General features: G+C 43.6%; 1 protein-coding gene across 4 annotated transcripts; it reads left to right on the plus strand.

Moving 5' to 3' along the window:
• Positions 1-572: 572 nt before the first annotated feature.
• Positions 573-102761, plus strand: emc2 (ER membrane protein complex subunit 2). Of its 4 annotated transcripts, XM_041190469.1 has the most exons (12): positions 604-665; positions 4927-5128; positions 11972-12085; positions 33571-33635; positions 40079-40164; positions 40499-40556; positions 56781-56866; positions 57014-57073; positions 62850-62931; positions 64499-64609; positions 65421-65525; positions 100884-102761. In XM_041190469.1, exons 2-12 carry the CDS (start codon positions 5059-5061, stop codon positions 100968-100970), a joined length of 924 nt encoding a protein of 307 aa, XP_041046403.1. In that variant the 5' UTR covers positions 604-665; positions 4927-5058; the 3' UTR covers positions 100971-102761. The 4 variants fall into 4 exon arrangements, with proteins under 4 accessions (XP_041046405.1, XP_041046406.1, XP_041046403.1 ...); XM_041190471.1 differs by lacking the exon at positions 4927-5128 and having other exon boundaries at positions 573-665; XM_041190472.1 differs by lacking the exon at positions 4927-5128 and having other exon boundaries at positions 574-652.
• Positions 102762-144179: the final 41418 nt, after the last annotated feature.

The raw sequence follows: 144179 nt of genomic DNA on the forward strand, positions 1-144179 counted from the left end.
CAGGAGAGTTGGGCCCTCCTAGTGAGCTGGGTCCTCCAGGTGAGTTGGGCTCTCCAGCTGAGTTGCGTCCTCCAGGTGAGTTGGGTCCAGATGAGTTGGGCCCACCAGATGAGTTGGGCCCACCAGGTGAGTTGGGCCCACCAGGTGAGTTGGGTCCTCCAGGTGAGTTAGTTCCAGGTGAGTTGGGTCCAGGTGAGTTGGGCCCTCCAGGTGAGTTGGGTCCAGATGAGTTGGGCCCACCAGGTGAGTTGGGCCCTCCAGGTGAGTTGGGCCCTCCAGGTGAGTTGGGTCCAGGTGAGTTGGGCCCTCCAGATGAGTTAGTTCCAGGTGAGTTGGGTCCAGGTGAGTTGGGCCCTCCAGGTGAGTTGGGTCCAGGTGAGTTGGACCCAGGTGAGTTAGGTTGACGGTTACGGATGGAATGACACGGAGCGCAGGTGGTTACATCACAATGGGCTAAATCCACCAATCGGCTGCGGGCATTCCGCTGGGCCTCCTGTCATTCAAATCGGGAGACCCGCCTACCGCTGGGACGCATGTGCGGCCCCGCCTGTCTCTGATTGGTTGGGAGCAGAATGAGGCGTGGCCAATTACGTCGACGGCCGGGTCAGGTGACCGTGAAGGCAAGATGGCGTCAGTGGCCGAAATGTTCGATGTGAGCTGGGAGGGTGAGTGAGAGAGCGGCAATCCCACAGCCAGGCCTGGGCCTGAGAGCCCCTCATACCCCGGGACAGGGAGGAGAGAGCCCACCGGGCAAGGGGAGACTGATTTATGAGGGGAGAGCAGCAGGAGAGGTGGTGACAGGAGGAGAGGGAAGACAGGAAACGGGGGAGAAGGGACGGGGGGGCGGGGCGGGGGGGGGGGAGAAGGGACAGGGGGGGCGGGGCGGGGGGGGGGGAGAAGGGACAGGGGGGGCGGGGCGGAGAAGGGCCGGGTGGCGGGGGGGGAGGTGAGAAGGGACAGGGGGGACGGGGACGGGGGGGCGGGGGGGGGTGGAGGAGAAGGGACGGGGGGGGGCGGGGGGGGGAGGAGAAGGGACGGGGGGGGCGGGGGGGGAGGAGAAGGGACGGGGGGGCGGGGGGGGGGGTGGAGGAGAAGGGACGGGGGGGCGGGGGGGGGGGTGGAGGAGAAGGGACGGGGGGGCGGGGGGGGGGTGGAGGAGAAGGGACGGGGGGGGGCGGGGGGGAGGAGAAGGGACGGGGGGGGCGGGGGGGGGTGGAGGAGAAGGGACGGGGGGGCGGGGGGGGAGGAGAAGGGACGGGGGGGCGGGGGGGGGGGGGAGGAGAAGGGACGGGGGGGGCGGGGGGGGGGAGGAGAAGGGACGGGGGGGCGGGGGGGGGTGGAGGAGAAGGGACGGGGGGGCGGGGGGGAGGAGAAGGGACGGGGGGGCGGGGGGGGGTGGAGGAGAAGGGACGGGGGGGCGGGGGGGGGTGGAGGAGAAGGGACGGGGGGGGCGGGGGGGGAGGAGAAGGGACGGGGGGGGGGGGGGGTGGAGGAGAAGGGAGGGGGGGCGGGGGGGGAGGAGAAGGGACGGGGGGGCGGGGGGGGAGGAGAAGGGACGGGGGGGCGGGGGGGAGGAGAAGGGACAGGGGGGGCGGGGGCGGGGGGGGAGGAGAAGGGACGGAGGGGCGGGGGGGAGGAGAAGGGACGGGGGGGGGGGCGGGGGACGGGGGGAGGAGAAGGGACGGGGGGGGGAGGAGAAGGGACGGGGGGGGGGGAGGAGAAGGGACGGGGGGGCCGGGGGGGAGAAGGGACGGGGGGGGGCGGGGGCGGGAGAAGGGGCGGGGGCGGGGGGGGAGAAGGGACAAGGTGAGGGAGCAGAGGGAACAAGAGGAGAGGGAAGCGAAGGGGGGCTACAGAAAGGGGGAGAGGGGGGGATGGGAAGGTGGGTGGGGAGGGACAGGAGAGAGGGAGTGGATCCTGGTTGGATATGGGGACGGGGTTGGACAAGGGGGAGTTGCTGATGGCGGAGGGGGGGAGGGATGGGTGAGGGTGTTGACAGGGAGGGACGGTGTGGCTGACGGCGAGTGAGGAAGGGGGTTTTGTCGATTGGGGGGGGTGGGAGGGTGCTGTTGGGGAGGAGGTGTTGACAGGGTAATCGGGGGAGGGGGACAGACGGAGAGGGAGAGGAGGGAAACATGAGACAGGAGGGCGGGGGTGTGACAGGAAGGAGGGAGCCGAGATGGGGGGGTGTCAGTAGATGACGAGGGGGACCAGAGACAGGGTAGAAGAAGGGTGGGAGGGGCAAGACAGAGGGGGATGGAGGCGTGATCTGGTTGATGGGGGTGATGGGGAGGGGTTGATGATGAGGGGGCAAACTGGAGGGTGATGGGGGGGGTGAATGGAAACTGGGCGGTGGGGAGTGGGGGGTGAACAGGAGGGAGGGGGCGAACAGGAGAGGGAGGGAAGGAGAGAGAGATTGAGGTCGAATGGGAGAGGGAGGGCAGGAGAAAGTGGGAGGGAGAGAGAGAGTGAAAGCGAAAGGGGGAGGGAGAGAGAGTGAGGGTGAAAGGGAGAGGGAGGGAGAGAGAGTGAGGGTGAACGGGGGAGGGAGGGAGAGTGAGGGCGAACGGGGGAGGGAGGGAGAGTGAGGGCGAACGGGGGAGGGAGGGAGAGTGAGGGCGAACGGGGGAGGGAGGGAGAGTGAGGGCGAACGGGGGAGGGGGGGAGAGTGAGGGCGAACGGGGGAGGGAGGGAGAGTGAGGGCGAACGGGGGAGGGAGGGAGAGTGAGGGCGAACGGGGGAGGGAGGGAGAGTGAGGGCGAACGGGGGAGGGAGGGAGAGAGTGAGGGCGAACGGGGGAGGGAGGGAGAGTGAGGGCGAACGGGGGAGGGAGGGAGAGTGAGGGCGAACGGGGGAGGGAGGGAGAGTGAGGGCGAACGGGGGAGGGAGGGAGAGTGAGGGCGAACGGGGGAGGGAGGGAGAGTGAGGGCGAACGGGGGAGGGAGGGAGAGTGAGGGCAAACGGGGGAGGGAGGGAGAGTGAGGGCAAACAGGAGAGGGAGGGAGAGAGAGAGTGAGGGCAAACGGGAGAGGGAGGGAGAGAGAGAGTGGGGGCGAACGGGGGAGGGAGGGAGAGAGAGAGTGGGGACGAACGGGAGAGGGAGGGAGAGAGAGAGTGGGGACGAACGGGAGAGGGAGGGAGAGAGAGTGGGGGCAAACGGGAGAGTGAGGGAAGGAGAGAGTGGGGACGGACGGGAGAGGGAGGGAGAGAGAGAGTGGGGACGGACGGGAGAGGGAGGGAAAGAGAGAGTGGGGACGGACGGGAGAGGGAGGGAGAGAGAGAGTGGGGACGGACGGGAGAGGGAGGGAGAGAGAGAGTGGGGACGGACGGGAGAGGGAGGGAGAGAGAGAGTGGGGACGGACGGGAGAGGGAGGGAGAGAGAGAGTGGGGACGGACGGGAGAGGGAGGGAGAGAGAGAGTGGGGACGGACGGGAGAGGGAGGGAGAGAGAGAGTGGGGACGGACGGGGGAGAGAGAGAGTGGGGGCGAATGGGAGAGGGAGGGAGGGAGAGAGAGAGAGTGGGGACGAACAGGAGAGGGAGGGAGAGAGAAAGTGGGGACGAACGGGGGAGAGAGAGTGGGGGCGAACGGAAGAGGGAGGGAGGGAGAAAGTGGGGACGAACGGGGGAGAGAGAGAGTGGGGGCGAACGGGAGAGGGAGGGAGAGAGAGAGTGGGGAATAACGGGGAGGGAGAGAGTGGGGGCGAACGGGAGAGGGAGAGAGTGGGGGCGAACGGGAGAGGGAGGGAGAGAGAGAGTGGGGACGAACGGCGAGAGAGAGAGTGGGGGCGAACGGGAGAGGGAGAGAGAGTGGGTGCGAACGGGGGAGGGAGGGAGAGAGAGAGAGTGGGGACGAACGGGGGAGAGAAAGAGTGGGTGCGAACGGGAGAGGGAGGGAGAGAGAGAGAGAGAGTGGGGACGAACGGGGAGAGAGAGAGTGGGGGCGAACGGGAGAGGGAGAGAGAGTGGGGGCGAACGGGAGAGGTGGGGGACGGGGGTGTGGGAGTGGGGATGGGGGTGGATGGAACAGGGGAGGGGGGACGTGGGAGGGAGAGGAGGGGAGGCGGGAGGGCGATGGAGACAGGAATGAGGGAGTCCAAGGGTGACAGGAATGTGGGAGATGAGAGGGGGACGGGGGGGATGCAGACATGGGAGCGGGGCAGGAGAAGTGGGAGGGGTGACAGGAGAGGGGTTTGGACAAGGAGACGAGGGGGAGGTTGCTGATAGTGGGGATGATGTTGCTGACAGATGGGGCAAGGTGCTGACGGGGGTGAGGTGCAGGGATGCGGGGGGGTGACAGGGAGGGACGGAGTGGCTGACGGGGAGGGGGAAAAGGGGCAGTCATGTAAAGGGGGGGTTGATTGGAGGCGGGTGGAGATGAGAGGGGTCTGTAGGGGTGAAGAGGTGTTGATGGGGTAATTGGAGGAGGGGGGCAAAGAGGGAGAAGGGAGACGCCAGACGGGAGGGCGGGGATGTGATGGGAATGAGGGAGCCGAGATGGGGGTGTCAGTAGATGAGGGGCAACAGGAGACGGGAGGGGGAACAAGAGTGGGAGGGGTGGTGGCGTGAGCTAGGGAAGAGGGCTGATGGAGGTGATGAGGAGGGGGGCAAACGGGAGGGGAGTGATGGGGAGGGCAGGCAAAGGGGAGGGAGGGGGGCGACGGGGTGGGTGGGTGATGGGGAGAGGGGGGTGCAAACGGGAAGGGGATGAGGGGGAGGAAGAGTAATGCTGGTGGGAAACAGGCCCACAGCTCAGCTGTCAAGAGGCACAGCAGAACAAAGTATGGCACATGCTGGAAACCTGGAACTAAAGCAGAAAATGCTGCAAATACTCAGCATGTCAAGTCGCATCTGTAGAGAGCGAAAGTTAACATTTCAGGTCGAAACTTTCCATCTGAACAGAATGTTGCTCTCTTTCTTTCTCCAAGGCTGCTGCTCCAAGGACTCTCAGGAGGTTGGGTAGGGGAGAGTGGAATGCATGGTTCAAAGGTGTGCGGCAGTGACAAGTGGGAAGTGGGCAAGGGCTGCAGTAGCTGAAGGATGGCCTTCTGTTGGGATGGATGATGAGGTTCTCTGATTGGAGGAGCAGAGGTTACAGGCCTGCTCATACAGTGGGACCTGTGCACCCAGGTATGAGATGCTATTGAAATTAGGGTGAGGGGTTTGGGTGGGTTGGGAGGAGGGGTTAACAAACAAGGATGGCTTGTAAAGGAACACCACAATGCAGAATTCCGGTTTAATATGTTTATTTTAGAACAGGGAAGGTTTCAGCTCTTGAGGTGTACATAACATAAATAGGAACAGGAGTGGACCTTTTGGCCCCTCGTGCTGCTCTGCCATTCCATTTGATCTTAGTTGATCACCTGCCTCAACTTTGCTTTCCCACTGCTCCTCATATCCCTTTGATTTCCTGAGAGACCAGAAATCTGGCTATCTCAACTTTAAATATATTCAATGATGCAGCATCCACAACCCTTTGGGGTCAAGCATTCCAAAGATTCACAACCCTTCTGAATGAAGAATCTTTTCTTGTCTTGGCCCTAAATGGCTGACCCTTTATCCTGATACTGCCCTCTGCTTCCTCTGCCTGGGGTGGTTCACAAAAAAATGTCTCTGTGTCTACTTTGTGAAGCCCCCTCACAATCTTGTGTGCAAAGTAAGGTTTTAGTAGTGGGTGGGTGGGTGGGTGGTTGTGTGTGTGTGTGTGTGTGTGTGTGTGTGTGTGTGTGTGTGTGTGTGTGTGTGTGTGTGTGTGTGTGTGTGTGTGTGTGTGTGTGTGTGTGTGTGTGTGTGTGTGTGTGTGTGTGTGTGGGGGGGGGGGGGGGGGGGGGGGGCAAAAGAGAGAGAGAGTTAGCAAAGTGGGCAATTTTCTTGGAGGACAAAACAACAGCCATGTTGCTGACAAGTGAGCTTCTGTCCTTGGGGCAAAATGTTGAACTCAGTTGAGTAGATCAGCAAGCTTGTGCACTGCCTGGACCAGCAAGTGTTGGGGGTTGTGCACAGATGGCAAGGGCAGACATTTAATGAATCAGATAGTCCAACAACTTCATGCCCTGAAATCAGGTGGATGTAGTAGATCCCATGACTACCTGAGAGAAGAGCAGGGGTCACCTGGTCACCTGCCCAATAGTTATTCCTCAGCAAGTATCAAGTTATCTGCTCATTGATTTAGCTGCTGTTTGTTGGGATCTTGCTACGTACCAATTGGCTGATGCATTTCTTACATTGAAGAATTACATTGATATGGCGAAAGTGCTTTGGCTGCAAAGTGCTCCTGAGATTGTGAAAGTTGCTATATGGATGCAAGATTTTTCTTGAAAACATGAAAGACAGATTTGCATTTCTGTAGTGCCTTTCACAGTCACAGGACAGCACTTTACAGTCAATGAAGTACTTTTTAAAGTTCAGTCACTTTTGTAATGTAGGTAACGTGGCAGACAGTTAGTGCACAGCAGGATCATGGAAACAGCAATGTGATAATGACCCAGGTAATCTGTTTCTGTGATGTTGATTGAGGGTAAATATTGACGAGGACACCACTGTTCTAGAGATAAGTGCCGTAGGATCTTTCCACCTGAGCAGGCAGATGGGGCCTTGGTTTACCATCTCATGCAAAAGATGACTCCTCTGACAATGCAGCACCTCCTCGCCGCTGCATTGGGGCATCAGCCCTGATGTGTGCTCAAGTGACTTGAGTAGGACACCGATCATAATAAAAAATGAAGTATCAAAACCATTTGCTGTTTGCTTATTGGGAAGTTGCTGCTGCTTAATGTCCTCTAATGAAGTGTTTTTACTGTGAATGATACACAAGGCACATTAGAACTGTAGATGCTCACATTTGTGATGCCCATTGCATGGAGTGAGCTGACACTGGGAACTTCTACAGACTCATCAGTGTGGGTTCAAGATACATCTGCCTGGCCCTCATTCCTGCAGATTGAATGTGTCAGTCCACTGTACTGTATAAATAATCCCAGGACAATATTGGGGTTGGTGTGAAATTTCCTTACTTTCTCCACTTGAGCTAAAAGATAAGCAGTAGTTTTTTTTTAGCTATTGAGTCACATGCTATATATTGGTGGTTACACCTGCTCCTGGTGCAATGGGAGTAATGAATGAAAGAGCATCACATTTTTGTGTTGGTTTAAAGGTGACTTAGTTCTGTGTTTGCCTTGGTACGGATGCATTTACAACTGGCAAGTCACCTGATAGCTACTGACTGTTGGTTAAGTAACACAGAGTGCTTACTGATATTTGTACCATAGATAGGACATCATCTTCCCAATGGAAGCATATTCAACCTATAGAAACAAATACATTGCTGTACAATATGATAAAAACAAAAAACTGTGGATGCTGGAAATCCAAAACAAAAACAGAATTACCTGGAAAAACTCAGCAGGTCTGGCAACATCGGCGGAGAAGAGAAGAATTGACGTTTCGAGTCCTCATGACCCTTCGACAGAACTGGTTGAATCCAAGGAAAGGGGTGAAATATAAGCTGGTTAAGGTGGGGGGTGAGAGAGAGAGAGAAATGGAGGGGGGTGGTGTGGTTGTAGGGACAAGCAAGCAGTGACAGGAGCAGATAATCAAAAGATGTCACAGACATCTTTTGTCTGTGACATCTTTTGATTATCTGCTCCTATCACTGCTTGCTTGTCCCTACAACCACATACCCCCCTCCACTTCTCTTTCCCCCTGCCCCCACATTAAACCAGCTTATATTTCACCCCTCTCCTTGGATTCAACCAGTTCTGCTGAAGGGTCATGAGGACTCGAAACGTCAACTCTTTTCTTCTCCGCCGATACTGCCAGACCTGCTGAGTTTCTCCAGGCAATTCTGACATTGCTGTACAACCTCAATATGCATGTTGAGTTCAATCCACCCTCCACAAATTTCATAGACAGCTGTGTTTCACTATCCCAACAGTGGGATGAATAATTAGAGTTGATTTTCTGGAATGCAGGGCCGAGTCATGGAATGGGAATGGGCTCCAGTAATTCAGCTTGATGCGCCACCATTTTACTGAGCGGTGCTATGCCGGACAGCTGTCACTCCCGCTGAGGGAGATGAGCTTGGAGTGAGTCCGTGTGCAAGGTGGAGGATGGGGTGGTTGTCAGAGCTGAGGTTGACTGGCTTGCAATCATGAGCGGCAAGCCCCTCTCTACCACCATATACCCAATGCAGAGATACCGGGGGTGACTGTCGAGTCCTGGTTATTGCATGCATTGAAACGAGATAACTCAAAAGTTGCTTAGTGATGCCCTGGAATGCCAATCTGTAAACAATGAGGAAACCTGCAAAAAAAAATCTTTATTTTCTCGTTCTTTTTAATGTTGACTTTATTTCTCATAATGAGTGTCACTTTTTTAAAAAATATTTGCTCGTGGGCGCCACTGGCTAGCATTTATTGCCCATCCCTAATTGCCCTTGTTCAGGGGGCATTTTTAAGAAGCAACCATATTGTTGTGGGTCTGGAGTCACATGTAGGCCAGACCAGGTAAGGACGATAGATTTCCTTCCCTAAAGGGGCATTAGTGAACCAGATGGGTTTTTATAACAATGGTCATCATTTGACTTTTAATTCCAGATATTTATTGACTTCACATTCCACCGTCTGCTGTGGTGGGATTTGAACCCGGTCCTCCAGAGCATTATCGTGGGTCTCTAGATTACCAGTCCAGTGGCAATACCATTACACCACTGCCTCCCCTATTTAAAGTCAACCACGTTGGTGTGGGATTGATGTCACATGTAGGACAGACTGGATAAGGGTGACAGGCTTCCTTTCCTAAAGGGTGTTAGTGAATGCAAACTGGGCAAACCTTTAAGACACACACAGCCTCTGAGGGACATGAGAGATGGTGGGGTGGGGGGGCTCTGACCACCACTCTCGCCCTTCAGTTAGTGATTGATGGACGGTTAAAGGTGAAATGAATGACAGTGGGGGGGAAGGCTTGGGATTTGAGCAGGTGATTTGAAGGGGTGTAGGGTGGTAGGAAGAGTTGTTTGAAAGGTGAGGGATGTGACGGGATTTGGTGGCTTTGCAGAGGAAGCAGGTGTGATTGAGAGGGAGGATATGAAGGCTACATTATCCCTGCATCGCCACCCAACAGGCAGCCTGTGACAGTGCCTGGCTCCTCTCGACTACACATTGCTACCTTCAAAATGTGCAGGAAGGACAGAGAGAGAAGCAGAAAGGGTTGGAGAACTAGAAGCAACAATACAGTAATGTGCATATATATATATAAATATATATATATATATATCACCATTAAAACACCACAGGAGCGATGTGTTGAGAGGTCTACCAGTATATTCTCTTAAAAATATATATATTTACAAATAGAACCATATGAAAAATCCAATTTTGGGTGAGAAGTCACAAAATTTACCTATCCCAGTTTTTGGTAAATGCAGCAGATTTCCACTGACATAAACTCGCCGCTCTCAGGACTGTTGTTTGCCTCTGCTTTGTTACCAGAGGCTTTATCCTTCTTTAAGGTCTTAGATGGAAGGAGGCCATTTCGCTCATCATGTTTGTGCTAGCTCCACCTCACCCCCCCCCCTCAAGTATTTGTCCAATCCCTCCTTGAAAGTTACTATTGAATCTGCTTCCACTGCCCTTTCCGACAGTGCATTCTCAGATCACAACATCTTGCTGCAATGACTTTGTGTGGCCCATGAGCTCAGTTGCCCCTCATTGCTGTTACTTTTTCTGCCCTTTAGTGACGCACATCTCTGATCGCAGCCTGTCCACGCACATTTGATCTCTGGTGGAGGAAGATTCACAACCTGTGTAGGGCCCCAGGCAGGACTGAGAAGACTGAAAATTCAGTGGGCAGGCAGTGTGAAACTGGCAGATCAGTGTCAGCGAGCTGGAGCCTTGACACTGGGGAAGTAAATAAACCAAAGAGCACCAGGGTGCAAGAAGGAGACGAAGACTTACGGAAATTAGAGACATAAGACAAAGTGAGGACGACCAGTTGGGTGTGGCTGGAGCATGGAGGGTAGAAGAATCTTGAGTAAAAATAAACGTTTTTAAGCAAAACGGCATGGGTTGGTCCTGTAATTATTTTTTTAAAGACTCATCTGTAAGTTACTGCAAATGCTCTTGTAGAGAACATATATGGAATATACAGCACAGGAAACAGGCCATTTGGCCCAACCAGCCCATGCTGGATTTTAGGCTCCATTCAAGCCTATCAAGATTTCTAGTCCGTGGATATTCACCACAGGTATTGGAAGCTGAATGAGGTATCCTTTTATTATTGCCAGGCTTGGGAGTGACTGGAGGACATGGAGGCCTTAAAACAGGATCAGTAAGCAGGTGAGAAAGGGTTTATGGTTTGGGACTTGCAAGGTTGGCTGAAATAAAACAACACATTGCATTTAATTATATAGCACCTTAAGCATTATGAAATGTCCCACGGTGTTTCACAGAAATTTGGCACCAAGCCACATTAGGAAGTATTAGAATTGTGACCAAAAGTTTAATTGTATTAAAGGAGGAAGGGTGGAGATGCAGAAAGGTTTAGGGAGGGAATTCTAGAGCTTAAGGCCTAGGCAACTGAAGGCACAGCTGCCAGTGATGGAGTGAAGAAACCTGAGGGTGCTCAAGAGGCCAGGATTGAAGGGATGAATTCTGGAAGGGAGGTTTGGGAAGCACAGGAGGGACAGTCAATGTTCAAATGAAACCTGGAACACTCAGAACATTCTACTCTAATTGGGGGGAAAAAATCATTCTGCTTAACCTGTTGCCCCTTTGATTCTAGTTTTATAACTAATCTCTCCCTTCTGTGCTTTCTTTGGAAAGTAACTTTAAAACCCATTACCTGCTTTCTTTGTCCTTTCTTGTGGTGCTGTCCTCCATTTTGGAAGTAAGAGCGAGAAGGGCTGAAGCAAGCCTTGCAGGCCAGATTTTGAAAGCCTAATATAAAGATCAATCACAGATAAGACTAGGCCTGCCTTGACCATTTTCGTGTGAAGCAAGGTGAATTCCTGGTGGACTCAGCTACCCATTGGCAGTGTCCAGATCAGCTTGTGCTGGAAGCTGTAATTGTTTCTGCAATCTTCTCATCAATACCCCGAGTTGTAGCTCAATACTCACTCCAACAATTTCTGTCTGAAGATCTACCGTGATTCCATTACTCGTAATTTTTTATATTATTGCAAAGCACATTATTATAAGCTATTCTTTTTTATGAGTTTGAACATTCTGTAAAAGCTAAAAATTATTTATTAGGATGCCTATGGATTCTGCTAGAATATGACCTTGATGGAATGTTGTACCTGTTTGCACCAAGCCAAACACTTGTTGGATTGAAGTTTAGACAATGGATGCCAGGCAAAAGGTTTCTTATAGATCTGGCACAAATGAAGCTATTAATCTCTTACTCTCGTGTAAGATACAATGCATTAAAAGAAAGAATTACATTTCTATAGTTCTTCTCATGACACTAAAGTGCATTACAGCCAATGAAGTATTTTTGAATTTTAGTTCCTGCTGTACTATAGGAAGCATAGCAGCCAAATGTTTTACAGCAGACCCCCACAAACAACAATGAGATAATCAACAATCTGTTTTAGTGATGTTGATTAGGAGATAAATATTGGCCATGACACAAGGGAGAATTCCTCTGCTCCTCTAAACAGTGCCACGGAATGTTTAGCATCCACCTGAGGGAACAGACTGAACCTTGGCATAAAGTCTCATTTGTTCTCAACCTGTGAAATGTGGCAGCATCATCTTTTAGAGGAACTTATTCAAGTCAAATTTGCAACTTGACATTCCTTGTGTCGTATGTGCATGAATTATTATTTTTATGAAAAACTACAGCATGAAGAAAATCGTCATCCTCATATTTCACACATTTTCAGATCCCCAAACATCCTGGTTATAATAGTTTTATGCATGAAATAAATTTCTTCCTTTGCTATTTAACTCAAAAGTCTTTATGATTTTTCAGACATGCGCGACAAGCTGAGGAAATGGCGAGATGAAAACTACCGTAACAGTGAGCAGATAGTGGAAGTTGGAGAAGAGCTAATAAATGACTATGCATCAAAACTTGGAGATGACAGTGAGTATGGAATTACAGAATGGAGGATAGGAATCATGCTTCCCTGATTTCAATGGTGGCACTCATTCTGAACTTAACGAGTAAATTACATTGGTACTAAAAAGACTGATTCTTCTCTAGCTTGACGGTATGCTTGCTGTACGTCTGCTTCGTGACCAGTATTTCATACCACATAAAGTGGCTGTACTTGAAACTGCTGAACTCTGGTTGCAGATCTGTACTGAAAAATCAACTTTTAAAAAGGTTAAATTTCTGTATTTATTGACTGACCATTTTCATGACATAACTTCAATCGTGTGTTCATAACTATGAATGGTATTGATGGAGGTTTCCAGTGGTAGGAGGCTTGATAACTCAGGACTACCAATTTAAGGTCAGTGGCAAAAGGACCAGAGGGGAGATGTGAGTTGTGATTGGGCTGACAAATCTCTGGGTCCGGATGGACTTCACCCTCAGGTCTTGAAAGAAGTGGCTAGTGAGTTAGTTGATGCACTGGTTTTAATTTTCCAAAATTCCCTAGATTCAAAGAAGGTTCCATTAGATTGGAAAATAGTAAATATAACTCCTTTATCAAAAAGGGAGGGAGACAGAAAGGAAACTATAGGCCAGTTAGCCTAACATCTGTCATGGGGAAAATGTTAGAAGCTATTATTAAATATGTTATAGCAGGGCATTTAGAAAAATTCAAGGCAATCGGGCAGAGTCAACATGGTTTTTTTAAAAGGGTAAACATGTTTAACCTCTTTATTGGAGTTCTTTAAAGGAGCCACATGCTGTGGAACCGGTGGATGTATTGTACTTAGATTTCCAGAAGTCATTTGATTAAGTGCCACATCAAAATTATTGCAGAAAATAAAAGCTCATGATGTGGGGGTAACATATTGACATGGATAGAAGATTGGCTAGCTAACAGGAACCAGAGAGTTGGCATAAATTGATCTTTTTCCTGGTTGACACAATGTGGTGAATAATGTGCCACAGGGATCAGTGCTGGGGCTTCAACCTTTTACAATTTATATAAATGACTTGTATGAAGGGACCAAAGGAATGGTTGTTAAATTTGCTGACAACATAGAGATAGGTAGGAAAGTAAATCGTGAAGAGGACATAAGGAGGCTACAAAGTGACTTAGATACGTTAAGTGAGTGGGCAAAGATCTGGCAAATGGAGTATAATGTGTGCAATTGTGAAATCATTCATTTTCAGGAAGAATAAAAAAGAAGCTTATTATCTAAATGGTGAAAGATCGCAGAGCGCTGAGATTCAGAGGGATCTGGGTGTCCTAGTGCATGTATCACAAAAGGTTAGTATGCAGGCACAGCAGGTAAATAGGAAAGCTAATAGAAAGTTATCATTTATAGAGGGGAATTGATTACAAAAGTAGGGAGGTTATGCTTCAGTTGTACAGGGCATTGGTGAGACCACATCTGGAGTATTGTGTACAGTACTGGTCTCCTTATTTAAAGAAAGATGTAAATGCATTAGAAGCAGTTCAGAGAAGGTTTACTAGACTAATACCAGGAGTGGGTGGGTTGTCTTATGATTAAAGCCTGGACAGGTTAGGCTTGTGTCCACTGAAATTTAGAAGAGTAAGAGGCTACTTAATTGAAACATATAAGATCCTGAAGGGTTTTGACAGGATGGATGTGGAGAGGATGTTTCCTCTTGTAGGAGAATCTAGAATTAGGGATCAATGTTTAAAAATAAGGGGTCGCTCATTCAAGACAGAGATGAGGAGAAATATTTTCTCTGAGGGTTATGAGCCTTTGGAACTCATCCTCAAAAAGCAGTCTTTGAATATTTTTAAGGCAGAGCTAGATAGATTATTGACAAACAAGGGGGTGAAAGGTTATCGGGTAGGCAGGAATGAGGGGTTCAGGTTACATTCAGATCAGCCATCATCTTATTGAATGGTGGAGCAGGCTCGAGGGGCCAAGTGGCCTTCTCCTGCTCCTAATTCTTATGTTCATATGGAATGTGCTGCCTGAATCTCAGTGCTCCGCGATCTCTCACCATTTAGATAAAAGCTTCTTTTTTATTCTTCCTGAAAAATGAATGATTTCACATTTGCCCACATTATACTCCATTTGCCAGATCTGCGGTGGAAGCAGATTTAGAATAACTTTCTGCCTCAACTACTCCATGCGGAAGCAAGCTCCATTCTCATCACCCTCTGCATAAATAAGTTTTTCCTGAAACTATTGTTGGATTTATTATTGACTATCTTATATTGCTAGCCCCTACTTATGGACTCTCCCATTAGTGGAAATGACTTCTCTGCATCTTCCTCAGGTGAAGTCTTCAGTTAGATTCACTGTTTTGTCAAAATTGAACATTTCGTTTTTAGCATAACTCTCATGCCATCAACATTCCTGTTCCTGTCTTGGTCTCTGGGGTTTGAGGGTGCTTTAATCTACTTGACTGTGATTTCACACACTCTAAGTTTCACTCATGTTGATCATGAATTTTAAAAAAACATTTGGGCAGAAACCAGAGTTAGTCACAAAGTAAATAAAGAACTCAGGAAGATTATATTGTTGAGATGTACTTAGCACTCCGGATACTTTGACTTGTGCCAAGGTGGTAGTGGTCCCATTGAGCAGTGATGCACCGGGTCCATCTTTGCCATTGTCAGATTCTCTTTCTGGATCATTAATGTGTTTCTTAAAAGTATATATATTTTTTTTACCCCTGTGGTTCTGTTTCATCCCAGAATGTGTTACTTACCTAAAATACAAGCAAAATACTGCAGATGCTGGAAATCTGAAAGCAAAACAGAAAATGCTAGAAAAACTCAGGTCTGGCAGCATCTATGGAGAGAGAACATTTTGAGTCCAATATGACTGAAGAAGAGTCACATTGGACTCAGAACATTAACTTTTGTTACTCTCTCCACAGTGCTGCCAGATCTGCTGAGTTTTTCCAGCATTTTCTGTGTTACTAACCTTCCCTCAATGACAACTTGCAATCACAAAGCACCCTTAACATGGTAAAGTGTCCTAAGGTGCTTTACAGGAGAATTATTAAACAAAATTTAACACTGAGCCACATACGGAGATGGTAGGACAAATTACCAAAAGTTTAGTCAGAGGTAGTTTTAAAGGATTGTCTTCAAGGAGCAGAGAGGGAGGCAGATAGGTTGAGGGAATTCCAGAGCTAAGAGCCCTGGCAGCCGAAGGCTATGCCGATGATGGTGGAATGATTAAAATTGGGTGTGCAGGAATTAGAAGAGTGCAAAAACTTGGTGGATTGTGCAGCTGGAGATGGTTGCAGAGATAAGGATGGACTTTCTGTCTGCAAAGAACAGGGCCCTGTGTATTAATATATGTAACTTCCAGTATACGCAAATGCTCTTTGCAGACAGAAAGAACATGTACACACATTGCTCCTGTTTCAGCTAAACAAATTAAGTGACAGCCATTTGCTGACTCACTCCTCAGGGCAATGCCTTGACCAATCAGGGTCAAGCTGCCTTGTTTAAATTTCAGTCGATGCTTGGCAGTTAACTGTCAGTCACCATCAGTAGTGCATTCTCCATAGCAATGCCACTTGCCAACCAAACAGCACTCTCTTCACATACAGTATAAATAATTGTTTTCCCCCTTATATTGGTATTCTTGCAAGTGTCCTGATGAGTGCAAGACGATGAAAAAGCTTAGACATGCCTCTTTTTTTTCAGCAATATTAAAGCTCTGTACTACCAAACTACTAAATTCCCTAAATTGACCTCTGGGGTGGGAGAAGCTGATGGTTTTGGGTGCCCCAGGAGACTGTGTGTCTGTTGAGGGCATGCTCGGTTCTGCTGGCAATGTACTTTGCAATGGGACTTGTCAGCAGGACTGGCTGACCATCATCCTCTGGCATTTTAAAAATGTTTGAAAAGGAAAATTAAAGAAAGACTTGCATTTCTACGGAGTCTTTCAAGACTCCAGGTTGTCCCAAAACACTTTACAATCAACAAGGTACTTTAGAAATGTAGTCACTGTTGTAGGAAACACAGTAACCAATTTGCACGTAGCAAGCTGCCACCAACAGCAGTGTGATAAAGGCAAGATCATGTGTTTTGTTTTAGTGTTGTTGGTTGAGGGATAAATATCGGTCCAGACATTGAGGGAAAGTACCCTGCTCTTAAAATATTTGCCATTAAATCCTTTCATGAGAGAGCAGACAGGCCTCTGTTTAACACCTTCTCCGAAAAATGGCTAGAAATGCAGTAATTGAGGGCATACAATGTGATGGTGAACATTAACCAACAATTAATGACCAGTTGTGTAGGAGAATGTTCTTATTGGCTATAGTTTTTCCTTTCTTATTTGATGTGGATAAAATGCAGGAAATTAAAAAATGTGCATTAGCTGAAGTCTGAACTGTGAACTTCCACATTTTTAAAAAAGTTTTCAGCTACGACCCACAGGAAATCCCTGGAAGAGGAAATTCCTTTGCATAATTACATTACCTCATCATCTGGAGCTTAATTTCAGGCTTATAGTCCTTTATAGATGAAATAATTGTTTTCTAATGATTTTCATGTCTACATGAGCAGGCTAAACATCTGGAAGCCAATTTTCTTTTTGGATCTACGGGATGACAATACTTTATAGCACCACAATTAAATTAAACGAGGCTGTTGTACTCTCCCAAGGATCATGGCATAATTTTTGGCACTGTATTATATTAGAAAGCAGGAGTTTGTTAGCCTGCAGGAGGGTAATGAATCTTTGAAAGGACAGATGCTCTCATTTGCAGGAAATAATATTATGTTTTACAGGCCTGTACTTTGCAAGGAATTGCAGCTGCGCCCAACTTATAACAGTAGTTCCAAATTTATAAAGCTTCTAAGATTATGTTTGTGTGGTTGCTACTAGATGAACTTTACCAATCCCAGCCAGGAAACGATTACACAAAAATAACACGTGTTGACAAGAGCCCTTTTTCCTATTTCATGAACGAATTGACAAGTTGGATGGCTGAGTTTATTTCTTTTTCTTGAAGAATCTAATTGGATGGCCTATTCCTGCCAATATATGCCTCATGTCAGATAACATTGTTGTTCATTGTTCTTCTTGTTTGTCCTTTGAGGTGAAGGTTCATCACCTAGGGTAAAAGCAGAAAATGCTGGAAACACGCAGCAGGTTATGGCAGTGTTGGTGGAGAGAAACAGAGTTAACGTTTCAGGCCTGGGACCTTTTGTCGGAACTGGGCAATGTTAGAGATGCAAGATGGAGGAAGGGGTGGGACAAGAGGTGTTTGGTAGATTCCGTTGGGTATTTAGGTGACTGCGAAGCTGTTCTGGCCCAGAAGGATCTGCTGCAATTAGGACAGGATGATTGAGTTTTGGACGGGTTGCTGGCTCAGGATTTCCCCTCTCAGCGTTTTTCCTCTACTTCTGATACGCGCTTGCTTTCGAAGGAGGCTACACAGTTTTTTACTTGCCTGTGTCGGGTGCAGTGATCCTGGGCAAGCTTCTGCCAGGACTCACAGTGGATATCAAAACTTCTAAGTGATGCCTTCAGAGTGTCTACAATGCTTCCTTTGACCACCATGAGATTGCACTGTAGATACAAGCTCTCCATAGAAGATTCACTTTGGTAAATGAATGTCAGGCATTCTGGCCAAATGTCCACCCAACTCAGTTGTGACTGTCTCAATATGGTATGCCCTGTCATCTGATCTTAGTACCTTTACAAATCATCTGTTGCGAAAGAAGGAGGCACAGCACACTGTTGCCCTAACCAATTCCTGCAGTTAACCAACAAACTATATTGCACACAACTGCAGCAAAATTACACCATGGAAACCGGTCACTCTGCCCAGCCATCCTGCGCTGGCGTTTACCCTCTGCACATGCAGCATTCTAATCCAATTACCCATCCTGTTCTCATACTGTTTATCCCCCTTTCCTTCAGCCAACTATCAAACCTATTCTTTAATGATGGCAATGGTTCTTGTTTCAAGCACTTTAACTCTTTAGTGCAATCCTCAGACTCACAACTGTCTTCATCCTCTATGCTGGCCCTGTGTTTCTGTCCTTCACAAATTTTCCTAATTTATTCTTGAGCATAGGTCCACCTTGTTTTTCCCCACTTTTCTAAAAAAAAAACAATTATAACTATGTATCAATAATTATAGGCAAACCCCTGCTCCTTGCATATATAAATTTCACTTGTCAGAATTGTTTTATTATCTTGTTGGTATTCTTCCGTAAGGTGATGAACACAAAAAATCCATTGGGATAATTTCAAGTGATGCACTTTTGCCATTGGCTGAAGAGACCAATCCCTGAAAGGCAGGTTCTGCCACAAATGCCACATATGAGGTCGTTATCAGGTGGCTTTGTGGGTTATTGTTTTTGGTGTTGGTGTCTGTTGCCAAGCTGCTGGTTGTCATGGTGGCACACAAGTGATGTCATCATTTCCTTCTGTCATTGGCTAGCGTCTCCCAACTAAGAAAATCATGTCACGCTTTCAAGTATCCTTGAAGCGGAATTTTGGCTGACCTACTAGACCTCTGGCTCCAGCTACCTCGCCATACAGAAAATCCTTGGGAATGCGTCCATCTTCCATCCTGTGGACCTGTCTGAGCTTGATGAATGCCAACATACTTGGGAACTTTGCCTTTGGGGACTATTGCATTTGTGATTTTGTCCCTCCATGAGATGCTGAGAAGGTGTTGCTAACAACAAAGATGAAAATTGTTGAGCTACTTTAACAGGTGTAAGTTGTCCATGATTTGCATCCATACAGCAAGATGTTGAGAACGCATACCTCAGAAACCAGCATCTTGAGACATCCTGATGTTGTTCCATGCATGTTTCATGAATCAGCTCTAAGGTGGTAGCTACTTTCCCTATGTGTGTATTGAGTTCTGCGTCAAGAGCCAGATTGTCTGTTACCATGGACCCGAGGTATCTGAAGTTGCTAACCATTTCCAACGGGATGTTATTTATTGTGATCAGGGGTAGAGATGTGACAACCTGTCTCATAACCATAGTTTTCTGGATACTTACAGTCAGGGAGAGCAAGTTATGGGTATGAGAGTCAGTCCATGAGTCCTTGTAACTGAGTTGCTATGTGACTGACTAGCCTGGCACCACCATCTCTGATCGAGATGTGTTGCACTTATATAAGACTTTCAGAAATCAGTTTTGATTCATGTTTATCATGTTGACTCCTTTGTGCAGTCTGAGCTTAAGACTGTCTGCACTGTGACCTGCTCTCCAGCTTGTGCATGTATTGCTTTTTTCAGTTGGCAGGTGCCATACCTCTAGCAAGGGAAGATGGCTTGTATCAGTTTAACCAGCAAAATTGGAATAACTGGAGATTGGCTGGAAATTGCTAGCATTTTCTCAGTGATGAGCAGTCATTTCCAATATTGAATTAGATCTCTGCAGAAATATGAAAGCCATACTGAAATTCTGGAGCCCTGGAACTACTAATCTCATTTGCTGCTGTCTTTCTACATTCTTGATGACAGTATGAGGCAGAGGGGCTGGGAATGGAGTCTGTTATTTAGGTATAGCATTGTGGCTGAAATACATTTCCGACGGTCACATTTGCTGCATCATACTTTGACATCAGTTATTTAACTTGCACAGATTTCTATGTCGCAGCTGAGCGTGAATGGCTAACACTGTATTAATTAGTCGATCTGCTCTAACATTGCACATGGGAGATCACGACCACACACAGTCTTAAGATGAAGCAGGGTTAGAGAGCTGAGGGTGTAGCAGCTGGAGAAGCAGACATGATTTTGCTGTCACTTTCAAGTCATACGTTCTGTCCTTGTTTTTGTACAATACTTTGAATGTAATGCTATTCATTTTTAAATAGCAAAATTCCAAAAGCGGTGTTCTGTGGAACATTGACTTGCTCTGTAATTTAGGGTGAGTGCCTAGGTACAGAACTGAGGCACAGCAACACCACCGCTGGCAAGAGAGTGCCATTACCGTGTGGCCAATTTTATTGAGGCAATTTATGAATGTTTATATAGGAATTAATACAATCCCTGCCATTTATAGTAGGAGCATCAGTGCGAAAGGGCAGTGCTTTGACAGCACTCTACTAGTATATATACCTATGAATCACACTTTGCTGTACAGCATTTACAACAATTACACATTTATATAGCACCTTTAATGCAGTAAAACATCCCAAGGCATTTCACAGGGGCATTAATCAAACAAAGTTTGACAAAGAGCCACATAAGGAAATATTTGGACAGATGACCAAAAGCTTGGTCAAAGAGGTAGATTTAAAGGAGTGACTTTAAGGAGAAGAGAGAGCTGGAGAGGTTTAAGGAGGGAATTCAGGAACTTAGGGCCCAGGCAGCTGAAGGCATGGTCAGCTGTGGTGCCAAGGTTAAAATCTGGGATGTGCAAGAGACCTGCATTGGGCAGGTTATAGGGCTGGAAGAGGTTACAGAGATAAGAAGGGGAGAGGCCGTTGAGGGATTTGAAAACATGGATGAGAGTTTAATATGTGCATATGATTATTGAAAAATTAGTTCTATGACACCGAAAGTTACCAGAGTTTACATTTAAGAATATAAAACAGAAACAATATGTGGTGTAAATGCCTCAATTATTTTTCAGGCAATTTCTCAAAACTCTGATGTAACTGGCAATATTTAAGGAATAGTTCACAGCATTGTAAAAAGTAAAACAAAGTTTTCAACATTTCCAAATTTCAAAGCATAACCTTTGTTTTAAAGTGAATTTTAAATTCTTCCAACATTTCTCTTTAAACTCTGCTAAAGATCAGTCGGTGATAGGAACAGTTCAGTTCTGAATGTACTATATTGTTGTTCAAGCTGGGGAAGATTAAATTATGCAGTTGGGAAAGACATTTTTTAAAGAAGGAATGACACAATTAAGGAAAAATAAAACTGAAGTTTTATTCATTTCTTGCACTTTGCTGTAAAATGTCATAGCCTGGACAGTAAATAACTGCCCCCCTCTTCTATGCAAAAGTTTGTTTGCTTGTTATGTAAGTCTAGTACGAAAGGGAACAAATCTGTTTATCTGCAGGGATATTATTTTCCATGCACCACTTACTTCACTATCTCTGGGGAGATTGCATGCAAATTTATTCACAAGCTCTTTCAGTAGAGATATGTTACTCCCCCAATTGCTTAACTTAGCACCTCAGCAATAATTTCTTTCTTACCGTGGATACTGTCAAGACAGATGTGCTGGAATAGTGCATATTGGTCAAAAGGTGAATATTAGCGTAATTCATGCTTTTTTTAAGGAAAGGAAGAACTTGGATTTATGTGCACAATCTCAGAACATCCAGAACCTGCTTAACCAATTAAATACTTTTGAAGTGCACTTACTGCTGTAATGTAGGAAAAGTGGCAGCCAGTTTAGCACAGCTAGCACCCACAGACAGGAATGCTTTAGTGATTTTGGTTGAGGGATAAATATTGGCCAAAACACCAGGAAAAACTCACCTGATGTTCTGCAGGTAGTGTCATGGGATCTGTTACATCCACCTGGGAGGGTTTTAATGTCTCATCCAGAAAACTGCACTCTGACAGTGCAGCACTCCTTCAGTACTGCCCACGAGTCACAGCTTAGATTATGTGCTCAAGTTTCTGGAGTAGGATTTGAATGCATGGCATTCCAACTCAATGGTGAGAATATCACCCACTGAGCCAAGGCTGACTGCTCAATGTGGATTTGAGGCCTGAAAGAACCTCAAATCTGTTGTTTGATTAGCAGACAGGAACCTTAAGACCAGGGTTGATTTTTTAATTGGTGTGAGATGGGTTGGTAGGTTTTGAAAACTGCATACTGTGTGGATATTGTTTATATGATCGAAACATGTGGTCATATATATGTAATAACGTGTTGATAAGTTACACATGTTCACTAGTTAATCAGTATTATAAATAACTTGTCATGCACAAATTTATAGTGTGCAGGAAATACTTAAATATTGTGTATGTGACCTCAGTTTAAATTAAATTATGTTAATAGTTACTGTAACTAATAACGGTTCTGGTAAAATGATTTTGAGTTTTTTTTGGCGAAGCTGAGAGGTTCTTTCCTATGGTTTTATTGTGTTTCCTGATGGCACTTTCACTGATGTGAAATCCCACAAGATGGTTAAATATAATGAGTTACATCACATTCACTTGCAAAATTATGATGGGTATTTTCTTTCTTGAAATGCTTCATCATCGTATAGAGAAATGTCATGCAAGTTAATCCAATGATAGAGAGAGGTGTTAGGTAGCCATGTCCTACAATCAGGAAATGTGTGCAAATATACTGAACGTTCATGCCAATTTTTTCCATTGGCATTGTACAGCAGCTCTGCAGGGATTATTAACAATTTATAAAGTCTTTTTGGCCTAAGACTAAAGCAGTTGCCCCTGAAACAAACACTCAACATTAGTAAAAGTAAAGCACTGAAGATGCTGGAAATGTGAAATAAAAGCAGAAGGTGTTGGAAGTGCTCAGCATGCCTGGCAGCATCTGTGGAGAGAGAAACAGAGTTAACGTTTTGAGTCGAATATTACTCTTCTGAAGAAGTCATGTTCAAATCAAAACGTTAACTCTGTTTCTCTCTCCATAGATGCTGCCAGACCTGCTGAGCACTTCCAACACTTTGTGTTTTTATTTGCTCAGCTTTACTGTCCCAAGATTAAATCGAATTGCTAACATAAGTGTCTGTTGCCAGCACTGTATCAGCCAACGAGTTGCCCTTTGTTAGCTGATGAGTTGGAGGAGGGGCCAGGTCTAATGACAGGACTTTCAGTAAACTGTCTGTATTACTGCAAAATCTATTTTCTCAACAAATGGAATGTGTAAAAATATGTGCAAGTGACAGCAAACAGAGCTTGTGACCTAAACTACGGTAATGTCTCCTGATAAAAGCAGTGTGAGTGTCCAGCAAAATGCAGTGAGTGAAGGATAGTTGTGCAATGGTTTATACTAACGTGCATAAAATAATCCCAGTTATTTACAGTGATGCGGTCTGTAGGCATGATTGACTGGGAATTGACCCAATGATCTCCATTCTGACCTGGAATCATTGTTTCCGTCTCTTTATGCAGCAGTAACTTTTTCAGAAACCTAACTCTGTGACTTCCCAGAGTTTGCAGTGTGCAACGTTCACATGGGAATCGTTAAATGTGTCTGCTTCCCAACCCTATCTCTCACCTGTGTTCACTTACCTGTATTGGCTTCCGGTCCAGCAACGTCTCAATTTTAAAATTCCCATCCTTGTGTTTGAATCCATCCATGGTCTTACCATTTTGTATCCCTGTAACATCGTCCAGCCCTACCACCCTCAAAGCTCTCTGCACTCCTTCAATTCTGACCTCTTGTACATTGTCCACCATCGGTCACCTTGGAGAGAGCAGGAGCACAACGTACTAATATTTTAACGTCATTTTTGCAGTCGGCTCCCAAAGCCAATTTTAATTGTTAAATGCCAGCCAGATTATTTAGCTTGGTTCTGTTCTTTGAAAAAAAATTCCAGGGCGCAGACCCACTATCCGTGGTTAACTAAAAAAAGTTAAAGATAGCATCAAACATAAAGAAAAAGCATATAATTACGCAAAGATGGGTGGCAGGTCAGAAGATTGGACAGAATATAAAAAAAAGCAGAGTGACTAAAAAAAATAAGGAGGGAAAAAATTAGAGTACAAGAGAAAGTTAGCTAGAAATATAAAGGTAGATAGAGTTTGTATAGATAGTTAAAAAAGAAAAACGTTAACAAAGTGAATGTTGACCCTATAGAACGTGAACCTGGGGAGTTAATAATGGCAAATAAGGAATTAACAAATGACTTGAACAGGTATTTTGCATCAGTCTTCACTATAGAGGATACAACTAACATCCCTGAAATGGATGTAAATCAGGAACTGGAAGGGAGGGAGGAACCCAAGAAAATTACAGTCACCAGGGAGGTGCTGCTTATTAGCAAATTGTTGGAACTGTGAGTTGACAAGTCCCTGGGTCCTGATGGATTTCATCCTAGGGTCTTAAAAGAGGTGGTAGTGAGATAGTTGGTGTGTTGGTTTTAATTTCCCAAAATTCACTAGATTTGGGGAAAGTTCCATTTGATTGGAAAATAGTGAATGTAGCTCCTTTATTCAAAAAGGGAGGGAGGCAGAAAGTGGGAAACTAGGCCAGTTATCTTAACATCTGTCATAGGGAAAACGTTAGAAGCTATTATTAAAGAATGTTACAACAGGGCACTTAGATAAATTCAAGGTAATCAGGCAGAGTCAACATCACTTAGTGAAAGGGAAATCATGTTTAACCAATTTATTGGAGTTCTTTGAAGAAGTAAAGGTGCTGTGGATACAGGAGAACCGGTGGATGTACTGTACTTAGATTTTCAGAAGGCATTTGATAAGGTGCCTCATCAAAAGTTATTGTGGAAAATAAAAGCTCATGGTGTGGTGGGTAACATATTGGCATGAATAGAGGATTGGCTAGCTAACAGAAACAGAATGTGGCATAAATAGGTCATTTTCTGATTGGCAGGATGTGACGAATGGAGTGCTGGGGCCTCAACTGCTTACAATTTATATGAATGATTTGGATGAAGGGAATGAAGATATGGTTGCTAAATTTGCTGATGGCACAAAGATAGGTAGGAAAGTAAGTTGTGAAGAGGGCATGAGGTGGCTACAAAAGGATATAGGTAGGTTAGGTGAATGGGCAGAAATCTGGCAAATAAAGTATAGTGTGGGAAATTGAGATTGTCCATTTGGCAAGATGAATTAAAAAAGCATATTATCTCAATGATGAGAGATTGCAGAGCTCTGAGATGCAGAGGGATCTGGGTGTCCAAGTGCATGAATTGCAAAGGGTCAGTATGCAGGTGCAGCAAGTAGTTAAGAAAGCTAATAGAATGTTATCATTTATTGCGAGGGGAATTGAATACAGGAGTAGGGAGATTATGCTTCAATTGTACAGGGCATTGGTGAGACCACATCTGGAGTACTGTATACAGTATTGGTCTCCTTATTTAAGGAAAGATGTAAATTCATTGGTAGCGGTTCAGAAAAGGTTTACTAGACTAATACCTTGAATGAGCAGGTTGCCTTATGAGGAAAGGTTGGACAGGCTAGGCTTGTATCCACTGGAGTTTAGAAGAGTAAAAGGTGACTTCATTGAAACATGTAAGATCCTGAGGGAAGTTGACAAGGTAGATACGGAAAGGATGCTTCCTCTTGTGGGAGAATTTAGGATTAGGGGGTCAATGTTTAAAAATAAGGGGTTGCCCATTTAATCAGAGATGAGGAATATTTTCCTCTCTGAGGGTTGTGAGACTTTGAAATTCTCTTCCTCAAAGGGTGGTTGAGGCAGAGTCTTTGAATATCTTTAAGGCAGAAGTAGATAGATCTTTGATAAGCAAGGGGGTGAAAGGTTATCAGGAGTAGACAGGAATGTGGGGTTGAGGTTAAAATTAGATCAGCCATGATCTTTTGAATAGCGGAGCAGGCTCAAGGGGCCAAGCGGCCTATTCCTGCTCGTTGTTTGCATGTTCTTGGAAGCTGGCCTGAATCTTAAACCTAGCCTGGCTAATTTCTTGTGGCTCTGGGCTGCTTGATGCTATAAACTGTGACTTCACATTTCCATCCACGTTTACCAAAATATGGTTTCAATCTGAAAGCTTTTAACAGAGCTATAAATTTAAAATTGGTCTTGTTGAAGGCCAGTGTTCACCACAGGAGCTGGATGCAAGCTTTGCTTATTACGATTTGTGCCCCTTCTCACCATTTCAGACTGAGTGAGTCTGTTGAAGTGGAGCAGCTCAGCTTGGAGTACAAAAACATCACACATCTTGAGAGTTAATCTTGATCCACAGCGAAATGAGTAGCTTGCATTTCTGTAACACCTTTCACAACTTTAGGACATCTCAAAGTGCTTTACAGCCAATGCAGCACTTCTCAAATGTAGTCATGTAATGTGGGAAATGCAGCATCCAGTTTGCGCACAGCGAGATTCCCACAAGAGTTAGTCATATTGCTGTGGGCACAAAGCCATATATTTGCCAGTCAGGGTAAAGGTGCAGATTTCCTTTCCGAAAGGAAACTGGTGAACCAGCTCACTTTTTAACGGCAATCCTGCAGTTACATGCTCACCCATTCCTGATTCATTTAATTAACTGAATTTAAATTCCCTAGATGCCGTGGCGGGATTTGAACTCATGTATCCAGATCATCAGTCCAGATTACTGGTCTGGTAACATATTCTTGCAGTTGTTGCTGTGATAGTTATTTCCTGCAGAATACTTCCAGTTTTACCATAGGATTATATGTCACTCTGTGATTGCACACTTTGACCAGCTTTGCACCTTAATTTTTGACCTTTTCACTTATTCTCATCACTCGCTGAAGTTTTCCCTCCATCACTGAAATTTCTGTTGCCCAAAAAAAGGTTGTAACAAACAAAGATTGAATTTATCCATGGATTGTCTTTCATGTATTTTAATGCCTTCATTGAAGTTATTGCAGGCCTCAGAGGCTTCTTGAAGCCTGGTCTTAGGCTCGTTCTTTTTGTCCAGAGCTGCAATGTGGAGCTGAATTTAGATTGTGGAAACTGAGTATGCATAATGTACCTCAGTTCCCAAAATCCATTAGCACTTACACCATCACTGGAGCGAATGAAACTTTTTCTTCGGTTTGTGGCATTTCTTGTTCGGTAGCTTTTCTTCAGATTACAAGTAGGCAAATTTCAAAAGCTTTACTGAGCTAAGATTTGTATTGGGAGCTTTTTAAAAAAATTATTGTTTGTGTGAGAACGAGAATGTGTATGCTTACTTCATGTGGTGGTACTTCAGTTTTCCCAAAGAAGCCAACTGAAGGGCCCAGATCTTTTTGGAGGGGGCATCTCATGACACACCCCACTAATTAGATTGTTTCCCCTCACCCTTCAGCTTAAAATGTTTTGTACCATAACTTGCCCGACGAGGGCAACGGGGCATTTGGGACTTCAGTAAACGACGGAACCAATAAATTGCAAATAATACTGCTGCTGAGAGTCCTGTTTGCTAATTTCTACAGAATTTATTAGAATCCAGTTTAAAAACTTATTTAACGTAGGAGCTTTCACTTCAGCTATAATTATCTTAAAGAATGGTCTCCTTAACTCATGAGATTTAAGGATTGAGAAAGAAACAGAGGAAAATTGAGAAGGAAATCGGGTGAATTAGAGTCAAATCCAGTCAGAAAGAGAAATAGAGGGGGAAAGAAAGATTGCATTAAGAGAGAAAAAGAATGACACAAAGGAACAGCAACAGACTTATTGTTACAGGATTCCTGAGATCGCTCTCATTTTCCATGCTCAATACTTGCATCCCAATTAACTAATAGTCCCTATCTGCACATTTTTTGTCCTCACGTGAAGCACTTTGCATTTCTCTATGCTGAATTTCATCTGCCAGCAATTTGCAAGTCTATTCAAATCCACCTGCATCCCATAGCACATATTGAAATGGAATTACACATCACAGAGCAGGAATCAAACTCTGGGCTGCCTTCACTTGAACCAATTGGTCTCACAGCAAGCACTCAGTGCATTTACCATCAAGGAGCCACCTCTGGTCATCTTGGAGGTTCTTGCTTTGCCTCGCACCCTGGAGTTACACAGGGATGCATAGACTAGCCTGGGGAGATACAGCGAGTCACAGCTGTTCTGTTGCAAATAGTACTGCTGCTGAGAATTCTGTTTGCTAATTTCTACAGAATTTATTACAATTCAGTTTAAAAGCTTATTTAACGTATCAGCTATGATTATCTTAAACAATGGTCATGCTTTCTGCAGGCTAAGACCTATACTTATCCACCAACTCTTTTCCTTCAAACAGTCCCAATAAATTTAATAGTAACAACTTTCTTTTCATGCATTGGTAATATATTTATTGCTGTGTTTTTTAATGGATCTTGAATTGTATATTTTGTAATAGACTCTGATATTACACCCACTCTGGACTTCAGTGAGGAGACCTTTAATTCCCAGGATTATGCCTGTAATTTTATCTATCAGAACTGATTCACCAGCTCCTTGGGTTCAGTGCCACTTTTAAATTAACACCATATTAGGTCTCTTACCTTGTCCTCCAACTTCCCATTGAGCACAGTTGTCTGAAATTCCAATTGCTTGAGAACAGATATTCCCAACAATGCAACCTATGCTGTAACAACAACAACTTATATTGGTATGACACCAAGCCACGCGAGATATTGGGGCAGATGACCAAAAGCTTGGTAAAAGAGTTAGGTTCTAAGGAACGGCTTAAAGGAGGAAAGTGAGGTAGAGACAGAGGGATTTAGGGAGGGAATTCCAGAGCATGGGGCCTGGGCATCTGAAGGCATGAACGCTGATGGTGAAGTGATTAAAATCAGGCATGCTCAAGAGGCCAGAATTAGAGAAGCACAGATATATTAAAAGGTTGTGGGGCTGGAGGAGATTACACTGGGTGGGGTGAAGCCATGGAGGGACTTGAAAACAAGGATGAGAGTTTTAAAATCAAGATGTTGCTTAACTGAGAGCCAAAGTAGGTCAGCGAGCACAGGGGTGATAGGGGAACAGGACTTGGGGTGAAATAGGGCATAGATATCAGAGTCTTGGCCTCAAGCTTAGGAAGGTAGAATATGTGAGGTCAGCCAGGGATGTATTAGCATAATCAAATCTAGAGGTAGCAGAGGCATGAATGAGTGTTTCAGCAGCAGATGAGCTGAGTGAAATCGGCCAATGTGACGGAGGTGGAAATGGACAATCTTAATGATGGCACGCATATGAGGTCAGCAGTTCATCTCGGTGTCAAATGTGACACCAAGATTATGGACAGATTGATTTAGTCTCAGACAGGGAGAGCGACGGAGTTGGTAGCTAAGAAATGGAGTTTGGAAAGGGACTGAAAACAATGGCTTCAGCCTTTCTAATATTTAATTTGAGGAAATTTCTCCTTATCTTGTATTTGATGTCAGATAAGGAGCTAATTTATCAACAATGGAGGAGTTGAGAGAAGTGCTGGTCTGATAGAGCTGGGTGTTATCGGTGTACATGTGAAAACTAACTCTATGTTTTCGGATGATGTTGCTGAGGGGCAGCATGTAGATGAAAAATTGGAAGGGACCAAGGATAGATCCTCTGAGGACACCAGAGGTAACAGTACAAAAGCAGGAAGAAAAGTCATTGATGGTGATTCTCAGGCTGCAATTAGAGAGATAAGAGCGGAACCAGGTGAGAGCAGTCCCACACAGTTAGACGACAGTGGAGAGGGGCTGGAGGCAGATGGTGTGGTCAGTTGTGTCAAAGGCCACAGACAGGTTGAGAAGGACGAGGAGGGAAAGTTTACCTTTGTCACAGACACAGTTATTTGTGACTTTGATGGGAGCTGATTCGGTCCTGTGGCAGGGGCAGGAACCTGATTGGAGGGATTCAAACATGGAGTTCTGGGAAAGATGGGCTTGAATTTGGGAGATGGCAACACATTCAAGGACTTTGGAGAAGAAAGAGAGGTTGGAGTTGGCAGTAATTAGCAATAACAGTGGGTCCAAATGTTTATTTGAGGAGAGGTGTGATGACACCAGATTTAAAGGAGGGGGTAAACACCTGAAGAGAGCAAACTGTTCACAATATTGGTTAACATGGTGACCAGAAGGGGAAGTTGTTGGTCAACAGGTTAGTGAGAATAGGGTTGAGGGAGTAGGAGATGAGCCTCAGGGCTTGAGGGGAGATAGGAGAGCAACTAGAGGAAGATGTGAAACAAAAATAAAAATACCTGGAAAAACTCAGCAGGTCTAGCAGCATCTGCGGAGAGGAACACAGTTAATGTTTCAAGTCCAATTGAATAGTCATACGGACTCGAAACATTAACTGTGTTCCTCTCCACAGATGCTGTCAGACCTGCTGAGTTTTTCCAGGCATTTTTATTTTTGTTTTGGATTTCCAGCATCCACAGTTTTTTGCTTTTATCTTAGAGAAAGATGCGAGTTCAGGGTTAGGACACAAGGGAACTTTAGGGGCATTTGGTCTGGTGGGCAAGTGGAAGAAATGGGGAGCCAGTGGCAGCTAATCAGATGGTCTCAATCTTAGTGGCAAAGATGTTCATGAGCTCCTTGCACTTATTGTTAGAGGTGAGGGTAGAGGAGGCAGGGGAGAAGGGTTTTAGAAGATGGTTTGCAGTGGTGCAAAGAAGGCAGGGGTTATCTTTGCATTCCAGGGTGATTCTGGGATAGTGAGCAGTTTTTCCTGATGAGGGCAGGATCTAGTAGCATTTTGTGGTCCCTCCAGATCTTGGTGTACATGGCTAAACCAATTGTCTGTCATATCCTTTCAGGTCTGCATCCTGAGACTTAATTGAGTGGAAATGAGGGCCACACCCAGGGAATGGTCAGGCTGAAAGAGGTTAATGGTTTTATTAGGGACGTCAAAGATGGAGACAAGGTTGTGGTTGAGCAAATCAGTAGTTGCAAAAATGTGGCAGATGAAGGGGCAATGGCTAGACAGTTCTGATTTTGAAAGTACAGTTGTCAGTGAATTGGGGAATAGATTTTTCCACGGGTGGATACAGTAGGAGGTAGGATTGGGGCGTGGAATAGGGATGTGGGTAGAAAGTAATAGAAGGAAGTGATCAGCGATGGCATTATTAACAATCCCCTAATAACCACCACCAAAAACAAAACTAAAAACAGACAGTGCAGACTTAGCATGTCAAGTCGAAGACCTGTCATTGGGCCACCAAAAACACATCACCCTGTTCACCCTGTCACCTAACAAGCAAGCTTGGAACTTGCTATGGTCAATCTGGCTGCTGCATTTCCCACATTACAACAATCACTACACTTCAGAAGTACTTCATTGGTTCTAAAACAATTTGGGATGCTCTGAGTTCCTGAAAGGTGCTATAGAAATTCAAGGTCTCTCTTTCTCTTATATTGCAACATTCAGAGTAACTTGGTTAATTGCTGGTAAACCACTCATTCTTATAGTTTGTTCCATATACACTTTGAAGTTTTTCACCTTTTAATGTAAATTTTATGGTGTTCTGCAGTGAAGGCCTCACCTGCGTCACAACCTGGAATCACTACCCTTTCAGTTCCATTGTTTAACATTAATTTTATTGCTCTAAAGGTTTAACATTAATTTTATTGCTCTAAAGAAATATTATAAATTGGGAAAAGCATCAGGAATGATATGGTCAGTGTAAGGTGGTAATTTAACCTCTTGCGTTCAGATGATTTCCATAAACATTTGAAATTATCTTTCGTGGTTTATGATGTCCCCTAACCAGGGTAAAGTAAAGCCTTATCATTCACTGCTAACCATCTATAATTCTATTCCTAGTGTACTTAAGTCATAATGACCAAGTGGCTGCTCCTTTTCCAAGAACTGATGATAAACAGATCAGACTGAAGGGTGAACCTGCCAGCTGAGACTTTCCACTCCCTGCTCCCTGGCTCTCGGAGCTGTGACCTTGTCTTTTCAGTAGCCTTCAAAAATTATTGACTGTCTTGAACAGTAGCAGAAACTTTCCCCTGCCTCTCGCATTGAATTGGTTGACATCCCATCATATGTTCATCTGTCTGGGCAGAATAGTTTCACCCAGCCACAGACTCATATTGTAAGGCCTACATGGAATCTACAGCAACAGCTGAAACACTCCTTCACATCCTCTTTCCCTCCCTTCCTCTTTCCTTCCGCCCCTCAGCCCTGTCTCTTGGGCCTCATTTCTTTTAATTACCTGGGTTTTAAAAGATCATGCCTTTGACAAATGGAATAACTATCCATACCAGGGAACAGATTACTGGAATCAATAACCTGACCAGGATTGTAAATAAGAATTACCAGTCATGAGGCCCCCAGAGATTAGATGAAAGGACTTTTTTTCACTTCCTCTAAATGATACCTACTTTGTCACTAAGACCATCTGTTTAAGCATCAATCATTTCTCTGCTTCTGTGAGAACAAATTTGAATAATAATTTTTTAAATGTTCAAGTTTAACTTGTGTATGACAGATTTAATAAGTGGTGACACCCGCATCGCACGAGAGAATAAAGGGAAAAAAAGGAAGCTTGTCTGTTTATTTTAGTATTTTCTAACACTTTAAGTTGATAAATATATCATTTTATGAAGAGCATTCTCCAAGTAGAGTGTATACATCTCTGAATATGTAAGGATTGTGAAATAAGATCCAGTTTTCTGTGGAAAGCATGCAACACTAGCCATTAATATCCAAACTGTACTTTGATGCAGCATCTGTAAATGATATGTTTTTAAACATTGGTTGAATTGGGGAGTAGGCGGATTAATTGACAGACAAAACAGAAGGTCTTAGGGTCCTGATACCATACCAATTGAGTCCATTATTACTATTAATATAGCCTTTACGTATTTTGGAGTAAACCTTTTTATCTGTCTGCCATAGGAACTCTGGACAGAAAGTGGGCGGGGCACACATTGTATTCTTGGCTGTGGAGCATATGGGTTACACAACAGGAAAGGAGGGTTGTCAACTTAAAAATTGGTTGCAATGATTCTGTGTCTCCGTATAAGACATTTTTCTCATTACTCCACACCCTAACCCCTGGGGTCCAGCTGTGAGAATATCATCGTTTATATATTTTTTTAAGAACTATATCAGTCAGAAGCTGTGGAGAATGGCTATTCCCTTTTCACATTACAATACTGCTGTCTACGGAAGCTCCACAATATATACCAGCCCACACTGCCTCTGGTGGTAAATACAATAACCATAGTAAATTGAGTAATTTTTACACATCACTCTACCCAGCAATGATAGTGTATTGCTGTCACTTCTAATATGGCAATTATTCCAAAATGAATGTTGAATAAAAGGCCCACTGTCAAGATAAAATCTTATTGTGGAGCACCCTTGTTTTTCTACTCTATTTCAGTTATTGTTGTCTGCACAGTAGCAGTGTTGTTTGATCTGTGGCCTCTGTTAAATTATCTTTTCAAATTTTGGAAATATTGCAGTGTCAAGGCAGTTGCTAGAGATTAGAGCAGGGAAATGCTTCAAAGCAAAGGCAACAATTTTAGCTGCCCTGGCATGAGAAAAGAGATTAGAATGTTTCTGCATTCATTAGTTACCTGGCAAGTATTTGAGGCACACTGTTAATTCCAGACATTGATATTGTTTAAATGAATTTCTCTGTTTGCCTCTCTTTTTCTTTCTACCTTTTGCTCTCACTCTTTCTCTCCCTCCTCTTTCTCACTTTGTTTTACTCTTGTTCTTTCTCGTTTTCTCTTCTCTCATTCTCTTTTGCTGTCTCCCTTTTGCCCTCCCCCTCTTTCTTGCTCCTTCTTTCCTTTCTTTGTCTCTCTTTTGCTGCTTGAGTTTATACAGACAATAAGTGACTTTGCCAACTGTTTAAAATGTGATTTTGTTTTGGAAGTTGCAAAAAAATAGCAGCTTATTAAAAGCACGTGCCTTTTAATTGCTGTTGTAATTATTTTTTTCTCCTTGTTTAAATTTCTGCTGCATTTAGTTTGGATAATTTATGAACAAGTGATGATTGCTGCCCTCGACTGCAGTCGCGATGACTTGGCAGCGGTAAGTACCAATACCATTTAGGGACCTCAGTACAGTTGTTCCTTACTGTTTTAAGCTTTGAATTTAACATGTACACTGTATCATTAAATTCACTGAAATGCATTTTGTTTAAGAAACCAACAGTTGCTTTGATTCCCAGTACTTCCCACTACTTCATACCTCAACAAATTATGATTAATTTCCTTGGAGATATAACTCAGTACAAAATTTCCAGCATTTTCTGCTTTTATTTTCAGGTTTCTGACATCCACAGTATTTTGCTCTTCAATAAAGGAAAGAAATAGTGAACCTCAAACTGAGAAACTTAAAGATACTTGTAGCCCAAAAGAGACCTAAATGATCTAAATTTGTAGGCATCTGCCAATAGGGGACATATGAAAAATGACTTTTTTCAGCTTCTCCCTCTACCTTCCCTGATTTATTTCATTAACCATTCAGGCTGTCTCTTAGGTCACTTGCCAACTACTATACTGGCCAATGAAGTGTACCTGAGAGTATTCCTAGCCCTTATTTAGTTCCTCCTGCCCACCTTCCTGCTACCTAGGTCAGTACCTTCCCCAGTAATCTGGCAGCTCAGTAGGGTGTTAGGTTTTAGGTGCAGACCAACCTCTTGACACGTGGCTGGATTTACTGGCTTTAATTATGTGCGTTAGTTGTAAGCCTAGTGCTGAGCTTACTTGACATCCCTACTGTGCTTACTCTATACCCATATCTTCCATCACCATGACATAGGAACATAGAACTGCAGTAGTAGGTCATTCAGCCCTTTGAGTCTGCTCCACCATTCAATACAATCATGGCTGATCTGGTTGTGGTCTCTCCCCTTAACCCTTGAATCCCTTGTCCATAAAAAATCTGTTTAAGTCTGCTGTCCTTCCTTAAGACCCCCTTAAACGCTTTTGGCTACCTGTCCTAATGTATCCACCTTTGGTTTGATGTCAAATTGTGTTTGATAATGCCCCTGTGAAACACTTCAGGATGTTTTACTACATTAAAGGTGCTATATAAATGCAAGTTATTTTTATACAGCTACCCATTGATGCATTATCTTGCAGGAGATCATCTAGCATAAGTACTCTCTATTCATGATGAGGTATCCATAGTGTGTGTGCGAGAGATTATGGCTTGTCTCTTCAAATATATTGTGAACGAGTGGTTTAAGTGAAGTCCAAATGTCAATCTGATGGCTTTAGTTGTAAATTGCAGCATTGCTGACTGGGCTGGTAAAGACCAAAGAATATCAGTAGTTAATGATTATTTTACAGTACGTTTAAAAAATACTAGAGACAGAAGGGAAACTTTCACAACAAACATTAGTCGATCTGGAAATCCATAACAGGTCTGTCTCAAGAGAAAGGAACTCTTTGGAACTTTCTTCTTTCAGATGCTGACCAACCAGCTGCGTGGGCTCGTTTTTCTTTTTTGCTTAATTGTATTTTTTTTTCAAATATCAGTTGTATTGCTTCAAGTGCTTGAGATGCAATTAAATTATAGGACAGGAGGTTATTGCTAACAAGGTGAGAAGAAGTAGGTGTGAGAGGATGCTTGTGTGGGACATAAGCACAGGCACAGACCTGTTGGGCCAAATGGCCCTTATCTGTGCTGTACTTGGGGTCACGGTGTCATCAGGGCACAGGAAGAGGTCATTCAGCCCATCGAGTCTATACTGGCCCCCTGCAGAGCAACACAGTCAGTGCCATTCTATTTCCTGCAGCCTGCAAGTTTATTTCTCACCTGTGCCCATCCAGTTTCCTTTTGAAATCATTCATCTCCACGTCCTTGTAGGCACTGACTTCCTGACCGTTACCACTCACTGCATGAAAAAATTCATCCTCACATTCTCCCAGTATCTCTTGCTCAAAACCTTGAATTTGCATCCCTAGTCCTTGCACCATCAGGTAATGTTTTCCTTCCCCCTTGTGTTCAACACTCAATTTGGGCATTTTTTATCTAAACACAGTTTTTATCCAAAACGGAAAGGTGGATTAGAAGCTCGTTGCAAACAATGCTGGCTGACCAGAGCACCAAACCCCCCCTGAGTGACGAGTTTTGTAGCTGAGGGGTGTTTCTGTTTATTAAAAAGAAAGAATGCAAATAACATAGGTCCTGAGTATTAGTGCCTCCGGGCCAAGGATAAAAATCTAACAACAGCTTTGCTGTGGAGTAGTATACAAATGCTCTTCCTGTCTTTAGATTTGGACAATAAATAAGAGCGATTTTAAATTGGAAGCGAATAATGTTCGCCAAGTGGTTCAGATTTACAACATGCTTGCAGAGCATAATATTCTATCTATTATACATATTTTGAAATGGATCAGAACACTACTTTGTTGCACTGCTTCAAGTTTAACAAGAAGCACCTGGGCTTTGACTGAAAACTGAATGTCAAGACAAAGGCACAGAAGAGAAAATTCCCTTTGCCAGGGCCGCTGACTGTTTTCATACTAAGGAAGTTTGCACACCCCACTTCAAAACAGAAATCTAAACCCAAAACACCACATTCATTTCAATTTGGCTTATGGTATTGAATTAGTCTTAAGAGAAGCTTTGGGCAATTTGGAGAGGTTTATTATATAAATGCAAGTTACATTGGATATTTAAATATGTATATAAAAGCACAATTATCTAGGACAAGTTAAGGATGAAAACACTTTTTTTATATTCATTCATGGGATGTGGATGTTGCTGGCTGAGCCAGCATTTATTGCCCATTCCTAATTGCCCTTGAGAAGGTGGTGGTGAGCTGCCTTCTTGAACCGCTGCCCTTGTCCTTCTAGATGGTAGTGGTCGTGGGTTTGGAAGGTGCTACCTAAAGAGCCTCAGTGAGTTCCTGCAGTGCTGCCACTGTATGTCGGTGGTGGAGGGAGTGAATGTTCGTGGAAGAGGTGCCAATCAAGTGGGCTGCTTTGTCCTGGATGGTGTCAAGCTTCTTGAGTTTTGTTTGAGTTGCACTCATCCAGGCAAGTGGGGAGCATTCCATCACGTTCCTGACTTGTGCCTTATAGATGGTGGGCAGGCTTTGGGGAGTCAGGAGGTGAGTTACTTGCCGCAAGATTCCTAACCTCTGACCTGCTCTTGGAGCCACAGTATTTATATGGCTAGACCAGTTCAGTTTCTGGTCAATAGTAACCCCCCAGGATGTTGATAGTGGGGGATTCAGCGATGGTAATGCCATTGAATGTCACAGGGCAATGGTTCGATTCTCTCTTGTTGGAGATGATCATTGCCTGACTCTTGTGTGGCACAAATGTTACTTGTCAGCCCAGCCTGGATATTGTCCAGGTCTTGCTGCATTTGAACATGGACTGTTTCAGTATCTGAGGAGTCGTGAATGGTGCTGAACATTGTGCAATCATCAGCGAACATCCCCACTTCTGACCTTAGGAAGGTCATTGATGAAGCAACTAAAGATATTTGGGTTTAGGACACAACCCTGAGGAACCCCTGCAGTGCTGTCCTGGAACCGAGATGATTGACCTCCAACAACGATAACCATCTTCCTTTGTGCTAGGTACAACTCCAACCAGTTTTCCTCCCTGATCCTGAGCATTACCCTGGGTCTCTGGACTACTAGTCTAGTGATAATACCACCTCCCTCTGGTAATTTGACCCTTTGAAGCCCCATTTTACCCCGTTTAGTGCCTGACTGCAATTTGAACATTTCTCATATCTTTCACTCGTCCAGCTTACCTGGTAAATTGTTCCAAATTATCATAGGAACAAAAGGAGGCCATTCAGCCCCTCGAACCTGTTCTGACCTTCATGGCTGATTAGTACCTTAACTCCAGTTACCTGCCTTTGCTGTATATCACTTGATATTATTACCCAACAAAAATCTATTGATTTCAGGCTTGGAAGCTCCTGATGTCCCCCACTCTCCCCAGCATTGATAACCTCTTAGGCTAGTGATTTCCAGCCATCTAATACCTTTTGTGTAAAGATGTGCTTTCCTACTTCACTCCTAAATAATACCTTGAATTTTAAGATTATGACCTTGTTCTTGATTTGCCCATCAGAGGAACTAGTTTCTCTGCATTTACCGTACCAAATCCTCCTAACATTTTAAGCACCTTGCTCAGATAACTACTCAACATTCTATGCTCTAGGGAATACTGAAATGAGAAATTTCTCTACCCAGAGAGTGGTGAGCCTGTGGAATTCGTTACCACGGAAAGTAGTTGAGACCAAAACATTGTACACATTCAAGAAGAAGTTAGATATAGCTCTTGGGGCGAAAGGGATCAAAGGGTATAGGGAGAAAGCGGGAGCAGGCTATTGAGTTGGCTTATCAACCGTGATCATAATGAATGGCGGAGCTGGCTCGAAGGGCCGAATGGCCTACTCCTCCTAGTTTCTATGAATGCAAGTTTAATTAATCTTTTCCCATATTTAGCCCCCTAAGCCCCAGTATGATTCTGGTAATCTGTGCTGCACCTCCAAGTTCTTCATGTGGGAGCTTGTGAACGGTGTTCTGAAGATTTATAGCAATTTTGTTTGGTAGAGTCTCTCTCCACAGATGCTGCCAGACCTGCTGAGTTTTTCCAGCACTTTCTATACTTATTGTTAGGTATGGGTATATTTTTGTTAAATAAGGGTCTCAAGGACTATAGGGCTAAGGTGGATAAATGAGGCAGAAATCCAAATCATCTATGATCTAATGAAATGGCATAACAGGCTTGAGGGGCTGTAGGATCTACTCCTACTGTCTTACAGGTGACAACTGCAAAATAAAATCAGACGTTACTGCAGTAGGATCTTGCCCATTTGACATTTCTTCAGCCTATTTCTTGTAATTGTCTTCATTACTTTATAAGTTGTTAATGTTAGTTTCACCGAGTCAGATTATTAGTACTCTGTTCATTTCAACCCTGCAGGGTAGGTTGCACTAGTGCAAAAGCAAAATAATGTGAATGCTGAAAATTTGAAATAAGAACAGAAAATGCTGGAAATATTCATCAGGCCTGACAGCATCTGTGGAGAGAGAAACTGAGTTAATGTTTCAGGTCAATGAACTTTCATCAAAGCAAACTACTGGTTTGCCTGGAACTGAATTAGTGCATGTTATTTCAGTAACAATTTTGACAGCTCTGATGTAGTCGGCAGGTCAAGTATAACTGGGCAGGTTCATATTGAACCACACTGATGTTCAGAACCAATGCTTGTTCATTCATTGCACAAGAACAACGCAACCTGTCTAATGTTTCTATGTTAATGTCGTGTTGACGTGTTGCTATGAGCATGTTTGAGTCTCTCAAGAAGGTTTGCTAGAGCATGGAAATCTTGCATCCTGAATAAGGTTAATGGAAGGGGAAATGGGGCTAGTGAAATTGCTGGCTTATTTTAAACTAGAAATTCTTACAGCCAGATTTCACTCTGTTGATTTGATCTGCTACATTTTATCATAACATTTTTAGCCAGTGTTATGTGTTGTATCAGTATACTGTATAGGGACAGCATGATAAAATGATGCACCTTCATCCAGAAGTATAATAAATGTGCATTCATGCAGTATGTTTAATTGTTAGGACCTTAGTCGTCCAACTGTACCTAAAAGAAAGTTACATGGTGTGCCTTTTAAAAAAAAAATGAATGTTTTTTATTTTGTTCACAAAGCACAATTACTGTTAGATTTATTTGTGAAATAAAAGCCCTCCACAGTTTATACTTTTGCAATTCTGCTTTTCTATCGTAAAATGCTGTTGATAGATTGGTGGACAGAATAAACTGGAGTAGGAATTCAGTCCTATCAAATACATCCACACTCATGGGTAAAGATGAGCGCACAGTATATGTATGGGTTCTGTATGATACGAAGTTCTCTCGCATCAAGGGCAAGTGTGAAATAAAGTGTTTTAACTATAGCATTAAATTGTACCAAAGGCCAAAACAAAACATATCATGAAGTTGTTATTTTGAAGTTACATGGTTAGGGGCTAATTTGGTCCAAGTTTTCAAGGTATTATTGGGAACATGTAGGGTAGATAGTGAGAAACTGTTTCTGCTGCTTGGGGAATCTAGGACTAGGGGGAAATGTTTAAAAATTACAGTGAGACTTTTCAAGAATGAAATGAAGGAAAACTTCTACACACAAAGGATGGTAGAAGTTTGGAACTCTCGGATATGGCGACTAATGCTAGATCACTTGATAATTCTCAGTCTGAGGTTGGTAGGTTTTTTTGTTAACCAAAGGTATTAGGGAATAAGGCAGGTATATGGAGTTAGGTCGCAGATCAGCAATGATCTCATTCATGGAATGGCTGAATGACCTTCTGTTGCTAGGTTAATATATGCTTGGTTTACAGAGAACAGGTGGGGTCATTTGTCATTGGTCATGCAAACACTTGAAGGTCCTTGTTAGTTGACCATTAGTATATTGTGGCAGCATTGAAAGTGTGAATGAGTGGTATGCAAAACTTACTCTTTATGGGTTACTCCATCCACAGCTGTGTCTGCATGAACTCCACAAACAATTTCCAGGCAGCCACCGGGTGAAGCGATTGACTGGAATGCAATTCGAATCCCTGGAAAGGTACTTGAGAACTTGTTCATTTTGTGACTGAAGGGTAAGAGTAGGAATTATGAAAAACATATGGAAGGTATGTTTTCTAAATATTTTCACATGTCTTGGTGTAAAATATTTTTACCACCATCAAAATTGCTATTTGATGGGTCCATAATTGTTTTTAAACTCTTTGTAGCAGGTAATTGGCAAATGAAAGGAAAGGTGTTACGTATTTGTCATCTAGTGTGAGTTCATGCATTGACTCATGATCTGAGCCTGTCACTTGGTAACTAAGAAGATTTATTGTACTTAACTTGATCATGTAACAAGACAACTATCGCGTGCTTTGCTCTTCCATAAGGTATGAAGATGCCAACAAGATGTATGATGCAATTTTGCAGGAAGATGCAACAAACACAGTAAGTAAAAATGGTTTTCAATGCATTGTGGAGGAATGATTCTCAACACGTTTAACAGCCAATGTCAGCTGCTGAATAGAAGGTTAATGGAGACTAGAAAATACCTCTGATATTAACTGATTCCTATTGTATTTAAACTGATGAGATGGAGATGTCTTAGTGTGTGTTACTACAATGCTGGAATAGCTTAGACTATTCGAAGTTCAATTCAGCCTTCATTAATGTTTTTGCATTTTTGTTTGGCTGGTTAGTGTCGGAAGTGAGAGCTATTAATGAGGCTCCTACCCAAAGCCTGACCCACCCACAAGAACAGTCAACACCATTAACGGAGATGTCTATGGTGAAAGTGCCTCACCACCTGGGCTAAGGACATGGGGTTAGGAGCAAGATTCATTTATGTGAGTCATTTTGGGGTTTAATGGAAACTGGTTTACTATACAACTACTCCAAAAAAAAATAAAAATACATTGTTTCCTTCTTTATTATTAACAAATGGCACAAAGTCTATTCCTAACCACAACACCTTGGAAGTCAGGAGCCTTTACTTCTGGTCTCATGTTCACATTGTGGTCGGGCCAAAGCCACTGGAAAAATATAAAGATACTGACTGTAGCATGAATAAGGGATTGTTTCTCCCTTCCCACTTCAAGGGATTGCAATAATCCAAGGTTGCTGGTTCAAATAGTGCTTGCATGATGCTGAGCCTGTTCAGTTATCACTTTAAAATGAGTAAAATTCTGCTCACTGGGGTTAATTTGAGTAAGAGAAAGTAGGACATTCATGTTGCTTGCAAGTGAACAGTTCATTTTTTTAAGTTATCGTCTGAGCCTAGTGATTGGTGAGGGGCAAGAAGGGATTGAACTTTACATTCTCAGATTAGCTTGCTTACCTGTCGGGTTTGCGGAGTGCAGGCTGATTAAATAGATGCGAAGAGATGAAGAGATCAAACCAACTGCCAAATAAAACAGAGTACTTTAGAAGTGGCATGAAACGCATGTTATGGGCCAGGAATTATATGAAGACAGATTACCTCCTGGTATTCTTTCTGACCTGCAGTTGGGCAACATATAATAGTGTGTCAGCTACCTTGTGGATGTGCAGCAGACAAAATGTCCCCTTATTCATTCAATCTTGTCATTTTAATCTGTAAAATCACCGTCTTTTGTTTTTGTGGATTCCTTAGTATGCAGTTAGGTTCAGATTTGTTTAATAAATTATTGAGTGTTGTAAATTTTTTAGACATTAGGTACCTGCTGGTAATCATTTCCATCAGGGCCATGAAGCCGTAATAGGAGAATAACATACTGCACGATTTTAAACAGAGACGTTTTGCCTTGTTTGCTTTGGCATAGTGAGAAATTTGTAATGGTTTCTTCTGATGAGTCAGTTTGCCAGTACATGGTGTTGCCTCGGAATATTAAGTTTCCATGTTGGCAGCTGCTGCAAGGTAAACAGACAGATTTGAGGGGGGAAAGATCCGTGCTTCAGGAAACGAGGAAAATGCCACTAATAAAAGCCATTTGCAGACTGCAATCCCTTGATTATATTTTGGCAAGTCTTTTGCCAAAAAAAAAGCCCTTTTAACAAAAGGTCCAGTAGTTTACTCTGTGTCAGTAAATATGTTACTGCATCTAGTTGTGTATCTACTTTTTGGGATTCAACACATTTTAATCTCACTGGAGATCAGTTGGCCTGTTAGAAACTCCCAGTTGGTGCAAAATGTTCTTTTTTAATGAGGTTTTAGACACAACAACAGAGTCATTTTATACAGGCTGTTAATGAGACTAGTAACCTTGAGTTGGGGGTAACGCCATTTCTTTCACTGAGAACTTTGAAGCATTGAATTTTTTTAAAGTAGCAAGTCCTCAGCTTGCTTCAACTTTTAAGTTGCCTTTCTTGGCTGTACCAGTGTAATGATGTAAATAAAAAGAGAAGGTCTGTTTCTGATGATGGCAATATTTCTGCAGCTTAGGATTAGCTCAAGAAATAATATTTTGGTGCAAGTCATGGAACAAATTATAAAAACAGAAAATGTTGGAAATACTCAGCAGATCTGGAAAGTGAAACAGAGTTAACGTTTCAGGTCAGTGAGTTTTCATCAGAACTAGGAAATGTTGGAGATATAACAGGCTTTAAGCAATTGAAAAGGGGGAGGGTAAGAAAAGAACAAAAGGGAATGTCTATGATAGACTGGAAGGCAGGAGAGATTAAATGACAAGAGGGTTGATGGTGCAAGACCAAAGCAAGTAATAATGGGAACAAGGTAAAGGAGACAAACGGAAATCCATCAGAATGTGTTGTCATAAGTGCAGCTTCTTTGAGAGAAATGGCTGACTTAGAACTGACAGTTGCCAAAACTCTCCTCCATTGGGATTTTTCTCGCCTCCTGTCTGGGCCTGTTGTAGGGTAATTGATCGAGATTGTTCACTATGATTAGTCAACAACTCCATTAGTGTTGTATCATGTGATTATTGCAATGGTAGAGGTGAACTAGATGGATCTTGGATTATTGTTACCTAGTAATTCCTATCTTCCTGTACATGCAATTTGTTGTGACACAGAGTTTTAGAAGTCGGAGAGCTGATTTCCATGTCCCTCAGGCTGATATGATGTTTGTCCCCTTCTCCTTTGTCCCTTTCTCCCCGTATAGTTTCTCTGTGCACACCATGGGATCTATGTGGCCCCTTCCTTTCTATGTTAAAGGTTTTGGAAGTGGCAACAAACTGCAGAGCTCTAGTCCCTGAAGTTATAGAAATACCTCTCTGGCAGAAATAGTGTCAAAGCTGCTGGTGGTTTAATTGCTGGCATTCTCAACAACGAAAAGAAATTGTTCAACCCATATCACCACTGAAAGATTGTTCATTCCTTGCGCTTGTCTCGATCTCCATCTGCTAAGTGCACCTGATCTCTGTTGACAAGGTATCCCCTGACGGTTCAGCATCTTTTGCACACTGCTGTACTGCACAACGTTTTGAAGTCCAGTGCTCCCTCTAATTTCCATTTACTATATGCGGCTGGCCCCTTGCACTGTCCGGTTTCTTTAAGGGTGGTGCATACCTGTTCATGCATCTATTTTAAAGTGACCATTGGTTGTTTGCAGCCTGTTTGTTCCCTGCACGACACTTTCCTGATTGCTGTATGGCCACACACCCATGCAGCTCAGAGGGCGTGTGAGTCTCTCAAGGACAAACATCCTTTCAGCATCCACCCTGTCAAGCCCCCTCAGAATCTTATATCTTTTAATGAGACCACCTTTCATCCTTCTAAACTCCACTGGATATAGGCCCAACATTTCTTCATAAGATAAACCCTTCATCTCGGAATCAATCAAGCAAACCTTCTTTGTACTGCTTCTATTGCAATTATGTCCTTTCTTAAATAAGGAGGCCAAAACTGTACACGTTACTCTAGGTGTGGCCTCACCAACGCCCTATACAACTGTAGCAAAACTCCCTTAATTTTATATTCCATTCCCTTTGCAATAAACGACAACATTCCATTTGCCTTCCTAATCACTTGCTTTACCTGCATATGAACTTTCTGTGATTCATGTGCCAGGACACCCAGATCCCTTCGTGCAGGAGAGCTCTGCAATCTCTCTCTATTTAAATAACATACTGCTTTTCTATTCTTCCTGCCAAAGTGGACAAGTTCACATTTTCGCACATTATACTCCATCTGCCAGATTTTTCCCAATCACTTAATCTGTCTACATTCCTTTTCAGACTCCTTATGCCCTCTTCACAACCTACTCTCCTAATTATCTTTGTGTCATCAACAAATTTAACAACCATACATTTCGCTGCCTTCATCTAAGTCATTGATATAGATTGTAAATGGTTGAGGCTTCAGCACTGAGCCCTGTGGCCACTCCACTTGTTTCATCTTGCCAACCTGAAACTGACCCATTTAGGCTTACCCTCTGTTTACTGTTAGCTAACTAATCCTCTATCCATGCTAATATGTTACCCCCTACACCATGAGCTCTTATTTTGTGTGGTAACCTTTGATGAGGCACCTTAACACATGTTTTCTGGAAATCCAAGTGTATCACACCTACAGATTCCCTTTTATCCAAGTTGCTTGTTGCTTCCTCAAATGTCTTTGGAAAGACTGCATGGTGGTTCTTTGCTACATCAGTCTGGGATCTATTGAGTCCCTCCATGCAAGCAGTGTTCCCTTTAAGATGCTTGCATGCACGACTGCCCATCAGTCTTAAAAGGACTGGGTAGTGTCACACTGCAAACAGAAATTAGAGGGAACATTGAGTATTGTCGTGCGATATAAGAGTGTGAAGGATACTGAATTGATACCTGTACCACGAAAGAGAATCTCAATCTTCTAATCATCCAACCCTACGAGGGGAAGGTCAGTTTCTTGTCATCTACAAATATTCCAAACCGAGGTTGCCTTATGGTTGCCCCCTTGGCAACATAAAACGATTGCCAGCTACCTTGTTTTTCCTCAGAGTGCAGATAATACAGCCTGGAGGATGGCTTTGTTGGTAGAAAATGTTCAGCTCTGTTTGTTCTGTTTCTGTCTCTTGGATATCTTTGTGTTGAACAGGGCTTGTCTGGACTCAAACTATACTCGTGTGCTGTGTTGAGGATTTCATAGCATTTCAAGGGACAAGCGAGGCAGCCTGAATCTCCGTCCATTGGATACGACAATGCAGCGGCTGCTGAAGCATTCTTGAAACAGGAATCTATTGATAGTTTTTGTAATGCTGCCACATGGATTAACCCTCATATGTTTACTTAGCACTTTTGGTCATTTTAGAGAACCATGAGTGATAATGCCTTTGCTACCTAATAAAAGTTTACTGCTTCTATCCCTAGGTAATAAAAAGATCAGTCTTCAGTAGTGTGTAGAGGATGTTGAATGAGAAGAATGATCTAGGCTTGTATTGTAGAGTCATCTTTCTCTTTCAAAAAGATTCTTGCTCCATACACATGCACATTGTCTGCTTTTCCCCTGGGCCTTGCAGAAGCACTTGCATGTGTAATTCGCTTTATGCAGGGCTTTTATACAGCACAACTACATAACAGCAGTGAGCACTTCCACTTCCTTCATTTTCTGCAAGGCTGTGCTTCTGTTGTCATTTATTTCTACCCAAAGAAATCGGGGTAAAAGTAAATCTAAATTGTCTAGGTCTTCCATTTATTTTCATGTTGCAAGGAAATCTCCTATTTCATTGTTCAGGGTGTTGTTAGACAGTATGTTGTTCTGTAATAGTGTTCGTGGCCTGTAATGGGATCAGGGCAGAGGTTTAAAGTGACTGTCGAACGCCATTTTTATTAATTCGATGTATCAGAATTTTTACTGGAACTTTAGGGATTGAATTCCATGGCCATCCATTGTTTTGTGAAAACTAAATGAACAACCTTTATTAATGTGTAAACTGTACCTTAATAGATATTTAAATTTTACCCCTGACCCCAGCAAGGGGTATACAAAATGTATAAGTTTGAGGCAGATTTCTGACACGTCGCAGTACTAGGGAGGTGGTTTGAAGTTTGGCTGCATTTAGTCATCCTTTTATCCTAACTCCCCACAGGTGACAACATAGGAGATCAACCACTAGTCGAAAAAAATCCAAAAGCACCAAAGCCTTGGATGAAAATTTAGACTTTTTTTACTCCCTAAACCCATTGGTTTCTTACTGGGGTACTGGTTCCAAAGGGATTGGTTGACTGTCCTACCAGTTATTGGACAACATAATCCTGTCCTCAGTCTTCTGGGACCACCCCCAGCAGAGGTGGTAAGGCAGTGACTGATTCTCTCCTTCCTGAACTGGTTGTGCATCAGCTGTAATCATCCAACCAACATCAGGACTGACCAGATGGGCTGCAGTGGTCTTTTTTGGTCATGTACATTCTTAATGCCCTACCACCAGCCTATGAACAGTTCAGCTTTACTAGCGCAGAGCAGGACTTGAGCCTTTATTGGTCCTGCTGGGTTAGCTACTCAGCTGGTTAAACTTGCTGAACTACTGGGGGAACCTTTGAAGCCGATGAAAGTGCTTTTGAATGGTGAATGTGAAAGATCCAGATAATGTGGAAGATAATTATCAATTATTTCTGCACTAGAAACTTATTTTCAATATCTTACGTAGTAAAATATGTTTTGCAATATTGAAAAAATTAATAAAAGACACATGTTTTTCCTTGGCAAATATATTCATCTCTCATATACTGGAATGGAATGAGATGTAAAAACTGATAACATTTGTTATATTAAATGGATATTTGCAATATTTTAGAAATTAATATTTGTCTAGACTTCTTGGAATAGAAGTGCAATGGGCATATCTCCACAGAAAAGTACAGCCATTGTGTTTTCTTGCAAATAGCTAAAACGCCAACAAATGTGTGGAAAAAAAAGTTCTTAAAATTTCAAAGAGTTGAGTGTGGTTTTAACTTTGTGCTAGTGGTCGTTTGCAAACTGCAGGGATCTCTGGCTGGCTGGTAAAGAAAGGGTTGCCAGCTTCAAAATGTATATATGTAGGTGACATTACTGGGGAGACACAACTTGATGCCTCACCAAGGGCAGTGCGATTGTATTATTGTCTTGCTTCAGACTGAGCAACTTGAGTGCTGCCATCAATCTGATCTGTTGTGTTGTCAGGAGGGGCTTCAGTCAGAATGCTCGAGTGTTTCTTGGGCTCATTTTGACTTGTTTCTGCAAACCTGAAGTTGGACTTATCTTTGCTAAATAGCTATTTAACAGTGTTTTAACACAAATTATGTGCTGCTTCACATGACTGAAATGCACCCTTGTGTGAAAAAATACTCCTTTGAAAGTGCCACAAATTAACTATGTTTCAGTCAAAACAGGATGAGTTTGCAATAGATGGATAAATGCTTTCAAATGCAGTAATTATGTTCTCCTTTCAGGGGGAAGACACACTTTCCCTTCCTTGCTTAATTAAACATCTTTCATTTGCACTGTTTTGCTTTGAGCCCATGGATTTCTGAGTGCTGCCATAACTGCTCCTTATTTAACCTGCTACAAAGCCTGCTTCAGATGCCTGGCAAGGGATTGCCTTGGACTAGTTTGGATTTAAAATTTGCCATCCAGGAACTGGCTGAATTGGTGTTTCTTTAATTCATTTACAGGATGCTGGCATTACTGGCAAGCCCAGCATTTATTACCCATCTCCAGTTGCTCTTGAGAAGCTGGTGGCAAACTGCTGCCTTGAGAGCAGAGTAGATTGCTAGAACATTTCAGAGAGTACATTGTAATGGCTCTGGCATGTAGGCCAGACTGGGTAAGGATGGCAGATTTCCTTCCCTAGAAGACACTAGTGAACTAAATGGCTTTTTACAACAATCTAGTAGTTACTTGGTCATCATTACTGATACTAGCTTTACATGCCAGATTTAATAAATTCACTAAATTTAAATTTCCCAAATGTAGTAGGATTTGAACTCTTGTCCCCAGATTATTAGTTCAGTCCTCTGAAATACTTGTCTGGTAACTGAAAACAACACTGGGCTTTGAACATGGGATTTTCTAATCAGAAGTTCAACATTCGGCTGCTCCTGAACTATTGGCTAACAATTATTCATAGAGAAGGGAGGTGCATTGTCCATCATGTGTAAGAAGAAACTTTTAATATTTACTCACAGGGGATACTGATAGTTGTAGCTTTCTTTTACTCAACTTTGGTGCAGGTGGAATTCAGATCTAGCATACAGCTTAATGGGTGTTCCATTGTCAACCCCTGACTCCTAAAATCTGTTGGCTCTTGGGTTTCATTAGACTCACTCAGGTGAGGTGACAGATGGAGACTCCTCTGTTTTTCCATTGGCCTCACCACCCTACCACTACCCAACCCTGCCAGCCCCCTAACCACACCCCACTGCCAAACAAGCAGTCACTGTGAACTGAAACACAGGAAGTTAGTATGGCCCAGGGATAGTGCTAACTTTCTGAAGTGAGGCCAAACCAAGATTATTCTCTAGTCCAGATCTGTCATCAGCGGCTTTTCAACAAGCAGCCTCTACCTAAATTATACCTGGATTATGTTCCATCCCACAAAACAGTATATCAGTCGGAGGTCTGCTGACACTGCTAACAATTGCCAGGATTCCCACAACCTGTGGCTGGCATTGAGTGAAGCTCACTCATTACTGCAATCCACAGTGTGTTGTACAAGGTTGTACTCTATCCCATGGATGTAATGCTTGTCAATATGTTGTAACCAAAGGACAAATTGTAGCACAAGAAAGAACAGAAATATTCCAGTTTATTTACACCCTACTGAGGACTAGAACATACATCATTTTGCCTGCACTGTTACCATTTTTGTCATCTGACTGATTGTGATGAGAAAGAGAAAAAAATTCATTAGTGAAGTAGCACATCATGAATAAAAATTTTTCTTGCAGCTTAAGAACAGTGAATTTATGAGGAAGCATGTTGCTATGAGGCCAAGGAGCAGGCTGACTGTAATGTCTCCATAGTTTCCTTCCTAAAGTTAATTCTCAAAAGTTTCTTTAGCATGCATTTATGCTGCCAATTTTTACAAATCAATTTTGGATGTGCAGCAGTGCCAAACTGGCAATGTAGCTCTGAGTACTGGCGAGTGCACTTGGAAACCCTGGTTCCACGACTCTCGACGGGGTGAGGTGGGGGGGGATTTGCATTTATAGAATTGGGTGGAAGTCCAGCCTGAAAGTCTATGCCGTTGGGAGAAACGGTCCAGCTTTGAAAGTGAATGGAGATCAGTGGTAGGTAAAGGGATCTATTGATTCAACCATAGTTGTTAAGGATTATCGAATTCTGAAGCTGTCTGTCGCTGACATTCATGGAGAGACTTGCTGATTTTTCAGATGGGAAATACGGTTGTGGGACAGACACAAAAAGGAAGCAAGTGAAAGTAACCCGAGTATGGAGAGTATCGATTTAGAAAATAGCTCCAAATTTCACCAAAAATGTTGGGCAAGAGGATATAAGTTTAATTGCATCAAAATTACAACATAGAAACTAGTCATATTGGTGTTTATCCTCCACATGATTAATAGTTCTGATACCATATGTCTGGCCTGTTCCCATATCCCTTAATCCTCCCTTCCTACAACCACCTGTCTAACCAGTTCTCCCATGTCTCTGCTCCAGTAGTGTATTGCACAGTTCAAATTAGGACAAGGCACATAGGGGACTGGTATGGCAAAACCCTTCACATAAAGTGATCCACACATAGACTGGAATGGTGAGTGGGAACGTTGGAGATAAATATTGTCTGGAAAGTATAATAATTCTCATAATGTTATTGAAATTATTGTAAAGTAGAGTATTATGTCTGTGTGTGTGAGAGATTTAATTGGCAGCTGGTCTGAAGGCTTTGATGTAAACATGGGGGAAGTTTAGAATGTAAGGTCAAAGGGACATTTGAATTTTTTAAATGAGCCAGACTAGATTGTTTTCAAAGGAGGGGTGAAATGTGGCACTTAGCCAGGTGAAGTAAGAAACAGTGTGTTTATTTTGCCAAAGGTTACTGGTAAAACTTAGTGCTAGTGAGAGATTTTATTATCAGGAAGATAAAGTCCAAAGACATTGTGAAACAATGGGAATTTGTATCCAAAGGGGAAAATATGTACAAAGGAGCGAATGCTGTGTGTAAGTGTAGGCATTTTAAGACCTTACAAGTGTGAACAGCCTTCAGCATCTATGCCTCAAGCTGCTGCTTTCAAAGAACTGTAGTTAAGAAAACTCACTTTGAATCCAACTTGGTCAGGGTATCATGTTTCTTTGCCTGGGTCTTGTAAAATCTGTGTGTCTTACTGTTGCCTTAATGAAAGTGTAACTGGGAGTTAGATTGATTAGGGGATTAGAAGTTATCATAGTAGTAATTTGTAGGTCTATGTATGTGTTTGAAATCATTTCTCTTATTAATAAATGTTTAATCTAGATTTGTAAAACCTGTAAGACTTGGTGGTCTTATTACTACTGAATTCAAGGTATGCATCTCAAAGTGTATACAAACTACAAAACAAGTTGTGGCAGTTGTTTCAAGTTTCCCTTTGGGATTTGAATAACTCAGTACTTACCATTGGCTGTGCCATAACAATATCCTAGAGCTCTTTAAGAAACAATTGGATGTCATGGATCGAGAGCCACAAGAGGGGAGGTATAGGATCTTTATGGACAGTAGGAGCTAAAATATCCAAACGGTCTTCCTCATCTGAATTTGGAAAAGGCAAGATTTGGAAAGCTTAAAAAAAATAGAATTACTGAAAAGGAGTGAATTGAAAGCACTGCCCATCCATATATATAGATCTCTTTAAGAAAAAGTAAAGGCGACTTCAGAGTTTTGACAATAGAGGATTAATTCTGAAGGCAGATATTTTATGGCCTTCCAAAATAATTGTTAGGCAAAAATGTGTATCATGTTGAAACTATCTCACACGTACTATTGAACAATATTAGTTTTTATAAAAGGGTTTGGTTATGAGAACAAATTAACAAATACTCTGATACTTGGCGGTACTTTCTTTCTTCATTCCCACTATAATTTTCTTGTGACACATATCTGGTACATTTTAAACAAATGTCTGATACTGTTTTTGTAGCCCTTACTCGTGTACGTTTTCTTTTGCCCTCTCCCTGCAGTGTCATTACTTAGCTGCTCATTCTTGCCTGAACCCTCGAACAAATTATCACCCTGTTTCCAATAACATTAGGGACTATGGAACAACTATCTGCGATGTTGAGAAGTACTTTTGAACCTAAACAATTTGTGGTTATTGCCTAATAATAATATTGATTAATATGCATATATACAAAATTGGTGGATATGCTTGTGGTTAGTGTGCACTTGTTGCTCAGCACACTTTATTAATGCTCCATTGTTTAAAAAAAATTCTCCTGGCTCACTATGATCAGTGTGTTGGGAGAGTGGATGAGAATAAGAGTGGAATATAAGCTTGCATTTCCTGCCAATCACACTACACTTCTTAACATATTATTGTGACATTTATTCTAATCCAAATTTCTTCCAGCTAAATGGCTTCCACACAAATGTCTTCAATTTTTTAATAAAGGAAAGTAAAGAAGCTCTTTATACTCTACAAAAACTCTTGACACCAACAGAAACTCCTTAACTCGTGAGTCTGTATTTTTGTAGCCTTTGACTTATAAAATGCTTGTTTGTTTAAAAAAAAAGGAAGCTCAATATTTTCATCAAAATTTTTGACTTGTGGTGTGAAGAGCAATTAAACTCAAAGTGACCTCACTTGAAACAGTTACCTCGCCAAATAAGTATGTTTGAGCCTAAGGTGCAGTTAATTAGACTACACAGCATAAAGCAGCCTCAGCTTCAACTTAACAGCAGATTTTTTGGTTGATTTTTTTTTTAAATGCAATTTATGTTTGTTAAAGCAGCCAGGTGTTAATTTACTGTTCCTGCCACTTCTCCAGTCAGTCTGCTTAAAGTCAAGCATGAACTCTTCATTTCCTCCTTTGGGTAGAGGGTTAGCTTCTACAGTCAACAGTCATATACATCATGTTGTGTGTGATGAAACTTTAATGAATTTCAGGTTTCAAAATTCATAAAATAACATGGAACATCATAAATCAACAAGTAGCAAGCAGCAATGAAAACTGCCAATGACAAGGTACAGAAAAAAAATGAATCAGCTGTTGGCAACAGCTACAAATTTTCTGCATAAGGAGAAACCAGTCATATCCTTCCGGATAGTTTCTCGCGAATGCCATCTTGCTAATATTTTATAACATGAAGATGTGAAAAAAATTTAGAAATTTGAAATGTTTTTAACATTTTCTGTTGGAGGTGCTTGGCCCTTTGAGTTTCACATATCCTGACCCATCACTATCAAGGGAGATGGTTGCAATTTCCATTGTGTACTTGGGTGGTGGTCTTTCTCACTGGCCATTCATGCAACATGCCAGGACTTGCCGTTTGTAAGTCCTGCCCCTTTCACTAGAGTATTAGAAAACTAGGGGCAGTATTTTCTGCTTGTCGGGGCGGGGGGGTTGTCTGAGCGTGCTTGTGGGTGGGTGGGTTCCCGATCGGCACCCCCAGTCGGGGGCATGCTGCCATTTTACGCGGGCAGGCCAATTAAGGCCTGCCCAGTGTGACGTCTGCTCTGAAGCGCTGTGCGCTCCCTGTGTGCGCCAGGCGGGGATTCCCTGAGCAGGTCCGTGCACTCCTACGTGCACGTGCGAAAGAAGCCACAGGTCACCCTGAGGCTAAGTGCTGCTTCAGGGAGATCGCTTCAACTTTAAAAACTGTGCTGAACGGAGAAGAAAAAAAATTACTGACATGTCCCCTCCTGTGGCACTGTCACATGAGCTGGGACGTGTCAATTACTTGATTGTTAAAACTTAATAAACATTTTTAAAACCCTCATGAAACCTCATCCCCCTAATGGATGCGGTTTCATGTTATTTTGGAAACCCGGCGTAAGGTTGGGCTGCCAGCCCTGACAATGACTTCATTTAGGTAATTAACAGGCCTTAAAAGGCCTTTGACAGTTTGGCGGGCGCGCAGCCAAACTAAAAATCTAAATGACGCGGAGTGACATCGGGACACACGCCAACGCCACCCCACGTCATTTTGCATGTCCTGCCCCTGCACACCGACTGGGAAATTCTGCCCGAGGTTTCCTGAACCAATTTTAGAAGCAGCCTTTCTCTTTTTTTGTATAAAACATCAGATCTGCCATGATCTTATTGAATGGCAGAGCAGCCTCGAGGGGCCAAATGGCCGCTGACTCCTATTTCATACGTTTGTACACAATTCAGTCCTGGCTCTTCAAACAGATTGAGCAGCTGGCCTTCACTGTATTCACCCTAAGGTGCTCACAGAAATGGTGGGTAACCCTCTTGAGTAACTTGGTAATTTATTTAATAGCTTACGATTGTTCCAACAGGCTTGAAGGAGGCCCATTTAGTACTAATATTTAAAAAGAGCACAAAGTCAGAAGCGGGAAACTATAGCCCCATTAGTTTGAATTTGATTATGGGCAAGTTCCTTACAGGGATCATTGGAAATGCATTCTGCGGCCAGCTTGAAAGAGAGGGCTATTAGGGGATCTTGGTGTGGGAATCAGGGGAAGGACTTTCAAGTTTTCAGGCAGCACTTTTCACAGAGAGCCATTGGCCTTTGGGCTGGCTTGCACAGTGAGGGTACCTTCATAAGGGAGCTCCCAGAGTGGCAAACATCTCTACAGAAGGCAGCTAGGTCACTGAGCGCTGCCACCTGTTACTATTGGTTCCTGAATCTTGATCCTTTTTTTGGGGATAGGGTTTGTTGGGGGAGGGGGTAGTCGATGTAAGCTGCACCAAGTCAGGACTGGACAGGATGAGTAAGTCAGGTGTTTTCTTTGCTACCCTGTTCTTCTCAAGGACAATTGGAGATGGGCAATAAAAACCAGCTTTGCCAGCGGCGCCCTCACACACAGGGTGAATTTTTAGAAAGTAGTTGAGAAAATCAGAATAACTGATTAGTACTTGTGGGGCCGATGGTTGCCTATTAAAAGAAATGCGCCTTTTTTTTTAATACCTTATAATTACTGAGAATTTTTTCTCAGCCTTACAACTGGATAATGGACCATGCTTATATAAAAATTAATCAGTTTTTTGAGTCGAGCTTAGAAATGTTGCGACCAGAGATGTAGCTATCTGTATGGATGTAATTAATTTAAAGCACAAACAGGTATTCCTTTCAATGTGTTGGAACAAGTGTATATAAAGTGTGAAAGAGCCCCTTAAATAGAACATTACAAATCAGTCTTAACATAAAAATTCCATGAGCTAAATAGGAAGGGCTTTTGAACACTTTATTCCTGTTATTATGGAGCCCTTTTAGATAACTTGTGTCTGAACTTTCTAAGCTTGTCATCCTCTTATCACAATCAGATTTCAGGGTGGTTGCTGCATTTCCTGTATCTCACTTACAGGGGCAGCCATTCCCCATGTTGTAGTTTGAGTTGCCACTTACTTAGAGATGAAAACATTTGTGTAGGTTTTACATAGACAAACCAAACCAAACAGATTTTTTAAGCGCAGTTCAGAACACTTGTGGCCAAGGAAACAGCTGTTTGTGTGGACGTAACACACTTGGAACATAAACTGGGATGGAAGGGATTGTGCCTGTTTAATGGAAGGATGGTACACAAATGACGTAATTCAGGTTATATCTGTCTGAGTAAGTCTGAACTCCTGTGAGGACAAAGAAAGTGTAAGCTTGATTTGCTGAGGTCCTGAGCTCGGTGCTCACTAAGAGAAGATATAGCAGTAGCAACATATTAAGAATGCTTAATGAAACCTACAAATCTTTTTCTCATACAACAGCTTTATTACATAAGTCATTTAAATGCCACAACAGACAATCCTTGCTCCTTCTGTGATATATTTTACAATAGAGCTTGGGAGAATCCTGAGATAATTTTAAACACACAAAGGTGCCATGATGGCCATTGTTGGAGAGAAAGCAAGCATGCAGTTGACCTTATAAATGTCAGTTGTGTGGGAAAGGATTAGCAGTTTAAGTAAGCTTTATTAGTTCTTTTCTTCAAATATAACCTAAAAATGCAAAGTTACGGTACCGTAGATTCAAGTTAGTCTCAAAAGGGGAAGGAAAGCCTTCAAGTATGGGCAAGGCTGGAGTACTTTTTGCACAAAATATTTATACAGAAATATAATACTTTAAACAAGCAGAGTGTCCTGGAATGGATTGGATTTCAGACTTCCGGCCCGGGAGACATTCCAGAGGTGTGGGACCCCAGAAACTCCAGTGCTAGTTGGGGAACTTGCAGTCAATCAATGAGTTGGTCCAACAGGGAGACACAGCATCATAGAGTTTGACGCAAAAAATAAAATTGGCATTTTTACGAAAATGTTATTACTTGGAAATGTTACTGCATATAATACAGTATACATTTCCTCTTTTTTCCAACTCCAAGTTTTGCTCAGTCTAGTTAATCAAGAAGAGGATTCATTTCTCCAAACTTATGCTGCTCCATGGGTGCTGCTTCACTGTAGGGTCTCATTGGGTACTGCCTCACCCTAGGGTATAAAGCTGTGGGTGCTGCTTCACCCCAGGGTCTCATTCTTTGGGTGATGCTTCACCCTAGGGTCTAGTTCCATGGGTGCTGCTTCACTGTAGGGTCTCATTGGGTGCTGCCTCACCCTAGGGTCTAAAGCCGTGGGTGCTGCTTCACCCCAGGGTCTCATTCTTTGGATGATGCCTCACCCTAGGGTCTAAAGCCATGGGTGCTGCCTCACCCTAAGGTCTAGTTCCATGGGTGCTACATCACCCTAAGGTCTAACACCAAGCGTGTTGCTTCACTCTCGGGTCTTGTTCAGTGTGTTCTGGCAGGTTTGTGATTCCTTGACCAAATGACATTCTTGTGTGAGCCTGGGTGGTGAGTTTCCAAAGGCAATTTAACTGGAGGGTATCTGAGTCCCCATTATGTCCACACATATGCATGGTTAATGATCAACAGCTACCCCACCCCCACCCCTACCCCTCCACAGGCACCCAGTGCTGCTGCACTGCCACTCCATCTGAAATTAGCTAACACATTACTGACCAGGAGTTGAACCCCAGACTTTCTGCTCTGTTTAGCTTAATGCTGCATTGGGTAAATGCTTTCACTTATTGGATACCAGTGGGTCTGCAAAAGATAACTTTTAAACATTGTTGTAAGTTTTGTATGTGTTCATTTTGAGTTACCACACTATTTCTGACCCTGCCTTCAGTGAAAATGTGTGTTTATACATATGTGAAATAGTTTGCTATTTACCGCTGTTTTCCATGTCAAGTAAAGCATAGTAAAAGCAAATCCATCCAAGCTGCTGTCAGCAAGATTGTTCAACTGACAAGGAGATAACACAGTGGGGTGCTTTAATCCTTCATTACAATTTATCCCCAAGATACAAATCCGATGAATGACATAAACATTTGATGGGTACAGATTTGAGGATCCTGCTGTTGTGCCCTTAAGGAAAGCAGTAAAATCATTTATCAAAATGAAATGATGCATGTACTGTTAGCACCAGAAGCAAAGTGCAGTGTGATTGTACAGGCAGGTTTTCGAATTCACAAGGGGATGTTGATAAACTCCAGTCATGCAATCATTCTGCAATGGAATTTTCTGGCATTGAGATAATAATTTGCACAGTCAAATTACCTTCTTTACAAACACTTGAGGAATTATGAGACCATAATCCTCCATTAATGTCAATCCACAGGCAGCACGGAAGCGTAAGATTGCCATTCTCAAAGCCCTCGGGAAAACCACTGAAGCCATCAGGGAACTGAATGAGTATCTGGAACAGTGAGTGTTTTACAAGGGGATTGAGCTATGCCCTGTGATAAACCATTTTTAATTAAAAGGGAATTTGCATTCTAATTCAACTGCACCCCCCCCCCCCACCCTTCCCCCATGCATTTGTTTAAAAAGTACCTGTTCTCTTATCTACAGGTTTGTTGGAGACCAAGAGGCTTGGCACGAGCTAGCAGAGCTTTATATCAATGAGCATGAGTAAGTATGCTATCTATCTGAAATATGCTATGTTTCTTTTACAAGTTACTGCTCTTCATTTTGCCACAAGAGTAGGCAGCATGATCCACTGAGGTTCCAAGAGGATCACAATGGTTCTCAAAATGCCAAGGTCTCCTGGGGCAAGATTGAACATTGCTGCTGTTTGTTTCACGGAATCAGACTTTAATAGGATTTAACTGTAAGCCCCCCTCACTTGCAGGAGAAGAAAGCACTTCCATATCCTCGCTGGTGGCTGTGTTGCTAGGAGAATAGGCTGTGGCGTGAGGGTGATGGAAAAATCATTTGGTTTCTGTCACATCTATGCCATATTATTGTTAAGGGATGAGAATTAGGAGTTCAGACTGTGCAGTCTGTTGTCAGGGTGAAAAAGCAGCTGGCCCAGGAATCTCGGTCATAGCACAAAAACTGTTTATTGGATATTTATGGTTTTGTTAGCTGCATTTGTTGTGGCAGTGGAAAGAGGAAATCCCAATGTGAGGGGATTAGTTTCGAGCTTAATAAGTCTTTTAATATCACAGCATTTTCCACCCCTTTCTATAAAGCCCTTGTCACTTTTGTCACAATTTTTTTTTCTCTCCAGACTAGATTATATCACCTCGCTCCCTCCCTTCCCGTAATATTGCCAAGAAACAAATTGTGCCAACCACAAATTCCCAGTAGATGATGGTGGGTTAGCAACTAGGCTAAGTGTCGTCAGCATCTGTTTGGGAAAAAGAAAAAGCAAAAGAGAAGAAGATTGTTTCCAAATTGCAGAAGTCGGAATAGTTGGTCACAGTTTATCATATCCCCGAATGCTGGCCTTTTAACAGTTTTCTCTAATCACTGTGTATGACCTACCTTATGACAAGTGCCATGCATTTCCAAACAGCTTCTTGTAGAACATGAATGTAATTCTTTGTCAAGTTGCTCAGCAAAACAGTTGCACGAAGGAGAAGAAAATTGGAAACAAGAATATTCATGTCCTATAGTGCATCCATCAAACTCTAACCCTGCATTAATAGGATGTTTACCAGTGATGTGTGCTGAATGCTCAGCATCCCTTGTACCCTGCAATATAGTGCAGTGCATTCCAACCAATGTGCTCAGCCTCATTGCATTATTGGAAGTGAATTTTAACACTTGGTGAAGATGGAACCCCCGGACCCATTAAAATCTCTCAGACCAGCTAAATGAGTTTTTAGATGCTGTATCCCATTTGGCTTCTGGTCACGTTTTAAGACAGCAGTGGGAATGTTGGAGAATCTCTTCCCCCTTGGATGATGTGGAGATGAAGAGTGGACATTCGGTCCGGCTGTTGCTGTTTGGCCAGCTCTGCCATGTGATTGCTCCTTTTCACTGTCACCACCAATCCATTAATGACACAGCTGCGTTAACTGTCCTGGCACGTTTCCAGACTGGCATGCAGTCTGCCTTTGCCAGGAGTGAATAATTTTACCCAATGGCAAAACAGAAGTTGGCATTGCACCTCTTTGGGTCAGCTGCTGTGTGATTGATGTCACATAGCGCCTCAAAAGATTTTGTTACATAGTGGTTAAAGCCTTCTCACCAAAATGAACTGATGAATGGGAACAATATTCTTGGACTTCAAAAACTTCAATTTAAGTATGTGCAAAATCTTATGTTTGTGCAGCTGATGGCAATTTTGATTCCCATTATTTGAAACCAGATCTGAATTTCAGTGTAAATTAACTTTCAAGACCATAACGCAGCCCAAACGTTGCTAGGTTTCTGTGAGACCGTGCCAACAACCCTTACATTTTGATCAATCTTCAAGAGCAAGAGGTGTAAATGTAGCCAAACCACTTCATTACAAAACCCAAAAGGAGCTGTTAAAGTAGTTCTGGAGGCTTGAACCCTTGGAATGATGGAAGTGGGACTTGTGGGGCATGAGAAAGATCCAGTTCTGGGTTATATCTGGTAACGGTTTCATTGTAGAATGAAACTGAAGTGAAGAGCATGTAGCCATTTATTAGCCATATTTGGATAAATGGCTAATGTAATATTATTAATATCTTTGGATGTGAAAAATGGTACTGGAATCTTTAATTTAGTGCTTGGTATTGAGTCCATTCTTCTTGGTGGAAATGTTTCGACAGCGGTGGTTTTATCTGAAAAAACTGTCTCAACAGATGATTCCCTGTTTGCAATTAGTGCTAGTGTTAACCTTATTTTGGCCTCACAAGCAGAACTTTCACAAGGGATTACTTGTAGGTCAGTGCTCTGTTGGATTTGGTCTCCTTGGAGAGAACGTAATATGTAGGGTTTGGAAGAGAAATTAATGCAGCAATTTGTCAAGCTATAATTTGAGTAAGAGCTTATAGCATTGGCTTTCTGCTTAAAAAAAATCCCTCCACCACCCCCAAAAAGATACGGTGGAATAGAAAATGGTGTCATTTAATTGGTAGGTATTGCACAGCTGATAAAAGGATGCCTATTGCTCACACGATGTTGAAGGTATTTTATATTTATTTGCATTTTATATATGAAAAAGGCAAACCAATCCAGATGGAACTGTGTTTAGTCATGTACAGGTCAAATGTATTCTGCTTATATGAAAGTCCCTAAATGACCTTGGTGTAGGGTTACTCACTATCTTTTGATTGAGTGACTTAATTCCAAGCAATGACTTGCTCAAAGACCTGCAATAAAGCCATTGATCTGCTTACACATGTTTAAACAGGAAAAAGTTACCAGAAAACCTAAAGCTTGAAATTATAAACACAGTTTTCACATAAGATGGGACATGGAATTGTGGTTAACTCATTCCCTGTACTATTTGTCTTCCTAAATAAGTTATTCAAGGTTTGATTGCAGACTGGATGCTGGAAGTTGCAACAGCCTCATATGATTCAAGGTACCTCTGCAGCAATGGACTCTATAATTTGCTGCGCTGATTGACAGCCCCCTCAACCCTAACCAAGGGCACCTGAGACCGGAACTTTTGATAACAGCTGAGCACTGAATTTTCCAATTTCTGATTACACGCCCCCCCCCCCCCCCCCAGATTGGAACCAAGCAGTAAAAAGAATAACTGAGTGGCATAGAAGACAGTGGAGCAGCTTGTAACTGGGAGTTAGTAATTAAAATCCGACATTACAGAGAGTTGGCTCTCCCAGGGTGTCATCATTCAGTCATTAGACTCTGTAGCACGGGGAGACTGCAGAATGCAATGTAATGGGAAATATCCACAACATGTTCCAGACCCCAGAGAAATGAACAAAAACTTCTACATTTTGTCTGGCATGCCAAGTTTTGCACAAGGTTATGAACAGCCCACTGTTGAAAGGACATTAAATCCATAGAGAGTGTAGATTCAACAGGATGATGCCAGGGTTGGAAAACTGTTTTGAAGAGAGACACGGGCAATAGGAATAGGCCATTCAGTTCCTCAACCTGTTCTGCCATTCAGTGAGATCATAGCTTATATGTATTTTAACTCCATTTAGCTGTCTTGGCTCCATTTTCTTTTATACTCTTGTCTAACAAAAATCTACTGATCTCCGATTTAAAATTATTAATTGAAATAGCTTTTTGTGGGAGAGTTCCACACTCCTACCATCTTTTGAGTGAAGGAATGTTGCCTATCTTCTCTCCTGAATGGATTGGCTCTAATTTTAAGGTTATATTTCCATGCCCTCGACTCCCCCACCAGTGAATAACGTTTCTCCCTATCCACCCTATCAATTCGTTTTGCAATCCTGAAAACCTCAATTAAATCACCCCTTAACCTTCCAAACTCCAGGGAATACAAGCCTAGTTTATGTAAACCTTATGTAAGATGCCTAGAATGTGAGAAACTGGGACTATTTCCACCAGAGCAGAGAAAGCAAAGAGATTTAATAGAGCTTTTTTTTTTAAATTATGGTGAGTTTAGTTAGATTGAGTAGGGAAATGCTATTTTCCCTGGCCAAGGAGTCAGTGACATTGGGTCATCAATTTAAAATTGCCATTCAGTGAGGAAGGAGGTTAAGATAAACATCTCTCTTTAACAGTTGTTGGAGCTTTGTCACAGAGAGCATTTGAGGCAGCGATTGCATCATGTTCCTTCAAAGGCACCTTCTCAAGGGCATTTAGGATTGGCATCAAATGCTGGTTTAGCCAGAGATACTCATATGCCATGAAAGAATAAAAAAGTGCTCTGCTCCCCCAACACAGTCTTGGTGGAGGGGGGATTCCCCCCTCCAGTCCTGCAATTTGTTGCTGGTTGACCTTCTCTCCCAGCCCCACACGTAGTTGAAATTTTCCCATTCACCCTGTCCCCCTTTTGAAAAATTACGATGGGCACATTGAATCTTTTAATAAACTCTGCTTTAATTGCAATATATTCAAGGGGTAAGTGCATAATTTTCAGACAGGTCAGTGAGGTTGTGAGTACAAAGCTGAATCTAATTAGAAGCAACTAAACATTTCAGAGTAATAGAAGAAATCATGAGGGATAATTATATTGAACGCAAAAGTAAACTGAGGATTACAAGCCAATATTCCAAAAGTTTTCTTAAAAAAAAATGTATGAAGATCAAACAATGCTAATAATTAGGGGCTTGATTTTAAAAGTAAATTGTGAAATTATATTTAATTTTCTGTCCGTGCTAACTCACTAGTTGATGATTAAGCATTTTTTCTTCATCTTCTGTGGTGTGCTTTGTGCATTGTTTCCCACTCCTGCAGTTTCGTGTTTGCAATGTGAACACAGTTTATTTCCGTGTTCCATGCAGCAGTGACACTAAATGTTCCAGGCAATTTGGTTGGCCAGTGGCGTGATGACAAGACTAGCCAGTAAATTGGCTTCTAACATTTGATGACTAGCTTTTTCCAAAATTAAATTTAACGCTGCAGACTATGGTCCTGTGAAGGGGACTGGCCATGTTAAAATCTGAGGCTGGTAGCAAGCTAGGTGTCTCAAAGGCTCAAGGACTGGCATCGATCGCCTGCTGTTACCAGGAGCACCACAGTTTTGTTGAAATGCAGTTGTTAAGACTATCTCCATCTCTGTAAAGTGGCTGCCATAAGTCACAGCAGCAAGCAAGAACAGAAACAGGAGGAGGCTATTCAGCTGCTCAGGCCTGCTCTGTCATTCAGCTAGGCCATGGCTGATCTGTACTTCAGCTTCATTAACCCACCTTTGCTCCATATCCTTTGATATTCTTACCCATCAAAATTTTATTGACCTCTCAGTCAACTATTCAAAGGAGCAGAAAATGCCTAAAGTAGTTTTTGACCTGGTGCACTGCAAGTAATATGCCTCAGGCAGAATATCCCCTACATCTCCCTTTCATACTTAAATGGAGAGCAGAATACTATTCGGAGGAAGTGCCAAGTTAATGATCAATGAGTGTTGTGACAGGTCAGAGATGCATGCTGTTAATCGTTCGGCTAACAATGAATATAGCACCCAATTTTCTTTAAGACTTGCAGCATAACCAGTTTTTCCAATGTATTGTAACACGAATCTAGATTTTGTTGTTTAGTATTGTACGACACGAGACATAGAATCATAGAATAGTGCAGCACAAAAGGAGGCCATTCAGCCTGTTAGGTCTGTAGCAGAAGATATACATCAACTGACTTGCATTTATATAGCACAATTCACAACTTCAGGACATCTGTAACTGTAATATGCTTGACACAATGAATTTCTGAACTTCAATTGCTTTAGCAGTGGGAATATCCAGATCATAAAAATGACTAGGACAAACTAGTTGTTATGTGAACTAGATTTTAAAACACAACTCTTCTCTTTGTCTCCTTTACACAGTTATGGAAAAGCAGCATTTTGCTTAGAGGAACTCATGATGACTAACCCTCACAATCACCTGTACTGTCAACACTATGCAGAGGTAGGTGCGAGAGGAGCATTCTCATGGGATATCATGGGATTAATCTGATCATGTTCTGCTTGATACATAACAACCTTGACCTGGGTCTGAAGGTGATATGTGTCAGCTGTGGCTCAGTGAGTAGCAGTCGTGTCTCTGAGCGTTGAAAGTTCAAGTCCCACACATGAGACTTGAACATGTAATCCAGGTTAACAATCGAGAGTAGTCGGAGGTGCCACCTTTCAAATGAGATGTTAGACCGAGGCCCCGTCTGTGCTCTAAGATGGGCATAAAAGAACTCTCAGCCGCTGTTTTGAAGAAGAGCAGGGGAATTCTCCCCAGTGTCCTGGCCAATATTTATCTCTTAACCAACATCACAAAAACAGGTCATTAGATCATTCTCACACTGCTGTTTATGGGACCTTGCTGTGTGCAAATTTGCTGCTGTGTTTCCTACATTACAACATTGCAATTGACTGTAAAATGCTTTGGGGCATCCTGAGGTCATGAAAGGTGCTTTAGAAGCATAAGTATTTTTTCCAATAGAAAGAAAGATTGGCTTGCATTTATGTAGTGCTTTTCATGACCTCAGGACATCCGTTAACATTTTGCAGCCAGGTAAGAAGTTTTGAAGTCCCTGTTGTAAGGTAGGAAATTTGACGGCCAATTTGCAAACAGAAAACTCCCAGAAACAGCAGTGTGGCAATATCTAGACAGCCTGTTTGTGGAACCTTCCTATACACAAATTGCCTGCCGTGTTTCAGCGTAACGTGGTTTACAGGTGACACGAAAACTTGGAAATGTAGTAAACAATGGGGAGGATAGTAACAAACTTCAGGTAGACATAAAAAGAAAATGTTGGAAATACTCGAGGCCTGGACACATCTGCGGAGAGAGAAATGGAGTTAACATTTCAAGTCAACGGTCTTTCTTCAGTTGGAAAACGTTAGAGATGGAATTGATTGGTGTTCAGTCTTTTTGTGTGGTTGTATGGAAATGTGCAGTTTATGTTGCGCTTCTGTGAAGCTATAATTATGCTGCATTATTTAGTTGAAGAGAGTGGCCAACCCATGATACAGCAGACACAGAAAGGGATGGATACGGAAGGATGAAAAGTATTCAGCTCCTAGCAGTGACTCGTACTTTTGATTAGGTGGTCACTATTAAATCCAATAAGGGATTCAGGAGAAACTTTCTTAGTCATGAGAGTAGTGAGAAGATGGAACTCACTACCGTGTGGAGTAGTCAGAGGAAGCTAGCAAAACATATAAGAGAAAAAGTGATAGAAGTTTTTGTGGTGAGATGAAGTAGGGTGAAAGGAAATATGTGTATAGCATTAACACTGGCAAAGACCAGTTGGGCCGAATGACCTGTTTCTGTGCCGTAAAATCTATGTAACCACAACACCAAAACCATCCTAAAGTTGCTCTAACTGGTTCGCAAGTAGGCGCTTCAGATTTTACAAGACAATTTGAATGGTTAATCAGAAACGGTATGCTTCCAATCCAAGAGCTTTGTGCATGGCTTCACACGGCATTGAAATCCAGCTTTACACTTTATTATTCTTATACGTTTCTGTGTCTCACAGGTGAAATACACCCAGGGTGGACTGGAAAGCCTGGAAATCTCTCGGAAGTATTTTTCCCAGGCACTGAAACTAAACAACAGAAACATGCGTGCTTTGTTTGGGCTTTACATGGTAAGCTGGAACATGTTGAGGGATCTTTCCCCAGTGACATTATATAGTAATTCAGTGGAGAAGTTAGATCACCTTTCATTCATAACCTTGTAACCATGACTAGAGTGTGATGGAAGGATACAGCAGAGTAGGAACTATTCGACCCATTGTGTCTCCGCTTGAAAGAGCAATCCAATTAGTCCCACTCATTCCCCATAGCCCTGCATTTTTTTTCCTCAGCTAATTACCTAGTTCCTTTTTGAAAGTTATTATTGAATATGCTTCCACTGCCCTTTCAGGCAGCACATTCCAGATCACAACTCTGTGTAAAAAAACTTGCTCCTTTTGCCCTCAATCTGTGCCCTCTGGTTACCAATCCTCCTAACACAGTTTCTTCCTGTCTGCTCTATCATTTTGAACAGCTCTATTAAATATCCCCTTAACCTTCTCTGCTCTTAAGGGAGAACAATTCCAATTTCTCCAATCTCTCGATGTGTGTTGAAGAGTTGGAAGAAGCAGTCTGTCAGAATTTGCTGCCTTTATTTCACCTCTATGATGTACGCTTTCTTTGCACTGAATGCTGTTAGAACATTCTGAAGTGTGTTTCCTCTCGGTGCTTTTTGGTGCAATAGATTGTTCGTACTGGTAGTTTGCATCATTTCTGTTTTGCCAGTGAATGCTCTGGATATTCAAGGACAAAATCCATGCAATTTCTTACCTTGTGCTAAGGCGTACTCTAGTGTGGTAAAAATGGAAAATGTTATTTTGCACAGTTAGCACCCAATATGGGAAGAAGTTGAAATGATTTATTTCTTCCCTCTTTCCTTTGCAGTCTGCAAGTCATATTGCATCAAGCTCTAAAGCTAATGCTAAAATGAAGAAGGACAATATGAGGTATGCTACTTGGGCAGCTACACAGATCAACAAAGCTTATCAGGTGAGTAAGAAAATAACGCTACATGTTAATTTCACCAGGTTTGCCCCCAGTCTCATTTTGGTTGAACTTAGTTGGGATGATATTAGAACCATATCTTAAGGAACTATATTTTCTTTTAAAAGTTGGGAGGACATTGCATTATTTGGACACTTGGGAACTCACCTGAGTTTTTTTAAAAAATGTCATAAGTTTACCTTGGACTGTGAGCAAGCATGCCTTTTCCAAGAAATCACATAACCTCAGCTAAATGACCAGCATGGCAATTGTGGAAGAGAGCTATTTGTTTATTTGAACTGCAGTCATTTTAATTGGGAAAAAAAAACTGCTTCAAAAGCAAATGCCCTAGTGATTTACTGAAAATCGCCTGACAGAGATAAAGTATGTTTTGAACATTTTTTTAACTCAGTTGAGCATAAACCGAGAAGGGGAAAGCTACCCAGCTTGCGCTTTCCTGGCCTTGCCTGAAATACAGTGTATTTATCAGTATCCAGCTAGGAATCATCATTTCAGTGGAACTTGCCTGTATTTGGAAACCTGAGAGGCTGAGACGAGAAAAATTGATCTGGCTCTATTCTCTTCCGCGTTGAAGCTCCATTGGTGAGCATCTCCAGACATCTACTGGGACTAGCGGTCTGTCTTCACATGAGGGAGCTCCAGATCAACAGTGCCAATACCCTGCAAATTTTATTCTTTTTATGAAGCTTTTTCTTCAAGCACCCATCTCTGCAGAAGCCCTATTTTACTGTGCTCTGTTTGTGTGCGTGTTGTGTATGTGCTGGGGAATTTTAAAAGGGATGGATAGTTACATTTGTGGATTACAAATTGTGTGTTAAACAATGCTTGCAACTTGTTTTAAAAAAAAAGTTTTGTTTCACAAATCAATCATTCTAACAATCATCAATCTTAATGGACCTGCGTGAGAAGGTCAGCGGCGGCAGGAGATAAAAACCTGGCAGCAGAGAGCCCCTTCAACCTGTCAGAGCCAAAGTGTGACATCACAGGAAAACAGGTAGGTGATTGGTGGGTATCTTTTCATGTCTCTTTTGATTGGCCAAGTGGTTTAAATCAGGAGACGTTATTAGAGCTGTAGAGTACAGTTAAGAAATTCATTTTTAAAATATTTAACATTCAAATTAATTAATTAAATAGAATTGAAATGGCTAGGCAGGCGATGTGTTGCAGCTGCAGTATGTGGGAGCTGGTGTACATTGGTGTGATCCACGGTGACGACATCTGCAGCAAGCATTGGCTGCTCGGGGAACTTTGGCTCAGAGTTGATGAGCTAGCGTCTGAGCTGCGGACACTGCGACACATCAGGGAGGGGGAGAGTTACCTGGACACTTTGTTTCAGGAGACAGTCACACCCATTAGATTAATTACATCAAATTTGGTCCATGGTCAGGGACAGGAGGGTGTAACTGCGCGTGAGGTAGGTATGGGGTTCTAGAATTTAGCCATGGAAGAGCCTCAGCCGGTGCCCTTGCCCAATAGGTACAAGGTTCTTGCTCATGGTGTGGACAAGGGCACAGACTGCAGGGAGGATGAGCAAGCTGACCACAGCACCATGATACAGAGCGCCATTCAAGTGGGGGGAGAAAAGAGAAATGTAGTAGTAATAGGAGATAGCATAGTTAGGGGAACAGTTACTGTTCTCTGCAGCAGAAGCAGAGACTCCCGAAGGCAGTGTTGCCTACATGGTGCCAAAGTTAAGAACATGTCGCCTGGGCTGGAGAGGAACTCGGAGTGGGAGAGGAAGGATCCAGTTGTCATGGTCCATGTAGGTACCAATAACATAGGTAGGACTAGGAAAGAGGTTCTGATGAGGAACTATGAGCATCTCGGGGCTAAATTAAAAAGCAGAACCACAAAGGAAATAATCTCCGGATTACTGCCTGAGCCACGTGCAAATTGGCATATGGTAAATAAAATTAGAGAGGTAAATGCATGGCTCAAAGCTTGGTATAGGAGAAACAGGTTCTGATTCATGGGGCACTGGCATCCATACTGGGGAAGGACAGGGCTTCATTTGAACAATGCTAGGAACAGTGTCCTGGCGAATTGTATAACTAGAGTTATAGATAGGACTTTAAACTAATTAGTGCGGGGGAAGGTTCAATAGAAGAGAAGTTTAAAAAGAAACGAGAGAGCAGAGTTGCAAGGTAGTAAAGTGGTGAACGATAATCACAGTGTGACAGGAAGGGGCAGAAAATGTAAGCAGAAGAGTGCAGCAGAAATTAGAACCAGAATGAGTAATAATGGTAGAAAGTCAAAGCTTAAGGCTCTTTATCTGAAAGCATGCAGCATTTGTAACAAGATAGATGAGTTGGTGGCACAAATAGTAATATATGGACATGACTTGATAGCTGTTACAGAGACGTGGTTGTAGGATGACCAAAACTGGGAACTCAATATTCAAGAGTATTCGGCATTCCGGAAAAATAGGCAAAGGGGAAAAGGAGGTGGGGTAGCTTTGTTAATAAAGGAATGTATCAGCGTGGTGGTGAGTAGTGATATAGGTGCCATAGATCGTGACGTGGAATCAGTTTGGATAGAAATAAGGAATAGCAAGGGGAAGAAGTCACGGGTGGGAGTCGTCTATAGGCCCCTGAAGAGTTGTCTCTCACTGCAGGACAAAGTATAAATCGGGAAATAATGGAGGTGTGTAAAAAGGGTGCTACAATTATCATGGGTAATTTTAATCTGCATATCGACTGGACAAATCAGATTGGCAGGGGTAACATGGAATTTGTGGAGTGCATCAGGGATTGTTCCTTAGAGCAGTACATTGCAGAACCTACCCAGGAACAGGCCATTTTAGATCTAGTAATGTGTAATGAGGTAGGATTAATAACAGATCTCGTAGTTAAGGATCCTCTAGGGGGTAGCGATCACAACATGGTAGAATTTCAAATTCAGTTTGAGGGCGCACAACTCAGGTCTCAAACCAGTGACCTCAACTTAAATAGGGGCAGTTACAGAGGTATGAAGAAAGAGTTGTCTAAAGCGGGCTGGGAAAATAGACTAAGGGGAAGGTCAGTGGATGAGCAATGGCAGACGTTTAAGCAGATATTTCATAACACTCAGAAAAAATTTATCCCGATCAAAAAGAAGGATTCGATGAGAAGGATGAACCACCCGTGGTTAATAAAGGCGGTCAATGAGAGTATCCAATCAAAAACTAAGGCATACAAAGTGACAAAAACTAGTGGTAGGCCAGAGGATTGGGAATTTTTTAGGAACCAGCAGCGAATGACTAAAAAGCTAATAAAAAGGGAGAAAATTGATTATGAAAATAAATTGGCAAGAGGTATAAAAATAAACAGCAAGAGCTTCTACGAATATATAAAAAGAGAGTAGCTAAAGTGAGCATGGGACCCTTGGAGTATGCGATTGGAGAATTGATAATGGGGAACAAGGAAATGGCAGATAATTTAAACCAATATTTTGCATCGGTCTTCACGGTGGAGCACACTATAAACATCCCAAAGATATCAGATAAGCAAGGAGCTAATGGGAGGAAAGATCTTGTAACAGTCTCTATCACAAGAGACAAAGTATTTGACAAACTAATGGGACTAAAGGCAGACAAGTCACCAGACCTGATGGCCTGCATCCAAGGGTTTTAAAGTAAGTGGCTGCAGAGATAGTAGAGGCATTGGTCAAAATATTCCAGAACTCACTGGATTCCAGGAAGGTCCCAGAGGATTGGAAAACCGCTAATGTGATGCCCATGTTCAAGAAGGGAGGGAGACCCCAAAAGCAGGAAACTATAGGCCAGTCAGCCTAATATCTGCAGTTGGGAAAATGCTACAGTCCATTATTAAAGGAGAAATTGCAGGACATTTGGAAAAGCTTAATGCAATCAAACAGAGTCAACATGGTTTTGTGAAAGGGAAATCATGTTTGACAAATTTGCTAGAGTTCTTTAAGGATATAATAAGCAAAGTTGATAAAGGGGAACCAGCAGATGTAGTGTATTTGGATTTCCAGAAGGCATTCGATAAGGTGCCACATAAAAGGTTATTGCACAAGATAGGAGCTCACAACATTGGGGGTAATGTATCAGCATGGATTGAGATTGGTTAACACAGAAGTCAGAGAACCAGGTTTTTTCGGATTGGAAAGACGTAACTAGTGGTGTGCCATAAGGACCAGTCCTAGAGCCTCAATTATTTACTATCTATATTAATGACTTGGAGGAGGGGGCAGAGTGTAATGTATCCAAATTTGCAGATGATACAAAAATAGGTGGGAGGATGTGTTGTGATGAGGACATAAGGAATCTGCAAGGGGATATAGACAAGTTGAGTGAGTGGGCAAAAACTTGGCAGATGGAGTTTAATGTAGGAAAGTGTGAGGTCATGAACTTTGGTAGGAAGAATCAAAAGGCAGACTATTATTTAAATGGAGAGAGACTCCAAAAAGATGCAGCACAGAGGGATCTGGGTGTTCTTGTGCATGAAACACAAAAGGTTAACATGCAGGTGCAGGAAATATTTAAGAAGGCAAATGGAATTTTGGCCTGTATTGCTAGGGGGTTGGAGTTTAAAAATAGGGAAGTCTTGTTACAACTGTACAGGGTGTTGGTGAGGCCGCACCTGGAGTACTGTGTACAGTTTTGGTCCCCGTATTTAAGAAAGGATATACTGACATTGGAGTCAGTTCAAAAGAGATTCACTAGGATAATTCCTGGGACGAAGAGGTTGACTTATCAAGAACGGCTAAACAGGTTAGGCATTCATTAGAGTTTAGAAAAATGAAGGGTGATCTTATTGAAACGTACAAGATTCTGAGGGGCTTGACAGGGTAGATGTTGAGAAGATGTTTCTTGAAGTAAGGGACGTAGTTACAGAATAAGGGGACACTTATTTAAGACTGAGATGCGAAGGAATTTTTTTCTCAGAGGGTAGTAAATGTTTGGAATTCTCTACCCCAGAGAGTTATAGAAGCTGGATCACAGAAAGTATTTAAAGAGGAGCTAGATAGATTTTTGAAATATTGGAGAGTTGAGGACTATGTGGAGCTGGAATGAAAGAGGGGCTGAATGGCCTAATCCTACTCCTATTTCTGATGTTCTTATTCTAAGTTCATTGAAAGAAGCCTGGTTAAGGTCTCTTTTATTCTGGGTCTAACAGTAGCGAAGGTAAATAATTAGCCATTTTGGTGAGTAAATTAAATGTTTACACTATTGCTGTAACCTGTGGAGTAGGGGGGCTAGATAAACTGTACACTCCTCCCATCCCGGTCGTAACAGTGATACCAAGCAATGATAGCAAGAGATCAAGAACTTTGAACATGGCGGGCTAAGCACAAGTGAGATGGTAAAAGGAGGTTGCCTTGAATGATGGGATGGGCTGGTGCACAGTTTGTATCCAGCATGTGGCATTGCATGTGAGAAATTTATTGGGAGTTGTGTGAGGGCTTCTAGCACTGTAAAATCTGGGAATGGGGAATCAGGTCACTTGTACATTCCCTAGCAGGCTGTGACTGTCTGGCTGTCCAGAATGTGCAGAGTTGAGGCCTCTGCAATGAAGCATGTAAGTACCAGCAGGTAAGCAGTGGTTTAGTATTTCAGTTTCATAACTTGCATGGTAAGATTTGAATTCACTCCCTCAGAGTTAGCTGATCCAGTATGATAACCACTAGAGTACTGTTCACAAATATACTTGGAAGAAAGTTTACACTGATGTGTTGACATTAGGTGCTATGCATGGATTCTTGACTTGTAGAGTTAATCAGATGTGGTCTCTATCATTTTGCCTTTGGTCTGTTAGGATTATTACGGCTAGTGAGGTTACCAAAAAAAAACAGCCTGCAGGATTCTAATGAAATATAAACAGAAAATGCTGGAAATACTCAGCAGGTCAGGCAGCATCTGTGGTGAGAAACAGCATTAATGTCTCATGTCAATGATCTTTCACCTCCGTAGAAGCCACCGGATCTGCTGAGTTTTGCCTGCATTTTCTGCTTTTGTTTCAGATTTTCAGTGTCTGCAGTATTTTGCTTTTGTGTTAGATTCTTATGAGTTTAGCCTGTGCTATGTCCAGATCCTTAAATATAGCAACACAAACTAATATTGTTTCCTGAGAACAAACATGTGGGAATCACACACACAAGATTCATGTAAAGTACTGTTTCGTGTGCATATGTGTGTTGGGAGAAGGTATATTTTTACATGATATATTATGATTACTGAGAGTTGCTCTCTTCCAAATAATTGTACATTTGGCAACCAGAATTGTTTTTGACTTTTAGAAGGTCTGATGAAAAGAAAAGTGTATTGTCTCCTGAAATTCCTAATGCGCAAAATGTTGGTGTGTTGGCTTTAGACTGTTCTGGCCAGTAGCAGCTTTCCATTTCTGTCGTCTCGGTGTACATGTGGCACCTGACATTAAGTAGGAGAGAGCTGACATGTCTAATATATCTTTGAACAGACGTTCAGCTCCAGTCCCCCTTGATCACATTTGAGTTTATCTGAACACTATATACTTTGTATTAAAAATGTCCTTAGTGTAGTGGTTGTTTTTCACACTGGGTGGGATCTTACGTTCCCACTGAAGACAGTGAAGTCAGTTTAGAATGGCTTGCCGCATTTTATGGCCCTATTCCTGCTGGCACAGCGTCATAAAATTCCAGCCACTGTTTAATTAATTTACGGGATTGGGTGTTGCTGACATTTTTTTGAATCAATCCTTAATTGCTCTTCAAAAGGTGGTGGTGAGCCATCATCTTGAACTACTGCAATTGTGTGGTGAAGGTATTCCCACAGTGCTGTTAGAAAGGGAGTTCGTGACTTATTTCCAAGTCAGGATAATGTGTGACTTGGAGGTGATGATGTATCCATACACCTGCTGCCCTTGCTCTTCTAGGTGGTAGCAGTCGGAAGTTTGGGAGTTGCTGTCAAAGGAACTTTTGTGGCACTGCATCTTGATAATACACACTGTAAATACTACACCGTTAATGGCAGGAGTGAATGCTTAAAGTGGTAGATGGGTTGCCAGTCAAGCAGGTTGCTTTGCCCTGGATGACGCTGTGTAGCTTTGGTGTTGTTGGAGCTGCACTTATCCAGACAAGTGGGGAATATCCCATCATACTCCTGATTTGTAGATCGTGGAAAGATTTTTGGGATTCAGGAGGTGAGTTACTTGCCACAGAATATCTACCTTCTGACCTGTTCTTCTAGCCACAGTAAGTATGTCGCTGATCCAGTTAAGTGCCTGGATAATGGTGACCCCCCCACCCACCCACCCAGGATATTGATGGTGGTGAAGGATTCAATGATGGTAAATGCGTTGAATATCATGGGGAGGTAGTTACACCCTCTCTTGTTGGAGATGGTCATTACCTGGCACTTGTGCAGCACGAATGTTATTTGCCACTTTTCAGCCCAGGGGCAGAATCTTCGGCTCAGTGAGCGGGGGGGCGGGTGTGTGCCCTGACATCACTGCGCGTCATTGAGATCTTCAGTTCGGCTGGCGTGTGTCCGAGTCGGCTGTGCACCCCCTGAACTGTCAAAGGCCGATGAAGGCCAGTTAACTTATCAATTAAAACAATAAACTGAGCTGCCCGTCCAACCTTAAGGTTGGCGGTGGGCAGGCGAAGAAGGCGGCCTTCTCATTTTTTCATGGAACCTCATCCACGGGCGGGATGAGGTTCCATGAAGGTTTTTAGAGGTCTGAAAAAATTTGTTTCACTTGACGGGACATGTCCTAAAAATTTTTTTTTTCCTTTGTTAAAATTTTTTTAAACTTAAACTGATCTCCCTGAGGCAGATCTGTGCCTCAGGGAGATTTCTGCACTCCTTTGCGCACATACGCAGTGGAGGCCCTGACTCAGGAAACCACCCACCCACCCGCACAGGGAGCGGTCAGTGCTTCCAGGGGCGCGTCACGCTGGGTGGGCTTTAATTGGCCCGCCCATGTAAAGTGGCGGCGACCAGCCAATCGCGGGCGGCAATCGGCTGCGTGCGCACCCACTCCTGCCCAACCCCCTCGACAAGGAGAAAATTCTCCCCCAGGTCTTGCTGCATGTAGACACGGACTACTTCATTATCTGAGGAGCTGCAAGTGAAACTTAACACTGTAAATCGTCAGCGAGCATCCCCATTTCTGACCTTAAGATGGGGGAAAGGTCGTTGATGAAGCAGCTGAAGATGGTTGGGCCGAGGACACTACCCTGAGGAACTCCTGCAGTGATGTCCTGGGACTCAGATGATTGACCTCCAACAACCACAACCATCTTACTTTGTGCTTGGTATGACTCCAACCAGTGGAGAATTTTCTTCAGTTTTGCTAGGGCTCCTTGATACCACACTTGGTCAAATGCTGCCTTGATGTCAAGGGCAGTCACTCTCACCTCACCTCGGGAATTCAGCTCTTTTATCCACGTTTGAACCAAGGCCATAACAAGATTAGGAGCCGGCAGAACCCAAGCTGAATAGATTATTGGTGAGTAAGTCTTGGTTGATAGCACTTTCAACGACACCTTCCATCACTTTGCCAATGATCGAGAATAGACCGAAGGGGTGGTAATTGGTCGGGTTGGATTTCTCCTGCTTTTTGTGGACAGGACATAACTGGGCAATTTTCTACCTAGCCGGGTAGATGCCAGTGTTTTAGCTGTAGTGGAACAGCTTGACTAGGGGCACAGCAAGTTCTGGAATACAAGTCTTCAGTACTATTGCCAGGATGTTAACAGGGTCCATAGCCTTTGCAGTGTCCAGTGCCTTCAGCCGTTTCCTGATATCACATGGAATGAATCGAATTGGCTGAAGACTGGCATCTGTGATGCAGGGGACCTCCAGAGGAGGCCGAGGTGGATCATCCACTCGGCACTTCTGACTGAAGATGGTCGCAAATGCTTCAGCCTTACCTTTTGCATTTATGTGCTGGGCTCCCCCACAATTGAGGATGGGGATTTTTGTTGAGCCTCCTCCCTCTGGTTAGTTGTTTAATTGTCCACCGCCATTCACAACTGTATGTGACAGGACTGCAGAGCTTGGATTTGTTGTGGGGTCGTTTTAGCTCTTTCTCTAGCTTCTGCAGTTCAGCATGTATGTAGTCCTGTATTGTAGCTTCACCAGGTTTCAGACAACCCTGGTTCTCATTGAACCAGGGTTGATGAGCTCTACTTGATGGTAATAGTGGAGTGAGGGATATGCCAGGCCATGAGGTCACAGATTGTAGTTGAATGTACTTCTGCTGCTGCTGATGGCCCACAGCACTTCATGGATGCCCGGTTTAGAGCTGCTGGATCCATTCTGAGCCTATCCCATTTAGCTGGGTGGTAGTGCTACACAACACAATGGAGGGTGTCCTCTGTATGAAGATGGGACTTCATCTCCACAAGGGCTGTGTGGTGATCATTCTTACTTGTACTGTCATGGACAGATGCATCAGCAACAGGTAGGTTGATGAGCATGAGATCAAGTAGATTTTTCCCTCTTGTTGGCCTGTCATCATAGCTGCTGGCCCGGTCTAGCAGCTGTATCCTTCTGGACCAGCTTGATCAGTAGTGGTGCTACTGAGCCACTCTTGGTGAATGACTTTGAAGTCCCCCACCCAGAGTATATTCTGTGTCCTTGCCACCTTCGTTACTTCCTCCTAGTGATGTTCAACATGGAGGAGTACTGATTCATCAGCTGAGGGTGGGGGCTCGGGGTGTGGTTGGGGGAAAGGAAGGTGATAATCAACAGGAAGCTTCCTTGCCCATGTTTGACCTGATGCCATGAGACCTCATGGGGTCTGGAGTCAAATTGAGGACTCCCAGGGCCACTCTCTCCTGATTGTATGCAACTGTGCCACTGCAACCTCTGGTAGATCTGTCCTGCTGGTTGAATAGAACATACCCAGTGATGGTGGTGTCTGTAAAGTATGATGCTGAGAATATGACTGTGTCAGACTGTTGCTGACCTCTCTTGAGTGTAGCACCTCTCCCAATTTTGGCATAGGTTCCCCGGATGTTATCAAAGAGGATGTCTCAGGGTCTACTGGCCTTTGTCATGTCCAAATCCAGAAATTCGCAAGAGAGGTATACAGTGCTGTCTCTCCAGGGGTAGGTATTAGAACCATTACTCTTTTTTTTACGTATAATAATGACTTGAACTGACAAATGAATCCCAAGCCAGATGGTGAAGAATGAAACCAGACACAAATCCTTATCATGATAGTTGCTTTCTTTACAGAATGCAGAATTACAAATGTCTGCCTCCTACTCACTACCCCAGTGTCCCAGCAAGCTCTCTTTATAAACTTTTGATTAAAAATCAAATAAGCAAAGGAACTAATAAACTTATTAATGGGCATTGTAACACAAACCAAATCTTCAAAGTAAACTTATCTAATATAAATTAAAATAATATTCTGGGGGGAGATGATGCACTCCAGCTCCTGCAGTGCCCACCGGTCAGGGAAGGCCTCAAGCGTACCGGTGGACACCGCGTGCTCCTGCTCTGAGGGCATCTGGGTGCAGACGTCACCGCGGAAGAGGGGCAGACAGTCAGGACAGACGACCCCCCCCCCCTCCCCCTCAACTGTGCGTTGCCAGCACGGAGCTGAAGTGCAGCCAAGATTTGAGGAGCAGCCCCTTCAAACAGTTAAAATGGGCTGCAACCTCATACATTTTACAGGAAGGTGGAACATGGGCTGCTGGAGGCCGCAGAAAAGACAGGCAGCCTGGGAGTCCGTGAACCACCTTAATCACAGGACTGCTGTGTACAACACCCTGCATACCAAATCCCTGATGTAAAGGGGAGGACTCCCACACAGAGAGCCCTCTCTATGTCCAGGCTCCCTCTATTCCCTCTTGAGTAAAATTCAAATAAATTAACTAATAAATAAATTAACAAAGTGACAGCTCCTTAAAGGGCCAGGCTCTCCCTATAAGCAAACCAATAAAACAAATAAGCTAATTAACAATTAACCCCTTAAAGGAGCACTGTAACTAAAAACAAACACTTTTAACAGAAACTTATCAAAATTAAATTAAAATACCCCTTTGGGGGCTCCAACCCTTGTGGCCTCCCCCGGTGGTGGAAGGTATCCAGGCTCGCTTTATATGCTCTTTACGAAAACCAATAAATCAATAAAAATAAACTAATAAAAGATGTGTTAGCCGCCAATGGGGCACCGTAACAAAAACAAAACTTTAAAAGAAACTTACATAATTAAATTAAAATGTCATTCCTGGGGCTGACGATGCAGCCCAGCCCCCAAGGTGCCCACTGGTAGCAGAAGGCCTCTAGTGTACTGGTGGACACAGTGTCCTCCCTCTTCAGGGACATCCAGCCACAAACATAGCCGTGAAAAAGGGGCTGACAGTCAGGCCGAATGACCCCCTCGACCGCCCACTGCCTGAACCTGTTAATGGCCACCTTGGCCAGGCCCAGGAGTAGGCTTACTCTGAACAGCATCTGTGTGGAGAGAGAAACAGAGTCGACGTTTCAAGTCCGTATGACCCTTCTTCAGAGCTACGAGGTCCTTCTCCCTCCTCACCCACCTCCACACGGAGTGACCAAAGATCAGGAGTGTGGGGTTGAAGACGATTGCTCATCAGTTGTGGCAGAGTGAATGTGAATGCTGCTATGAGCAGCATCTGCTGGCAGCAAAAGCCAACTGCACCAGGTATTCCCAGGCAGTCTCCCATTCAAGTACTAACCCAGGTAAGAGTCTGCTTAACTTCTGTGATCAGACAGGATCAGGTGTTTTCAGACTAGCATGATTCTAGGCAGGGTCCCTTTATACTCTTTAAAATAACAGTGAAACAATATTAATCAAATAACATTAACCAAATTTGGCGGAGGGTGGGGTGGTGACAGCTCCCTAATGGGACACTGAAACACGGATCAAATTACCAAAGGAAACTTACAAAATTTTAAATTAAGATGTCACTTTGTGGGGTGAAGATGCATCCCAGCCTCCCAGTCACCAGTGGACACCGCGTGCTCCCTATCCAAGGACACCCGGGTGCTGATGTAAGGCACTCTTTATATGTGCTTAAGTCCTTAATTAAATAATGTCCTTCATCTGTGTATCTTTAACACTATAATTAACCTACTGTTAACATGAACTTGGGTTTAAGAGCATAATTTCCAAGTTTGAAAAATGTACTAAATAATGGCAGAGCAGACTTCAGGAGGATAAAAATTGATGAAAGAGGTAAACACATGGCAGATTAAAATAATCAAATAAACCTGAAGTACTGCATTTTGGAAGGAAGAATGAGGAGAGGCAATATTAGTATCAATGGTACAATGTTAAAGATGGTGCACTTACATCTCTGAAGGGGAAGGACAAGTTGATAAGACTGTTTAAAAAAGTATATGGGATCGTGGACTTTATTAATTGAGACATAGAGTCTGAAAGCAGGAATGCTAAACGTTTATAAATCAGTGGTTAGTCATCAGCTGGGATATTGTGGAAGAACAAGACCTTAGAAAGGGTGCAAGGTGATTTACTAGAATGGGATAAGGGAGCTCAATTACATCAAGATATTAAGGAAGTTGGGATTATCCTCCTTAGAGCAGAGTTTAAGGGGAGATTTAATGGGGGTGTGCAAAATTATGAAGGGTTTTGATAGAATAAATAAGAAAAACAATTGTTTCTAGTCAGTAACTTGATGATACAGATTTAAGAGCATTAATGAGAGAATCGGAAGTGAGACTAGGAGAATTGTTTTTAATGGAGTGAGTTGTTGTGATGTGGAATGCATTGCCCGTAAGGGCAGTAGAAGCCGATTCAATAGTTACTTTCAAAAGGGAACCGGATAAACACCTGAAAACGAAAAATTCGCAGAGGTCTGGGGAGAACACAGGAGAGTGGGACCAACAGGATAGCTCTCTCAAAGAGGGAAATACATGTGTGACGAATCGAATAATTTCCCTTTGCGCCATAATGTTCTCCGATTCAACATACAACGGCAACCTCTGTTTATAAAGCAGGATTAACGTAGTTAAAAAGATCCAAATGTGCTTTGTAGGAACGTTACCAAACCAAAATTTGATACCATGACCCATAGAGATATTAAGAGAGGTGACCAAAAACTTGGAGCTGAATCTTCAGCTTGGCGAGTGGGGGCGGGGCTCGCTGGCCGAGGTGTAAAATGATGCGGGGTAACATTGGACATGCGTCCCAACATCACCCCGCGTCATTTAGATTTTCAAAACAAAAACAGAATTACCTGGAAAAACTCAGCAGGTCTGGCAGCATCGGCGGAGAAGAAAAGAGTTGACGTTTCGAGTCCTCATGACCCTTCAACAGAACTTGAGTTCGAGTCCAAGAAAGAGTTGAAATATAAGCTGGTTTAAGGTGTGTGTGTGTGTGTGTGTGTGTGTGTGTGTGTGTGTGTGTGTGTGTGTGTGGGGGGGGGGGCGGCGCGGCGGAGAGAGAGAGAAGTGGAGGGGGTTGGTGTGGTTGTAGGGACAAACAAGCAGTGATAGAAGCAGATCATCAAAAGATGTCACCAACAATAGAACAAAAGAACACATAGGTGTTAAAGTTGGTGATATTATCTAAACAAATGTGCTAATTAAGAATGGATGGTAGGGCACTCAAGGTATAGCTCTAGTGGGGGTGGGGAGAGCATAAAAGATTTAAAAATATTTAAAAATAATGGAAATAGGTGGGAAAAGAAACATCTATATAATTTATTGGAAAAAAATAAAAGGAAGGGGGAAACAGAAAGGGGGTGGGGATGGGGGAGGGAGGTCAAGACCTAGAGTTGTTGAATTCAATATTCAGTCCGGAAGGCTGTAAAGTGCCTAGTCGGAAGATGAGGTGTTGTTCCTCCAGTTTGTGTTGGGCTTCACTGGAACAATGCAGCAAGCCAAGGACAGACATGTGGGCAAGAGAGCAGGGCGGAGTGTTAAAATGGCAAGCGACAGGGAGGTTTGGGTCATTCTTGCGGACAGACCGCAGGTGTTCTGCAAAGTGGTCGCCCAGTTTACGTTTGGTCTCTCCAATGTATTTGTCCCTACAACCACACCAACCCCCTCCACTTCTCTCTCTCTCTCTCTCTCTCTCCGCGCCCCCCCCCCCACACACACCTTAAACCAGCTTATATTACAACTCTTTCTTGGACTCGAACTCAAGTTCTGTCGAAGGGTCATAAGGACTCGAAACGTCAACTCTTCTCCACCGATGCTGCCAGACCTGCTGAGTTTTTCCAGGTAATTCTGTTTTTGTTTTGGATTTCCAGCATCCGCAGTTTTTTTGTTTTTATTTAGATTTTCAGTTCGGCGGGCGGCTAAGGCCATTAATGAACTAATTAAGCCTATGGAGAAAGCTGCCTTTCCAATCTAAAGGCTGGCGAGGGGGCAGGTGAAGAGCCCAGGCGGCCTTCGCGTTTTTCATGGAACCTCATCCACGGGTGGGATCAGGTTTCATGAAGGGTTTTTAAACTTACAGAAAAATTTTTTATTAAAATTAATGTCCCAGCTCATGTGACAGTTTCACATGAGGGGACAGGTCATGAAAATTTTTGCAACACTTTATTACACTGTTTAAACTTAAGACTAATCTCCCTGAGGCGCCTCTACATGCATGCACAGGGGGCGCTCGGCACTTCCAGGCGCGCGTCACGTTGGGTGGGACTTGATTGGCCCGCCCACATAAAATGGCAGCGTGGACCTGATCGGGGGCGCTGATCGGGATCGTGCCCCCCCCCCCCACACCTTAGCAGGTGGGGGATAATTCTCCCCTTGGTGAAGGGGATATGATTTTAGGGAACAACTTATAGGAGGAGAGAGAGGTTTAGGGTGGGAATCCACAGCTTGAGGGGTAGGCAGCTGAAGGCAAGGCCACCAATGGTGGAGCGATAAAAATTGTGGATGCACCAGAGGCCAGAATTACTGAAACCTGTTGAAAGCATATTGCCTTTGCACTCTGAACAGTATTTTTTGGTGGCACCTCAGCAGCCGTGTGTAGTCAATCTGTTTAACCAACATAACGGCACACACACATGTGAAGATAAGTTGCATTTATCTACAGTGGTTGTTGGTTTGTTTAGTTTTGAAGTTGAACTCACTTTGGCAGCAATACAGGCTAATTGCTGTGACAGATGTTCATTGCTCCAATTCGGCTGCTCCAAGGAAACTGAAATCTATCATGAAAATAAGAGAACTTTTGTCTTTTCACTGATTCATGCCAGAGTCCACAAGGGAGCTCAAAATTTAATTGGCTCCAAATATTTACCCTTTCCCAGTTGCATTGAAATGTTTACTGAAGTGGACACTTGCACTGAGTGCTGCAGATTAATTTGAAGATATCATGCAAAATAGTCATATAGTTAACCATTGCATCTGTACTTAACCTGGTAATTTTAGGATTGTGATGTTTAGGATATTGTTTCTCGATGCAAGTTTTCATTCCACCACTCTGTTTCAGAATATGATGCCAAAGTTCTCCATGCTACTTGAAAGAGGTCACATTAACATTTGATCCCTTTTCACTCATTTCGGGGATCTAAAGAGATAGTGAAATGGTATCATATAGTATAATGTAACGTCACCTGAATAAATTACAATATGACAACAGTGATTTGTGAGGATGCAACAGTGCTTTAACCGCAAGGCAGCTGTTTGACCAAATTGGCGATTTGTTTCCTCTACATTCCAGTTTGAAGAGTAGAAAAGATTTAGTATTTGTCAGGTAGCTGCTGCAATCACAATAGATCATTTAAACTACAGCACTGCAGAGCCTTTGTCAGCTGTTGTATAATCGTAATGATTAAGCTCATCATAAACCAATCTGTTCTATCAACATAAGGACTTCATTATTACTGATATTATATTAAATTAAATCCATGCTCATGACTGTAAATCAGGGGATTAGTGGTGTTCCGTGAAGAATGAGAATATACGAGTGGCAGTAGCTCACAGGATTGTAATAGTTTTCAAAAGGGGCTTATATATGGATGGGTGAGATCTTGCTTTATTGCTGCTACTGTCATCTGGATGACCCAGTGGGCAGCTATTTAGCTCAAAATGTCATACATTTATCCATTGTTTTTTCACGTATATTAGGGAATATACAGTACTGAAAGCCAATATTCCCTCTAAAATGTTGTTTTTGTGCATGGACAGTTTTTAAAATGTGTGGTAGCTTGTAAGCTATTGCACAGCCAAGATGTTGGTGTTCAACACAGAACAAGGTCTACGTGGTGCCTTCGAGGCTGTTACACAGTCACGCATCCCGCAGCTCAGCGGGAGCATTGGTAAAAGCTTCGACTTTTAATCACCTGAGTTTTCAGTCTAGACCAAGAATTCTTCATCTTTGTCATAATATTTTAAGGAGATTTAAGATTGAATGCATGCATTACGGTCAGACCTTCCATGACTTTGCCCATGGATTGTCTGTCTGTTTAGCTCCTAGAAAAGTGTGTCCTGGTTATTAAGCAGCATTTCCAGAGCTCAGGTTGATCTTTGTTTCTAGTGCTGAAAACTAGGAGCAGATTGGTTTAGATGTACATCTTTATATATTTCTATATAATTTTTATAATTGTAGACTTTGTACTGGTGAGTGGCACAGCTACTAGGAACATGGAAAGGACAGTAAGCTGCTGGTGTGATTGGAAGGCAAAGACGGGAAAATTTGAAGATTTTCTTCTGAATTGTTCAGTTTTTCCATAGTGGGTGAGTGAAGAACAGTCCCCGTTCTCCCTCCCACCCCATTCCTGGGGTTTCAGAGTCCCCCCTCCCTTCTTCCCTGTGAGATATCAACCCTGCCCCTCTCCAACCTCTCCCCCAGCGCTCCACCTCCCCCCACCCCAAACCACCACCACCACCATCACCACTTCCTCTTCCACCTCCTCATGCTTTCAGCAGTAGATGAGCTGAGGGTAGAGCTTGGACTGGGCGGCTGATACAAGAGAATTGGAAGTAGGCGATCTTGGTGATGGAGAGGAAGTAGGGTTGGAACCTCACCTCAGGATTAAGTCGGACACTGAAGTTGAGAGCAGTCCGGTTCTGCCACGGATGGTGGCCGGTGGGGGAGGTGTGGCTTGGAATCGGTGGCAAGGGAACAGCATTAGTGCCAAGAGCCGAAGACGAGGGCTTCACCCTCCCAATATTTAACTGGAGGAAATTGCAACTCATCCTGGATTCAATCTCGGACAGGTTATATGACAACACAGAGCCAGTGAAGGAGTTGAGACAGGTGATGAGATTGGATCCTGACATCATGTTTCTAGATGGGGCAGCTGAGGGGCCCACATTATGAGAAATAGGAGGAGGCCAAGAATAGATCACTGTCTAGGGATGCTTTTGAAACACGCAGTTTTTATGATTTTACTGGTAAATTTATGCTTTTCCTCCCCCTATTTTCAAATTTTTGCCAATGTTTTGCTACGAAGGCAGTACTTCAATATGTTGGCAAGAATTCTAATGGAAAATTAACTTCCTGCACTGTTTGTCAGAGTGTCTTCAATTATGTGAGAGACTGTGGAATTATCTAAAAGGGTTTGAAAACCTAGCTCAGCTGAATGAAACAAGTTTCAACAAAATGTCATGGCTCAGTGGGTGGGAATTTAACTACATTTTTACGATATCTTGTTAACTGACAGCACGTAACCGCCCAACTCATGGGAAACTGTCATGCCCAGGAAACTCGAGAGTTGGGTGTTAGGGTAGCGTCCTAAAACAAAAGCTCAGTGGTTCGTGGGCAGCTTGTTGTACATCCCCCACTCCCAAGAGCACAGATGATAGGTTGATAATTAAACAACCATTATATTCAAGAGCCTTCATCACTCTGAATTAGCATTGTGGTGACATGCTACAGTATAAATCTTCTACACGATGGCTGAATTTAGCAGGGGAAATGTGTAGTACTTGCATCTATAACATTTGATGGCTTTTGCAATAGTGTTCTGCCTTGAAATAGTTTTACCCAACTTCTTTGAGTGAATTATCGGGAAGAGCTTAACAGGCTAGAACTTCTTTCTCTGGAAATCAGAAGCCTTGGGGTGAGCTGATAGAGTCCTTTAAATTATGAAAGGATTTGATAAGGTAGATGCACAGAAGATGTTAAACCACAACTTGAGTACCGTGTGCAGTTTTGGTCACCTCTTTACAGAAAGGATGTAATTGCATTAGAGAGGGTACAGAGGAGATTTATGAGGATGTTGGCAGGACTGGAAAATTGCAGCTATGAGGAAAGATTGGATAGGCTGGGGCTTTTCTCCTTGGAACAGAGGAGGCTGAGGGCAGATGTAATTGAGATGTGCAAAATTGTGAGGGACTTGGGTAGAGTGGTTGGGGAAGGGCCTATTTACTTTAGTAGAGAGGTCAGTGACTGCGGGGCATAGATTTCAAGTGATTGATAGAAAGATTAGCCAGGAGATGAGGAAAAATCTTTTCAACCAGAGGGTTGTGGGGGTCTGGAACTCAGTGCCTGAAAGAGTGGTAGAGGCAGAGACTGTCAACTCATTTACAAGATATCTGGATATGCACCTCAAGTGCTGTCATCTGAGGGGCTACAGACCAAATGCTGGAAAGTGGGATTTAGGCTGGTTGGCTCGTTTTTTCAGCTGGCACTGACACGATGGGCCGAGTGGCCTCTTCCTGTGCCGTGAACTTTCCATGATTCTATGATTCCACTTATAGTGTGAGACAAAAACTAGGGGCCATCTGTGTAACATAGTGACAAATAAATCCAATTGGGAATTCAGGAGAAACTTCTTTACCCAGAGATTGTTGAGAATATGGAATTCATGACTATATGGAGCTGTTGATGTGAGTAGTATAGATGCATTTAAGGGAAAGCTAGATGAACACATGGGGGTGAAAGGAATAAAAGGTTGTGTTGACAAGGTGAGATGTAGAGGGGTAGGAGGAGGCATAAACACTGGCACAGACCCATTGGACTGAATGGGCCAGTTTCCATGTTGTGAGTACTACTTTCTTCCCCTCCTTGAGACTTCTGTCCTTGTTAAGATATGTCACTCCAGTACTTTGCCCATGTGGCATCTCCTAATATGAGCCATGAGACCTGGTGAACCATTTGACCATGGAAGTTACGTAGCCATGCCTGACCCTCACCTGTCCTGGAGATCTGAAGGTAAGGGTCACATTTGAGGCTGATAACCATTTGTTTCTGGCAAAGGGTCATCGACCTGAAATGTTCATCAGGCCTCCCTTCTCTCCACAGATGTTGCCTGAGCTGCTGAATGTTTATGGCATTTTGCAGGATTTTTAAAAATTTCAGAATGCCGCATTTTTCTTTCTGGTTCTAACCTTTTCTGATGTGCTTGCATGTGGAGTTGCAGCACAGGTTTGCTAGGAAGCTGTTAGCATCTGCCCCTATGGTTTGACCTCCACAGTCCTGGCATATTGATGCTAGTTATCGAGTCTCCATCACTAGCTTGGCTGGGATCAACGGACTTGACCTCAGACCAGGATTGAACTTTGGGCATGGTTACTTGAGGGAATATAATTTAGCGAGAACCACCTGAGAGCCTGTAGTTCCCTTTCGAGGAAAAGATGACGGGATTTGTTCCTTCAAATTTCACTTCAATTGAAGACTGCATTCAAAATGGCAGCAAACTGCCAAGTATTTGCTAAAACAGCAAATATTCAGCAAGGTCTTGAGGGTAGTTGAGGGAAGGCCTTTGAACAGTGAATGGACTGTGTACAGTCTGTATATCCTCAAATATTCACCAATCATATGGAGTGAATGTGCTTTAAGTGAATCCACTTGTCTTTCTGTTCTACTGAAATCATCGAAGCACACAGGAAAGGTGGAAGGCCATTCATGCCTGTGTTGTCTCTTTGGAAGAGCTGTCCAATTAGTCTCACTCCCTGCTGCTCTTTCCCCATAGCCCTGTAATTTTCCCTTTTCCAGTATTTATCCAATGCCTCTTTGAATGTTAATAGTTATGGAAAAACTTCTAGGTGTTTTCCAGATCGTGAACAGCAGTATATTTCAAATAATAATGACATATAGCTGAGCTGTGAGTGTACATTAAAAATAACCAATTAAAATTGAGCTTAAATGTAAATGCTGGAAATGGAAAATGGAAACCGAATGCAGATGGGTTTAGTTCAAGATCAGAAAGAGAGCATTTCAAGTTGTCAAATCCCTTAGCCTTTCTCTCTTTTAGAGAGAACTAACCTGCTGTGTATCTAGGATTTCACGTATGTTGAACAGATTGAATGCTGACAGTTAAGTGGATTTTATTGGGGTTTCATGACGAGCCACAGTCTGAATGGATGTTTGGAATTCAAGTAATCTCAGAATTATAGATCTTCTTTCAGCCGTTGTCTAGACAGTTATCAAACTCCTAATCCACTCTTGAGTTGTGTTAGAATGAAACCCTGCAGAAAGATTCACACTTTGATAAGCTGGGCTGTAGAACTGTGGGACGTTGGTTTGGGTGGATACTCAATTGCAAACCCCTGACCTCAAGTGAAAGAGCAAGTGCAGGGCAAGTCACCTCCCTGCCAGAGATAGAGGTGTTATAGGATGTTGATAATTCAGTCTTTCTGACACGGCCACGTCAAGACCACTGTCAGCAGAGTGCATGCACAGGTCACTCGGGCACCCATTCAGCTGAAGAATGGTGTACGCCACAAGGGGATAAAGTTTTAACAGGCCAAGTAAATCTTATAATAAAACAACAAAAGTTTGCATGTGAACAGTGCCTTTAACACAGTAAAACATCAAAAGATGCTTCACAGGAGCATCATCAAACAAAATCTGATCATTAGAAAAGTCACATCAGCACAATTAAATTCTATTTGTAGCTTGCTTGCAAAATACTGTGATTTTAAGTCTTTCAATCCTATTGGAGAAACTATGCCATTAGTTGATGAGTTAAAACCTTGGCTGTGTGTTTATTTTAACAAAAAAAAATGGTATTTCAATAATAAAATTATACCTTGGCCTTGTATTTTCTACAGATTAAAAAGAAAAATGGGTTTTATTTGTAACGGTTGTAATAACCATTCAAATGAGCAGTTTGCACGCTCTGGGTAATCTGCATTCAAGATACTCCACTCTTCAGTGAGCGTGCAGTATGTCTTATACACTCAGTGTACACTTCTGGTGAAGGTTTCCCCATTCCTCACAGTTCCCCAGTCCAGCTTAACATTTGCTTCATACATTTTGGGGAGTCAGTTTTGAAGAATGCATTTTTTCTTATTAATGTCAGCCACACCGACTGCCATTTTTCAGCTAAATGATCCTTGGTTCTAGTTTTAATTATTTGTGCTCGAGTCATCAAGTCATGATTATGAGAGACATGATTCTAAGATGAATAATTAGCCAAGCATATAAATTATATTAAAATGCCTGGGGGGAAAAAAGCATGTAGCTCAATTCAGATATTGGTTCTGAATTCACGGGGCTGCCAAAGTGAAAACAGAAATCTTCACAAGTTTCTGTGAATGGAATGATGGCCTTAGTCATTTATTGAAAGTTTCCAGCAGCAACAACTTGCGTTTACATAGCGCCTTTAACGTGGTAAACTATCCCAAGGTGCTTCACAGGAGCATTATCAGACAAAATTTGCCACCAAGCCACATGAGGTATTAGAACAGATGACCCAAAGCTAGGACAAAGGGGTTGGCATTAAGGTGTGCCTTAAAATAGGAGAGAGAGAGACCGGCAGGCAGAGAGGTTTCGCGAGGAAATTCCAGAGCTCAGGGCCATGTCTAGTTGCAACAGGTCTGCCTGTTCCTTTGACCATTTTGGGAAGTTCTGCTTTCCCACATACTTGGGGAATCCTCCACACAGTTAGGAGTTCTACTTTTTAATACCTTCCCCACAATTATTACGAAATATCTAAATAGAGGAAGCAGGATCACTCCACGTAATGCTGCTGTTTAACTAAAGCTGCAACCAGCAAAGGTTGTCATCTGTTTTTGTGTGATTTAGTAACTAGTTGTTATGATTTGTCTGTCACACTTGCATGTCTTCAGATGGAGAGCATTATGAATAATTTGCAGCGTAAGACACCATAGTTAAATTTGCTTTGAGCCATTGCATCATCTTGGATATACCAGTGAGAATGCTGTTACTTATTATTTATTTCTGCATTTCTTTTCCCCCAAATACATTCTCGTAAACGTAGTTTTAACCTGCAGCGAGCTAAGGTCAAAATATTATCTATCACTAGTGAAAACTGGATTGATAACTTGGAAGCAACATTGTTAAACCCAGTTTATTCTGCACTTAAGGGAACTGTATGCAACCAATTCCGTTTTTTAAAAAAATTACAAATGGCATGTGCACAATATTTAATCTGCATGCATATTTTCAACCTTAGGTTTCTTACTTTTACCTGGTATTAATAAAACGAGAGCTTATGGTTTGCCCATCGCCTCATTGTTAATATGCAGCTCAGTGGGATGGATCTTAAACTACAGTGTGAAATTTGTGTTCTACTTGAATGCATAGAACTACATAGTCAGAAAGTCAGCTTGTATTTTCTGATAGAATTGCCCCCAGTTCAGCAAGGTCAGCCTGCAAGTATGCTTCATTCACCAAGAAAGGGAGTAAAATGACATAATATTAGCTGGAACTCAGAAATGTCAATTGTGCTTTTATCAACAAGAAAATAACCTTAATTGCTACTATATTTTTTTGGATGAGACATTAAACCTGAAGTTTTGTCTACTCTGCCATTACTCATTACTCCATGCCATTATTCAAGAAGAGCAGGAGAGTTCTTCCAGAGGTGTTCTAGGCCAATATTAATCCTTCAAACCACCATCACTAAAAGCAGATCTGATAATTAGCAGCCTGCTGTTTGTAGGAGCTTGCTTTGTGTAAATTGGTTGCCGTATTTCCTACCTTACAATAGTGACTACACTTCAAAAAGTACTTCATTGGGGTTGCCTGTAAAAATACTTTGGAATGCCCTGCTCTTTGTATTATGAAATTTATGAACATACCAAGCTGCAGAGTAATGTAATGAGATGCATGCGGTTACAATAAAATGTTATTTTCCTCAATGCGCCCACCACTTGTTTCCTGCCCACTGGAGTCTGTGGCAGGAACCATATTGCCAAAGATAATTTAAGGAGGAAAAAAAATGGGAATATCTGCTTGTTGAGATGCATATTGGACCTGAACCCTGACAGATAGACAACCCTCTGGCAGTCAACACTGTTCCCTTTAGGTCCTTAGTGGTTTGGTGGAAGGGATGGGTTCCATCATGGGCCGATTGGCATGTGGATGTTTCTCTGATCCCAAAAAGTTCCAGGCTGTGCTAAGTATGGTTGATTGCTGCCTCATGGTGGGCACATGTTGCAATCCCCCATCTTGTCGGTTGGTGAGTGTGTACTTTATTCTCAGTGTGGAAGGTAATGCCAAGTTCAGGAGCAGTCCACGCATTGGACTCGAGGCTTCATTATTCCAAAACTGGAGTTGACAGGCTGCTGAATACTACTCCCCTCTCTTGAGGAAAATATAAATCATATCTGTTATTGGTAACTTGCAACCTTTAGGTTTAAGCAACTAATTTAACCAAAGACAAAACAATTTACTTTAGAGCATTTCTGCTTTGGCTGAGCTGAACTGAGTTCTGGTTAGACGGATAAACTTTACTGGGCACCTGTTCGGCATTAAGGGTACCACTTAGTAATCGTGACAGCTTGCCTGTCTACCCAAACTGAATAAATGTCCCATAACTAGTCTGGGCACCACTCCACAGTGTTGGATCACTTTGGATCTGGTACTTGGCTCAGTTTGTCTACTGCTGCTGGATTTATGTTTCTCAATATAAAATTCAGTCTTGTAAAAGGCATTGCAAGTCAGAGTTTTGAGGTGATAACCTGATGTTGAATGTCATTGAATGAAAGGTTAAGTAGGTCGGACTTATACCCATTGGACTGAGGGGTGATCTTATTGAAACATATAAGTTCCTGAGAGGACTTGATAGGGTGGATACCAGGAGGATGTTTCCTCTTGTAGAGGAGACTGGAACAAGGAGATACAGTTTAAAAATAAGGGCCTCCCTTTTAAGATGGAGATGAGGAGAAGTTTCTTCTCTCAGAAGGTCTTTAGCCTTTGGAATTCTCTTCCACAGAGAGCAGTGGAGGCTGGGTCATTAAATATTTTCAGGCTGAGTTGGACAGATTTTTGATGTACAGGGGAGTCTAGGGTTATGGGGAGCAGACAGGAAAGTGGAGTTAAGGCCACAATCAGATCAGCCATGATCTTATTGAATGGCAGAGTAGGCTCGAAGGGCTGAATGGCCTACTCCTACCCCTAAGTCCCATGTTCCTAATTAATCTCCCGACGATACAACAATGTTCAAGTCAGCTTGCTATTCAGTGAATTAATGAGCTTTTTGGAAATTATCTGCTTTATAATGTTAGAAATCTGGCAGTGTTTTACTTGTCATAAGGTTTCTGTTTCCATTGAAGCTCTTCTCACTTCTGATGCTTGTTTTGTAGGTCAGCAGCCCTAGTTATGTTTTAGTTTGTCTGATTTTTATCTCTGGGTTCCCAAGAACTGACATCTGCAGCCAAGTTAAAATGCACTCTGCATCAAAGCTGTTCCTGGAGGGACTGGAACTCCCCTGGCATCTGATTAGGGCTGTTTCGGTTTGCATGGGAATGGGAGGCCAGTGAAGAAAGGGCTTCTGTTCTCCTCCAGCACAAATGTAACTTTCTTTATCAGCTGGGAAAAGGAAGTAACAAGCAATCTCCTCTACTGCTTGTAGCCTTACTTGAAAGCTTTTATCGCACTGACCAGTTGTGGGAACCAAGTGTGTGAAAGGTGCCTGCACCTACCGGCAAATGAAAATTAAAGGACATGTTTCTTTGCCCTTTGGGCCCACTCTAATGCTCTATTTCTTTGAAACCGCCGTCATCTTTGCTTAAAGACACAGCTGGACAGGGCGGGCTGATTGATTGTGACAAAGGGTTGCCTTCTCTGCAGGATTTGGTCATTAGAACGTCAGTGCCAGTGCTACCTGGTGATTATCATCACCATTCCAGGGAGGTGCACACTTAAGATATTCAGGCATGTGTCGGTGGTAGTGGGGGTAGGGGTAGGGGGCGTGGAGCAGGGGTCAAAACTGGACCTAGAGTTCAGCTGCAGGACAACAGCTGGTTCTCGTGCACCCACATGGGCCATTACTGGAACAACACCTCCATGACACTGTAGCATTATTCTACTCAGGAAATTATATTTCTAAAATGACTGCAAGAGGGCATGGCTTCAGAAATTGATCTCCAAAAATGGCGATATGTAGAATTATTAAAACTTTTCTTCTACATATTTATATACAGCTAATAGAAATTTATATACAGCTAATAGAAATTTATATACAGCTAATAGAAATTGAAATTGCACATTTAAAAAAAAATGACGAGGTCTTTGTGCAGGGAAGGAAACAATTACAGAAAAAGCATAATAAGGTGGTAGTTAAGGAGCCATGATTTGAATAGTCCTTGAATGTTTACTTGAGTGTTTTTGAAAGAGAACTCATTACGTCTTTGTTAATCTGATTAGGATTGAAGAGAGGCATGACTTTGCTCTCACTCGAAACTGGTATTAAAAATTGGCATTGGTTAACAGGAAGTAGACTTTGCATATTTAGTTCTTAAGAAGAAGTAATTGTAGTTACTAGCAAAGTACTGCTTCTTTTATCTAACCTATTTTAATTGAGCCAAAAGTGAACGGCTCCAATTGGAGTATGGATTTGCAAGAAGTGATCAACTTTTTCTTAAACACATCAATGCAGCATAAAGAAGCACACGCCCCTTGTACTGTGGTATATCAGTTCTGGTTTTATTAGGAAATGCAGAAAATTAATGAGGGAACATTGGGTTTAAGGAGCAGCACCCAGAAGCAAATGCAGATGCTGAGCACTTGTCCACATGGCTCCCTGTTTACAGCTAAAAACTGATATTGACTGGGGTTTGTCTGTAGGTCACTGACCCTCCATTTCAGCCAGAAAATGGTATAAGGCTCAAGGGGAAAGAAAGCTTAAAGAGGGGAAAGAAATTACTACAAAGCTTTAATAAACAGCTGAGAGAATAAGTGCACCATTTGGGCTGCCACTATATCATGCAGATCATGTAGAAGCCTGGTTCCTATGAAAGGGCATACTGGGTGAAAGCATCTTTAAACTTAAGGATGGCCCAAATGATTTGCAGCACCTTTTGAAGTGTATCTACTATTGTAATGTAGGAAAATGTGGCAGCCAATATGTGCAGAGCAAGCTCCCACTAACAGCAATGTGATAATGACCAAATAGTCTGATTTTAGGTGTTGAGGGATAAATATTGGTGAGGACACTGATGAGGACTTCTCTGTCCTTCTTTGATAAAGTGCTCTGGAATGTTTTCCGTCCGTCTGAGAGGGCAGACAGGGCATTGGTTTATTGCATCATCCAAAAGACCACATGGCCAACCATGCATTACAGTGATTGTCAACCTGGGTTACGGGTTCAGGTCCCAGGAGTGGCACTTAATCTCAAGTGATATTGCTATCACATAGCCAACATCAGCACTTAATTATGATGCCTCCATTAGTCCTTTCGTTAAGATCCTGGACAGCACGGGGCTATGGCTACAAAACCAGGTCAGAGGCTGGGAACTCTGCGGCGGGTAACTCACCTCCTGACTCCCAAAACTTGTACGCTATCGACAAGGCACAAGTTAAGAATATAATGGAATACTCTCCACTTGCCTGGATGAGTGCAGCTCCAACAACACTCAAGAAGCTTGACACCATTCAGGACAAAGCAACCCACTTGATCAGCATCCCATCCATCACCTTAAACATTGATTCCCTCCATGCACAGTAGCAGCAATATGGACCATCTACAAGATGCACTACAGCAACTCACCAAGTGAGCATTGGCAGCATCTTCCAAACCCACAACCTCTACCACCTAGAAGGACAAGGGCAGCAGATACATGGGAACATCACCGCCTCCAAGTCTCACAGCATCCTGACTTGGAAGTATTTCGCCATTCCTTCACTATCACTGGGTCAAAATCCTGGAACTCTCTCCCTAACAGCACTAAGGGTGTACCCTACTCCACATGGATTGCAGTGGTTCAAGAAGGTGGCTCACCATCACCTTCTCAATTGGAATTAGGGATGGGCAATAAGTGTTGTCAGCAATGGTTACATCCCATGAATGAATAAAAAATCTCTCTGGGAAGAACTTTCCCCTAGTCAGGGGGGAAGTTCAGGAGTGGGCGCGTGTGGGCGCGTCTCCGATCGGTGTCCCCAATCGGGAACGCGCTGCCATTTTATGTGGGCGGGCCAATTAAGGCCCGCCCAGCGTGATGTCCACCAGGAAGCACTATGTGCTCCCTGTGCGGGTGGGGGAGGGTCTATTCCCTAAGCCGAGAGCGTGCTCTTTCACGCATGTGTACGGAAAAGCGTATTCATCTCCTTGAGGCTAAGTGCAGCCTCAGGGAGATCGACGCCAAATTCAAAAAGGTGAAATATAGACAAATAAAATTTCCCTGACATGTTCCCTCATGCGACACTGTCACATGAGTTGGGACATGTCCATCATTTTAATTAAACTTATATTAAATTTTTTAAAACCTACATGAAACCTTGCCCCGCCCATGCCTGCCAGGGCTCCTGGCCTGCCCGCCAATTTTAGGGTTGGATGGACAGGTCCATTAATTACTTCAATTAGTTTTTAAATGGCCTCAGTTGGCCATTGACAGGTTGGCAGGCACACAGCTGATTCGGCTGCACCCCCACCGACCTGAATATTGAAATGACGCGAGGTGACATCGGGGGTTCTGCCCAACATAATCCCTCGTCATTTTACACATCGGCAAGCGGGCCCCACCCCCACTCGCCAAACTCAATATCCTGCCCCGTGAGTTACTTCTCCAGTGAGATACCGCAGTGCATAGGACAGTAATCTGTCCTATGAAGAACCTCTTCACAAGAGATGGACAAAGGCAGAATGTTGGAGAGGAGTAATTGGAAAAGTAGAAAGCTCAAGTGCAAAAAATTGGCAAAAATACAAATGAGCAAAGTTTTTCAGTGATCTTTATGGAAAATATTACATTTCTGAGCATTCATTCAGACTGTTAAAATTTGTTCTTCTCCCTATTAGTTGATCTACTTAACCCAAATAAAAATATAATTTCAGAGAGCGATCATCAATACTCTTGCAGAATTGATCTAAAGATCGTCTGTCAAAGCTAACGAACAGGCAGACTGTCTAATTCTGCATTTGTACAGCAGCTGATTGTTGAAGTCTGTACAATTTGGGAGCATTATGGTACAAATTACATTTTGCTTTGCTGCAAATTAACACTTCTTTTGGCCAGGCCTACAAACGGTGTACAGCGTTCACTTGGTTGGACCACTTGCTCTGTAGTTGGTTAGATTTGTTCTGTTGTTTTTTTTTAAATCTTTCTCTGGAGAAGCCTTAAGACTCCCTGTGGGAAATCCCCAGCCACTCATGGTGTGAGGCGGGTGAGTGTGAGCACGCAGTGCTGCAGAAATGCTAATAAAAAGTGGTTTGGAGTGTTAAAGGCAGGTCCGAGAGCTTGTTTTTCCTCACCATTTATGTTTGAAAGGGTCTCTGAGATAGGCTAAACAGAGAGCCATTCAATCAACTGCAGGAAACATTCAATCCATTGTGTCTGTTGTGACTCTTTGAAAATCATTAATTCAAATTAATCACATGCCCCATAATCTTTCCCGTAGCCCTGTAAAATATTCATTTTCAAGCATTTATCTAATTCCCTTTTTTTCTCTTCATTCTTTCATGGGAGGTGGGTGTCACTGGCAAGGCCAGCATTTGTTGCCCATCCCTAATTGCCCTTGAACTGAGTGCCTTGCTAGGCCATTTCAGAGGGCACGAGTCAAACACATTGCTGTGGGTCTGGAGTCACATGTAGGCCAGACCAGCTAAAGATGACAGATTTCCTTCCCTAGCAGACATGAGTGAACCAGTGATGGTAATGCCATTGAACGTCAAGGGGCGATGGTTAGATACTCTCTTGTTGGAGATGGTCATTGCCTGGTACTTGGGTGGCACAGATATTACTTGCCACTTGTCAGCCCAAACCTGGATGTTGTCCAGGTCTTGCTGCATTTGGACATGGACTGCTTCAGTATCTGAGGAGTCACGAATGGTGCTGAACATTGTGCAATCATCAGCGAACATCCCCATTTCTGACCTTATGATGGAAGGAAGGTCATTGATGAAGCAGCTGAAGATGGTTGGGCTGAGGACACTACCCTGAGGAACTCCTGCAGTGATGTCCTGGAGCGGAGATGATTGACCTCCAACAACCACAACCATCTTCCTTTGTGCTGGGTATGACTCCAACCAGCGCAGAGTTTTCCCCCTGATTCCCATCGAATCCTGTTTTGCTAGGGCTCCTTGATGCCACACTCGGTCAAATGCTGCCTTGATGTCAAGGGCAGTCACTCTCACCTCACCTCTGGAATTCAGCTCTTTTGTCCATGTTTGAACCAAGCCTGTAATGAGGTCAGGAGCTGAGTGGCCCTGGTGGAACCCAAACTGGGTGTCAGTGAGCAGGTTATTGCTAAGCAAGTGCTTAGCAAACTAGCACTTTTGATGTCCTCTTCCATTACTTTACTAATGTTCAAGAGTAGACTGATGGGGCGGTAATTAGCTGGGTTGAATTTGGACATACCTGGGCAATTTTCCACATTGCTGGGTAGATGCCAGTGCTGTAGCTGTACAGGGACAGCTTGGCTAGAGGGCACGGCAAGTTCAGGAACACAAGTCTTCAGTATTATTGCCAGAATATTGTCAGGGCCCATAGCCTTTGCAGTATCCAGTGTCTTCAGACATTTCTTGATATCACCTGGAGTGAATCGAATTGGCAGAAGACTGGCATCTGTGATGCTGGGGACCTCAGGAGGAGGCTGAGATGGATCATCCACTCGGCACTTCTGGTTGAAGATTGTAACAAGTGCTTCAGCCTTACTTTTTGCACTGATGTTCTTGGTTCCCCCATCATTGAGGATGGGAATATTTGTGGAGACCCATCCTTCCTCCAGTGATTCGTTTAATTGTCCACCACCATTCAAGGACTGCAGAGCTTAGATCTGATCCATTGGTTGTGGGATTGCTTAACTCTGTCTATCACTTGCTGCTTATGCTGTTTGGCACACAAGTACTTCTGTATTATAGCTTCACCAGGTTAACACCTCATTTTCAAGGATAGCTGGTGTTGCTTTTATAGCTAACGATCTCTGAGGTTGCCAGCCTATTTCTTAGCACTGGAGTCTTGCTGCATGTAAAAATGTTACCCTGCCCATTGCACAAAGCCAGGTCAAAAATTGTTGGGACCTAGGGCATTAAGAACATTCACAGCCTCTCTGCTCCTCAGCAATGGCACATGCCAGGGTTTATATTGCAATTAACCTGACTACTTCAAACCCTGGCATTAAGTGCTAAAACAGTGTCCTGGCCAATATTTATCAATCAACCAACATCACTAAAACAGATTATCCTGTTATTATCACATTGGTGTTTGCAGGAGCTTGCTATGTGTAAGTTGGCTGTTGGGTATCCTACATCCCAACAGTGACTACACTTCAAAAGTACTTCTTTGATTGTAGAATGCTTTGGGATGTCCTGAGGTTGTGAGAGGCGCTATAGAAATGTGAGGTCATTCTTTGTTTTCTCTCCTTCCTCTGACTGTTTAGTTTCAGTCCTCAGTGATAAGGGAAGGGTTTTCCTGGGTGATACATCAGCCCAAATTCAAACTGCTTCGTCCTTTTTTTTGTGCTCCTTGGTATGTGCTACAAAGATGCACATTAATTCACCTCTGCCGTTATAAAGAATTTTATTCCAAGCCATTCGTCTGCAGAGCGTACAGAGGAGACTTACAGGAATGTTGCCAGGGCTTGAAAATTGCAGCTATGAGGAAAGATTGGATAGGCTGGGGTTGTTTTGCTTAGAACAAAGGAGTGACCTAATTGAGGTGTGCAAAATTATGAGGGGCTTAGATAGGGTAGATAGGAAAGACTTGTTTCCCCTAGCTGAGTGGTTAGCTACCAGGGGGCACAGATTTAACGTGATTGGTAGAAGGATTAGAGAGGACATGAAAAGCTTTCTCACCCAGAGGGTGGTGGGTGTCTGGAATTCACTGCCTAAGTTGTTGGTTGAGGCTGAAACACTCAACTCATTTAATAGGTACCTGGATCTGCACCTGAAGTGCTATGGACCAGGTGCTGGAAAGTGGGATTAAAATGAGCGGCTAGTTTCTTTAAATCTCTTTTTTTTGGTCTGTACAGACCAAATGGGCTGAATGGCCTCTTTCTGCACCATAACTTTTCTATGGTCAGGTGTGCGTAAGTGCTGTGGAGACACAGTGCATTGATACACAGCAGATGGAGGAATATCAAGAACATACTTAGACCCTGCCCCCTTTGCCTTGCTGAGTTCACCCCCCTTCACTCCGTGGGGAGATGCTGAGCACCGCTGAGGGTGTTGGAACTGGGAGTGATCCATTTCAAGTCTGCCAGCGCTCATTCAACATCTGGTGCATGGTCAACGATGTGTCTGCCCGTGGGTCCAGGATTATTCATGACCAAGTAGAGACAAAGAGCAAGTGAAACAGCTGACCACTGGGTAAGGTGTGTGCTATATTGGAGAAGTACACGCCTTTTTTTAAAGTCCAAGTTTGGTATGTGTGTGTGTGTCTCTCAGGGATTTGAGACTAAGTAGTGTTCAGGTGAACCAAGGTTAGAGATGAATTGATTATGCCAAGCAAAGCAGAGCGAATTCAGCCTCCATTTTAAAGTCATATGTTCTCTGCTAATTTTATAAGCCCCTGTCTCTGCTTTTAAAGTGGAAACTGCTTGTAAGGGTACAGTTACAGCCTTGCCAATTTTACACAGGCAGATCCCATTCTAAATGTCAGCAATGGAATTTACAAAAAGAAACCCTTTCATTTATTTAACACCTTTCATGACCTCAGGACGTCTCAATGCTTTGCAGCCAATGATGTACTTTTTGGAAGGTGTGGCCACTGTTGTTTTGCAGAAAATGCAGTAGTCAATTTGCACACAGAACACCACCCCCACCCCCACCCCCACCCCCCCCCACCCCACCCCACCCCCGCCAAACAACAATGTAATAAATGTCCAGATGATCTGTTTTTATATGTTGGTCGAGGGATAAATATTAGCCCCAGGACTCAGGGAAAGAACTCCCCTGCTCTCCTTTGAAATAGTACCATGGGATCTTTTCCACCTGAGAGGAAGACAGGTCCTCAGTTTAATGTTTCTTCTGAGAAGCGACACCTCTGACAGTGCAGCACACCCTCAGTCCTGCACTGGAGCATCAACCTAGATTTTTGTGCTCGAGTCTCTGGAGTGGGGCTCGAACTCAGCCTACTAACTCAGAAGCAAAAGGGCTATCAACTGAGTCACAGTTGAGCTGAAAGGGTTGATGTGAATTGCTTGCAGGTGTGAAACCTTTGGTGATATGAAAATCAAGATGTTGGGAGTCAGGTGATGTTCATTAATTGCATCGTTGAGCTCGTATGATTAGATTATTCTTTTGAGCTTATAAATTGTGATGCACTTTTCTAAATGAGTCAAATTTCAGACATATTTTAGTACAGAAGAACTCAATGTTTCAGGTTGCAAATTGAATACTTGGCAACCAGGCAACTGTATTATAACAGCTTGTAAATCCTGAAAATACTTTCTGTTCTAAATTAAGTCTCAATGATGTTATGATGTGTGGTGTAATTTTTCTAACAGCTGTGTGTGTGTGTAAAAGTTCTGTATGTCTGTGGTGGGAGGGCTCAGTATTGATACCTGCAGGTAGAATTCTATCTTGTCAATCTTTAATTCAATTACATAAAGATACAAAAATGCAGGTAAACTCTGATCTTCTTCCAGTGATTGTGAGGAAATAAAATAATGACCAAAATATCTTTTTTTATAAAGTGATTTTTTAAAAATATCCTGCATTCTTTATGTTCAGTATCAAATTATTAAGTGCCAGAGAAATTATTGAACAATTGTCGTCTTGCAAGAGGGAGTTACATTCTAACTTGAAAATAGTATTCAACATCTGCCCTTCTCCAACTGACAGATCTTAAAATCTTCAGCGCAAAGGAGGCCATTCAGCCCATTGTGCTTATGCCCGCTCTCTCCAATTAGTCCCACTTCCCTACTCTTTCTCCATTGTCTTGCAATATTTTCCTTTTCAAGTATTTATCCAGTTCCTTTTTGAAACATACTTTTGTGTCTTCTTCCCTTACATAACTTGGTGTGCAAAAGGAGAAATGTTCCTCCTCTCCCCTTTAAACCTTTTGCTCGCCATCTTAAAATCTGTTTCCTTTGGTTACCAACTCTTCCTGCCAATAGAAACAGCTACAAAAGGTAAAAAAAAAAACTGCTGGTTTTGAAAATCTGAAATGCAAACAGAAAATGCCAGAGATATTCAAAGGCCTGGCAGAATCTGCGGGGAGAGAGTTAACATTTCAAGCGTGTGACAGAATCGGTCTCCTTATTTCCTTTCTCTTGGTAAATGAGGAGACATGTACTGAGCCTTTGCGTGTTGCAATTTTGTGTACACTCCATAGCAGTTTCCAGTGTGAGGGAGGGGATTGGGTAGTGTGGACAGCTGTCAGTATTTCGTTCCTGTGAGGTGAAAAACACAACGAGAACTGGTGATGCCTGTTTGATGCAAGGAAGCTTGGAGCAGAACCGTTAACCGCTCGGCCTGTCAGGTACTCCTGTGAAGGAATATTCCTGTCTCAGTTACAACAAAAGGCGGCATCAACACCTTTTAGCACCTAGTTTGTCTTCATTACACCAGGTCATTAACCATTCCTTCCTCGAATGCCCTAAGTTTTCACGCTAGTCTTCAATCCATTGAACAACTGCAGTGGAGCGATTTTCTGTAAAAAAAAAAATATTTACTGTCTTTTTATTCATTGCTGAGATTTATTTGCCACTGGCAAGTCTGACATTTGTTGCCTGTCCCTGGTTGCCTGTGTCCTCTATGAACCATTTACTGATGTTAGCAGCCTGATACAGCTGAATGGCTTGCTAATGCACTTGAGGGTAGTCAATTATATTGGCATTACTGGAGCCACAGACTCAGACCAGGTAAAGATGGTAGGTTTCCAGGACACGAATTAATATTTGCAGAATGTATAGACAAAGGAAAAAAAGACGAGATGCGATGGAAAGTGTAGTTTTTTTTTAAACTGTTTCTTGAATAAAAAATTGGAAAGGGACAGATGCAAATAATTGAACATTTTTAATATACTGCTTTCTGCGTTTCAGGAGGTTGTGATAATGCATATTTTATATACTGGATATAAATGCAAGGAAAAAGGACACAGATGTTTTGGAAGTTTTTACTTTGCTGTGGCTTCTGTTTTAATGTAATTTTGTGTTTGTTATTAGATCATTATTGAGAGCTTTTTAACTGCTTAGTCCACCATACTCTCTGCAAAAAAAAAAAATAAATCTCTTAACACAAAATGTCAAGTATCTATGTCAACACAGACATTTAATACCAATGGATTAAGTTTAGGAGCACAGCCAAGATTGTTTTTTTCAAACTGACGGCAGAGCAAGCCTGCTGGCTAAATCCACTGCAGTTTTTCTCTCTCACTCTGTTAGTGCCCCTTCAGTGCTTTCCCAAGCTTCAAACCTTTGACCAAGCTCGGAGATTTGAATGCCTGCGATTTTGGGGGCCAGCCATCTGAACAGTGTTTAAACCCAGTGACCACTTTAGACAGCAAGAGTGTGATAGAGGCGCTTGATAGTGTCACTTCACCCGTCCAAAGAGCAGCCAGACTTTGGAAATTTAATTAAAAATCCACTCCTGTGGTCCATGGGTACTTACCATTCGAGTACAATTTGGAATTAAATTTGATGACACATTGATGGATGGCAAGTGCTTCAAACAAAGTGATGAGCTTTAGTGAACCACAGCCTTTTCTTTATCTCTGTTTCTGCTTCTGTTCAGTGGGGCAGTCAAACCAAATCGTAACGAGTGCAAATTGTTGGGTGATTGCCATCAGAAGTGTCAAAGTGTTCCTCTTCACCTTATTATCAGAATAGATGTATATCTTAGGAATTAACATTAACCTTGCTCACTCTCCCCGCACCCCCATTAAATGCCTCCTTTCTCAAGTGGATAGAAACCAGTGCTTAGAAGTTTGACTGCAAATTGAGGACACATTTACACTGAAGTTTGTGGGAAAGTGTTGTATTGAGAAGGTGTCAAATCTCTTGGGTTCAAGTAAACTCTCTTCAGTTTATTGGCTTTTTGAAAGCTGCATTAGAAGCCATCTCAATAGTCAGATTGGAGTGATTTTGGTGGTGGGGTTTAATGGCTCAATACTGTGAACTCAGGAACATGTGCCAGCCTGAGGCTGCATCTAATTCCTCCTCTGTTGACTTCTAGCTTGCAGGTCGCAGCAGAAAGGAGACCAAATACTCACTGAAGGTTGTGGAAGATATGCTGGAAGCATTGCAGATCACGCAGTCATGAAACCATTGCACTAGTCTGGATCAACCACAATCGAACCTGCCACTTCAGCACACACTTGGGATCTCTATCTCCAGCATCCTTTCTCTCTCCTCTGTACCCCAACCCCACCTTCCCCTCATCATCATCGGTGATACCAGCTTGGCTGAGGAGCTTTATTCTGTGAATGTAATTCAGAGTTTGACTGCCTGTGGGATGGTACTTCACATCAGGGACAATTAACTGACATTTAACTAAATACTGGTGGTGGCTTGTAAAGTGTGAGTTAATGTTAAAAGAAATATTTATGATTCTGTGGAAAAGCGCATTCACAAAATTAAGTGTTTCACCAGTCACTGGTGAACTACGAGCAACTTCTGACTCGGATACCTCCCTCATTGAGAGAAATAACCAAACTTGGTGTTGCAATTGAGAGGACGGTTATTCCTGAGTCTGTGAATATAGCTATGAGAACTTTGAAAACTGTTTTATATCTGTTGTACTAGAATTTGCTCAGGCCAGTGATATAAATCCAAGACAGCAATCATGGGCTCGAACACTGCCAAGACCTCCTGATTTGACTGTGGAAATGTTTCTCCTCAGTGCTGGAGTGTGTCATTCCTCAGTGATGCATGTCTCCTCCTCCTCTTCCTCCTCCTCTTCCAACCACCAACCCCCCCCCCCCCCCCCAATGCCCCACACAACCCCCAACCGGCATTTCCCACAGTCCCACAGATATGATATAGTTAGTGTGGGTGCCTGAACTGGAGTGACACCTGCCCAGATCTCCAAATGCAGGGGTGTAGCGAGAGCATGGTGACATGTACCTCACTGCAGTAAGCCAGAGTACCTCTGTAACCCTGGGACTGAGGCCAGTGTAAATCACCCACAGCAGCCTCGTGAATGCCCTGTTGTGCAGTTATAGATTGCAGTGTTTCATTTTCTGATCACAGCTTGAAAATAAGACCCTATTTTAACTTTCACGCAGGCTCGATTGTGAATCCTAACACACTGCAGCAAAAGATACAGGCCCACATTACTGCTTGTAAAGTTTCTGGTTGTTGTATTATAATAAGCTTTTGCTTACACTCCCTATACTCACAAACTGCAGTGGGCAGTGATTGTTGTTCTGATCTGTTGCAGCAGTAACACTGTAATAGAACACCTAGGGTCTGCAAAAGTGGAATATGGTACATTTAGAGCACCTAGATTGCTTGTGTTTAGTTTGAGCTGCATATCCACAATTGGCAAAGCCTGCTGTTGCATTGAAGCGGTTGGTGCAGTGGAGGAGAGTGGGGGTGGGGTTGGTGTTTGGGGGGTTGGTGGGTGGTGTGGCTGGGTGTGAAGGTCATAACTGGTGCGAGGTGTAATTTCTACCTGCCCATAATTTAGTCACCGTGTACTGTGGTAAATTTTCAATCATCTGACCACATTGCAGAAGTAAATATCCACATGGGTCCTCTGGAGTTCTGAGGTGGTTCACTCTTCACTGGGATGAATAGAAGTGTGTTGAAATAATGTTTAATTCCCCTGTTTCCTCCAGAGAAGTCACCAAGGTTTGAAGAAGTCTTTTGTGCAGTCCTTGCTATAGGCAAACAACATTAAAGGAATAGCTGAATCGTATGTTAGAGATGTGAAGACTGTATTTCACCAGGCTTCAGTCCAGTTTTGAAGAGTTGAGACTATTTGCCTCCTTTGCTGAAGTGACTGTGTCAGGGTGACATAGAGAATTGAGTTAAACACTGGCCAGCGATTAAGCTGTCCAGCAGCGCCATCTACTGCATGTTGGTTTAATAAACTGCCAATGTTTCCATCCATTGTTGATAATGTTGTCTGTCCTTTAATTTAAAAAAAGTTCACTGATCAGTACTCCAGCTGCAAGAAGGAAGATGAGAAAATTGAGTTTTGCTGATGCAATTTAATGGAGAGTTCTCTTCTAGTTCGGCTGGGAGAGATGCATCAAGAACATGCAGTGAAATATATCTCTTTAACATCTGTCTTCAATAGTGCAGCTGTTAACCAATATAAAATGTACCTGAACTCTTCAAATAACAGAGATTTCAAAATCCAGGAAATCAGTCTGAGATTGTGTTATTTGAATTAAATTTTCTGAAATATTTAAATACCTGTTACTAATTGACCTCTTGGGACCCTTCTGCCTTTGTCTGTGTCTCTCGCTCTGCCTGGGTCTCTCTCTCTCTCTGCCTGGGCCTGTTTCTCTCTCTGCCTGGGGTGCTCGCGCTATCTCTCTCTCTCTCTCTCTCTCTACCTGGGTGGCTCTCTTTGCCTGGGTGTCTCTCTCTCTGTCTATGCCTGGGTGGCTCTCTCTCTCTCCCTCCCTCTCTCTCTCTCTCTCTCTGCACTTGGGTCTCTCTCTCTGCCTGTGTCTATCTGTCTCTCTCTGCCTGAAGATGTCTCTGCCTTTCTTTCTCCCCCTCTGATCCTGGTACTCCCTACTGCTTGGAGTCATAGCTCCGAGGAAGATGGTTGTGGTTGTTGGAGGTCAGTCATCTCAGACCCAGGACATCACTGCAAGAGATCCTCAGGGTAGTGTCCTAGGCCCAAACATCTTCTGCTTCATTAATGACCTTCCCTCCATCATAAGGTCAGAAGTGGGGATGTTCGCTATGATTGCACAATGTTCAGCACCACTCACAACTCCTCAGATACTGAAGCAGTCCATGTCCAAATGCAGCAAGACCTAGACAATACCCAGGCCTGGGCTAATAAATGACAAGTAACATTTGCGCCACACACGTGCCAGGCAATGACCATCTCCAACAAGAGAGAACCCAACAACCTTCCCTTGACATTCAATGCCATTACTATCAACATCCTGAGGGTTACCTTTGACCAGAAACTGAACTGGACAGGCCTTATAAATACTGTGGCTACAAGAGCAGGTCAGAGGCTAGGGATTTTTAAAATTTATTCATGGGATGTGGGCATCACTGGCTAGGCCAACATTTATTGCTCATCCCTCATTGCCTTTGAGAAGGTGGTGGTGAGCTGCCTTCTTGAACCGCTGCAGTCCATGTGGTGTAGGTACACCCACAGTGCTGTTAGGGAGGGAGTTCCAGGATTTTGACCCAGCGACAGTGAAGGAACAGTGACATATTTCCAAGTCAGGATGGTGAGTGGCTTGGAGGGGAACTTTCAGGTGGTGGTGTTCCCCATGTGTCTGCTGCCCTTGTCCTTCTAGATGGTAGTGGTAGTGGGTTTGGAAGATGCTGTCTAAGGAACCTTGGTAAGTTCCTGCAGTGCATCTTGTAGATGATACACACACTGCTGCTACTGTGCGTCAGTGGTGGGGGGAGTGAATGTTTGTGGATGTGGTGCCAATCAAATGAGCTGCTTTGTCCTGGATGGTATCAAGCTTCGTGAGTGTTGTGGGAGCTGCACTCATCCAGGCAAATGGGGAGTATTCCATCACACTCCTGACTTGTGCCTTGAAGATGGCGGACAGGCTTTGGGGAGTCAAGAGGTGAGTTACTCTGTTGCAAGTACAGTAGATGCATGGCGTGCTGCTTCCGGGCCCCTATTATCTGCTGTTTCCCACTGAGCATGGATGATGGGCAGTCAGCAGCATTCAGTCAGCAGCAATAACAGCAACTTGCATTCACACAAAGCCTTTAAACTGCCTCAAGGCTGTTAATGGGAATGGAAGCAGAGAAAGAAAACTGACACCTTTGCAAATGTGAAGGGATCCTTCACCGTGCATCAGGAAACCTTGCCCAGAACTGGTAGTAGCAACCCATCCAACCATTTGCCCTATCGATTTTGTGCAGAACTAGTCATAGATAAGATAATGTATAATGGGACTTCACTTTTGTGGGTCTTGGGCAGCCCATACATATACAGATGCAGTGAACCATGAGCTCGAATCCTATCATATAAATCACCTGGCAGCTCTTTGATCTTACACGTGTCCAACAAGTGGTTTTTCAGCTTGCTTTCAAGCAAGGCTGTCCGGTCATGCAGGTCCAATGGATCCGAATTTGAACCCGTAATTAAGAATGGCGTGCATTTTGTTGATATAGTCACGCTTGTTAAAGATGACTGTTTACAGATACGTATGTCTGAGTTGGCCTTGAGGCTTTGCAATGCTAGCAGACATATTGCTTATGGATATTGGCCACATCATTTGGAATCTTGAAATATGTGTGCACTCGATCAGCTAGGCGCACCTTCAAGGATTCAGTGCCTTCAGTGGACGCTGGTTTGTGGTTGGATAGCTGGGAGTAGAGGAGTTCGAACTCAGCAAATGCTTCTTCCCATCTGATGTGGGAAGAAGGTACACCAAAATTGAAACCATGCACAAGAACAAACCCCTCTTTTTCAGAGAGTTCATGGTCAGGGAGATTTACCACGTGTTTGGTGGCATTGTTAATTGCTTTCCCAAACCAATTCCAAAAAGCTTTGACAAAGTGTTTTTTATCAGAAATCCTCTCTCAATCCTGAATCAGTAATCTCCTGGGATTTCATTACTCAACATGTTTCCCTTGGAGACTTATCCACATGCCACACTGCACTGGGCTTGGATTCAGAATGAATTACCTGGGTTTACAGAAATTAAACAAGTTGAGAAAAGTGCAGGGAGACCAAAACTGGGGGTGGGGGGGACACAAATAGTCATTACAGAACAGAGGGGAGCCCATTCAGCCTATTGAGTCCATACTGGCCCTCTGTGGAGTAACCCAGTTATGACCATTCTCCCGCTCTATCCCCATAGCCCTGCAAGTTTATTTCCCTCAAGTGTACATGCAATTTCCTGTTTAATCACTGATTGTTTCCACTTACACCACCCTCGTGGGCAGCGTGTTCCAGGTTATTATCACTCACTGTGTGAAAAAAAATTCTCCCTCACGTTCCTCCTGCATCTCTTGCCCAAAACCTTAAAACTGTGTCCCCGTAGTCACTGTACAGTCAGCTATAATGGGAAATACCTTTCTTTGTCTCCCTCACTTAAATATGCCATAGCCTTGTACATCTCCATCAATTCTCCCCTCAACTCCTTTTTGCTCCAAGGAGAACCATCCCGGCTTCTCCAGCCTAACCTTGAAGCGAAATTCCCTTCTTCTGGGAACCATTCTGAAATATAAGGCAGCCACTAATAAATCCAATTGCAAATTCAGGAGAAAGCTCTTCATGCAGAGAGTGATGCGAATGTGGAGTTTTTCTAAAATGCGATGTTAATGTTAACAGCGTATATGCATTTAGGGAAAGCCAGAGAAACAGATGAGGGAAAATGGAATGGAAGGGTCTGCCGATAAGGCGAGATGCAATAGAGTGAAAGGCAGCTCATGTGGAACATAAGCACTGGCATGGACCTCCCAGGCTGTTTCTGTGCTGTGAACACAATGTAAGGCTAAACAAAAACAAAGTGCTGGAAAACCTCAGCAGGTCTGAGAAGAAGAGTCATATTGGACCTGCAGCGTTAACTCTGTTTCTCTCTCTGCTTTCTGTTTTTATTTCAGATTTCCAGTATCCTCTGTATTTTGTCACTGTCATAGTAAAGTTAAACAGGTTGGGCACATACAGAACAGAATGGGCAATGAGATCAATAAGGGAGCTGACCTTTTGAAACTCCTCCATTCCAAGCAGCAGTGAAACATGGTGAATGTTTCTATCAACAATTTAACGCACTCCAACGCTGGTTTCGAGCTCTGTTTCACACACTTATACAGTGATGGGAAGAACACCAGCCCTTCTTTTTCTTTGATCAAACATTTTGCGGTGAGTGGTGTTATGAGTGAAGCAAGGATTGAAACAAACATTAGGAAAAGAGCAACCTACTTTTGTAACTGATGGTGAGGAACTTCATTTATGTGGAGAGATTAGAGAAGCTCAAAGTAGAGAGTTTAAGGGGAGATTTAATAGAGGTGTGCAAAGCTATGAGGTGTGTTGATAAAGAAGGTAAGGAGAAACTGTATCCAGGGAACATAGATTTAAAATAAATGGTAAAAGAACCAGAGGGGAGATGAGAATTATTTTTATGCAGTGAGTTGTGATCTGGAATGCACTACCTTTAAAGGGAAGCATTTTCATGAATAGCTTTTAAAATGGAATTGGCTAAATGCTTGAAAAAGAAAAGAAATGCTAGGCCATGGGGAAAGTGGGACTAACTGGACAACTCTTACAAAGAGCTGGCACAGGAATGATGGGCCGAATGGGCTCCTTCTGCGCTGAAGGCTTCTGTGCCCTCCTGTCTACAGTGTTTTCTGGAAAACCTGCCCTGGGAAAGCATAAGCTGCCATCGCTCCGAATTTCACGATGTTATGGATTTATGGACAGTCAAAATACTGAACAAAGTTGGTTATGCTAAGCAGTTACTATGTTGAATGTACCCAACTTGCTGTGACACACACACACACACACACACACACACACACACACAACCACACACACACACACACACACACACACACAGGCAGATGTGAAGGTGGATTTGAGTTGGCTTGAGACTTTAATCCCCCAGGACCTCCCCAAATATTGTGGGCAGTTAAATGAAAGCTTAAAGTATTGCAAAAGCTCATAAAACATTTGTCAACCAAAGATACAAATGGTAGTAGTTTTTGCTTCAAAAAGTAATGGTTGAGTGAATTGTTTAATGTTATGCATCCTATAATTTATTGAAACTACTGTCAGTTATTCCTTTACACAATTCCTCATATTCACAAGACCTGTAGTGGGTATTACAGTGACAGCATGTTACACTCTCTGCCATAGAGCACTTGCACCCAATATGGCGATTTACCACTCAGCTGGCAGGGGAGAAATTTGAAGTTGATTTTGTTTTCAAAAATTGCATTTTATATGGATTTTAGGCATGAAGTTGATTGCACATATGCAGATTACTTTAATCATTCCCATCTGTGGAGCTAACAGAATCGGAGGAAGAGACATCTGCTTCTGTGGTATTGTGTAGGTGTGTGGACCATGTGAGGTGAATGGGTTATGATTGGATCAGAGCTGCAGTAGAAATCAATGTTGTAAAACATCTGGAATAAATGACCCTTGCATGCCAAAGCTATTGAATTAACATTGAAGGGAGAAATGTTCATGTTGATAGGCCAGGCCATTTGACTTCATACCTGAAGTATAAAAGCTCTTTAACTGCTCCCTGAGTTAATAAATTGCATATTGTAGGAAGCAGGTTTTCGCTAATGAGAGACAGTTAGGGTTGCCAACCCTCCAGGATTATCCTGGAGTCTCCTGGAATTAAAGATTAATCTTCATGCAGGCAAAAAAAAAACCAGGAGAAAAAGTCACAGGTGCATTAAGAAAAATTGTGATTATTTTCATTTACTGTGAGGTCTTGTTACTTTGTCAGTTATAAAACTATCAGAGATGTGAAAAAAGAATCTTCCAGTCAGATAACGTGTCTGCTTTCTGGTTGACTGTGGGAAGGTGGAGTGATGTGACGATGGACATGTTGAATGACCAATGGCGAGAGCATGGGGGTGCGGTGGTTCGAGACCAGGGGTTATGTGCATGTGTTGGTAAAATGGTGAGCCAAGAAGCAGAGTGCACAAATGTTTTTTGATCATTGTGAACATTGTGTTTCCTTGGTCACAGAATGGCAGTAGATGTTTGTTCAGTAAATATCCACACTTGAAGTGAATTTACCTGCATTGCTTGTGACTGCATTCTCAAGAATCGCTTACATTTATATAGCTCCTTAGGATGTCCCAATGCACCTTACAACCAATGAAGTCTTTTTAAAGTGTGGTCACCGTTGTAATGTGGGAAATATAATGTAATGTTTTCTACTTAAATTTGTGTACAAGGCTGAAAGAGTGTCTTGGTTAGTCTCACCTATAGCTTGTCAGCCATTTCTATTGGACACACGTAAGGCACCTAAATAAAAATATAATGGCACTATATACTGGAAATAAGGAACATTTTAAAAATGAATATACAATATTAACCTTTCTTCTTGAGTTCTCTGCCCAAGGCGGTGTCTCATCCACGGATAGGGCAAGGGGGCAAATCACAAATTCACCCTGGGTGGATCAGGGACTGAACCCCATGCTGTTGGCACCAATCTGATCCATCCAGCCCCCACAAAGAGTTCAAGTTGCTGTAGCAACAGTCACTTCTACATCCACCTTGTGGTCTGGAGCTATGGATAGTGATGATAGAGACTCCAATTTCTCTCCATTGTGTGATTGACCAGGAATCTCTCCCACTCTTAGCACCTGCCTTTTGGCTTGTGTTGGAAGGATTTAAACCTGTTTGACTGTGTTCTAAATGCACCTTCCTTGCCTATCAGATCCTAGGGTGGGACTTGAACCCAGAGCTTCCAGCTCAGAGGCAGGAGGGCTACCCGCTGCACCACAAGAGCTCCTCTCATTAATCATTCGTAGTGTTTAACATGAGAATTCAAGTTCCTGCTTCCCTCTTAGACCCTTGATGATGCTGAGCAAATCAGACAGTACCTGGAAGACTGGCATATCGCAAATGCTAATATTATAAATAAAAACACTGGAAAGAAAGCTGAAGGATGAAAAAACAACAATGACAACATTTTTGTAACACCTTTGATTGCATAAGCGTTCCACAGCGTTAACAACACAGGCTACACAAGAAGACGTTAGGAAAGGTGACAAAAAAAACTTGGTCAGAAAGGTAGGTTTTAAGGAGTGTCTTATAGGAGGGCAGAGAGGCAGAGGGGTTTAGGGAGAGAATTTCAGAGCTCAGAGCCCAGGCAGCTGAAGGCACTGTCACCAATTGTGGAGCGATTAAAATTGGGGATGTGGAGGAGGCCAGAATTGGAAGGGGCGGATATCTGAGGTTGTCGATCTGGAGGAGGTTACAGAGAGGGAGAAGGCGAGGCCTGGAGGGGTTTGAAAACAGGTTAGAAAATTATAAAATTTTGAGATGTTGTTGGACTGGGGACCAATATAGGTCAGCAAGCACAGGGGAACTGGTTGAATGGGGCCAGATGCGTGTTAGGACATGGACAGCAGAGTTTTGGATGAACTCAAATTGATGGAAGATGGGAGGCCAGCCAGGTGAACATTGGAATAGCCGATTGGTTTGTGAGTTACAAACACATGGGCTGAGTGTTTGAGCAGCAGCTGAGCTGAGACAGAACTGATACAGGCAACAAGTACAGGTGACGGATACGGGTGACAATACAGATGACAGGTACAGGTACCAGTACAGATACAGGTACAGGTGACAGATATAGGTGACATTGCGGAGGGTGGTGGAGAGGATATGGGTCGGAAACTTGGCTTGAGTCAAAAAGGATACCAAGGTTGTGAACGTTCCAGCTTAGCTTGAGACACTGGCTAAGGAGAGGGAGGGAATCACTCACTAAAGAATTAGAATTTGGAGTGGCAACTAAAGACAATTAAATGTCGGGGTAAATATCTGCTGGTTGAACGCTGGATGTTGGAAAAGCAACATGGCAAATCATAGGCTGTGGAAGGGTTGAGAGAGATGGCGGTGAGGTACAGCTGGGGTACATATGAAATCTGACTATCAGATTATATGGATAACCAGAGTGATTACAGACACATAGAATTGACCTTGTATGTTATTCTTGTGTCCACAGTCAGGTGGCAGGTGGGAACAAGTGTTTTTCTTCCATACTTCATTCATAAGACTGAGCAATAGAAAGCCTGAGCACCCTGACTCCTATTGATATTCTCGTTCCAATGATGGGTTGTTGTTTGGTGATTGGCTCAGCTTCCTCCATGGCCTCGCAGTCTCACTATTTCCATAACCTCCTTCAGCTCTACAATCCTCTGCAGTCTCTGTTCTCCTCCGATTCCAGCCTCTTGCATATCCAGACGGTGTCGATAGGGTGGAACTGTTCCCATTGGCGGATGGGGTCGAGAACCCATTGAAGGCGATTGGCAGAAAAGGAACGAAGGCGGCATGAGTAAAAACGTTTAAACATTAAAAACGAGTAAAAAAGCGAGTGGATCTGATCTAGAATGCACTGCCTGGGAGTGTGATGGAGGCAGATTCAACTGTGGTTTTCGAAAGGGAATTGGATAAGCAACTGAAGAGAAAAAAAGCAATTACTGAGTTCCAAGGAAAAGGTGAGGAAATGGAGCTAGCAGAGTGGCTCCTGCAGAGAACTGGCAGGGACAGAACAGGCTGGATGGCCTTCCTGCTGTAACCATTCTGATCCTACCATTTTGCCCAAGCTTTTGGTTGCCTGTCCTTATATCTCCTTATGTGACTCGGTGCCAGGTTTTGTCTGAATGCTCCTGTGAAGCACCTTAGGACCTTTTACTATGCAAAAGGCACTATATAAATGCAAGTTGTTACAGAATCACAACTTGTTTGTCTCAACAAAAAGGCACTGTGCAGTCAACATAGCTTCTGCTGAAGGAAATAAAATACAAAACTAACCTTGAAACTGAGAAACAGGTTTAACCTCGGATCCACTGGAGAAACTGATACGTTTTGTTTTCTACATCCTGGTGATTGATGACAGAATCTTTTCCATATTTTGAACTGATTGTTTTTGAAGAGTTGAAATTCAGTAATTTAATGAAAATTCTTAACTTGTAAAGGCATATTATAAGCTAATATTTCAAACTATCATGTCATGGAAGACAGACCTGGATTAAGAAGTTAATATTGAACTAATTTAAACCGAAATAAGGAGCCGCAGCAGGCTTCTGTTGTGTTAATTGACGGTCTGTCTTATATATTTGTGGTGTATTTTTTCATTTTGTTTTAATAAATTTCAGACGCTTTCAATAACTAGAAAGGACTTTTCTGAAATTGTAGAAGTTCTATTCAATAATTGCAATTACAGTGGACTTCTTAGATCGGCTGTTATGAGAATGGAAATTGTAAGCCATAATTCTCTAATCATTGATTTCATTGTCTGGGATTTTGGAAGGTTCCGGCAGCTTTGTTACTCATGTTCTAATATCCAAGCTGGAGAAACTAGTTGCTCCTCAGTTTGTGGTTTATTTTAGCTAAAGGTGATCACAGCTCATGAATCAGTTGTTCTACCTGTTCATAAGCAATGGCTTATAGTTTTTCTCTCCATATACCTTTGTTAAACCGCAATTGGAGGAATGTGCATAGTTCTGGTCTCCTTACTGTGAGAAGCACATGGAGGCAGTGACGAGAATGCACAGAAGATTTATAAGGAAGATGCCAAAACTGAAAAGGTATACCTAGGGTTCTTGTCTCTAGAACAGAGAAAGGTGACCTGATAGAGGTCTTTAAAATTATGAATGACAGGGTAAATGTAGAGAAAATGTTTCAACTTGTGGGGGTGACCTTAACTATCAGCCATCAATATAAGGTAGTCACTAATAAATCTAATCGGGAATTCAGGAGAAACTTCTTTACCCAGAGAGTGGTGAGAATGTGGAACTCACTATTGTAGGGACAGTTCTTAGTCATATGTAGGTTAACAGTAAGTCTTGATTAACTCTTAGAGCTATTTACAAAAACATAGTAAAGTGTACAAGCTAGGAGCTGTCTCCATGCTTGCTGGTACACATGGCTCTGTCCAACACTCGACTGACCCTGGGTGCAGAGCGTAAGTCCTCTTACTTCACTGTGCGAGTGTTACTATACTCAGTCCCACATTAACTGTATATGTGCCAGACCCTTATACTACAATCACTACCAAACAGACTGACTGAGGTGGATAGTATTTAATGGGAAGCAAGTAAGGAAGAGATGAATAGAAGGTTATGCTGATAGGGTGGGATGAAATGGTGCTGGAAGTTGCTCATCTGGTGCACAAACACTGGCACAGACCAGTTGGGCTGAATGGCCTGTTTCTATGCTGTAAATTCTGATAATGAGGGGCCCTTTAAGTTTTTTTTTCAGCCAGTGGGATGGTAACTTGGGCATCAGTGTGTAAATGTCCAAGGGCGAAGGCTGATAAAGAAGCTCGAGTCTTAAGTCGACAAAACTAATCAGTATCCAAATTAAGCCTATCATGTACCTCACTGGATATCTACACATAAACAAGTGGTTTAAATCCTAGACAATACCATGAAGTGCAAATCCTTTCACAGATCCCCTTCACTGTGGATGGGTTTAGTGGAGCAACCCAGAGTCCTCCTCAGTAGCAGGATTATTGTAAGCCACTTGTCTATCACTTCACTGTGGCTGTGCACTGGATTGAAAGCAGCTGAACACCCCGCAATATCTTACAATTCATCTGTGCAGTGGTATTATAATGCATTTAGGTTTTCCAGCAGTTTGCCTGCAAGTCATAACCAGTCAACCGATTCCTGCATTTTCTGATTGTTGCTTGTCTTTTTTAAAAAAAAATTCCATCTTTTTATTAGCCTCTTCACCTTGTCAAATCTCAAGCCAAGAAACTTCGAAATGACCTGGCAGCAGGAAAGAAACATCTGTCAGGAGCATCTGTCAGAAAGCAGAAACAGGTGAGCTAGATTACTGTCTCGCAGCCTTGGGTGGGAAAGCTTCCTGAGTACCCTGTCTGATATCGTGACAGAGCCAAGAGATGATGGATTCATCATGAGAAACCTCACTGACAAATGAAAGCTCAACATCAACTTACATGGTTGTAACCTGGTGCTTTTCAGGCTATGGGCAAAGGTGACATTAATTATCCACCCTTAGTTACTCCTGGAGGAAGTGGTGGTGGACATACTTCTTGAACTGCTGCAGTCCGTGTGGTGTAGTTTAGAATGAGAGATAATCACATTAAGCATATCAAATTCTTTAGGGGGCTTGACAGGGTAGATGCTGAGTGGTTGTTTCCCCTGGCTGAAGGGGCTAGAACACGGGGTCTTAGTCTCAGAATAAGGGGCCGATCCTTTAGGTTTGAGGTGAGGAGAAAGTTCTTCATACAGAGGATTGTGAATCTTCGGAGTTCCCTATCCCAGAGAGTTGTGAATGCTCAGCCATTGAGCAGATTCAAGGTTGACATCGATAGATTTTTGGGCACTAAAGGAATTAAGGAATGTGGAGATAATGCAGAAAAATGGAATTGAGGTAGAAGGATCAGCCATGATCTCAGTCTGTTTTATTCATTTGTAGAATGAGGGGTGGTGAGAGTGACTGCCCTTGACATCAAGGGAGCATTTGACTGAATGTGGCATCCAGGAACCCCAGCAAATCTGGAGTAAATGGGAACTGGGGGAAAACTCTCCGCTGGTTGGAGTCATACCTAACACAAAGGAAAATGATTGCAGTTGTTGGAGGTCAATCGTCCTTGTTTCAGGACATCACTGCAGGAGTTCCTCAGGGTAGTGTCCTCAGCCTAACCATCTTCAGCTGCTTCATCAATGACCTTCCTTCCATCATAAGGTCAGAAGTGGGGATGTTCGCTGATGATTGCACAATGTTCAGCACCATTCATGACTCCTCAGATACTGAACCAGTCCATGTCCAAATGCAGCAAGACCTGGACAATATCCCCTTGGGCTCACAAGTGGCAAGTAACATTTATGCCACACGAATGCCAGGCAATGACCATCTCCAACAAGAGAGAATCTAACCATCTCCCCTTGATATTCAATGGCATTAGCATCATTGAATACCTACCATTAACATCCTGGGGGGTTACCATTGAACAGAAACTGAACTGGACTAGCCATATAAATATCTTGGCTACAAGAGCAGGCCATAGGCCGGGAATTCTGCAATGAGTAACTCACTTCCTGACTCCCCAAAGCCTGTCCACTATCTATAAGGCACAAGTCTGGATTGTGATGGAATACCCTCCACTTGCCTGGATGAGTGCAACTCAGATAATACTCCAGAAGCTTGACACCGTCCAGGACAGAGCAGCCCACTTGATTGGCAGCCCCCCCATCCACCACCTTGTACATTCACTCCCTCCACCACCGAGGCACAGTGTCAGCAGTGTGTACCATCTACAAGATGCACTGCAGGAACTCACCAAGGCCCCTTAGGCAGCACCTTCCAAACGCACAACCACTACCATCTAGAAGGACAAGGGCAGCAAATAGATGGGAACAACACCATATGCAAGTTCCCCTCCAAGCCACTCACCATCGTGACTTGAAAATATATCACTGTTCCTTCACTGTCGCTGGGTCAAAATCCTGGAACTCCCTCCCTAACAGCACCGTGGGTGTACCTACACTGCAGCAGTTCAAGAAGACAGCTCACCACCATCTTGTGAAGGGTAAATAGGGATGGGCAATAAATGCTGGCCTAGCCAACGAGACCCACATCTAGTAAAAAATTACAAAAAAAAAGAGTATGGTTGGCTAGGCCAACACCTGTTGTCCATCCCTAATTGCCAGAAGGTGGTGTTGAGCTGCCTTCCTGAATACAGCCGAGTGACTGGCTCAGCCTTTTCAGAGGGCAGTTAAGATTCAGCCACATGGCTGTGGGTCTGGCATCACATGTAGGCCAGACCAGGTTAGGATGGCAGATTCACTTGCCTAAAGGACATTAGTGAACCAGATGGGATTTTACGACTGTCCAGTGGTTTCATGATCATCATTTACTGAGACTAGCTTTTTATTCCAAACTTTGTACAAAGTTCATAGGTAGATTCGATTGGCCAATATTGGGTATATTGGAAGTATAAAATAGATGTCATGTTACGAGATGCCCAATCTACAGCCTGCAGCAAGGTAACACATCTCAACCTGTTAATGACAACAACACATTGTGTAATGGGATCCCTTGGCATTCCTGAAACTTACTAGGCTAGACTACAAGAGGCTAATAGGACACCATGAATAAACCTACAATTAGTTAACAGTGAATAGCATGTGGAATGCTGCACGGCCTACTGATGGGTTATTAACACACAGTAATGTGAAAGAGTAAATAGTTGTTTGTAATTGTTCACACGCTGTAGTAAATACCTTGTGTCCCCTCCCCTCCCCTCCCCCCACCCCGGTGCATATGCACGCACACACACACACCTGGGACAGGTATAATTAGTTCCCTGGGATCAGTATTTCAAAACTGCAGCAAACCCAGGCACCACCATCTACCCTACAATTAAACATTGCGTTGTACTGTTACAATAAGTCATCCCAGGCATTAGGCACCGTACCTCTTGATTATCAAACGCACTGCGTTGCAGTCAGAACGCCCATCATTGGACCAATACAAGGTTTGCAGTCCTCATTTGCTATCTGTACACCTGAAGCTCCCGGCAGGGGTGTAACGTTCGCTGAAATTGTGAACAGCACCTGGTATGTCGACCATTGCCAATGTCCAGGTGCTGTTTGTCCAGCCTTTTACCTTTTACTTGTTTCATTTCTCTCATTCTTTCCTCGCTTTTATCTCTCTCTTTGTAGTCTGGCGGCATGTGTAATTTGCAAATGAGAGCATTTTTGGAAGTATTTTCATTTATTCTTTCATGGGATGTGGGCATCACATTTGTTGCCCATCTCTAACTGCCCTTGAACTGAGTGGTTTGCTAGGTCATTTCAGAGGGCAGTTAAGAGTTGACCACATTTGACTGAATCTGAAGTCATATGTAGGCCAGACCAGGTAAGGAGAGCAGATTTCCTTCCCTGAAAGGGGCATTAGTGAACCAGATGGATTTTTACAACAATCGATGATAGCATCATGGTCACCATTGCTGAGACTAGCTTTATATTCCAGGTTTATTAATTGAGTTTAAATTCCACCAGCTGTCGTGATGGGATTTGAACCCATGTCCCCAGATCATCAGCCTGGCCCTCTGAATTATCAGTCCACTGATATTACTACCATGCCCCATCTCCCCATGAAGTGAGATTATCCAGCCATTATTTGTGTCAGAATGCAAGTCCTCCATAAGATCATAAGAAATAGGAGCAGGAGTAGGCCATTCGGTCCCTTAACCCTGCTCCGCCATTCAGTAAGATCACGGCAGGTCTGATTGTGGCCTCAACACCACCTTCCTCTCTGCCACCACCTCACCCCGGCCCGCTGTAACCCTTGACTCCCTTGCCCAAAAAAAATCTGCCTAACTCAGCCTTGAACATAGTGAATGACCCAGACTCCGCTGCTCTCCAGAGAAGAGAGTCCCTCAGATTAACGACCCTCTGAGATAAGAAATTCCTCCTCATCTCCATCTTAAATGGGAAAGGCCTTATTCTGTAACTGTTGTCTCTATTTCTAGATTCCCCCCCCACGACTATAGGGGCTGCGTGAGTAAAGATCTTAAACCCTGGGATAACCTCGCTTTAAAGCGGCTCACCTTGGATGTTTAAAAGCCCAATTGAAATACTGAGATCCTGTGGCAGTATCATGAAGAACAGGAGGAGCCTATTCAGCCCTACAGGTCGTTCTGTCATTCCATTAGATCATAGCTGCTCTGTTTCTTTTCCCATTTTCCTGCCTTCTCTGCACATCCCTCGATTCCCTTACCCAACAAAAATCTGGCCCTCTATCCAGCTCTACTTGTCCCACCCCCCCTTAAACCAGCTTATATTTCACCTGCCTTCTATTTTTCCTTAGTTCTGTTGAAGAGTCATACGGACTCGAAGCGTTAACTGTGTTCCTCTCCGCAGACCTGCTGAGTTTTTCCAGGTAATTTTATTTTTAAAATCTTATCAGTCTCTGTTTCAAACTCCAGGTGACTTATTTTTATTCATTCAGGGGATGTGGGCATCACTGGTGAAGTCAGCATTTATTGCCCTCGATGCCTTTAGAGTCAAGAAACCTATTTCCTTCTTAAATATATTCAGTGACTTGCCCTCCACAGCCTCTGTGGTAGAGAATTCCACAGGTTCTCCACCGTCTGAATGAAGAAGTTTCTCCTCACCTCAGTCCTAAATATCTACCCCGTACCCTGAGATGGTGACCCCTTGTCCTAGACACCCCCAGTAAGAGGAAACATCATCCCTGCAGCCAGTCTGTCCATCACTGTCAGAATTTTATACATTTTGATGAGATCTCCTCTTCTAAACTCCAGTGAATACAGGCCTAGTTGGCCTAATCTCTCCTCAGATGACAGTCCTGCCATCCCAGGGATCAGTCTGATGAACCTTCGCTGCACTCCCTCTATAGCAAGTATATCCTTTTTAGGTAAGGAGACCAAAACTGCACACACCATTCCAGGTGTAGTCTCACCAAGGCCCTGTCCAGCTGCAGTAAGAAATCCTTGCTCTTGTACTCAGTCCTCTCACAATGAAGGCCAACATACCATTTGCCTCCTTAACTGCTTGCTGCACCTGCATGCTTACTTTCAGTGATTAGTGTACAAGGACGCCCAGGTCCCTTTGTACATCAATATTTGCCAATGCATCACCATTCAAATAATACTCTGCCATTCTGTTTTTCCTACCAAGTGGATAACTTCACTTTTATCCATGTTATACTGCATCTGCCAAGTATTTGCCCACTCACTCAACCTGTCCAAATCACCATGAAGCCTCTTAACACCCTCCTCATTGCTTACATTCCCACCAAGTTTCATGTTGTCAGCAAACTTGGAAATACTACATTTGGTTCCCTCATCCAAATCATTGATATATATTGTGAATAGCTGGGGCCCAAGCATTGATCCCTGTGGTACCCCACTAGTCACCGCCTGCCACTCTGAAAAAGACCCATTTATTCCTACTCTCTGTTTCCTGACTGCTAACCAATTCTCAACCCATGCCAATATATTATCCCCAATCCCATGTACTTTAATTTTACACACTAACTTCTTATCAAAAGCTTTCTGAAAATCCAAATACACTACATCCACTGGTTCTCCCTTATCTATTCTGCTAGTTACATCCTCAAAAAACTCCAGTAGGTTTGTCAAACATGATTTCCCTTTCATAAATCCATGTTGATTTTGTCTAATCCCGTTGATATTTTCTAAGTGTCCTGTTATCACATCCTTTGTAATAGTTTCTAGCATTTTTCCTACTACTGATTTAGGCTAACCAGTCTGTAATTCGCTGTTTTCTCCCTCCCTCCTGTTTTAACTAGCGGTGTTACATTTGCCACCCTCCAATTTGCAAGGACTGTTCCAGAATCTACAGAATTATGGAAGGTGACAACCAACGCACCCAGTATTTCCATGGCCACCTCCTTTAGTATCCTGGGATGTAGATTATCGGGCTCTGGGGATTTATTGGCTTTCAGTCCCATTAATTTCTCCAACAATATTATTTTAGTAACAATAATTTCTTTCAATTCCTCCTTCTCACTCATTCATTCCCTAGCATTTCTGGGAAGTTATTTGTGTCTTCCTCCGTGAAGACAGAACTAAAGTAGTTGTTTAATTGCTCTGCCATTTCCTTGTTCTCTAACATAAATTCTTCTGTTTCAGATAGTAAGAGACCTACATTTGTCTTCACTAATCCTTTTCTTTTTATATGATTATAGAAGCTTTTACAGTCCGTTTTTATGTTCCTTGCAAGTTTACTCTCATACTCTATTTTTCCCCTCTTAATCAATCACTTGGTTCTCCTTTGCTGAATTCTAAATTGCTCCCAATCCTCAGGCTTGCTACTTTTTCTAGCAACTTTCTATGACTCCTCTTTGGATCTAAGAGGGGTGAGTTGCCTTCTTGAACCGCTGCAGTCCATGTGGTGTAGGTACACCCACAGTGCTGTTAGGAAGGGAGTTCCAGGATTTTGACCCAGCGACAGTGAAGGAATAGCGATATATTTCCAAGCCAGGATGGTGAGTGACTTGGAGGGGAACTTGCAGATGGTGGTGTCCCCATGTATTTGTTGCCATTGTCTTTCTAGATGCTAGTGGTCATGGGTTTGGAAGGCGCTGTCGAAGGAGCCTTGGTGAGTTGTTGGAGTGCATCTTGTAGATGGTACACACTGCTGCTACTGTGTGTCAGTGGTGGAGGGAGTGAATGTGGTGCCAATCAAACGGGCTGCTTTGCCCTGAATGGTGTTGAGCTTCTTGAGTGTTGTGGGAATTGCACTCATCCAGGCAAGTGGGGAGTATTCCATCACACTCCTGACTTGTGCCTTGTAGATGGTGGACAGGCTTTGGGGAGTCAGGAGGTGACTTACTTAGCACAGGATTCCCAGCCTCTGACCTGCTCTTGTAGCCACAGTATTTATATGGCTAGTCCAGTTCAGTTTCTGGTCAATGGTAACCCTCAGGATATTGATAGTGGGGTATTCAGTGATGGTAATGCTATGGAATGTCAAGGGGAGATGGTTAGATTCTCTTTTGTTGCAGATGGTCATTGCCTGGCATTTGTGTCATACAAATGTAACTTGCCACTTGTCAGCCCAAGCCTGGATATTGTCCAGGTCTTGCTGCATTTGGACATGGACTGCTTCAGTATCTGAGGAGTCACGAATGGTGCTGAACATTGTGCAATCATCAGTGAACATCCCCACTTCTGACCTTATGATGGAAGGAAGGTCATTGATGAAGCAGCTGAAGGTGGTTGGGCTGAGGACACTACCCTGAGGAACTCCTGCAGTGATGTCCTGGAGCTGGGATGACTGACCTCCAACAACCACAACCATCTTCCTTTGTGCTAGGTATGACTCCAACCAGCAGAGAGTTTTCCCCCTGATTCCCATTGACTCCAGTTTTGCTAGAGCTCCTTGATCACACTCGGCCAAATGCAGCCTTGATGTGAAGGGCAGTCACTCTCACCTCACCTCTGGAGTTCAGCTCTTTTGTCCGTGTTTGAACCAAGGCTGTAATGAGGTATGGAGCTGAGTGGCCCTGGTGGAACCCAAACTGGGTGTCAGTGGACAGGTTATTGTTAAGCAAGTGCTGCTTGATAACACTGTTGATGACCCCTTCCATCACTTTACTGATGATCAAGAATAGACCGATGGGGCGGTAATTGGCCGGGTTGGATTTGTCCTGCATTTTGGGCACAGGGCATACCTGGGCAATTTTCCACATAGCTGGGTAGATGCCAGTGTTGTAGCTGTACTGGAACAGCTTGGCTAGGGACGCAGCAGGTTCTGGAGCACAAGTCTTCAGTATTATTGCTGGAATATTGTCAGGGTCTTTAGCCTTTGCAGTATCCAGTGCCTTCAGCCGTTTCTTGATATTGCGTGGAGTGAATCGAATTGGCTAAAGACTGGCCTCTGTGATCACACAGAATCACAGAATCACACAGTGCAGAAGAAGCCCTTCAGCCCATCGAGTCTGCACCGACACATGAGAAACAACTGACCTACCTACCTAATCCCATTTACCAGCACTTGGCCCATTGCCTTGAATGTTATGATGTACCAAGTGCTCATTCAGGTACTTTTTAAAGGATGTGAGGCAACCCACCTCCACCACCCTCCCAGGCAGCTCATTCCAGACTGTCACCACCCTCTGGGTAAAAAAGTTTTTCCTCACATCCCCTCTAAACCTCCTGCCCCTCACCTTGAACTTATGCCCCTTTGTGACTGACCCTTCAACTAAGGGGAACAGCTGCTCCCTATCCACCCTGTCCATGACCCTCATAATCTTGTACACTTCGATCAGGTCGCCCCTCAGTCTTCTCTGCTCCAATGAAAACAACCCAAGTCTATCCAACCTCTCTTCATAACTTAAATGTTTCATCCCAGGCAACATCCTAGTGAATCTCCTCTGCAACCTCTCCAGTGCAATCATATCCTTCCTATAATGTGGTGATCAGAACTACACACAGTACTCCAGCTGTGGCCTCACCAAGGTTCCATGCAACTCCAACATGACCTCCATACTTTTGTAATCTATGCCTCGATTGATAAAGACAAGTGTCCCATATGCCTTTTTCACCGCCCCACTAACATGCCCCTCTGCCTTCAGAGATCTGTGGACACACATGCCAAGGTCCCTTTGTTCCTCAGAACTTCCTAGTGCCGTTCATTGATGCTGGGGACCTCAGGAGGAGGCCGAGATTAATCATCCACTCGGCACTTCCGGTTGAAGATTATTGCAATTGCTTCAGCGTTACCTTTTGCACTGATGTATTGCACTCCCCATTCATTGAGGATGGGGATATTTGTAGAGTTTCCTCCTCCAATTAGTTATTTAATTGTCCGCCACCATTCATAACTGGATGTGGCAGGACTGCAGAGCTTAGATCTGATCTATTGGTTGTGGAATCACTTAACTCTGTCTATCACTTGCTGCTTATGGTGTTTGATTCACAAGTAGTTCTGTGTTATAGCTTCACCAGGTGACACCTCATTTTTAGGTATGCCTGGTGCTGCTCCTGACATGCCCTCCTGCACTCTTCATTGAACCCGGGTTGATCTCCTGGCTTGATGGTAATGGTAGAGTGGGGGATATGCTGGGCCATGAGGTTACAGATTGTGTTCGAGTACAATTCTGCTGCTGCTGATGGCCCACAGCGCCTCATGGATGCCCAGTCTTGAGTTGTTAGATCTGTTTGAAATCTATCCCATTTCGCACGGTGGTAGTGCCACACAGCACGATGGAGGGTATCCTCAATGTGAAGATGGGACTTCATCTCCACAAGGGCTGTGCGGTGGTCACTCATACTGATACTGTCATGGACAGATGCATCTAACGATGAGGTCAAGTATGTTTTTCCCTCTTGTTGGCTCACTCACCACCAGTTGCAGACCCGTCTAGCAGCTATGTCCATTAGGACTTGGCCATCTTGGTCAGTAGTGGTGCTACCGAGCCACTCTTGGTGATGGACATTGAAGTCCTCCAGAGTACATTTTGTGCCCTTGCCACCCTGAGAGCTTCCTTCAAGTGGCGTTCAACATGGAGGAGCACTGATTCATCAGCTGAGGGAGGGCGGTACGTGGTAATCAGCAGGAGGTTTCCTTGCCCATGTTTGACCTGATGCCATGAGATTTCATGGGGTCCAGAGCCGACGTTAAGGACTCCCAGGGCAACTCTCTCCCGACTGTATACCACTGTGCCACCACCTCTGACGGACCTGTCCTGCCAGTGGGTCAGGACATACCCAGGGACGGTGATGGGTGTCTGGGACATTATCTATGAAGTATGGTTCTGTGAGGATGACTATGTCAGGCTGTTGCTTGACCAATCTGTGAGACAGCTCTGCCAATATTGGCAGCGTCAACAGGGCTGAGTTTGCCATTATCATTTCAAGGTGCCTAAGTCAAGGCCGGGTGGCCTCCAGTTTCATTCCTTATAGACTTTCTGGTGGTTTGATGCAACTGAATGGCTTGCTGGGCCATTTCAGAGGGCATTTAAGAGTCAACCACATTGTTGTGGGTCTGGAGTCACATGTAGGGAAGGACAGCAGATTTCCTTCCCTAAAGGACATTAGTGAACCAGCTGTTTTTACAACAAACAATAATTTCAGGGTCTGAGACTTCAATTCCAGATTTTATTAATTGAATTCAATTTTAAATTCCTGTTGCTGTGGTGGGATTTGAACCTGTGACCCCAGAGCATTAGCCTGGAACTCTGGATTACTTGTCCAGTGACATGACCACAACGCTACCTTCTCCCCCCCATTGAAGAGATAAGAATAGAATCATGCAAGGGCAGTCCCACTGGGCTGGTTGATGGAGAGAAGTGTTGAGAGTTGGTTGACTATGTCAGAGGCTGTAGAGAGAGGTTGAGGAGGTGGTGCAGTCCCAGAGAAGGTTGTCTGGACCAGGTTGCTAACTTCTAGCAGCTGAGGTGGGGGCGAAAGCTGAGTGGAGGAATTCAAACAGAGAAGGAGTGGAAGTGGGAGACACAAAACACATTCAAGGGCCATAGAGAGAAGCATGGAGATAATCAGATGGGATAAGTTCAGTGAGAGAGGGGTCAAAGGGTGGGCTTTCTCTTGATGATGGTAATTTTGAAAAGGGCAGTCAGCCCCTGAGAAAAGGGAAAGGGAATCATTTACAATGAAATTAATGTGGGGCCAAGAAAGGGGGTGGGGTGTGGGGTGGGGTCTGCTGATCAGGAGATTAGTGAACTTGGGTTTGGTGGTGGTTGGGGGGGGTAGGGGGGGGGGCGCGCGCGGCGGCAGTGAGGGAGGAGAAAGTGGGTTTCAGGATTGGCGAAGTAAGTGGGGGGAAGAAACCAGGTTAAATGAGAATTCAGAGTGTAATAGGTGGGGTTGGGGGAGGGGTACAGGGGATGTTTGACTTGATGGGCAAAGGAAGAAGCAACTGGATTCATATAGAATTGCTGGAAATGTTTATGTTGTGGGTCTTTGGGGACAGAGTTGCGATGGTACAAGCATAAGGGAGAGGACTTTTTATCCATTATTCTCAAAACATGATCTGAACCCATGGCCCAGAGGTGTGAGGATAGTGGGCTAATCTGCCTTCCAAGCAACCTCTTCACCGAGGGACTTATCTCCTCACATTTCGACTTCGTTCGTGGTCTTATCAAGGCTTCTCGGGTCATTGTACACACAAGATACAAACTGAGTCTTGGCACGTCTCTCACAGCTCCCTAAGTGGTTTCCTGTTTGTTTTACTTGTATCTGCAGCTAATAAAGAACAGAGCTGTTGGTTTTCGGAGCTGACAAAGCTCGGTTTTGGATTGGCTTCCCCTGCTTCTCGCGGCTGTTGGAGCTGGTGGTGGGCTGGCACCTCCCTGGGCTCTCGTCGCAATGCTCAGGCCGGAGCGGTGGGAAATCTCGGTGGCCCCCAGCAGCTCTGTGGGACGTGACGTTCTTTTGGGAAACCCGTATCGCTCTCCATTATCTGGCACACATCCTGGAGCTGGTGTCCAGTGAGCCGCCGAAGACAAGGTTTCAAACATCAGTGGCACAGAAGAATTTAAAAAGCAATAAAGTTTATTTTCTTCCACAGATCCCACACCGCCAGCTGTATTCCCGGGAAGGAGAGGAAATGTGTGGGACGGAGTGGGGAGATCTGATATCTCTTTATTTAGAGTAGCAGACAGCTTGGTGTTCACCCCAAATCAAAAGATAATTAAATTTTTCATTGGGACAATGAGTACCAGCTGAAAGGGGCGAGTACGTTTTAACAAGCCCCTCTGCCAAAGTACAGAACTCCTCAGGATGTGGGTAAAATGACAGGCAAGTGTCATGCGGGAGCGGAGGGGACAGAGCACCGGAGACCCCTCTGAAATGCAACAATGCCCCAGAGTCAAAGCTCTGCACAGAATGAGAAACCGCATCCATCTGAGTGGTGAGCATGTGGAGTGGCAGTGAAAGATCCAAAAAGAACGGCATGCATTGAATTATTTAACACCGCTCACCACCTCAGGACATCCCAAAGCAGCTTACGGCCAGTGAAGTCCTTTTTGAGGTTTACTCACAGTTGTAACGTGGGAAATGCAGCAGCCAATTTGCGCACAGCAAGCTCCCACAAACAGCAACATGATCATGATCAGATACTCTGTTTTTAGCGATGTTGACTGGGGGATAAGTATTGGCCAGGACACCAGGGAGAACCGCCCCGGCCCTCTTTGAGATAGTGCAATACATCCACCTGAGGGGGCAGCGATTTGACATCTCGCCTGAAAGACAGCACCTGTGACAGTGCAGCACCCTCTCAGATCCACACCGGGAGTGTCAGTCTGGATTATGTGCTCAAGGGGCTGGATTTTACAGCCCCACATGGGGCATGTTTTTGTTTTGAAAGGCCTGTTGAGGCCTTTTTAATTGGCAGTTACGGGTCTCAACCCACCCACTCTGCCATAAATCAGGCAGGCCGGAGTGTGAAGACCATTTTTGAAAGGGCTTCTTTGAAAAAGCAGGAAGGAAGGGAGGGGGGCTCATCAATTGGGGTGTACCCTGTGAGTATTGGGCCACCACCCCACCCCTCCCTTCCCCATCAACCCCCTTATTCCCTGCCCTCCAAATTCCCCCCCCCCCCCATCCCCCTCCACCCTGTCCCTAGGCTTTCTGATCCCTCCTGCCATTAATGCCCAGGAGTGACCTGTTTCCAGCCTCCCCTCCTGACCTTCAGCCTGGGGCTTCCTTGCAGTCCTGGCAGTGCCCACCACTCAGCTCTGGCACTGCTGGAGCTGCCAGCCAATCAGATTGGCCAGCAGCTCTCAAGGATGGGGCTTCCTGTCCACTGAGGGGCAGAAGTCCGGACCTGAACTTGTTTAGCAACCCCCACCACCCCCCCCACCCCCGGAGCATGTTAATCCTGCAGGGCAGGCTTTCTAAAGTGGGTCCATTTGAGACTGCCTTGCAGCTCACCCACCCCCACTACCCCCTTGGTAAAATCCAGCCCCCAAGTTTCAAGAGTGGGATTTGAACCTTCTGACGCAAGGGGATAGATGCCACCCACTGAGCCAAGGCTGGTGGAGCAGAGAAAGCCTTTTATTTAAAGGCTTTACTGAGTGAAGTACTTGAAAAGGAAAGTTGTTTCTATTATCAATCGAAACTATTTCTGTTTCCTGTACTGTAGGAACCTGCAGACACCACCTGCCTATTTTGTGGCCCAAGCTGTCATTGTACAACCTGTAACTGGACGCTCTTGTGACACCCTTTCTCTTAAAAACTGCTGGAATCCGGGATTTAGGTGAAGTTTCCAACTCCAGAGGGGAGGGATGGACTACGCGAGAAACATTTTGCAGATATTTGTCACGTCAAATGGCCAATTTTGCAGGCAGCTTTTAGTGACTTCTCAGTATTATGTGTTTCCCCCCCCCACCAATCCTATCTCAAACTTCCCAGGCTTTGATCAGCAAACCCAATGGGTGTTGGGTCAAATCCCCGTAACAGTGTCTGGCTAACAATTCATTACTTGTATCTGTTCCTGGGTGGCAAACAGTTGACTGCTCAATGAGATGGTGCAGCTTAGACTTTCCGACTGCTGAATGGTGACCTCCCTGCTTGATAGAATCACAGAATATGATAAAGCATTGAACGAGGCCATTCAGCCCATTGTACATTTGCTGGCTCTCTGGTAGATCTGTTCAATTAGTCCTGCTCTTGACCCATTGACCAACCCTTCAACTATTTATCCAATTCCCTTTTGAAAGTTTTTATTGAATCTGCTTCCACTGTCCTCTCAGGCAGTGTGTTCCAGAAATGGTTCCTCTTACGTTAAAGCTGTGCCCTCTGGTTATTGACCCTGCCACCAATGGAAACAGTTTTCAATCAAAACTATGTACGTTTTTGAATGCCTTTATTAATTCTCCTCTTAATTTCTCCGCACAGAGAGGAACGATCAGTTTCCAAACTAGCAGCTTCTTAAAGGTGTTGGTAGTGGATGTTGCTATGTAGACAAAGCTGTTGGTAGTGGATGTTGCTATGATGTTGCTATGTAGATAAAGCTGCTGCTTTGGAAATCCTCACAGTCAAATCAACGATGGGCCTGGGAATCTTCAACCTCCTCTTTTGCAAAATGATGTTGTTATAGAATGTTTGCCTACTCTACTAGTTGAGTGGAGAGGTTTTGATTCTATTTGCTATGTAGAGGAGCCCAGCGCACACGCTGTCTTGGATTTAACCTCTGGTCTTGGGACCCCGAAGCAGGAGTAGGCCATTCAGCCCATCAAGCCTGCTCCACCATTCAATAAGATCATGGCTGGTCTGGTTGTGGTCTCAACTCCAATTTCCTGTCTGCTCCCATAACCCTTAACTCTCTCATCCATCAAACATCTGTCTAACTCGGTCTTGAATAAGTTCAAGGGTTGAGACCAAAAGACCACTTGCTGGCATCGAGACCGGCTCAGCAATCTTCCAAGAGGCAGCCTCCTAACTGGCCAGCTCTGCGTTCCCTCTCCAGTTAAGGACAACGGGTAGGCTCTCTGCTACCAGCCCAACCACAGGGCCAGCAGCTCGGGAGGTTCAGCAACCCCACGGGACCAGGTGGGAGCTTCTGCGGCAGGTCAGTGACAACGAGGGCACCTCAGAATGGAGACTCCCTCGCCGGGCTATACAGCAGTGAAGAAATAAACAAGATTGAGACTGTCAGCTCCATCGGGATGGAGGGGAAGAGCCTCCGCTGGACCAGGATCGGCCATGACTGTGGTTTTTCACACCCGTGGCCCTTTCTTTAGGGGGTAGATCCTCTGGCTCCGATGAACCCCTTTCCCAGACTGCCAAAGTGCATTAAGTTGGCGGTCTCTGCACACTCTCTGCTGTGGAGAGAACACCAGCGAGGCCACAAAATCATTCCTAATTGGAGTCTCGATCATCTCCATGGAGCAGGCCGCCAATCTGGTCACCTGTCTGCCCCTGTGAAATTTTCCCTAAGCTGAGGATGCATCGGGCAGTCATCCCAATGCAGTTCCCCCCTATTCCCTCGAGCCACCCCCCAATCCCAAACCCCTCTCCCCTGGGCTGGGAAAATTCAGCTCGCAGATACTGGCTGTGTGTACATCTGATGTTGGAGCACCCTCTGCTGGATATTCCCATGGTCACAGCATTGATTGTCATAATGTATCTTAATTTAACAGAAATTTTCATCCAGACTGCTGAATCTAGAGGAAGAAGGAGAAACTTCTTAGAAAAAAGAATGAGCTTGCATTTTTATAGCACCTTTCATGACCTCAGGACATCCCAAAGTGCTTCACAGCCAATGAAGTCTTTTTGAGTGTACTTATCATTATAACGTAGAAACTTCAGCAGCTAATTTGTCTACAACAAATCCCCAAAGCAGCAATATGATAATGAGCAGATTATTTTCTAATGATGGTGATTGAGGGATAAATATTTGCCAGGACAACCGGGGAGAACTCCCTGCGCTACTTCCAGATAGCACTGTGGGCTCTTTTACATCGTCTTAGCATCTGACATGTCGAATTCTTTGGCAAGTCAGATTGGAGCGATGTTTGCGTATAATCCGGAGAGCTAAGTGTAGTGTTCTTACTTTGTTTCTGCTGCTGCTGGATGTGGAATGGGTCAAGGATTTGATGGCATCAATAAGCACAATTGGTGCCTGTGAAGTGGTAGTTTGGAGAGTAAGTGCTGATATTGTGACTTTCTGAATGTTAAAGTTGTCTAATGGCTACAGAATCTGCAATTCCTGGAGAACAGCTTCCCAGAATTTCCAGATTTCCACTTGATATATCCCTTGCAAATTGCACTCAGATACTGTGTGAACCAATGTCTGAGAGGTAATCGGAACTCGTGGTTTTGCTGAGTTGTTGCTTATTCAGAATCACCATCTTCTTTTGTAAAGCTTTGATTTTCTATCTTGCATGAAACAAACTTCATATTGATATAATTAGCTCATGAAAAAAAATATTGACAGACCCTTTTAAGCAGATAGGGCGAGATTTTAATCACACCAGAGGAGGTCATACAGCCCTTTGAGCCTTTTCTGCCGTTCAGTTTAGTCATGGTTGATCAGTATCTTAATCCTCCTACCCATTTTACCCAAGAAAAGTCTATCAATTTCAGTTGACCCTCCAGTCTCAACAGTTTTTTGTGGGGAGAGCGTTCCAGATTTCCACTCCCCTTTGCATGAAGAAGTGCTTCCTGATATCCCTGAAGGTTCTGCTCCCTTGTTCTGGACTCTCCATCCACCCCAACAAATAACTTAAAATTCTTAAAAATCTCCATTAGATCATCCCTTAAGGGGGGAAGGTACAGGGTTAGGGGGCGAAGGCAGGAGAATGGCACTAAATTAATTGGTCATTCAGAGAGCCAGTGCTGACATGATGGGCAGAATGGCCTCTTTCTGCACTGTAACAATTCTGTGATTTTGTTAATCTTCTACAGTCAAGGGACTACAATCGTATTCAGTGCAACCTGTCCTTATACTTTAACTCTTTAAGCCCGGGTGTCGTTCTGGTGAATCTGCACTGCACCCCCTCCAAGGCTGAGAACTCCTTCCTGAGGTGCGGTGTCCGGAGTTGAACCCAGTTACTCCAGATGGGGGTCTGACCAGAGCTTTGTAGAAATAAATCTCTTTGTGACGGAGAACAGAAAATCTGAATATGATGTTGTTGCAGAAGGTTTGGCTACTCCCTTAGCTGAGTTGGGAGGTTTCGCCCATTGAGATTCTATTTTGGTACATGTCTGTGCTAGAGGCAAATGAGGAGGCAACAAAAGCAAAACCCTGCAGGTGCTGAAAATCTGAAATAAAAATTAAAGGTTCTGCAAATACCCAGCAGGTCAGGCAGAGAGAAACAGAGCTAATGTTTCAGATTGATGTTAAAAGATGTAACACATTTTAAACGTTTGGGAGGAGGAATTAACAAAAGGGAGGGTGGAAGGCAGGAGTGATTAATTGACAGAAGGGATGTTGGTGCAAGGCCAAAGGAGCTGGTAATGGGACAAGAAAAGAAACAAAACATGGGTCATGGAATTAGCAGAATAGCCGGGGGAGCAAGGGAGCTTGGGAAATCTGGCAAAGAGGGAATGGTTCCCATGTGGTGAAGAAAGATGGGGAATCTCCAGGGGAGTGGACACCTCCCCCCTCCCCCCCGTCCCATCACCAACCATTTAACAACAGGAGATGCCCGCCCAGAGCACCAGCCCACCCTTCTGATGAAGGGTCATTCGGACTAGAAATGTTAACTGTCTTCCTCTCTGCAGAAGCTGTCAGACCTGCTGAGTTTTTCCAGCTATTTTTGTTCTTGTCTTCTGTTGCACTCATTATCCATTTTCCATTATCATCCGAAAGAGGGCGGGATCAATGGTTAAGTTGTACAGTTGTTAAATTCGATGTTAAGGCCAGGAGGCAATAAAGTGCCAGGTGCTGTGCTCTTCCTCGAGCCAGATTAGAAGAGTGTAGGAGGCTGAGTGTAGGAGGGAGATCAGCATGGGAGTGGTGTGGAGAGGCAAAGCGGTAAAACTCAAATGCATTTCGTCGGAGAAACAAGTGGAATTGACGGACAGGAAAACTCCAGCTGGTCCATCAGTCCTGGTGTGTACACCACGATGGTCAGAGCTGAGGAATGAGACCCCCTCCCCCAGCCCCCCTCACTGACCCCATACCCCTGCTGCACTCATGTAATCCCCTGGGAGAGGCAAAAAGGAAGAGAAATCTCATATCCTTGCTCAAGCTGAAATAATCTATCTGTGGGCACACACTCCAGCTCTCTGACTATTTAATAAGAGTATAGAAAATAGGAGCAGAGATAGGTTATTCAGCCCCTCAAGCCTGCTCCACCATTCAATAACTTCACTGTTCTTCTCCAAGATAGTTTCATTAGGATATTTGATGTCCACCTGAGTGGCATACTTAATTTAATGTCACGTCTGAAAATAGCACCTTCAACAGTGCAGCACTCCCTCAGTACCGCTTGAGGACAGGCCAGGGAAGAGGTAGCTACTTGCTCCACAAGTGGAACATGAGGAATGGTCAAATTGTGACTATGGCCATCCAAGCCAGACCATTGTCCACATACTGAACTCTTGCCCTGAGAGATCCATTCCTGGTGCCATCTCAACCATTCACCCTGCACAACTGAAGCTGTTGAGCGGCTTGTTAACCTTGACATCAAACTATAGCTGCTCTCCAGCCACACAAAATTATTATTAATAATATAGACAAAAAATGTTGTAACTATTCAGCAGGTCAGGCAGCATCTGTGAAGAAAAACAATGTTAGTATTTGTTGTGACCACAGTCAGTGTTAATTGTTGCCCAAACCAAATCCCAGGGGGAAACTTGGTTATGGACCGTACCTTTCTTTGTATCCTGAAAACGAGAAGAAAATGTACTGATCTCAGCAGCAAGAAGTCCAATAACACTTTTGGGATTTTGAAAATTAAAAGTATAAGTTTGTTTAACAAGAAGAAAAGAAAACTTAAGCACAAGGTTTACAGTTACACAATTAAGATTAGTCTTACAAACATTCCCCCCAAAAAACCCCTACTTGGTCAGACCCACAAGACCCACCCTTCCAGGCAACACTCCCTTAAAGATGTTTAACTATAAACATCCAGCAATATTACCCAAGGCAAACTGCTATAGCTTTAATAGAGGCATTCCATGTGACGTCTGCTGTGGAAATCCAAAACATCAGAGGAAGCCTGCTTTTCACAGCCTATGTCTTTTCTGGCTTGACTAGATAGCTGATTCAAACTGCATCTTCTCCCAGCCTAGAACTAACAGCTCCAGTGAACAGCCAATGGCTACCTCTGAACTCTTCACACTAACTCCAAAACATCTTTTTATCCCTTTCACCTCAGGTTCCATTGTTCTCACACCTCTTTGAAGCTCAAAACCTTCCAAATATAAAATCTTTTCAAGTTTCTATTTTGTCTCTGCTTTCAGGTCAATACAATGTAATATACCCTCTTCTATTTACCCATGGAACTCCTGCAAGATGAAAACATGTTTCTTGTTACCTCTAACTTCCCTTAGATATTCAAACAAATTCTCAACTTATCTAAAAACGCCAAGTGTTAGATCCAACCTAGTCACTTGCACCTCAAACCTAACACCCCTACCCCTTCATGTTTTAAACCTCCCAGAAAACCTGTCTTCTGGTAACTTTTCCCCAGCTTTAATTAAATCATTTACACACACAGACACACAGCCTTCTTCACAAGAGTAACACAATATTCCATAAAAATATTAAAACAGATAACATCCATTCTCACACAGTTCAGCTCAAAGAAAGCACTACATTTAAGCATCAGCCTAGATTTTGTGCTCAAATGTCTGGGGAGAAACTTGAATCTATAAGTTTGTGATTCAGAGATGAGAGTCATACGGACTAAAATATTGGCACATAGCTTGTTATAATTATTTTTTTCTTTCATGGGATGTCAGCATCACTGGCTGGGCCAGCATTTGCCCCTTGAGGAGGTGGTGAAAATAGAAATCAGAATTTTCATCATTTTCAACAGAAAGAAGTGCTGAAGATTATTGAATTCTATGTACGTGTATACAAAACGAGGGTGTTGTCGGAACTGTGAGCTTATACCTATCAGGGGAGAATGGACAGGCTGGGTCCCTTTCCTCTTGAAAAGAGAAGGCTGAGGGGTGACCTAGTGGAGATCTTGAAAATTAGGAATGGTTTTGACCGACTGGGCACAGAGAGAATGTTTCCTATCGTGGGGAAGAGCATAACTAGAGGCCGTCAACATTAGATAGTCACCAAGGAATCCAGTAGGGAATTCCCAGAGAATGGTGAGAATGTGGAACTCGCTCCCACAGGAAGTGGTTATAGCGAATATCATAGATACATTTGAGGGGAAGCTTGATAAACACATGAGGGAGAAAGAAAGAGAGGATTGGGTGAGATGAAGAGAGGATTATGCTGATAGGCTGTGATGAGGAAGGATAGGAGGAGGCTTGAGTAGATGCTGGCATGGTCTTGCTGGGCTGAATGGCCTCTTGCTGTGCTGTGCTGTACTGTATATCCAATGTAATCCTATATACATCAGAGGCAGTAAAGTACTGAATGAGACTCACATGTTACGAACCAAGACTTAATATCGACTATTGGAAATAGATAAAAGAAAGCAGGCTACAAATTTTATCAGCTTTCTGCACCTGTCAATCATCGCAGTATCTTATATAATTGGTGCTCAATTCTTTGTATCAAAATGTACAGAATTGTTAAGCCTTGTTTCCCAGATCTCTCTCTCTCTTCCATATCTTCACCTTTGAGGAATTATATTGATGATGGATTCTCCTGTTGGATGAGTGTTCAGCAATAAAAAAAAGACCAGTTTACAGTCTAGGTTGATGCTGTCTCATGTGTGACATTGGGCCGAGTCTCGATTTGAATAACTGATTGCAGATGCTGCATATGAAGTCAGTGTTAAAGAGATGATGGTGGCATTGGCTTTGCGCCAGGCTCATTTGTCCTGAAGACACTTGACTCTGTTCTCCTCAAATGTTGAAATTTCTTGATGATGGAGATTTCTCCCTTTGGGCCTGTTTAAGGTTGCTTTTCCCCCACGTGTTGGGATCTAGTATGTGAGCTCTCAGACTGTCTTTATATCTAAGTTTAGGACGTCTTACAGTGCCGGTACCTGTGCTCAGCTAGCTGTAGAGTACTGCCTTTGGTCTGTGGGAACCCTCGTTATGAACCATATAACCATCCCAGTGAAGCTAAGCTCTGACAAGCACACTCTCGGTGCCAGATACGCAGCATCTTGCAAGAGCCTCTGTGTTGGGGGTTTTATTTTGCCACCTGATTTTGCAAATAGATCTCAGACAGTGAAGGTTGGAATGCTTCTCGTTGCTTTATGTGATGCTGGAAGGTTGTCCAAGTCTCACACCCACTGGCTGGTAGACTTTAACCTTTGCTCTGAGACATTTATCCTATATTACAGAGTTTACATTACAGTCTCAATTTTATCAGTGTGCACTTCTCTCGATAGTTTCTGCCGAAATTTCCATCGATGGAGCTGTCCCTTTACAAACAAGAAGCTTCAGCTATCCTTGCAGATGGTGCATGACTCAGGGTTGTAATTACTCCAATTGAAATCATCTGTGGATTCGAATTTATGTCGACTTGAATTTACATCGATGTTAACAAGGTTATCAGCCTTGTTATGGCAGAACCTTGGAACAGAGCAGAAGGTAACAGAACACACGAGGGTCAGAATGAGGCATTATTAGAAAGTAGTGAAAAAACAATCATGATCATCAGTGGCCGTTTCCAATAGCGATTAATTATCCGTTTGAATTTTCTAACAAAGGTATGAAGCTGAACACTTCGATTGCCTCTTTCCAGCACACATTCTCCAGCCCCTCAATTCCCAGCAGAGCCAGGCTGGAAGGGAGTTGGTACAAAGTGACAACCCTGTAGTGCTGATCCTCTCCATCCTCCCAATTGTGCAATTCACCAGGAGCACACAGTGTGTGAATGTAAAATTTGATCCATGGTCCAATCATTAGTTAATCACTTCCGCCTGGTTAAGGTTTAGACATGAACCCTCCAACTTTTAAAAAATTCATCCACAGGATGTGGGCTTCGCTGGCTGGGCCAGCATTTATTACCCATCCCTAGTTGCCCTTGAGAAGGTGGTGGTGGTGAGCTGCCTTCTTGAACCGCTGCAGTCCACATGATGTAGGTACACCCACAGTGCTGTTAGGAAGGGTTCCAGGAATTGGACCCAATGACAATGAAGGAACGGTGATATATTTCCAAGTCAGGATGGTGAGTGGCTTGGAGGGGAACTTCCAGGTGGTGGTGTTCCCATCTATCTGCTGCCCTTGTCCTTCTTGGTGGTAGTGGTTGTGGGTTTGGAAGGTGCTGTCGAAGGAGCTTTGGTGAGTTCCTGCAGTGCATCTTGTAGATGGTACACACTGCTGCTACTGTGTGTCGGTGGTGGAGGGATGAATGTTTGTGGATGTGGTGCCCAGTCAAGTGGGGCTGCTTTGTCCTGGATGGTATCAAGCTTCTTCAGTGTTGTGGAAGCTGCACTCATCCAGGCAAGTGGAGAGTATTCTATCACACTCCTGTATTGTGCCTTGTAGATGGTGGACAGGCTTTGGGGAGTCAGGAGGTGAGTTACTCATCACAGGATTCCTAGCCTCTGACCTGCTCTTGTAGCCACAGTATTTATATGGCTGGTCCAGTTCAGTTTCAGTGGTAACCCCCAGGATGTTGATAGTGGGGGAATCAGTGACGGTAATGACATTGAATGTCAAGGGGCGATGGTTGGATTCTCTCTTGTTGGAGACTTGAGTGTAGAGGTTTAAACAGTGACCCAGTCAAAGATCCCTAGCAAAACTGAAGTCAATGGGAATCGGGGAAAATTCTCCATTGGTTAGAATCATGCCTACTGCAAAGGAAGATGGTTGTGGTTGTTGGAAATCAGTCATCTCAGCTCCAGGACATCACTGCAGGAGTTCCTCAGGGTAGTGTCCTTGGCCCAACCATCTTCAGCTGCTTCATCAATGGCCTTTCTTCCATCATAAAGTCAGAAGTGGGGATGTTTGCTGATGATTGCACAATGTTCAGCACCATTTGCAACTCCTCAGATACTAAAGCAGTCCATGTCCAAATGCAGCAAGACCTGGACAATATCCAAGCTTGGCTGACAAGTGGCAAGTAACATTCATGTCACACAAGTGCCAAGCTATGACCATCTGCAACAAGAGAGAATCTAACCATCGCCCCTTGATGTTCAATGCCGTTACCATCACTGAATCCCTCACTATCAACATCCTGGGGGTTACCATGGAACAGAAACTGAGCTGGACGAGCCATATAACTACAATGGCTACAAGAGCAAGTCAGAGTCTAGGAATCCTGCAATGAGTAACTCACCTCCTGATTCCCCAAAGCCTGTCCACCATCTACAAGGAGTGTGATGGAATACTCCCCACTTCCCTGGATGAGTGCAGCTCCCACAACACTCAAGAAGCTCAACACCATCCAGGACAAAGCAGCCCATTTGATTGGCACCACATCCACAAACATTCACTCCCTCCACCACCGACACACAGTAGCAGCAGTGTGTATCATCTACAAGATGCACTGCAGGAATTCACCAAGGCTCCTTCGACAGCACCTTCCAAACCCACAACCGCTACCATCTAGAAGGACAAGAGCAGCAGATAGATGGGAACACTGCCACCTGGAAGTTCCCCTCCAAGTCCCTCACCATCCTGACTTGGAAATATATCACTGTTCCTTTGCTGTCCAATATCCAGACTTGGGCTGACAAGTGGCAAGTAACATTATCATCAAACAAGTGCCAAGCAATGACCATCTCCAACAAGAGAGAATCTAACCATTGCTCCTACTTCTCTTTGGCTCTGAAGAAGAGTCATATAGATTCAAAATGTTAACTCTGTTTCTCTCTCCACAGGTGCTGCCAGACCTGCTGTGTTTTTCCAGTATCTTCTGTTTTTATTTCAGATTTCCAGCATCCACAGTGTTTTGCTTTTATCCTCTTGACATTCGATAGCATTACCATTGCTGAATCCCCCACTATCAATATCCCAGGGGCGCTATCATTGACCAGGAACTGAAGTGGATCAGCCACATAAATACTGTAACTACAAGAGCAGGTCAGAGGCTGGGAATCCTGCAACAAATAACTCACCTCCTGACTCCCCAAATCCTGACCACATCTACAAGGGACAAGTCAGGAGTGTGATGGAATACTCTCCACTTGCCTAGATGAGTGCAGCTCCAATAACACTCAAGAAGCTCAACACAATCCAGGACAAAGCACCCCATCTATCACCGTCAACATTCACTCCCTCAACCACCAACGAACAGTAGCAGCAGTGTATGTACCGTCTACAAGATGCACTGCAGCAACTTGCCAAACCTCCCTCTACAGCACCTTCCAAACCCACAACCACTACCATCTAGAAGGACAAGGGCAGCAGATAGATGGGAACACCAGCACCTGGAAGTTCCCCCCAAGTCACTCACCATCCTGACTTGGAAATATATTGGCCTTTCCTTCACTGTCACTGGGTCAAAATCCTGGAACTCCCTTCCTAACAGCACTTCGGGTGTACCTACACCACATAGACTGCAGAGGTTCAAGAAGGTAGCTCACCTTCTCAAGGGCAATTAGGGATGGGCAATAAATGCTGGCCCAGCCAGCGACACCCACATCCATGAATGAATAAAACAAGCCCCACTTTCCCCATATTTCTGCATTTCTTTTCCTTCAAGCATTTTGTCCAATTCATTGGTGACAGGTTCTATTGAATCTACTTCTGCCGTCCCTTCAGACTGTAAATTCCAGATCACAGCAATTCATTGCATTAAAAAGCTTTTCTTCATGTTACCTCTGGTTCTTATGCCAATCATTTTAAATCTGTGTTCTCTGGTTATCAACCTAAATGTAACTGAGTGCATCTGATTGCTCTGACAGAGGGAATCCGATATGGAATCATTATCCACCATTCCCCCATCGCTGTCCTACATCCTGCTTCATCCAGACAGAATGTTCTACTTTCGAGATAGGGAAAATAACACCCAGCGAGCAGAGTCACACTCCAAATATGTGCATCGTGTTTCTTGACTGTTTTTGCAACAATTAGATCCTGGAATTATTTCCCCTGCTATATCTTATGTACTCAGAAATCACATATCTTTGAAGTGAGACTTTTTTTTTGGTTGAGTGTTTTTCTTTTGACACACATCAATTCCAGGAATTAAATTTGATCAGATTCATGGGTGGCAGAGGCAGAACCTCTCAACACAATTCCAAAGTATTTGAATGTCTCCTTGAGGAGCCATGAGCTGCAAGGCTGAGTTCAGGAAGGTGGGATTAGGCTGAGCTGCTCTTGTTCAACCAAGAGGAGATGGAGTTGGAGATTGGTGACTGAGGGAGTTTAAGGGTTAAATTAAGGGTTCAATTCTATCTAAAGTCAAGTTTTTCTTTAATTTAGCAATTAACTAAAGGTTGTTGTCAGAGTTAGAAGAAGGTGAATTTTAGACCAGAGAAGAGAGGCCAGCGAGAGTGGTATAAAAGGGCACGAAATACAGAGGCTGAGACCAGAGGGGAGACGCCAGTGAGGAACAGGGCGTGAGAAACAGAGACTGAAACTGGAGAGGAGAGGCCAGTGAAAGTGGTAAAAAAGGGCGCAAGAAACAGAAACTGAGACTGGAGAGGAGAGGCATACCCTCAGGACCTTCAGGCGATGGAGTTCAAAGTGACATCATGATTCAAAAAGTAATGTGACATAGGGGAGGCAGCTGATTGGTAAGTAGGGTCAGGGGAGTACTTCTACTTCTCCTTCTTCTAGTAATTAAACTGCTGCAGTCCACTAGGTCAAACAAAATAAGGTGAGGACTTTGTATTATAGTGGGAGTGTTTGGAGTGGAATAAGGCCCCTAGAGTAGTTGATATTCTTTAATGGGAGTAACAAACGAGCTTAATCTAAAGGGAAGTCATGGCAGCAGAGCTCGCACCCATGATATGCTCCTCCTGTGCTATGTGGGAAGTCATGGACACTGGCGACCATGTGTGCAGGAAGGGTGTCCAGCTGTAGCTACTGGCTAACCACATTTCGGAGCTGGAGCTGCAGGTGGATTCACTGTGGAGCATCCGTGATGCTGAGATTGTCATGGACAGCACATTCAGTGAGGTGGCTACACTGCAGGTAAAGACTGAACAAGCAGAAAGGGACAACCAGGCAGAGTAGAGGGAGGCAAGTAGTACAGGAGTCCCCTGTGGCCATCCCCCTGTCTGACAGATTTACCGTTTTGGATACTGTTGGGGGAGACGACATTTCAGGGGAAAGCAGCAGGAGCCAAGACCATGGCACCACAGGTGTCTCTGCTGTACAAGAGGGGAGGAAGAAGAGTGGCAAGGATATAGTGATAGGGAAGTCAATAATAAGGGGAACAGACAGACGTTTCTGTGACAGGAAAAGAGACTCCAGGATGGTATGATGCCAGGGTCAAGGATGTCTTGGGGAGGCTGCAGGGCATTCTGAAGGGGGAGGGTGGCCGTGGTGCATATTGGTACCAATGACATAGGTAAACAAAAGAGATGAGGTCCTACAAGCTGAATATAGGGAATTAGGACATAAATTAAACTGTAGGACCTCAAAAGTCTCAGGATTACTACCAGTGCCACATGCCAGCAAGGGTAGAAATAACAGGATGTATCAGATGAGTACATGGCTGAAGAAATGGTGTAAGGGGGAGGGATTCAGATTCCTGGAACATTGGGACTGATTCTGGGAAAGGTGAGACCAGTACAAACAGGACAGGTTACATCTGGGCAGGACCAGGACCAATGTCCTCGGGGAGGGGCGGGGGAGGGTTTAAAATAGAATGGCAGGGGGGTTGGGAACCTGAGCAGGGAGACAGAGGAGGGGGAAATAAGGATAAAAACAAAAGACAGAAAAGTAAGAAGCAAAAGTGGAAGGCAGAAAAAACAAGGGCGAGAAACAAATGGGGTCATAGTGCAAAATAAAGCTAAGATGACTAACAGGGTTAAAAAGACAAGTCTAAAAGCATTGTATCTTAATGTACGGAGCATTCACAATACGGTAGATGAATTAACAGCGCAAATAGATTTAAACGGTTATGATGTAGTTGCTGTTACGGAGACATGGCTGCAGAGTGACCAAGGATGGGAACTGAACATCCAGGGGTATTCAATATTTAGGAAGTACAGACAAATAGGGAAAGGAGGTGGGGTAGCATTGTTAGTAAAGGAGGAAATCAATGCAATAGTGAGGAAGGATAAAGGCTTGGAAAATCATGATGTGGAATCTGTTTGGGTGGAGATAAGATACACCAAGGGGCAGAAAATGTTGGTGGGGGTTGTCCATAAGCCCCCAAACAGTTACAGAGATGTAAGGGAAGGCATTAAACAGGAAATTAGAGATGCATGCAATAAAGGTACAACTGTAATCACGGGTGACTTTAATCTACATATAGATTGGACAAACCAAACTAACAATAATACTGTGGAGGAGGATTTCCTGGAGTGTGTACATGATGGTTTTTTAGACCAATACGTTGAGGAACCAACTAAAGAGCAGGCTATCCTAGACTGGGCATTGTGCAATGAGAAAGAACTAATTAACAATCTTGTTGTTCCCCTTGGGGAAGAGCGACCATAAAATGATAGAATTATTCATTAAGATGGAGAGTGAAGAAGTTGAATCTAAAACTAGAGTCCTGAATCTAAATAGAGGGAACTACAAGGATATGAGGCACAAGTTGGCAATTATTACAAGGGTTGACGGTATTAGCAATGGCTAATATTTGAGGAACGTATGCATGAATTACAACAATTATTCATTCCTGTCTGAGGCAAAAATGAAACAGGAAAGGTGGTTCAACCATGGATTACAAAATAAATTAGGGATAGTGTTAGATCCAAAGAGGAGACATATAAAAAAGCAGCAAGTCTGAGGATTGGGAACAGTTTAGAATTCAGCAAAGGTGGACAAAAAGATTGATTAAGAAGGGGAAAATAGAGTATGAGAGTAAACTTGCAAGGAACATAAAAACTGACTGTAAAAGCTTCTATAAATATGTGAAGAGAAAAAGATTAGCAAGACAAGCATAGGTCCCTTACAGTCAGAAACCAGGGAAATTATAATGGGGAACAAAGAAATGGCAGAAGAATTGAACATATATTTTGGTTCTGCGTCACAAAAGAGGACACAAATAATTTCCCAGAAATGTTAGGGAACCAAGGGTCTAGTGAGAGGGAGGAATTGAAGAAAATCAGTATTAGTAAAAAAATGGTGCTAGAGAAATTAGTAGGGTTAAAGGCTGAAAAATCCCCAGGGCCTGATAATCTACACCCCAGAGCACTAAAGGAAGTGGCCCTGGAAATATTGGATGGATTGGTGGTCACCTTCCAAAATTCTATAGACTCTGGGGCAGTTCCTACAGATTGGAGGGTGGCAAATGTAACCCCACTATTTATAAAAGGAGGGAGAGAAAAAACAGAGAATTACAGACCAGTTAGCCTAACATCAGTAGTGGGGACAATGCTAGAGCCTATTATAAAAGACATGGTAACAGAACACTTGGAAAGCATTAACGGGATTAGACAAAGTCAGCACGGGTTTATGAAAGGGAAATCATGCTTAACTAACCTCAGAATCACGGAATCACAGAATCACACAGTGCAGAAGAGGCCCTTTGGCCCATCGAGTCTGCACCGGCACGTGAGAAACACCTGACCTGCCTACCTAGTCCCATTTACCAGCACTTGGCCCATAGCCTTGAATGTTATGACATGCCAAGTGCTCATCCAGGTACTTTTTAAAAGGATGTGAGGCAACCCGCCTCCACCACCCTCCCAGGCAGCGCATTCCAGACTGTCACCACCCTCTGGGTAAAAAAGTTTTTCCTCACATCCCCTCTAAACCTCCTGCCCCTCACTTTGAACTTGTGTCCCCTCGTAACTGACCCTTCAACTAAGGGGAACATCTGCTCTCTATCCACCCTGTCCATGCCCCTCATAATCTTGTACACCTCAATCAGGTCGCCTCTTAGTCTGCTCTGCTCCAACAAAAACAACCCAAGTCTATCCAACCTCTCTTCATAACTTAAATGTTTCATCCCAGGCAACATCCTGGTGAATCTCCTCTGCAACCCCTCCAGTGCAATCACATCCTACCTATAATGTGGCGGCCAGAACTGCACACAGTACTCCAGCTGTGACCTCACCAAGGTTCTATACAACTCCAACATGACCTCCCTACTTTTGTAATTTATGCCTCAATTGATAAAGGCAAGTGTCCCATATGCCTTTTTCACCACCCCACTAACATGCCCTTCAGCCTTCAGAGATCTATGGAGTTTTTTGAGGATGTAACTTGTAGAATAGATAAGGGAGAATCAGTGGATGTGGTGTATTTGGATTTCAAGAAGGCTTTTGATAAGGTCCCACATAAGAGGCTAGTGGAAAAAATTAAATCGCTTGGGATCGGGGGTGATATACTGGCATGGATTGAGAATTGGTTGACAGACCGGAAACAGAGAGTGGGAATAAATGGGTCTTTTTCCGGATGGCGGTGACTAGTGGTGTACCACAGGGATCAGTGCTTGGGCTCCAGCTATTCATGATATATATAAATAACTTGGATGAGGAAGCCAAATGCGATATTTCCAAGTTTGCTGATGACACTAAACTGGGTGGGGTTGTGAGTGGTGAGGAGGATGCAAGGAGGCTTCAGGGTGATTTAGACAAGTTGTGTGTGTGGACAAACACATGGCAGATGCTGTATAACCTGGATAAATGTGAAGTTATACACTTCAGTGTGAAAAACAGAAAGGCAGAGTATTATTTAAATGATGATAAATTGGGAAATGTGGATGTACAAAGGGATCTGGGTGTCCTTGTACACCAGTCAATGGAAGTAAACAGGCAGGTGGAGTGATCAATTAGGAAGGTAAATGGCCTTCGTTACAAGAGGATTTGAGTTCAGAGGTAAGGATGTCTTACTGCAGTTATACAGGGCCTTGGTGAGACCACACCTGGAGTACTGCATGCAGTTTTGCTCTCCCTACCTAAGAAAGGATATACTTCCCTTTGAGAGAGTGCAGCGAAGGTTCACTAGGCTGATACCGGGGATGGCTGGACTGTCGTATGAGGAGAGATTGGATCGACTGGGCCTGTATTCACTAGAGTTTAGAAGAATGAGAGGGGATCTGATTGAAACATATAAAATTCTAACAGGGCTAGACAGTCTAGATGCAGGGAGGGTGTATCCCCTGGTTGGGGAGTCCCCAACCAGGGGCCACAGTCTCAGGATATGGGGCAGGCCATTTAGGACAGAGATGAGGAAAGATTTCTTCACTCAGGGGGTGGTTAACCTGTGGAATTCTCTACCACAGAAGGCTGTGGAGGCCGGGTCACTGAGTGTATTCAAGAAAGAAATTGATAGTTTTTTGTATATTAGGAGCATCAAGGGGTATGGAGAGAAAGGGGGAATATGGCGTTGAGATAGAGGATCAGCCATGATCATATTGACTGGCAGAGCAGGCTCAAAGGGCCGAATGGCCTCCTCCTGCTCCTACTTTCAATGTTTCTACATTTCTAACCAGCATGAGCACAATGGAATGGCCTCCTTCTGTGCCATAAATTGCCTGTGATTTCGCTGGGGTTCTTGGAAAATTGACAGAACCTTCAACAAAATTCATTTCAATAGCCAAATAACATGTTCCGCTACCGGTTCAGGTCATCTCCCACTCCAGTAACAGCGGGAGATTCGTAAAGTCCCGCAGCAATGCAGGGCTAGGTTTTTATATTATTGTGAGGTGGTGTTACCGGCGATGCTGGTATTTGTTGCTCACTTCTGGTTACCCCGAGAAGGTGGTGTTGAGCCTCCCCTCCTCTTGAACCATGGCAAACCCGTTGGAGTTTGAGGTACAAGGACCTCCAGGCCCATGATTAACCTATTCTATTGTCGACTATTTAATTTCCTGCAAAGTGTCTCCTTTCCTTTTGAAGATAAATCAAACAAAACTTCAGAACACCTTACGCTTCACGTGCAAGAAACCGTTTTCCAATCCCGTGCCCCCTGATGGTCACAATTTCCAACCAAATCTCTCCTCAAGCTGGAAATCCTGCCTGCCTAACTTTCCAGTGAGGTCTGATCCACTGGAGAGGCGTCAGCTGGGAACAGGAAGCTGCAAACATTACAGCTGTTGAGTAGCTCTTGTCTCAGAGGGTGGCACTCCCACCTTTTGAGTCAGAAAGTTGAGGGTTCAAGCCCACCCAAGGGACTTGAGCACAAAAATCCGGGTAAATACTCTCACTGCAGTACTGAGGGAGTGCTGCACTGTCAGAGGAGCTGTCTTTGGGATGAAACATTACACTGAGGCTCTGTCTGCCCTCCCAGATGGATGGAAAAGATCTCATAACACTACTGGGAGAAGCGTGGGAGAGTTCTTCCTGGTTTCCAACCAAAATCACAAGTGTCAGATTATCCCGCCATGATTACATTGCTGTCTGTGGGATCTTGCTGTGCACCAATACGCTGCCCTGTTTCCTGCGCTTCAAAAGTACTTCATTGGCTGTAAAGCACTTTGAGACCTCCTGAAGTTGTGAAAGGTGCTATATAAATGCAAATATTTCTTTCAGCTAACCTGGTGTTAAACGTCCAACAGACAGTTGGTGAAGGAG

This window comes from Carcharodon carcharias, chromosome 6 (genome assembly GCF_017639515.1).
Source record: "Carcharodon carcharias isolate sCarCar2 chromosome 6, sCarCar2.pri, whole genome shotgun sequence".
Taxonomy (NCBI): Eukaryota; Metazoa; Chordata; class Chondrichthyes; order Lamniformes; family Lamnidae; genus Carcharodon; species Carcharodon carcharias.

Coding starts and splice junctions, on each gene's coding strand:
- emc2 (XM_041190469.1), top strand. CDS start 5,059: ATGATGAGGTTCTCTGATTGGAGGAGCAGAGGTTACAGGCCTGCTCAT. Junction 5,129..11,971: donor AGTGGGACCTGTGCACCCAG/GTATGAGATGCT, acceptor ATGATTTTTCAG/ACATGCGCGACAAGCTGAGG. Junction 33,636..40,078: donor GTCGCGATGACTTGGCAGCG/GTAAGTACCAAT, acceptor CTCCATCCACAG/CTGTGTCTGCATGAACTCCA.